The 141937-nt window shown below is 37.4% G+C and overlaps 12 protein-coding genes, 3 long non-coding RNA genes and 2 pseudogenes across 59 annotated transcripts in view; 6 read left to right on the forward strand and 11 right to left on the reverse strand.

Moving 5' to 3' along the window:
• Positions 1-10513: 10513 nt before the first annotated feature.
• Positions 10514-19824, reverse strand: LOC147540700 (K(+) efflux antiporter 4-like). 41 transcript variants are annotated; one of them, XM_086641972.1, is made up of 14 exons: positions 19262-19819; positions 18112-18189; positions 17902-17963; positions 17715-17809; positions 16031-16108; positions 15846-15932; positions 13633-13718; positions 13391-13485; positions 13160-13277; positions 12963-13055; positions 12510-12668; positions 11918-12214; positions 10854-10901; positions 10514-10765 (listed from the first exon to the last, which is right to left on the reverse strand). In XM_086641972.1, exons 7-10 carry the CDS (start codon positions 13667-13669, stop codon positions 13048-13050), a joined length of 258 nt encoding a protein of 85 aa, XP_086498098.1. In that variant the 5' UTR covers positions 13670-13718; positions 15846-15932; positions 16031-16108; positions 17715-17809; positions 17902-17963; positions 18112-18189; positions 19262-19819; the 3' UTR covers positions 10514-10765; positions 10854-10901; positions 11918-12214; positions 12510-12668; positions 12963-13047. The 41 variants fall into 41 exon arrangements, 40 of the variants coding, with proteins under 40 accessions (XP_086498098.1, XP_086498065.1, XP_086498092.1 ...); XM_086641939.1 differs by having other exon boundaries at positions 10854-10952; positions 12510-12889; positions 13391-13468; positions 18090-18189; XM_086641966.1 differs by having other exon boundaries at positions 18090-18189.
• Positions 19825-32407: 12583 nt separating this feature from the next.
• Positions 32408-42063, forward strand: LOC147540701 (uncharacterized). The gene is made up of 2 exons (XR_015225022.1): positions 32408-32712; positions 41624-42063. It is a non-coding gene; the product is annotated as an uncharacterized LOC147540701 (long non-coding RNA).
• Positions 42064-42416: 353 nt separating this feature from the next.
• On the reverse strand, positions 42417-43927 carry LOC147540702 (uncharacterized). Of its 3 annotated transcripts, none has more exons than XR_015225024.1 (5): positions 43778-43927; positions 43647-43688; positions 43409-43552; positions 42996-43107; positions 42417-42765 (listed from the first exon to the last, which is right to left on the reverse strand). It is a non-coding gene; the product is annotated as an uncharacterized LOC147540702 (long non-coding RNA). The 3 variants fall into 3 exon arrangements; XR_015225023.1 differs by having other exon boundaries at positions 43173-43552; positions 43778-43886; XR_015225025.1 differs by having other exon boundaries at positions 43173-43552; positions 43773-43841.
• A 4490-nt stretch (positions 43928-48417) lies between these two features.
• LOC147540703 (secreted RxLR effector protein 161 pseudogene) lies at positions 48418-49209 on the reverse strand (annotated as a pseudogene).
• A 7299-nt stretch (positions 49210-56508) lies between these two features.
• On the reverse strand, positions 56509-58679 carry LOC147540704 (uncharacterized). Its single transcript, XM_086643237.1, has 3 exons — positions 58661-58679; positions 56676-57261; positions 56509-56575 (listed from the first exon to the last, which is right to left on the reverse strand). The coding sequence occupies exons 1-3, from the start codon at positions 58677-58679 to the stop codon at positions 56509-56511; spliced, it is 672 nt and encodes a 223-aa protein (XP_086499363.1).
• Positions 58680-60327: 1648 nt separating this feature from the next.
• Positions 60328-67550, forward strand: LOC147540705 (uncharacterized). Its single transcript, XR_015226071.1, has 7 exons — positions 60328-60481; positions 60566-60621; positions 61470-61543; positions 62610-62813; positions 63656-65222; positions 66211-66284; positions 67351-67550. It is a non-coding gene; the product is annotated as an uncharacterized LOC147540705 (long non-coding RNA).
• Positions 67551-87346: 19796 nt separating this feature from the next.
• On the forward strand, positions 87347-88862 carry LOC147540706 (phenylalanine ammonia-lyase pseudogene; annotated as a pseudogene).
• Positions 88863-90658: 1796 nt separating this feature from the next.
• LOC147540707 (vacuolar protein sorting-associated protein 2 homolog 1-like) lies at positions 90659-92506 on the forward strand. The gene is made up of 4 exons (XM_086643671.1): positions 90659-90726; positions 91364-91468; positions 91908-92207; positions 92295-92506. The coding sequence occupies exons 1-4, from the start codon at positions 90724-90726 to the stop codon at positions 92430-92432; spliced, it is 546 nt and encodes a 181-aa protein (XP_086499797.1). The 5' UTR covers positions 90659-90723; the 3' UTR covers positions 92433-92506.
• Positions 92507-92582: 76 nt separating this feature from the next.
• On the forward strand, positions 92583-95244 carry LOC147540708 (pentatricopeptide repeat-containing protein At5g15300-like). Its single transcript, XM_086643668.1, has 2 exons — positions 92583-93823; positions 94086-95244. The coding sequence occupies exons 1-2, from the start codon at positions 93118-93120 to the stop codon at positions 94754-94756; spliced, it is 1377 nt and encodes a 458-aa protein (XP_086499794.1). The 5' UTR covers positions 92583-93117; the 3' UTR covers positions 94757-95244.
• Positions 95245-95915: 671 nt separating this feature from the next.
• Positions 95916-101631, reverse strand: LOC147540709 (developmentally-regulated G protein 1). Its single transcript, XM_086643669.1, has 12 exons — positions 101324-101631; positions 100468-100552; positions 100053-100120; positions 99464-99540; positions 98834-99014; positions 98558-98614; positions 98147-98221; positions 97827-97946; positions 97508-97678; positions 97155-97268; positions 96881-97051; positions 95916-96427 (listed from the first exon to the last, which is right to left on the reverse strand). Exons 2-12 carry the CDS (start codon positions 100535-100537, stop codon positions 96332-96334), a joined length of 1200 nt encoding a protein of 399 aa, XP_086499795.1. The 5' UTR covers positions 100538-100552; positions 101324-101631; the 3' UTR covers positions 95916-96331.
• A 946-nt stretch (positions 101632-102577) lies between these two features.
• On the reverse strand, positions 102578-107273 carry LOC147540710 (O-fucosyltransferase family protein). The gene is made up of 9 exons (XM_086643667.1): positions 106614-107273; positions 105467-105607; positions 105261-105333; positions 105091-105161; positions 104911-104999; positions 104373-104505; positions 103963-104195; positions 103306-103782; positions 102578-103212 (listed from the first exon to the last, which is right to left on the reverse strand). The coding sequence occupies exons 1-9, from the start codon at positions 107040-107042 to the stop codon at positions 103008-103010; spliced, it is 1851 nt and encodes a 616-aa protein (XP_086499793.1). The 5' UTR covers positions 107043-107273; the 3' UTR covers positions 102578-103007.
• Positions 107274-112976: 5703 nt separating this feature from the next.
• LOC147540711 (phenylalanine ammonia-lyase 2-like) lies at positions 112977-115665 on the forward strand. The gene has a single exon (XM_086638999.1). The coding sequence runs from the start codon at positions 113090-113092 to the stop codon at positions 115388-115390; it is 2301 nt and encodes a 766-aa protein (XP_086495125.1). The 5' UTR covers positions 112977-113089; the 3' UTR covers positions 115391-115665.
• Positions 115666-115900: 235 nt separating this feature from the next.
• Positions 115901-122889, reverse strand: LOC147540712 (alpha/beta hydrolase domain-containing protein WAV2-like). Its single transcript, XM_086639001.1, has 7 exons — positions 119816-122889; positions 118854-118889; positions 118672-118750; positions 118404-118575; positions 117149-117313; positions 116601-116844; positions 115901-116272 (listed from the first exon to the last, which is right to left on the reverse strand). The coding sequence occupies exons 1-7, from the start codon at positions 120057-120059 to the stop codon at positions 116256-116258; spliced, it is 957 nt and encodes a 318-aa protein (XP_086495127.1). The 5' UTR covers positions 120060-122889; the 3' UTR covers positions 115901-116255.
• On the reverse strand, positions 120737-123083 carry LOC147540713 (uncharacterized). The gene has a single exon (XM_086639000.1). The coding sequence runs from the start codon at positions 122931-122933 to the stop codon at positions 121158-121160; it is 1776 nt and encodes a 591-aa protein (XP_086495126.1). The 5' UTR covers positions 122934-123083; the 3' UTR covers positions 120737-121157.
• Positions 123084-123633: 550 nt separating this feature from the next.
• On the reverse strand, positions 123634-128246 carry LOC147540714 (EEIG1/EHBP1 protein amino-terminal domain protein). Of its 2 annotated transcripts, none has more exons than XM_086639002.1 (3): positions 127746-128246; positions 125100-127447; positions 123634-125007 (listed from the first exon to the last, which is right to left on the reverse strand). In XM_086639002.1, the coding sequence occupies exons 2-3, from the start codon at positions 127442-127444 to the stop codon at positions 123804-123806; spliced, it is 3549 nt and encodes a 1182-aa protein (XP_086495128.1). In that variant the 5' UTR covers positions 127445-127447; positions 127746-128246; the 3' UTR covers positions 123634-123803. The 2 variants fall into 2 exon arrangements, with proteins under 2 accessions (XP_086495128.1, XP_086495129.1); XM_086639003.1 differs by having other exon boundaries at positions 125100-127561; positions 127746-128102.
• Positions 128247-129631: 1385 nt separating this feature from the next.
• On the reverse strand, positions 129632-132514 carry LOC147540715 (protein phosphatase). Its single transcript, XM_086639005.1, has 5 exons — positions 132425-132514; positions 131708-132013; positions 131538-131622; positions 131284-131418; positions 129632-129987 (listed from the first exon to the last, which is right to left on the reverse strand). Exons 2-4 carry the CDS (start codon positions 131794-131796, stop codon positions 131326-131328), a joined length of 267 nt encoding a protein of 88 aa, XP_086495131.1. The 5' UTR covers positions 131797-132013; positions 132425-132514; the 3' UTR covers positions 129632-129987; positions 131284-131325.
• Positions 132515-134177: 1663 nt separating this feature from the next.
• LOC147540716 (uncharacterized) overlaps positions 134178-141937 on the reverse strand; it is a 9017-nt gene continuing 1257 nt past the window's right edge. The window contains exons 2-16 of one of the 2 annotated variants that reach the window (XM_086644660.1): positions 141652-141937; positions 141265-141535; positions 140492-140790; positions 139917-140087; positions 139426-139790; positions 139044-139341; positions 138859-138959; positions 138716-138775; positions 138545-138627; positions 137514-138113; positions 137110-137184; positions 136754-136824; positions 136605-136662; positions 135300-135573; positions 134178-135161 (exon numbers count right to left, since the gene is read on the reverse strand). The exon at positions 141652-141937 is cut by the window's right edge and continues 228 nt beyond it. In XM_086644660.1, coding sequence (XP_086500786.1) covers positions 134470-135161; positions 135300-135573; positions 136605-136662; positions 136754-136824; positions 137110-137184; positions 137514-138113; positions 138545-138627; positions 138716-138775; positions 138859-138959; positions 139044-139341; positions 139426-139790; positions 139917-140087; positions 140492-140790; positions 141265-141535; positions 141652-141937 — 3704 coding nt within the window. In that variant the 3' untranslated portion in view covers positions 134178-134469. Of the gene's footprint in view, positions 135162-135299; positions 135574-136604; positions 136663-136753; positions 136825-137109; positions 137185-137513; positions 138114-138544; positions 138628-138715; positions 138776-138858; positions 138960-139043; positions 139791-139916; positions 140088-140491; positions 140791-141264; positions 141536-141651 lie in introns of both variants that reach the window. The other variant, XM_086644659.1, reaches the window with a different exon arrangement.

Here is a 141937-nt window from a genome sequence, read left to right on the forward strand (position 1 = left end):
ACTATGCAACTCTCCAAGATCTAAAAAAAATGCAACTCTTCAAGAGGACTAGTAGAGGTTCCGTTGATCTCATCCTTCTTGTCCTTGTAATCATTATCTTCGTATATGTACATCTTGAAAGTTGAAAGTACAATCATTATCTTCGTGAAACCAAGGTGATACTTCTCCAGTACAGATATTGCGTATACGAGCACCATGTTTTTTCATAATCATTAATGAGACAGATTAAGCCGTTTATAGGTTTGGGAATGATGCTGTAAGTCGAGTGTATCTCCCTTACTGTGTCAACTACTAGTTTCAGTTTTGTGCCCCGACAAGTGGGGACACTGTGAAAAGGTTAAACCTTTGAATGATAAACACACTCGAATATAATCGAGTGGAGGTGAAGAAGATGATTATCTCGGTTGATAACCGAGGGAGATGGAGAAGAGATGATGGTCTCGGCTATAACCGAGACGATATGTGATGACTCTCGGTTGAAGCCGAGAGTGATGGAACTAGATACTCGGGTATAACCGAGAGAGAGAGAGATGGAGCTCTCGGTTATAACCGAGAATGATTGATGATGATTACTGAGTTGTTGATCGTGTGAGAAGGAGAGAGAGATAGGTAAATACCTTGTTTATTAACACTACAACTTGATTGATTACATTGGCTATGGAGATACATATTTATATGTTTACAACTTAGGAGTCTTATAAAATCTAAAAACTAAAATTCTATCCTTATCTAGTGTAATCCTAATAGGATTAGGATTAGTAATGGAGACCGACCCACTCGGTTGTGACCGAGTGGAATTGACTCTCTAACAGACACCATTGTTTTTTTTGAATTGTTGTTCTTCTTCTTCTTCTTCAAACAAGAGGTCAGCTGTAATGTGGTATTCGACTTATAAGAATTAGATACTTCTTTCTACTAGTGCACTATAAAAGATATTAGATGGTCTCAGTAGTTCTCATCAACTAACTGAATACCATGTAAAGCCCACACAGTTTATCATGAAGAATAGAAGAAAAAGAGTTTTGACTTGATTTGACCTGTATATACTAGACTTAAATTAAAAGGAGAATTCCATATTTCACATGTAAATAATAGTAAGACAATGACTAGTTTATGACAGTGAGTGATTAAAATCCCTAACGGATCTAAAATTGTTGAGTCATGGATGTTGCAGATATCTTCATCAGAAGTTCCAAAGATTCGGTCAATGACTTCGACCATTCTAGCAGTATATATAGTAAAATAAAAAAGTAAATCCAACACTAATATTTCAATAAGAGTGTAATTATGCATGCATCACTACGCTTAACTTCATATGACATATTTAACATCACTATAGTTGAATATTTGATTCAGGTTTCCAATATAAGTAGGTAAATTATGAGTATCCTGATACACGTCAACATTAAGCATCGTTGTCACTTGGTTAGTCAACAAGTTATTACACTTCAGTTGAAGGAATCTACAAGAAATTAGAAATTTTTTACATGAAGGCACAAACTTTTGAGCCTAAGTTTATAGAATCGATAATGGAATAATAACTATTTGCAGTCGTTAGGCTATGAAATGCCAAAATATAAGACTAAGAACACGAACTTTGAGCAAGCAAGCAAATAATAAATCATTGCATACTAATTATAATAAAACCTCATTGTGAAAAGAAATAAAATGCATGTTAAATTTGCATGTTTGACAATATATAGCTCAATTTATCTTCAATTATATGCACATGATATGTGAAGTGTGGAAGATCCATAAAAATCAGCTTCTTTTCTAGATTTAGCTCAATTTCATAAAAGAAAAGAGTATGTAAAGTTTCAAAGATCCATAGAAATCAGCTTCCCATGTCAAACATATTAATATAAAGCGACTAATATATCTTCAAACATGCATATGACACTAAGCAAGGTAGTTATCGGTGGAAATTTCGGTCGGCCGAAAAATGGACACTTTTCGAGGACACGTTTCGGTCTGTGTGGAAATTTTACAATTTGGTGGAAATGATAGAAATATGATGCAATTGTTGATTACAAATCTCTTTGACCATTATTAAGCATAGAAAGATGTAATCTTCACTCGAACAATAGTTAGGTTGGGAGGGTAAATCGAATGATTTCAACTTATATAGTTGGAGTAAATTGTTTTTTTAAACAATTATGTATACTTGGAAGTAACAACATGAAACGTCAGAAAGGATGGACGTGAGTACAACAAAATTTGACTCAATTGTGAAGAGACCCTGCATAATTGTTAAAGGTGCCTCTCTTGAGGTAGGAAGTTTATGAGGGAAGGGGTGCCTTTTACACTAATAGGGGTGCATATAAAACTCTTATACATTAAGGTTTTCTTCTCTTTCGCGAATAATCAGAACAGTACGTAAGATCAGGGTTTCTTCGAGCTTTCACTCTCTAAGGTTTTCTAAGTTCCCAAATCTTCTCAAGTTGATACAAATTTCTTGGACCTTTCATACTGAAGATGACTAATAAGGAATTAGAAAAGAAATCTAGAAGAAAATTCGATGAAACCAACCAGAAAATGAAGAAGAAACGATGAAGGTGTGTTCAGTTTTTTCAATCAAATGTTAGAATCCCACTAGGGTTTCGAAACCCTAAAGCTTTTTCGCAATTTCGTGTCAGATTTCAGTGGAAATCTGACACGAAAAATATTTATCCAGCTTTTTCTGTTGGTGTCGACATTTCGTTCCTTGGGTGATAATAAATTAATAAGAGGACTGGGAGTCTGAAATTAGAAATGCAAGTTGGGAGTGGGGCAACATTGTCCTGTAAATATAAAGTAATGTACGTTCGGGATTATAGAGTAAGATTATTTATTATGTATGATACATCAGATGCGCTAGTCAATTGAAGCAAGAAATAAAGAATATAGAGTATATCAGGAATATACTCACTCCTCTGTATGACCCGACAGTGAGGATTATGTGATCATCCAGACCCTACTTAGAGTTGCAGTGAAAATCCTGGCCGGAGCCCATCTAAAAACATGTTTCTAAAGAAACGTGAATCTAGGTGAGCAAGTGCGTCATTCACTATGTAACTATAGATCATGGAATAGTAGTTCATATGTATGGATTGAACGGAAAGATGAAATTAATTCAATTCACCTGTAAGAGTTCGACCAACTCTTCAGTGGCATCAAAACAAGGGATATAGCTTCATTATCTTGGCCAACGAAACTTGCTCCCTTTACTGTTTGTGAGTTACTTTCTAGCCGATCCAAGACCTGACAACCTGAACAGGGACAAAATAATTGAAACATATCTTGCAATGAATTGTGTTAAATAGAAGAATATTGTGTAGAATGTAAACGAAGAGTGAATTAATAGTTTTTGTGTTGGTTTCGGTGCACCGATTCAACGAGTTGACTCAACGAGTCTCTAACCGGATCATTGGTGAAACTGGTTACTACTTTGATTTTCTTTGTAAATTAATCAAAAACACTTTCTTTCCAAATTAATGGAGAAAAACTAAGGAATAAAACAACTCAATATCTTTCGTATTTCTAACCGATAATGTCTGTTATCCAGAACAGATGATTCGTAGTCGAATCTCACTATCGATTTAAGATCGGAAAGAGGAATTGTATCCTTCTGTGTTTACTGATTTATTACTTTAAAAAATCAACACACTTCTGATTTGGAAAATCGGAATGTCTTTGATTAAGAAATCAGATTGACTAAAAAGAAAAAGAAAAATCGGAGGATAAGAAGAAGAATAATTTTTTAATCGAGGCGAGGTACTCCTCTTTCCTTAAGACAATTGACGCCCTGTATAGCACCAAACAGTTACCGGCGTTTGTCTCCCTGGATACAACGATTACCTTTCGATTCAATGGTAATTCGAATCAGAAAGCAGTCGAATTCGAAAGTATACTAACCTCTTACTTAATGCAAATGGACCAAACTTCTTGCTTATGAAAGTCCTTGAAACCTCTGCTAAATCTTTCTCTTAGACAATCTAATATGATTTTCTAACAATGCTTGATCCTCTGGAAAAAACGGATTGAAATTTGGAGTTGATTTGGGTCCTATAAATAGGTTTCGAATAGATGCATTCATAAGGGACATTTCTGTTGGGTTTTAGGGACGCATCTGTTGGAAAGTAAAGTGACGGGTCACTTCTTTAGCAACAGACATGTCGGCTGGGATTTGGGCCGTCAGATCTCGCTCAAAAGCGCGGAGGAAACGCACTCCGTTAGATCTGATGGACTTACACCGAAAGTAGCCCGAATTCTAAGAAGATCAGCCGTTTGATGAAGCTTCGGGTTATCCCGCTCCGTGCCCGACACGGACCTAACGCCATCCATTGGATCTGGCCTTTAGCGCGGAGAGAACGCCAACCGTCAGATCTGTACGTGTTCCCTTAGCGAGAATGGCCCCCAGACAAACTTTTCCGTATTGCCTTTTGGTCCCTAACTTAACCATTTTCCGTCCAAACTTCAGACTTGAATATCTCATTCATCCGGAATCGGGTTTGAGTGATTCTTGAGTCTGCTGATGCAGGGGCACCCCGCGTGGAGATTTTTTCCATGGCCAAACCGGGCCATAGGCCATCCGGCCATGAAGAGTAGTTTTTAGGAAGTCCCAATTTTAGTATGATTATTAGAGAATTTAGGTTTAGGAATTTATGTTATTTTAGTATTTCCAATAATTGGAAAGGTCCAGATTTGAGTCTAGCTATTTAGGAAGTTGCAGTATTTTAATTATTTAGGAAAGTCTAATTCAAGTCTATATAGGAAAGTCCAAAATCCTATAAAAGGATATCTAGTTTGTCCATTATTCTCAGATTGAAGAGAAACCCTTTTGAAGTTTTAATAAAGTTGAGTATTTTAGAGTTATTTAGCCTTTATTTTATCGTTCTTATTTAGTTTATTCGTCTTCTTTAATTCCGCTGCGTTTCTACATCAAGTGGTATTCAGAGCCATAATTTTTCTTTTTCTTTCTTCACTTTTTCACCATGGTTAATACTACTAACACCGCTACACCAGCTAGGGAGAAAACACCAACCTTTTCATCCGAATGGGACAACATTAAAGAACGACTATCTGCGGGTAAAAAGTTGGAAGAAGGTTTCAATGAGTACAAAAAGGAAACCACAGAAAAATTCGATAAGACCGATCAACGTTTCGATCAACTCAACGACTCCATCAACATCATCTCCAAACAACTCGAAGGTATGTGTAAAAACCAAACTCCTCCTCCCACCACTATCACAACTCAACAACCCTCACCACTACTGACTACCACCAACACCACCCGACTTCCACCTCTCGATTTTTCTTCCGAACCATCTACATCAATCTTCGGCCATACCATTAGCAACCCCCCTCCGGTTATTACCCCCCCCCCCCCCCCCCCCCCCTCATCACATCTTACTCACCAAACACACCTTTACACACACCCCCGTACCCATCCTACACAAACCAACCAACAAACACTACCTCCACCCCAACACCACCATCTTTCTCCTTCACCGATTCAGGCCCTCAAAACGTCGGTACACACCGACAGCAACCCGATTCCTATCTCTTGCCCGAACAGCACCACCATTCGACACCACCCGATCATCATAACCAAACCAACAGTCACCCCATTCCTTCAACCCGAAACAATACACCACAACCCAAATCACTAAATATCGGTCCCTCAAGGCGTACTCCACCATACACCGATCCTCGTACCCAATACCCGTACCACCCATACCACCAAATCGAGACCTACCAGCCTCTCAACTACCAAACCCACCACACCGATAACCAACCGTTCACCCCACTCAATGTAACACCGCCATTCGTCAACCCACACCCCATACGAAACCAAGAAATCCTAAACCCAACACGTATCCGAGAAGCCGAACCCAACTATAACGACCAAACAGAATACAACCCTACCCAACGACACCAAGAACCAGACCACCCAATCTTCCGACAACCCAACTGAGACCTCGACCTACCCCTTACCCGTAACCGAGACCAATACCACCCGATCAACCGAAACCGAGAACCCAACCTAGCCCTTACCCAAACCCGAGAACCCAACACAACGTTCAACCGTCCAAACACCCAAGCCCAACGAACACTCTTTTTTTCCCAAAACCCTCAAACCGACCTCGAACACAACACTCAACCAACCGAAGCCGAGTGTCACGTACAATCCCAATTCCTCTTACCGTATTCGAATGGAATTACCATCATATGATGGTTCGATAAATATAGAAGATTTCTTAGATTACGTCTCACGACTCGAGATCTTCTTCGATGTTATGCAAGTGGAAGGTCCTGAACAGGTACGTTGTGTTACCGGTTACTTATCTAAAACTGCTCTTACTTGGTGGAAACAAGAATCCAAAAATCGACGTTTATCACACCTACCTCCTATATCTTCTTGGTTAGAGCTTAAACCGTTGATGTTCTCACGATTCCTCCCTCCGGATAATGAGAACCAATTGTGTGTTGATTATTTACGTTGCCGTCAAGGAAGACGTTCAGTTGAGGAATATGCTTCGGAATTCCAACGACTAATTACAAGGCTTAATCTCCCCGATTCAGAATCAATGAAGGAAAAAAATTCAAAGACGGGCTTCGGAATGATATTAAAGATTTGGTTAATTTAAGGTCTTTTAATTCAGTCTCTGAATGTATCAGTGTGGCTCGATCTTTTGAATCAGATTCACGTACCATCTTCCGAGGACACAGTACTAGAAGTCAATCAGTTAGAACTTTACCGGATGAATTAGATCAAACAAAACAATCGGAGGAGGGTACTAAAACAGTAGCCGAAAATCCTTATAAAAAACCTCCACTAGTAAAGTGTTATCGTTGTAATGAAACGGGACACTATTCTAATGCTTGCCCCTCTCGCGGTAAAGCAAATATTGTAGAAAAGAAATCAGATTCCGATTCAGATGAAGAACAATTGGAACGTATTAACATTATTCCAGACAACGGTGATCTAATTATGTTACTAACTCGGAGAGTTCTTTTTACACCTTTCGAGAGGACTTTATCTCCACGAAAGAACTTGTTCGTTACACGGGGAACAGTACTGAATAAAGTATGTGCGATTGTGATTGACAATGGTTGTGTAGAAAATTTAATTTCTACTAAGCTTGTCAACTACTTGGGTATTTCTACAAAGATTAAATCAAATCCGCATAAAACAGCTTGGATTCAGTCGGGTACTACTACACGGGTTGATCGAATGTGTACTATTAATCTTTCGATTGGTTCTTCTTATTTGTTTACAGTTACGTGTGATGTCACAGATATGGATTTATGCCACATCATATTGGGACGACCATGGCAATCTGATGTAGATGCTACTTACCGTGGTCGTTTGAATGTTTATGAATTTCCGTGGAAAAAGAAGATTGTGACGTTGTTACCAATTGAAGATGGATCGGAAGAACTACATTCTCTTCAACAACGGTTCGGGACGAACCTCTTGGGAGAAGGGGACGCTGATGCAGGGGCACCCGACGTGGAGACTTTTTCCATGGCCAAACAGGGCAATAGGCCATCCGGCCATGAAGAGTAGTGATGGGTCATGAAAATGTCCCATCTAAGTCGTTTAATTTAGTCGAGTTAGTTCGTTTCGGGTCTTTATTATAATAAAATGGTTGATTTTCTTGATTAGGTGTGTTTTGTGGAGTTAGGTGTAAAAAATGGTTAAAAACGAGGAAAAGATGCATAAAGGGTATTTTGGTCATTTGGAGTCAAGGGCATTCTGGAAATTTGGCCAAGGTCAGTGCGTGGTTGAAAAGTAGAGGTCGAGACGAGTCCGTAGGAGAAAACGGAAGTCAAATCGAAGTCCGGACGAAGGAATAAATCAAGGTCAAAGTTTTGTCAAAGAGGGTTGACTTGCGGGACAATAGCGGGCACACATTTGGCACGCGGGATACAAGAAGACACGTGGCGCAATATGAAGGCCGGTATATACGATTCCCGTGTTAGCGTTGAGCAGCGAAATGAAATCTATAGGCCTGATCCGGTGTAACGCGCGCCAACTTAACTTGGTGGTCCCGTTCAAACGTTTTAATCTTGACCGTTGGGTTCCGCGTTTTCAAGATCAACGGCTGCTGAGATTCCCGACCCATTTCTTATGATCCCGTGCAACCGAAGCAGCTTGCTCCAGTAGTCCCGCTCCCACGTTATAATCTTGGCCGCAACCTCCCGCGTCATCAAGATCGGACGGCTCCTGTGCATCCCGTGGTTTATACTTATTCCGTGCAGCCGAAGCATCTTAACTTCTATGCTCCCGGGACGCGTGGCACTTCTCCGTCCATCCAGATCCGTGCTCGGCTTAATCCGACGATTCCTGCCTGCTGCCGCACCTTAGTGTATTGCCCGCGTCTCATGGTAGCATCCGGAGCTTGCACCAAACCCTAGCCGCCTGGTGTTCCTTTATTTTAGGGTTTCTTTTGTGCTTTTAAACCCTAAAACTCCAAAATAACCCCTTCTTTTTATCTTTTTACCCATTTAACCCAACCAAAACCAAAACCCACCTATAAATAAATCATTTTCTCCTCCATTAAAAGCTAGACTTCAACAACCCTCTCAAATGGTTTCCTTACCTAATTTCTAAGCCACTTCTCTTCCTATCTTCTAACCCTAATCCCCCATTCTTTTCTTCTACTTCTTCTTACCTATTTCTTTCTTCAACCTAATCTATCTTCTCCATTCTTTTTCTATCTTCTCTACTAATACTACTACTTCTTCTCTACCACTATTCTTTCTACCATTAATAGTCATCTTCTTCATTCTTCCATATTCTTCTATCTTCTTTATCCCCTTTCATCTCTTCTTTCTAACTTCTTTCTAGATCTAATTTCTTCTTTCTTTTCCTTCTTTTTCTTATTTGGGTTGCAATAAAATAGCTATTACTTGGATTTCTTGGAGTACAATTCTTGAACATAAATGGAGCAAATCTTGGACAAATTGGAGATACATGGGGATATGGAATTTGAGCATTCTTGGTGATTTCTTTCCATTAATTTCTTAGTATCTTCATTTATTTTACAATGTCAATGAATGTTATTCTAGATTCCATGTATAGTTAATTTAGCAATCTAAGCTTGTGAATGAAACCCATTTTGGATCTTTATAATACTTGTTCTTGATTAATTAAATCCTTTGATGTGCTTCAATACCTATTGATTGTCATTTCATGTTGATTCTATAACCTTATTATCATTCATGTATTATAATTAGATATTTCATGCTTTTATTGATTTATTAGATGAGATATGCCTTTTAGATCTTGAATGATAGTGTAGGAAATTAGTTTTATATGGTAGTCAATCATACATTCTTAATTATAAAATTGTTTTATCTAGAATATCATCCGGAATCCAAATAGTTTATTATATTGGATCCCGAGTAAATACAAAAGGGATTTAAGTAATTAAGTGTTTGTTTTATAAAGTGAAATTATGCGGTGGATTTTATAACCTTAGATATCTTCTCCTCTCTCTTAGATAGTTTAGTTAGTTTTATTCGTTTTCTTATTTTTTACCAATCAATCATCAAACTTATAAAGTGGGGTGTGTGTGTTAGTCTAAGTTAGCTATTGACATTTTGATTATTGGGCCAAACCCGCAATTAATATCCGAAGTTACCTACCTATCTCTTGGGACGATTACTCGATCTTATTATAGTTTTTAGGAAGTCCCAATTTTAGTATGATTATTAGAGAATTTAGGTTCAGGAATTTATGTTGTTTTAGTATTTCCAATAATTGGAAAGGTCCAGATTTGAGTCTAGCTATTGAGGAAGTTGCAGTATTTTAACTATTTAGGAAAGTCTAATTCAAGTCTATCTAGGAAAGTCCAAAATCCTATAAAAGGATATCTAGTTTGTCCATTATTCTCAGATTGAAGAGAAACCCCTTTGAAGTTTTAATAAAGTTGAGTATTTTAGAGTTATTTAGCCTTTATTTTATCGTTCTTATTTAGTTTATTCGTCTTCTTTACTTCCGCTGCGTTTTTACATCATAAACTTAAGAGCTCGACGAGACGAACGCAATGGAGTGCTTCGTTTCTGAGTTTGACGACTTTAACCGATCAAAAATCGGCTCCGATTCCAATATTTTGTACCCGTGTCCGAATCAGGTAAACATTATCACATATAGCAAACAAATATTTCAATGAGTTATTACTTGTATAGGTATTTTATCAATTAACATTTTTTTCATTTAAATAAACCATTGCTAATTATATTCACATGGCATCAAACTCAAACGGTATTTGTGGACCTAACATGATCTTGTGCAAGTACACACAAGATGTACATGAAAAAAATCTCACATGAAACCCAGTGTTACTTGAACGCGATAAACATTTAGGTGACAATTAAAAGTTTTGGGATACTTTTGCCATGAAAGTTGTGCTCGCTTAATGGAAGCTGAGGCGAGGCAAGAAGTTCTTGCGCTTCACACGACACATGTTGATGTAAGTACTTCTAGCAAGCACAATAGGTCAAAAAGAGACAAACAGACACCAAAGTTGTGTTACTACCATGTTTGGATTAGTTAATATATACCTACTAAGTGAAGGACGGTAAGAGAAAAATTAATTGGACAACAAGAATATTAATATACTGGACTGGACAACATTAGTTGGAATTGTTAATCCCGGGAGCTCCTCATTTGGCAATGGATGGTCAATGGCTGCAACGTGGCGATCTGAATTACCATCACAGGAAGGACCTCGGTTGCGTTTGTTCTCACAAGCATTTGTAGGATGAGGTTTGACTGTAACAAAGTATTTGGAGCAGTAAGAGTAGGACTTCTTAAATACTGCAAAAAACAAGACGTAAAAGATGGAAATCAAGGGCCTCACTCTCAGGTAGAGTAGCATAAGTTGTCCAGACACCTTCTCCCCTCCAAGCTGCATCATTACCCATATAAGCAAATATAAGCAACTCCATTGCTCTTGGAACTGAATGTTAAGCCACAAAATAGATATCAAGTGCAATATGGACAGCGATTTCTTGTAGTTTTACATAGAAAAAATAAACACACTACCTTCGCCTCCACCTCATCTGAGGATTCTCTAACAAATGGGTGCTGAAGAAGTGAGGGCCATGTTAGCCTATGTTGTGGTACTGGTGTCCATTTTCAAAACCCAAATTAAGCATTTCGAGGAAGTATAAAAGGGAAGCAGGTCACAAATTGGACCAGTTTAATACGACGATACAATATAGATTTCCAAAAGAGCATGTATCTACCTAATTGAGCAACCCCTTCAGAAAGTTTTTGAAATACGAACAGGGAAATATGATATTTATAATGCCAAGGCACCAAATAATTATAGCTCACAAAGTGATCGACAAGAATATGAGGAAACATATGCAGTTGAGTATGGCAAACTTTCTCAATTCCACAGAGTTTAAGCGAAAATACGATAAGAAAAATTATGAAGCTGATCTAAAACAGAAAAAGTTATTAACTAAACATGGTAAAAAGGATTCATGGGCAGCCTACGTCAAACCACTAAGAAATCTCCTCCTATGTTATGTGCACTCTTTTGCTTCCATAATATCCCTGGGTCTCAAACAGTAATTTCGTCCCAAACGGTCAAAAGTAACAAAATGCTACATTAGAAGGCCTCGCAAGTCGTCACACAATGAATAGACAACATCACCGAGTCAAGGCAGAAAAGACACATTTCTTGCATACTAGATATGCACAGGTAAGCCCTTCCAAGTTATGGCCTATATGTGATACTCAAAGTCTATGTGACAAAATCGTGAAGGTGAACAATATCATTTGACTACCATAATTTTAACAGGTTATTGGACTATATATAAATTCCAAGGGCTGGAAATTATAAAGAACGATAAGGTGTCAATGATAACATTGATGGCAACGATCAAGATAGATAAAAGACAATAAGGACTATACCCGTTAGATCCTCTACAGATCAGGAGAATTCATTAATTCCTCGGTTTGTTGAAACAGCTGAAAATTTTTCTACACCTGAATGGCTTTTAAATTTCCACACTTCCAATAAAGCGGTAAGCATCATTCAGTTCCATTACGAACAGTTTTCAGCGAACAAGGCCTCTACCTACATTACTTATGAAACACAGAGTCCCCTCCAAAGACAAACCTGAACTACATTTCTCAAAAAGTTTAGCCGCACACCCCAACCCAACTCTTGATAAACCGCCATTCAAAAACCTACGCAAACTGGCTAACCTATGAAGGAAAACAAGAAGATAACAAAGAAGAAGAGTGAATTACATTACAATGAAGAAACTATTTTGCACAAAATTTGGCATACATCAAGGTGTAGCAAAAGACAATGAGTTGAACTCAAACCTCCTATTCTATTGAAAAGTATTTTTTTTCTCTTGTGTTATAAACTAACCCTATTCTTCATCTATTTTCCGTTTCTTTTTTTGAAAGTTTAAAGCTTCTTCTGCTAGTTGTTTCCAACTTTCCATTTTCACGGAGGGATATGCAACAGAGATAATATGAAAGAGTTAATTACCTCAAGTTGCAGAAAAAGTTAGGAACTCCGATCTAACTCCTCGTCACACTATTGGGCTTTCGACAGTACTTAAAGAAGTCCATTATATACCGAATCTGGTCTGTGCTTTATATTCAAGAGCCTCGAACATCATGAACCATTAGAGCAATTCTTTTACCACTGTCATTTCGAAGTACATCGGCATATTATATACAATCTGGAATACCAAAGAGAAAAGAGAATTTCAAGAATCGCATAATGTGGTCAAATTAGGGGTGGGTGTTGGCTCAGGCAGGGTACACACAGCACACAGGTACTTCTCCTTTCGGACAGGACACATGTCGGGCCATAAGAACTTTCCGGCTCGGGTATTTAACGGGCTTATGGTCTTTCTCGAAGCCCTGTATCAAATGGGATAGGTAAATGATAAGTTGATAACAAGCATTTTGATTTGAAAAACAATGGAAGATTTACCTCACTTTGAGTGATGTCGAGGGAGAACCATCGTAATAGAACTCAAAGATGTATAACAGCAGGAATCAACTTGGAGAACATTGTGTTAGTTACCTACAAAATGGTTCTACTTCTTTCAGTTGATCTATATGTTTCAAATAAAAAAGGAAATAAAAAAAAAGTTTATCACGAATATTTGTACAGTCACTAAGGATCACCAATATAAATGATGCCAGTAAAATATCGACATGATTCCGCAGGAAAGGACATGCCACTGATTAGCATTACTATGCTAGCAAGGAAAAGAGCGGCAAAAAAGTTGCAAATTGGTTCAACCTACATTATAATAAATTAATAACTTGTCATTAAGTATATTGTTTCTATGAAAGTGAACATGGGTAGGGCATAAACAAATCACTGTAGTTATAAAATAAACAAAGTAATCAAACCTGTATGTTGTGCAAGATCAGTTCAACTCCAGCAGCGAATGAACCCAGTTCAAGACTTAGTCCCAACTTATCGCTACACTGGAATCCACAGAGAACTACAGATAAGATATCTAGCAGTTGTTAGTTGTATCACTCGAATGAATGACCAGGACCTGAACTAACATCTAACCGAGACAGCTACATGTTTAATTCTATTCAGATTCCAAACAGTTTCCAGAATCCACAAGGGAAGAGAGCATAACCTTTCTTAATTGAATTCTCTGGTAACACTACAACCATATAAAAGATCTTTCATTCATCAAAATGGAACATACCTTCTGTATAATATCTGGGAAAAAAAACAACTCTTAAGTTGAATGATAATCGTTCAACTGAGTGATATTATTACTTAAGAATGTCGAAAGTCCATTGGATGTATGGTTTATAGAGCTCGTTTTTTCTTTTTTTGAAAACTTGATTGAATTGATAGAAAAGGAACTATACACAGGATAGAAGGAAAGAAAGAGGGTTGCTCAGGTTATGTTTTAATTACATAACCCATGTCTCCCAGTTCCTAACTACATCCAAAAAAGTAGAAAACTTATAATTAGTGGAACCGCTAATCCAGTAGTGAATCGTTCCTTAACATCTTCCACATCTATCAAGGAAAACGAATTCAATTCCTTGTAAATTTTATCGTTCCGGTCCTTCCAGAGGTTCCACACTATTGCGACCGGCACTAGATCCCAGATCTCCTTTTTGGTTCGCGGTTTCCTGATGCCATCCCACTGCTCGAACATGGTTACAATGGTGTTTGGCTTGCACCATTGAGTTTTAAGTGATCCCGTGAAGTAATCCCATAAATTCGAGGCCACCCTGCAATTTAGAAACAGGTGATCTGCCGATTCCTCTTCTGTCTTGCATAAAATACATCTATTAGCCATCTGAAAACCTCTGTGTTTTAGCGCTTCCACCGTAGGCACTCTATCAATTAAGATAGCCCAAACTAAGAACAGAACTCGTGGCGGGGTATGCTTTCGATGCAGGATACTTACTAGGGATTGCCTGAGGATCCGGTCAGTTGGGATTATCCTCTCATAGCATTCTTTAACGCATAGAGACTTATCGCTCCCATCCTTCCATACTCTCTTATCTTTCTCATTGTTCAGACGAACATCCTTTATATAGTCGCACAACAGCACATATTGATCAACCTCCCAATCATTGAGGTTTCTCCTAGTGCATACATTCCATTCCTTCCTTACCTTATCGAACACAGAGGAAACCGACGCTTTTTGGTCTGAGGCAATATCATAGATAAGGGGGAACCTGTCTCTCAAGCTCTCCTGACCCAGCCAAACTTCTTGCCAAAATAAGATTGAATTCCCATTCCCAGGCTCCCACTTTGTTATACGATAGAACTTTGTAGATAGACATTGGATTCCTTTCCATACTCCACAACCATAGGACGAGTTCCTCACCTTTTCCTCCCATGCTCGCGGGTTATTACCATACTTAGCACCAATTATCTCTCTCCATAAAGCCCCCTCCTCATGTTGAAACCTCCAAAGCCATTTCATGAGCAGAGCTTCATTCATATTCTTCAAATCTCTAACTCCCATTCCTCCTTTCTGTTTTGGTGAACGAACTGACTTCCATGCCGCCCAGTGCAACCTCTTTTTGTCGGACTTTCCATTCCAAAGGAAATTACACATCTTCCGATCGATCTCCTTAATAACCGCTTTTGGAATAGAGAACAATGAAAGAAAATAAGAAGGGAGAGCTTGAAGTACCGACTTAATGAGAGTTAGCTTTCCCCCTCTAGACAACATGTGGCCCTTCCATGCAGCCAACTTCTTGTTAACACGCTCCAGAACCGGGCCATAGCGCTTTAGACTTATACATGTGTCCCAGAGGGAGTCCTAAGTATGAAGTTGGAAGTGTTTCCACCGGGCATCCAAATCCCCTTAGAACTTCCCATTTTCTCAGCACAAATAGACTGATGTTAAAGACCACTCAACAATGTAACATTCAACTTCTAACGAGTGAGGCATTACCTCTAACACCAAAGAATATTGCATCTGAAAATCCTAATTTTATAATCAGCTTGAGAAACCAAGGTACACATGTGCGAAATAATATTGACAAAACGGAAAGAAATGTAAGCAAAAGAGCCAATCTGGATCAAGAAGAAAAATCATTAACCATTGAGGATTTATTTAATTAGTCTAGTGCCAAAACTAAATTTTCCCAGTGAGCTATTCCTTTTACGCCTAAAGCAGCGGCAATGCATTTGGAAGTAATATCCAACCACCCACAATAAGTAGGGGTGCTTGCGTTCCACAGGAACAAATATAACCTGGAATAAGGACTCCGTTATCCACTTTCTATGACAACAAATTTTTACACCCGTAGTTCTTTGACGTAATTAAATTAGAGAAGGGAAACGGTAGAAGAATTTTACATTTTTACTTACGATTTAGTCATGGATATTACTCCTTGAAGGATCCCAGAAGTACCACCCAGATGGAAGCAAGGCAAACGGCAAACCTACTGCCCAGTCCTGCAGAAGAAAGAAAGTTCGGCAATGGAAATGTGAAGTACCTTGGGTGAAACTGTAATGCTGACATCAGAAATTATATGTTAGAAGGATTTCACTACCGGGAGAATAAGGGTCCCTACTGTAACTTGACCATGTAGGGCACTGATATTGTTTCTTTCCGTCAGAAACTTCAAAACCTATGGATGAAGCAAGATGAGTCAAATGTGCCCACAGCAAAATCACTGAGTCGACTAACAAGGTGAACTTATGTTACTGGTAAAAAAATATGGCCAGATGGCACGAGTTGTTGAGACAAAAAAGAGGTTCAATAGGGAGGCAGAAACACTAGTTCGTCATGTTTTGCTTGTACATTCTATTTCTCAGCTCACACCAAGGATAATGCTGCCAACAACCCTTGGTTGTCGTGGCAAGAGGTTTAGTCTTCCACCTTAGTGGTCAAGGGTTCGAGACATGCTGACAATTCAAATAAAAGGGGGATAACGCTGAGATGAACATTTTACTATTGGAAACAAGTGCCACGGTATCCTAAAGCAGGTTATAAATGGGGGAGCTGACATTTCACAGGAGTCCTTTACAACAAACACAAAACTAATGTATAAAGAATCAGTGGCAAATGAAAAGAGTATCTGCGCTTTATGGTGATGATGATATAAAGTAAAATACCAGATCAAAGTAGTCTAGTAGAACCTAATAATAACACAACGCACCAGGAGAGTCAACTTGAATTGCCATGTTGACTGGCACAACTTAAATCAACAAAGAAAAGAGAGAAAAGAAGGCAGGAAAGCAGCACGGAATGACGACAAAGTAGACAGAGATCTTCTGGTTTATGGTCTAAAATGCTCAACAACTAAAAAGTAGATTTAGATCATGCAATAAACTCCTTATGTACATGCTGTCTTTTTGGAAGGTAATCAAGGAAAACAAGTCGTCTAAATCTAAAAACAAGTAATTTTCAGGTTTCAACCAATCATTCTAGAATTCTAATAACATATCAGTTTGGGGGTGACAGAAGATGATGATTACTTAAGCGGTAAATAAGTGCTGTAAGTTTTGGATAGCTACGGAGCTACCTAAACGAGCTATAATTTTTTCATTAACTTTGGGGAAGAAATATATGTCAATCAAGCACTGGTCACTTATTGGGCTTGATAATTAGCATATAAATTCACTCCTCTAAAGAAGTTACCACAACTGTTAAAGACATCGATAATAGAACACCAACAAAAATCCCTTTTGAAGGTTTACAACCACATAGCTGCAGAGACACGAAAGCTAAAGTAAAGACAGGGGAGAGATATAGAATAACATATTTGGCTGAAGTCTCAAAACATTCTTAAGCTCAAAGTATGGTGCATTAATTTTTTGAAGGGCATAGTTTCTTACAGCTATGGTCTTGATAATCAAGAAAAACCTAACAAATTTTCAAAACTGAAATTCAAATCATAGCAAGAGAATTGGATCTAGATAATGATGGCAAACAGAGTGGGGGAACAGGACAAACAGTATGCACCAAATAAGACTACAGTAAAAAGAAGATGGAGTTAGATTATGCGATAACAGTTGATTCATATTTGTACTTCCAAATTTGAAGTTAATTAACCTGCATATGAATGTAAGAGGATATAGTGTTCTAAAATTTTTTTTAAAAAAAAAGGTTTTCTTCACCTAAAGAAAAGCAGAGAAACATAGAGCACTCAAATAGTCAATCTTTTTATTAAAACTTAACATGAGGCAGAAAACTGTCATAACTGAAAATGAACACAGGATTATCGGACATACCGAAGCTGTAAAACTTAACAAGATGCACATAAGCATATAAATAGGAAAATTTGGAGTAAGCCTCCAAGCACAGCAACAGCTCGAACGACTCTAAGCTGCAAATGTTAAGATATGACATCTATTATTGCAAATATACATTAAACATTTGAAGTTGGATGAAAGCACATGGATGAGAACATAAACCAACCTTTGCTGCAGAGAATTCCAGACTCAGTGCGAAAAGAAGGAAAATAACTCCAAATTGAGCAACTGTTTCGGCCAAAAAGCCAAAATGTTAATAATAGAATAAACACTAATGCTTGTTTGTGAATAATGTTGAAATGCCTGAATTTATATATATATAAGTTCTACTTCAATTATAGACTGAAATTATACACAGAATGGATAAAAAATGCACAAAATAAAGCATATACTCCTCCTTGTCCTTAGTCTCATCTTTCTTGGGCGTAACTCTTGCTACTGTTTCCAAAACTGCCTGGTGAACAAAAATAAAAATAAAAGTAGATGCATTTATCAAGGGAAGCTAAGTCAGTGAAGTATACAAGCAGAAAGCAGAGAAATACATTTTCATAATCGCATATGGTTTAGCTACATACAATTTAAAATTCATAGCTATTACAGATCAGCATCATAAAAGTACAACTTAAGTGCCACTAAGAAATTCCAATGCAAGACTAGAACGTATGAACCCTAGGGACTTTAAGTATTAGATCAACTCAAAAGAATTCCTTTGGAAATGATGTTATCAAAACTCAGATAAGTGACTTTTCTTAAAAGTAAGTTTGAACTAGAACAGTTAGACGAAATAAATAGAGTTAACAGTGATAATGCCAGTCAGTAGATCTATTCACTTCTTAACAAATGAAAGTGGGACCTAAACCAGTGACATCAATATGAAGGTAAAATGCGTACTACATAGATTTATGAACATGGAGAATCAAAGAAAGTAATACACTTCTGCAGCGACACTAAAAATTACCTTGTTTTTGTGTTTTGATTACTTATAATTTATTACTAATGAACTATAATGAATAGGGAGCCTGGAACTTATTGGCACATCCAAATAGTTGGATCATATTCCTTATGCGAAAAATGCAAACCTCTCGCAGGATTCGTATCATTTAACATAAAGAAGTTGGAAAATGTCAAACAATAAGGTAAATAACTTCAAAAAAAAGTGTCAATATGCCCAAGTTCAGAGCCACTTGCGCTGCCTTGCTGAATCGCTTGCATAAGATGTATCATGCCTAATATTAATATACCCCTATACCAAAAATATCTCTAATAACCTCGGGATCATTGATTTATAAAAGGAAACGACAATCTCTAACAATTTATAACCAAAAGTCATATCCATGCAATATTTTCCTCTAATGGACATCTAGATTTCATTTTAGCAGTATAATTCAATCTCTGAGTTTGTTAATTCTTAATCCATGTATATAAACAGAAATCATAATCATCTACTCAGGTTATCTAACACTACGTGCTGCTAATGTAGTGATCCGCAAACATATATATAACGGATAAAATGCATATTCACTCACCTGTTGTTCAGCAACACTGTTGTTGAAGCTCCCCGCATCAGTTTCTGCAAGAATAATGAACCAGAGAACCATTAGCACCTCTACCACTTCTAGTTACATGATATTCTCGAAAGTAATATCTTGAACAAACTATACAACGATGCAGTTCAAATACTTTTCATTCCATTTTGAAAATTAACTTATCAAAACCTAACTCATTTTAAGATCAAAACCTAACTCATTTTCACCATTTTAAGCCTAACTCATTTTTACCATTTTAAGCCCAACTCATTTTTACCATTTGAAGAACAAATCCTAATATAGAAAGTTGTTACAAAAGCTATAGACGCGAAATTTGTAGTACCAAATATAAATTGATCCAGAAATCAACAATCAAACAGTACAAAATGCTCATAAATTCAAGCTTTGATTCCTATATACATATATATAAGTTCTACTTCAATTAACCTAGAGTGAAATTATACACAGAATGGATCAAAAAATGCACAAAAAGAACACAATCTAACTAAAACAGAAATTGAATCAAAATAAAAAATAATAATAACGCGTCAGATCTACAAACCTCTTTTGATCTCAAAACTGAAAAAGAATTAGAGTTAATTCCTATTTGGCCCCCTACTTTGTGACCAGCTTCAAATATAGCCCCCAAATTTCTGTAAATTCAAATATGGCCCCTATTTTTAGACAAATGTCATAACTACCCCTCCTATTAATGTATTTTCAAAATAAAATAATATAAAATAACTTAAATTCCACCTCACTTCCCTCTCCACCACTCATCTATCTCCACGTCACCTCTCTCTCTCTCTAAAATTCCGGCGAAGGGGGTTTCCCTTCGCCGGAATCTGGTATGTTCTGTTCTTTAACAGACCAGAACGGATCTGCTGAAACAAACCAGATTCCGGCGAAGGGAAACCCCCTTCGCCGGAATTTTTAGAGAGAGATAGAGATGAGAGAAAAAAAATTAAAGTTCGAAGGTCGTCGGCCGGAAAATTTTCCGGCCGGCGACCTTCATTGGAGAAGAGAGTGGTGACTTGGAGAGAGAGAGAGAGAGGTGACGTGGAGAGAGATGAGTGGTGGAGAGGAAAGTGAGGTGGAATTTAAGTTTTCTTTTTTATTTTATTTTGAAAATACATTAATAGGAGGGGTAGTTATGGCATTTGTGTGAAAATAGGGCGCCATATTTGAATTTACAAAACTTTGGGGGCCATATTTGAAGTTGGTCACAAAGTAGGGGGCCAAATAGAAATTAACTCAAAGAATTAACAAACTCTCAGTAACATTATTACTCTTGTCATTCATTCAAACACCCCCAATCTTCTTCATTACCCCTCCACTCCCCTCCCCAAACACTTTCTATCTCTATAAATCTCTCTCACAAACCCTTCCCCACTCTCATTCCCAAATCCCCACTTTCTCTCTCTCCAAACTCTGATCAACTCATTAGTAAAAGGGTCTTTTGGTATATAGACCAAAATAATGTTCAAAAAAAGATTTATAAGTCAATCTTCCCAAAATATAGATATTTAGTCATTTCACATTATGGACATAAAAACCCTCACTTTCTAAACACATTATCATCAATGTCCCACGCTCAAATTTCGCGTGGAGATTTATTAACAAAAAGTAAGATTTATTAGTAAAAAAATATAGAGATTTATTAGAAAAAAATGGATTGAAACAAATCATAATTTCTCTCTCCTCTAAACAAATTTGGAAATCAAATTTTCTCTTTCCTATTATCCGAATCAATCAGAAACCAAAACGAAACGTCATCACCACGGATATTTCCAAATCAATTTTCTCTCTCTTCTTTACAGAGTTAGAAATCCAAATCAATTTTCTCTCTCTTCTTTACATATATATCACTTTCTCTCACTTAACTTTCAAATTTGGAAATAGTATATTTTTCTGGTAACATTAAAGCAGCATCTGTTTTCGTTTTTACTCATACATAAATACACATCGAATAAAATTATGAAACAAATACGTAAATTATGTATTATTTATGACGAGGAAACCATCATTTGTCAAGTATACAACATAATTTATCAAATGTATGTGGGTCTTGTTTAATAAATTACACATAATTTCTTTTACATTACAAATAATTTCTTTTACATTACACATCGTTTACATTCTGTTACAAAAAAAACGTACAAAATCTTCCCTGGTTTAAAATTGATGCTCATCCATGTACTCTCCATTAGTTTCGTTGACTTACTTTGATTTGATGATTCTCTTTGAAATTCCATCTGGTATATCAAATCTACACACATAAATACACATACATTAAAGAAAAAAAATCATATATTGTATTATAAACTACATGTACAGTTCCGTAAATTATGTGTAATGTTTGTCAAATTTTGACAATATTTGAAGGTTTTGAGTAGTTTGGTAAACTTAACAAGGCTACTGTTTTGGGTGAAAAGTACAAGTAATGGTAAATAAATAATACATAATTTATGTGCACTTATACGTAAATTATATACATAATGGTAAACAAAGATATACGTAAATTATATATACTTTATTGCAAATTACACGAGATTTGATAGTAAAGCGAAGTATTTCTACTAATGAAATGAGTACTGTTTTGGTGTTAAAGCACAGGTAATGTTCTACAAATTACCCATAATTTATGGGCATCATTATAATAATTCTTGTATTCCTGATAAAGTATATATAATTTGTTATAAAATACATATAACATGTTCTCAATTTGAAAAACATCGTACAAAAGATGTTTGCGTAATTTACTATAAATTATGGTAATTTACGATAAAGTACATGTATTGTAAATTTTGTTATGAGTAACCGTACGAAAGAACAAATGTTTCATAAATCCGTACGGATTGAAAACCAGACCTGAAAAAAAAATTAGAATATCATTAAGCTTAAACTACAAATCTAAAGATATCTGATATGATGATTGATTGCAATAATGACGAACTCGAGTTAAAGGATTAAACATCAAGATAAAAAACATACATGAAATTTTAAGAGAGGGAAAGAAAATAGACATCAAACATTCGATTGTTTCTATGAATTAGTTAAAAAATCTTTGAAACGTATACTCAAAATCATATATGATCAACTTTAGAGAGAGAATCTGTTATAATAAACTGAAATAGAATATAAAATCGTCTAAAACAGAAAGTGTTTTACCTCATTAACGATGAAGAAGATGATTTCAACAGCTCTAATGAAGATGAAACAATGGAGGTTATTACTGCTGCTGTAATGAAGATGAAACAATTGAGGTTTGTACTGCTGCTGATGAGTTTAATGGATGTTTATTGGACCTTTCGTTTTTAGAGAGAATGAAAGTTTCCATATTTCAGTTACAGAATATATTGAATATGGAATTTACTTTGAATTTAAACGTGATTGGAGAGAGAATGTGGAGATAAAAAGGGTAAAAAGATATTTTGGATTTTAGAATGTAAATTAGATTTTATATATAAAGAAGGTTAGTATGGGTATTATAAATTAATACGTAATCTAGGGATTTGTATTTTCTCTCTAGATGAGACCAAATGGACTAGATATCCATTTATATTATTTTTTTGGTTTTGAAACCCTTTATAGGATTAGAGAAGACTATATCTGCTATTAGGACCCGTTTTTGGGCTATAAGCCCAAAAATTCTTACTAAAATCACCTCCAACTTATCAAATCCCAGATACCCATTAACCCAATAATCATGGAACCAGATCAATCAAAACCAATAACCCAAAAACTATCAGAAATGACACCTTGATTCGCGCCAAACTAACAAAATCCCATTATCTTTGATTATAGATGGGGGGCATAGAGGTGTCATCTTGCCAAAGCCCATGAAGGAGGCCCAAGCCCACTAAGAGAGGCTCAAGACCATAAAGGGAAGGCCCATGCCCATCAAAGTCACACCAGGCCAATATAACCATAATCACATGACAGACCAAGGCTCAAACACATGAACACAACCCCCAGCCCATCAAAATCACAACAGGCCCAATCTCATCATAAACATGGCAGGCCCTCATAAGAGGCGACAACCTGGTTCGGGCCAGGGTGCCCCCTAAGGATGTGCCATGCCATCCTTGCTTGGCTCGTTCATTGAGTAGCTAGGTCCGACCCTTTTTTTGTATTGGTCAGGGAGTATCAACCTGTAGCACCTCAAATTAGAGACCTCGAAGGCAGAAACCAAGTTCCTGACCACTCACTCCAGCCAAGTTGTGATGAAATGAGGTTGTATGAATGGGGTCCACCATCATACGATCCTGTGGTTGAAAATTTTGAATCATTTACTGTGACTGTGTGGCAGTAGTATTTGTTGTGTTTTTATTTAAACTAGAGTATATCACGTGTCTTAGGGCACGAACACTTGTATCAATCAAATGTTACGAAATTTATTGTTATGTTTTATTAAGAGAGAGAAAGAGAGATGTTATTTAGTTATTATTTTCTGTATTATTTTTTTGTTTTGTTTTCTCTTAAATTAGTTATTGTTTTCTTTCGTGGTGGAGAAAACTTAAATGCAGATTCTCTCGTGTGGGTAGATTGTCATTTGCAAATTCAGAAACGGAAAAGATAATAAAATATAGGAAAATAAAATGTGGGGCGAGAATGAGAAAGAGAGGTGGAGAAGGTGATGGTCTAAAGTGGTGGATTAGAGGTTTTTGACCAAGTGAGATTGGAGACTTCCAAAATCAAATGTCCTAAGCATGCCCATAAGGCACGTGGAATATGGTTGAATAAGACACATCTACAGGTAGGGGTGTTCAAAAGGCCAGACCGGACCGTCTGAAAAAAGGTCAGGTCAGGCCACGGGTGGGGCCTTGACAACCCGGGTTGAAATGTCCCGAGCCGGCCCGTCAATCCGGGTTGAGATTTCTATTAGTTATTATTTTTTTGTTTCTTTTCTCTTAAATTAGTTATTATTTTATTGAAAGAGAGAGATTTTAATTTTTCTTTTAACCCTTGAAATTTATTTTGTTTCTTTTTTTTTATTAGTTATTTTATTTCTAAGAAAGAAACGATTATTGTTTTTTAAATAGGTAATTTTATTTCTACGAAGGACTACATTTTAAATTTTGAGAGGGCTTCTAGACAATATCCTTAATTAAAACAGGATGTTTGTCCCAGTCATCGTTTTCCCTTCTGTTTTATTATATAGATATTAAGTTTTAACGGACTTTTTTAAAACCGCACCCTCTCTCTTCCCATAACCGCTCAACAGTAGATCTTTAGGAGTTATTTGCTTTTCCGGCGAAGGGTCTTCCCTTCGTCGGATTCCTTTCCTCGTTTCTTAATAAAAGGTGTTTCTTTGTTGGTCTTTTAGGGCATGTTTTGTTGATCTTTAGGATTCTTTTGTTGTTTTCGTTCGAATTTTAGATCGAGTGTTTTGGTCATGGAAAACCATTCGAATTTCTTCAACAACTTAAAACTCTCTCCACCGATGCACCGGAACCAGTCATAGCCAAAAGTTCATCCCAAGAAGTTCAATCCGTAAATTATAGATGTTGTGGTTTTTGGTACTTTTCATAACATTTTATAATAGTAGACTCAAGTTGCTGCAATTAATGGAAGAAACCACCGACAATGCTAGACAAGAGCTCATAAATGGCAAGGTACAACCACAATACAAAGAGGAGTTCGTATGTTTCCATTCAGGGAGGCGGGGGCTCGATTTACACGCCGACGGTTCATGACGACGGTTGACGGCGAGAAGAGAAGAAGGTCGAAGAAGTAGCGGTTAGAAAACCACCCATAGATGGGCGTGATGACTGCACCAGAAAGCAACCCCACTAGTTGAACCAGTCGGCTCTAGAGGCACCCCAAATGGGCATAACTTGACTTATTTGTCTGTTTTGGTTGTGTCTTTGTTTTTTCAACTTCTTGATGTAATTCTCGTTAGCTTTTTGGCCTGTATAAATGAAGTTTGATTCCAAAAATAAAAAAGAAATTAAGTTTTAACCCATAACAATTATTATATTCTCTCCTATTGGAATCTCCTTTACTCTTTATGAGACATGTTTTCAAATCTATTTATCTAAGTCTTATTTTCTTCAATGCAATAAATAGACATTCATAGTCATACATCATAATGCAATAGTTTTTTTATTTTATTTTTTGTTGAACTTCATAATGCAATAGTTAGTTGGTAAATATTATATTTGATTTTTAACTAAACACTCTTTTGTTACAACCATAATTTACAGAATTGTCTATTAGATTATAAGTGTTTGGTTCAACTTTAATTTTCGATTTTATGTCCAAATTCTCGTAGCATACTTTAATTATTCAATTGAAAGTAGTGGGTGAGCGAAACATACACATCAATTGGATTTATGCTTTTTTCATACTAGTTTATTTGTTATAGCAAAAAAAATATTTTTAATAGCTAGTGTAGAAAAAACCCCAAATATTTTTTCACTTTAGGCCTCCCAATTACTTGGGCCGGCCCTGCCATGTTGTAACACAAAGTAACAAACGAAAAGTTTGTAAACATACCTTCATATATGCCTAGTATTGATGTAGATTGTTGCGGAAGCGTAAAAGTAATGGAATCCACCATTATAACAATGATAAAATACGTAAATAAACTGATAAAGTAAAGAACAAAACGATAAACTTGATTACCAATAAACTTGATTCATAATATTCTCTGATCTGGTTAACAAAGACAGACTAGACTTCTCTTATATAGAGATTGTACTTTCCTAGATAGACTCAAATAAGGAAATAAGATAACTACTAATAATACTTTCCTTGATTGCTAAGACTCATAATTATGGAAACCCTAAATACTTAATTATAGAAACTACGCTAATGTAGCTTCTTGACCGTGAGGCCCACTATCACCATGGCGGTGAGGCCCAATAGGAAGATGGTCTTCATCAAGTATAATGCCGATCATAGAAACGAAAAGTATATATATATGCTCAAGGAAATTGTGATGATATGCGTACCATGGATTCCGATATTTTTGGTACTACTTTGATGAGTAACCAAGGGGTTCCAATGAATATCTTGCTTTAAAATGTTTGCAAGGACAGAAGCATATTTTGGAACCTCAGATGAAGATCTACTGAATATCCTGTGAAAAAATAAGAAATATATTTTGACGAACAAAATGAAAGAAGGCAGAATTTAGTCGTTTCTCACCGGTAGCTGGATGTACCATGCTGGCTGCTGCACCAAAAGCAAGGGTTTTTTTTGCTCAGTGTTTGGTAGGGACCACCAGGGGCGTGGGTAAAGGGGTGACTGCACCGGGCCCTTTACCCAAGGGGCCCCTTTTATCCATCAGTTCTTATGGAGTATTTCTTTTTGTGGTTGAAAACCCATCAGTTATTAGTTCAAATGGTAATAAACTGCTGGAAGAGAGGTGAAAGAGATTGAGTGAATTGATGCCCATAACTAGGGTAATAAGTTCATTGTACCTCCTCTTCACCTTCTCTCTAACTTTATTTATCTCTACATTTATTGTCTAGTGATGAAGTACAACCTATAACACTTCAATTACAAACACTGGTTTATAGCAGTTTTCATTTGATCTTTCTTTTCCTAGAAACAAGCCATAACACTTCCTTTCAATAAAAAAAAAACAATAACACTTCTCTTTACAAAAGAAATAGTTATAACTCATCTGATATTCATGGTGAGTCTACTCACATATCTCATTCTCCCTTTCTTTTTAAATGGTTCTTTTCTATTTTCTTAAATGTTATCAAAGCTTAACATAAATATTGAATGGACAATCAGATATCATATGATCTCCTTCACAAGGAAAAAATACATTAAGTTAATAAGTTCTATTATTTGTTTATTATATCTTATATAAAAAAAAAAAAATGAATTATTAGGTCAGTAATATTAGTCTAATGTGAAAAGAAAACTAACTATATTATCTTTCTTAAATATTATTTTTATGAAAAACTTCTTCCTTTCTTAATCAATAATGTTGTAACACTCAATTGAAAGCTTATTTTTAAGAATAGTTTTTTGGGTACATAACAAGAGATCCATACTATCTCGAAAATTTGTTACATCATTTCCCAAAGCTTATTTTGACCAAATAATGAGTCCTGAAGTTTGAGGGTCTCGTCGGTAGTTATAATGTACTATATAATAGACACAATGCCCAATGTTGTCATTGTATAATTAACTTGATATGTCTTGTTTAATAATTAAGCGATTTTATCATATGATGATGTTTTGTCAAATTAACATATTTGATGCAATCATTTTTCTCATGAAAGTAAAGGAAGTACATAGTTAATATGGTTAGTTTGATCGTCAAAAATTTTAAGAAATTATAATTGATATAGTTTTGAATTTGTTTTCTAGGGGATATGAAAAATTATTTTATCCTTCACATAATAGTATAAAAGGGCCCCAATTTTTTTTTCACACCGGGCCTCCGGATTCTCGGCCACGCCACTGGGGACCACCAACAGGTATATAAGACCATTCCGGTGACGAATGTGGCTAAGAAAATTAAAAACCAGCTAAACATTAGTAGTTACAATACTACTACAAAATCGAGAAATCACCCGAATATTTTGTTAAGTCTAGAGACTTAGTACTTAAAGAAGTCCATTATATACCAAATCTGGTCGGTGCTTTATATTCAAGAGCCTCGAACATCATGAACCATTAGAGCAATTATTTTACCACTGTCATTTCAAAGTACATCGGCATATTATATACAATCTGGAATACCAAAGAGAAAAGAGAATTTCAAGAATCGCATAATGTGGTCAAATTAGGGGTGGGTGTTGGCTCAGGCAGGGTACACACAGCACACAGGTACTTCTCCTTTCGGACAGGACACATGTCGGGCCATAAGAACTTTCCGGCTCGGGTATTTAACGGGCTTATGGTCTTTCTCGAAGCCCTGTATCAAATGGAATAAATAAATGATAAGTTGATAACAAGCATTTTGATTTGAAAAACAATGGAAGATTTACCTCATTTTGATTTGATAACAAGCATTTTGATTTCAAAATAGCTTATCCACCTCAGCTCTCTCTCTCTCCACCTCATATTCTCTGTCTCCACCTCATATTCTCTCTCCCCACCACTCTCTCTCTTCTCCGACAGGTCGCCGGCCGGAAAATTTTCCGGCCGCCGACCTGTCGGAGAAGACAGAGAGGTGAAGTGGAGAGAGAGAGGTGAGGTGGAGAGAGAGTGAGGTAAGGTGGAGTGTTTTTTTTTTATTTCTCCTTAAAATTTATTTTCCCGGAAAATTTTTAAAATTCTACATATTCCTTTTAGAATTTCACACCCCAGAAAATATTTAGCTTTCCCCAAAGCGCTGGCCTTAAAAAAATACCTCCTCATAAACTTTTGTAATGCGAATGGCCATAGTCTTCAATCTTGAGATTTAGAATACAAATACCTGAAAGGTATAACACTCCCAGACTCACAAGCTACAAGACTATGTCCTTCTGTAGCTTCAATAATCTTTTCCACTTTAGAGTTCAGATATGAAACACCCGACTCTAGACACATACAGGACATAATAGGAAGAATTCCATTCTTGGACCGATTTAGGAAAATCCAGGACGATGAAATGCATTCGTACACCAATTAAGGAAAATCCAGTATACCTTTTTAGTAACTCTTCGAATAGCAGCTCTCGGCTTACCCTTCCATAAGCACGGCCAATCATAATTGGATCATCACTGTCAAGATATATAATTGTATCCTTCCAAACATGCTCAGTACAGCCTTGGAGCCCAAGATCTGAAAGAACAAAATAGATATCAGTTTGGCCTTTCCTTTAGATTATCCAATCAGAGTAAAACTAATACCTTAGAAATAAATGATAACAATCGGAAATACCTATAAACTCATCTTTCCCTTCGCCGGAGTTCCGGTCTTTCTTCAACAGACCGAAGAACAGACCGGAACTCCGGCGAAGGGAAACCCCCTTCGCCGGAGTTTAGAGAGAGAGAGAGAGATGTGAGAGAAAAAAAAAAAATTTCATGGTCGCCGGCCGGAAAAATTTCCCGGCCGGCGACCTATCGGAGAAGAGAGAGAGAAGATGAGGTGGAGGGAGGTGAGGTGAGGTGGAGGGAGGTGAGGTGAGGTGGAGGGAGGTGAGGGGGAGAGTTTTTTATTTTGAACCATATTCCCCATAAAATATGTTTCCCCGGAAACTTTTCAAAATTTTGCATATTCCCTTTAAAATTTCACACCCCGGAAACTATTTAGCTTTCCCCAAAGCGCTGGCCTTACCACATACGTAACAAAAGAATTTGAATTTTTGGGTTTATAGCAAAAAAAACGGGCCCTAATAAGACATTTAGTCTTCTCTAGTTCTATAAAGGATTTCAAAACCAAAAAAATAATATAAATGGATATCTAGTCCATTTGGTGTCATCTAGAGAAAAAACACAAATCCCTATAATACCAAATAAATCATAATTCCTAATCTAACCTTCCTCATATATTATAACTGATTTATCTTCAAAATCTATAAAGATCTTCTTCCATTTTTATCTCCCACATTCTCTCTCCAATCACGTTTTTAAACAAAGAAATATATATTATAACTGATTTATCTTCAAAATCCATAAAGATCTTCTTCCATTTTTATCTCCCACATTCCCTCTCCAATCACGTTTCTAAACAAAGAAACGTGATTCATTATTTTCAGTAACCGAAACCTCTTTATTCTCTCTCTCTAAATCCGATTCACATAACAAAACCTCCATTAAACTCAGAAATCTTGTTTCATCTTCATTAGATTGTTTTTCAAACATTCGTCTTCTAATCCAATACACCAGATCAGAACTCCATTTCCATTTATGTCTCTTCATATCAAGTTAATCAGGTAAAACATAAATCAATTTATAAGTTTTTGTGATTCTATTTCAGTTTATAGTAGTTGATTCTCTTTCTCTACATCTTAATCTACTGAAAACCTTCCATTAAAACAAAAAAATCGTTTCATATTCATTAGAGTTTTTCAAAATCAGTTTCTTAATTGTTAATCAGGTAAACAAAATTCTTCTTTAATGATTCTGTTTCAAACCGAGTATGTTATTATTGTATTTCTCTCTCTAAAAGTTTCTTTAATGATTTCGATATTGATGAGATAATCCTTCATTACTAATTCCTATAAATCGAGTATACTTATTGTTGCAATCAATCATCATATCAGATATCTTTAGATATGTAGTTTAAACCTAATGATATTCGTACTTTTTCTTCAGATTTGGTTTTCAATCCGTACGGATTTATGAAACGTGGTTTTTTCGTACGGTTCCTCATAACAGAATTAGCAGTACATGTACTTTATCATAAATTACCATAATTTATAGTAAATTATGCAAACATCTCCCGTACGATGTTTTTCAAAATGAGAACATGATATATGTATTTTCTGACAAATTATATATTCTTTATCACGAATATCATGAATATTATATGGAACATTAATTATGCTTTAATCTCAAAAACAGTACTCGTTTCATTATTAGAACAATTTCGCTTATCTATGTAAATCCCGTGTACTTTGAAATAAATTACATATAATTTACGAAAATATTCATGTAATTTATTGTAAATAATATACTTTTTTATATAATTTATATGTATTAATCTCTCTCCATTTGTTATCACAGATGGAGTTCCAGGCAGAATCATCAAATCAAAATAAGCAAATCAAACTTGAAATACCCTTGTTCTTGTTACTTGACTTTTTGATTGGCTCCTTGAAATATTTCATAAGAAATGCACACTTGAATGGATCTTGATCATGATTCCTTGGAAAAACCTCATATTCGGCCCCCTCCATTAGCATTCCAAGCAATAGGGCAACATGGATGGGCACCATTATTGAACCAAAGAAGATTTTGTACGTTTTTTTGTAACAGAATGTAAACGATGTGTTATGTAAAAGAAATTATGTGTAATGTAAAAGAAATTATGTGTAATGTAAAAGAAATTATGTGTAATTTACTGAACAAGACCCAAATACATTTGATAAATTACGTTGTACACTTGACAAATGATGGTTTATTCGTCATAAATAATACATAATTTACGTATTTATTTCATAATTTGTATTCGATGAGTATTTATGTATGAGTAAAAACGAAAACAAATGCTGCTTTAATGTTCCCAGAAAAATATACTATGTCCAAAACTAAAAGTTAAGTGAGAGAAAGTGACATATATGTTTTGTATATTAACCCCCAAATCACGTTAAATTGATCCTAGATTATATACTATTTCCAAATCTAAAACTTAAGTGAGAGAAAATTGTTTTGAATCGAAAAAAAATTTACATAGTAAAATAGAAAAAATTGATTTGGTTTCCAAATCTGTAAAGAAGAGAGAAAAAATTGATTTGGAAATATCCGTGGTGATGACGTTTTGGTTTTGGTTAGGATTTTGGTTTCTGATTGATTCGGATAATAGGAAAAAGAAAAATTGATTTCCAAATCTGTTTAGAGGAGAGAGAAATTATGATTTGTTTCTATCCATTTGTTTCTAATAAATCTCCATATTTTTGGCTAATAAATCTTCATATTAAATCTGTAAAGAAGAGAGAGAAAATTGATTTGCAAAAGTTTAGATTTTGTTTCTAAACGGATTATAGAAGAGAGAGAAAATTTTGTGAGAATCTATCCGTTTTTTCCTACATTTATCCTAAAATCAAGGTACATTAAACCGTTTGAAATTTTTGTCCGGCCCCATATATTAAAATTCCGCGAAAAACGACTGGGACATGGAAGGAATTATGTAATATATATTAAGGGTTTTTAGTCCCAAGAGCAAAAGGACTAAAAATCTATTTTTGGGAAGATTGGACCCTAAATCCTTTTTGAACATTATTTTGGGCTATATACCCACGCACCCAAAGAATTTTGCCCACCTAAGATTTCTCATGTAAATCCGAAATTTAGTTATTTCCTTAAGAGGATGTTTTTCTTTTCAGAAATGATACTCATCCCGGCTAATTTCCCGGCGGAAACCCGGCCGGGTGAGTTGGCAAGCCAACCGGGCATGCCATCATGACGTGGTTAAGAGGGAAAGAGTAGTTTTTCGAGTTTTCGATTTAGTCCCTCAAGTTTTAATCATTTTGAGTTGAGGATGGAACCAAAACTAGGGCAAATTTTCTTTGGTCAGAACTCACTACTCATCAACCAATCGACCAAAAGCAACTAGGGCAAAATCACATCTTCACTCGAGCTCGGGCAAACTCTCCAGCCATTCAACCTCGATTTCAACTCGATTTTTGCTCTAAAATCAACAGCCAACTAAGATCCAGTAAGGTTCAAAACCTATCTAAGCAGAATGGACAAAACTTAACTAAAATAACTTTAGGGTTTTCATCCAAAGTACGAATCCAACTTAGGGTGTTCTGCATTCGACTTTAACAAGTTCTAACTAAGCAGGTCGGTGGGTTTAATCAACAAGTATTTTCTTCAACAAGTTTGTTCCAGGTTCTGTCGCTCTCTCTGTATCTCCCTCTCTTGTGCAAAAATTGTGCCATTACTTCTACTCATTGTTGTATTCACTTATGATTGTAAAATTAGTGATTTTGAAGACCTAATTGTTCTTGTTGTTGAGCTTAATCTTATCTGATGTTCTAATAGGTATTTTGAATTGAATTGATGTTCTAATTATCTGAAATAGAGTTCTAATGAGTATTTTGAATTGAATTGATGTTCTAATTATGTGAATTGAGTTCTAATGGGTATTTTGAATTGAATCGAAGTTCTAATTATCTGAACCAGAGTTCTTAAGTAGAGTTCAAATGGGTATTTTAAATTGGTGTTCCAATGTACATCATCTGCCATGGTTTTGGCATTAATATACTTGTCGCGCAAAATGTAGTTCCCATCAGATCCTGCAGTACCCAAGAGAGTTTTTTCATCCCATTTGAACAAAAATAGGAAGAGAACATTTCAAATTATGTCGAAACCTAAGCTTCAAAAGTTTCGGTAAACCACCCGACTTAGGTACCTAACATGCTTACATGACTTTATAAGTTGTTCTAACAACAAAGTTTCCGGGCATCTTGGCATGCCATTTCCACTCATGTGCTCCATTTTCCATTGTAAGTACGAATGAACCACTTAAAAAGTACAATATGCCAAGGTGTTGAAAATGTTGTAGGGTTTTATACCCTTCTACTAGTGTTTATAGCGGAAATATGACATCTAATGTCTACACTAGTATTCCCAGGATCACATGCAAAACTAGTAATTAATCTAATGGAGATAGTGGATTACCTTAATCGCTTTTCCTTCAAACTAGTTGAATTGATTGAAGAAGACCAAGAGCTTCAAGTGTAGCTCCTCTACTTGGGACACGAGCAATCAATTTGATCTCCCACCTTGTTGTATAGCTAGCACACCAATGGTGGTTGGATAATAAGAAGACCTTCTTCTTGCTTGACTAGAAGATAGCTTGGGAATTAGCTCACTTTCTCCTCTCTACTTGATGTGGTAGAGTAAGAAAGCTTAGAGAGAAATTCCACACCTTATTCTCTGCCCTAAGAGTGTTTATATAGAACCCTAATAAGAATCCACCTCCTTTTAGGTTTCCCAAAACACCCTTTAGAATAAGATTTAGGGAAATAGTCGAAAATAGCAACTATTGGTATTTTCTCAATTCCCTAAGGAGATGACGTCCAAACCCAGCCAAAATTGGCAGATTTAATGTTCATAACATAAGGAAACGTCCCTCCAAAAATCAGCCCAATCCGAGCCCTAAAAGTGCCCGAATCGGCCTAGGCCCAAAAACCCTGCTTTTGGCCTTTTTGTACTATCTTTGCCTAATTCCTTTTTAGGCCTATGAGATATGTTTATGGGACACTCCCATGATTATATCTCACTCCCACTAGTCATATCCTAGATCAATTTGTCACTCTTATGTGTAACCCGTTGTAGGATCCGATCGAAGTTAGCCGCGAATTACTTCGTAATTCGACGATCGTAGTTGGTCTCTAGCTACAACTCTACGATCCCTAAATCAATCGGACTTGATGATCTTCCACATCAATTATCCTATCCGACAAATTGTTCGCATTGTCACCTTGGTCGAAGGACATCTCCTTCAACTCCTTCAGACTCCCACTTGGACTTAGAACAAGTGCAATGCCTCGATTCCCGTGTCAATTTAGTATCCCATCTGATACGTCACGTCATTCAGACTTTCTTGATATCCGAGTACAACTGTAAAAGACAAACGATTAACTTTAATCCGTTTGAGCGCGGCCACGCATTTTCAGTTGCTACTCATCAAGTGGCCTTGAGACACTTTGTACCTAATGTGATTAGGGTGACACAATCCATTCTTGCGCTCCCACTTAACTTCATGTCTATCCTGTCCTTCCCAGTATCCGTCTTTATAACCTCCTTTTACGGCGCGGCATTTAACGGAACCAAAGTCGGGCATTCCTTACATAAGATGAGTGGAGCACTCATGTTTTGAGGAATCTCTCCAATTGTCTTTATGAGAAGTATTGACGTTCATCACGAGTGATGTACTTCTCATTTGAGGGTTATCCAGTGTATAAACCTTTTACACAACCACGTAGTCGAATAGAATATACTATTCATATAGCCCATGAAACTGCGCTATCCCATCGACTCCCGTGCTAGTCTTCGTGAGTCATTGTTGTCCATGCAATGACCTGGACCAGGGATTTTTGATAATAATTATTCCAAGTTCACTTAATAGGGTTTCATTCATCAGATCACGTATCTGACAAACCTATTCGGAACGTTTTATTATCGATGGACTGTCGTTTAAACACTAAACCAAGTTTAGACGACTGGTGAAATAATTCTTATTATTTCTGATAACGAGAGTTGTAAATCTGAGCCTCTTCCGTAAAACTCTTTTTACCCACTCAGTTTTACTCGTCGAGGTTTAAAATTATACCTCATGCCTTAGACTGTGTATGAATCTCATACTATGTCTTAGGTGACAGTTCAGTTTGACTACCGTGGTAGTCGGTTTTAAACTTTGCTAATTATCAATTAATTTGAAGACGGTTATCTTCAACCTTGATAATTTCTAATAACTTTTACTAGAGTTAAGGCTTTTAATTCTTTATGTAGTATTTGCAACAGTTCCCGGCTTAAACACTTTTAGCCTACTTTCCTTCCATGTCTGAAAGTTTGCTACGATGACATGTTCAATTTTGTACTACTTCATCCTTTAGCCTTCTAGGATGTACTAAGTAGTGTTTCGGTTTTCCAATCCGAATTCGGATGTTTAAATGCTAATCATGTCCAACATGATTGACTTTATGTTTTCGAACATAAATGTCTCTCTCATGCGTGCTAGCTCATCGGTGTCTTTTCAGACTCCGATTTTTGCAACGCCCTCTGTCATGAGTTTTTGGGTCGAAATTCTTTTAGACTTTCCGAGTCTTAGATTTTCTGTTTCGGATCTCAAGCATCTCAGCGTACTGAGTCTCTCTAATCCTATCATCCTTTTGATCTATGCTTATAGATCTTCAGATGCCCAAAATGGCATTTTATCCTTTTGTGTGTGGTCCTTTATTGAGTCAGTTCGTTACTGTTATACAACACCTTATGTCGTACTCAATCTTTTGTATGTACTCTGCATACGGACCCGGAAGGTTTGTTTACTCCCACTTACCTTCTTGAAATTTCGTGATTCAAGATTTTCTTCATTCCTCAGGAATCAAACTTCTTTGATTGCCTTTTGAATCGAAGATTCTAACTCTTGCGTGCTTTTAATCCGTCGATAGATTTCTTAAGCATGCTTGTGGACATAACTTGATTGGAAGAATCTTTATTCTTCTTGTCTCGTTTCGGGAAACATGAATGTTTCCATCCTTCTCAGTTTTCTATTTTGGAAAACCAATTTAGGTCTTCTGTTGACTTAAATTATCAAGCTTCATGTCTTGACGAGATATGGATTCCACGATGATTTTGGCTTCTAGCCAAAATCTAGAGTCAGTTTCCGTTTCTGCGCAGGTCTTTTATCTCTTCAGAAATAACCTTTATTTTCTGAGTCTTTAAGATTTTATTTTGACCTTTCAGGGCTTTTGAACAACAATTTGGAGTTATCTCAACTACTTTGAGATATTCCTTTAGAGACACTTTCACTCGCTTTGAGAGTTCTCCTGCGAATGACATTCGCTTTTGTGCGGTGGGTTTACAAGATCATATCTTTAACCTTTCCTTTTCCAAGGAGTCGCAGTTTGTTGCTCTTGGTCGAATTTAATCGTCTTGTACAAGTTTCATGATTGTTCTTCATGAAACTCCATGATTTTTCTCATGATCGAATTAAATCGACTTGTACTTTTCTCCCACTTATTCTTGTAATAATTAGTGTTTTTCTCCCAGATTACTAGGTGCGCTAATTATTAGAAGAATACTATCATGAGCAACAAACACTTTGTTCTCTTGATTGCTTGTGGAAAAAGCCCAAATTTCTTCTAAAGAAATTGCGTCAGACTTTAGCTAATTTTGTAATGCCTTTACAAGCTTAGACGGACTTTGGTAGTTTTGTGAGAAGCTATGTCTAGACTAATGGATTTTGGAGGATAGAGTTTGATTCGTGTTCTTCATCTTAATCCTTTTGGACACTCCAAATATGGATAGGTTAGAAGTACGTTTGAAGATCAATTTCTGTTTCTGACTCAAGACTTTCTTTCTTGTCAGTTTGATTCATGTTTTGGTTATAGTGGACCTGTTGTCCTCATCCCTTTCCGATGAACCTATCTTATAGGTTTTTGACCAAGTTTAGAATCTTTTGGTATAGTTTGTTAAATCTAGCACTTATTAACATCCCAATTTAGAAATAAAGTTCTTTATTGATTCTCCGTAATACTTAGTACAGAGATGATGTTAAAAAACTAGAAAAACTATTAATCTAGAATAGTGCCTAAAGTAGACTTCGATCCCTTTCAGCATCCTTAGCAGTCGAGGCTTCTGCTCCCTCTTGGATCTTGTCTTCTTTAGCCAAATACTCAGTTCCCAGCTGCGCCTGTACATTCACAATGATAGGGCAATTTTAGGTATCATATACCTAGGTTTGGGAATTTTACAGTATTTGATAAGTTAACTGTTTATACCTGAATTGGAAGCCACTGTTCCATTCCTTTTGTCCTCCAAGAACTTAGGGCAGTTTCTTTTCCAGTGGCCTTTGCCATCACAGTAGAAACATTTGGTGTCAGGAGGAGGACCTTTGTCTTTAGGTTTGGCAACTCGTTTGCCTTTTCCTTTTGACGCGGTTTTCTTCTTCTGTTTTCCACCTTTCTTGAACCCTTTGTCCTTTTGTACCATAAGAACGTCCTTCTTAGTCTCCATTATAGCGACGTCCTTTTCGGCTGTTAGAAGCATAGAATGAAGTTCCTCCAACGTTTTATCCCATCCATTCATGTTGTAGTTCATCTTAAACTGATTAAAACCACTATGGAGGGAGTGAAGGATAGTGTCGGTAGCCGTCTGTTGGCTATAAGGGAAACCTAGTTTAGCCAGCTTGCCCATGAGCCTGATCATTTGACGAACATGAGGCCCAACTGGTTTTCCCTTTTCAAGGCGCATGTCCATAATTGCTTTAGAGGTTTCAAACCTCTCCAATCTCGACTGTTTCTGGAACATTTCCCGAAGTTGTCGCATCATGGAGTAAGCATCCATGTCTATGAACTGCTCTTGCAGAGTCGGTTCCATGGTTGCTAGCATTAAGCAAGTTACAGGCTCTGCCTTTTTCCGCACACTCCTTTCTTCATCTATCTCTTCTTTAGTCGAATTATCATCCAATACAGGAATTGGAGTTTCTAGTACATGTTGCTTTCCTTCCATCCTGAGAACTATTCCCAGGTTCCTCTCCCAGTCAAGGAAGTTGTGCTCATTTAGCTTCTCCTTGTCGAGAAGTGAGCGGAAGTTGAAAATATCTTTTGTCATCTACATAAAAGAAATGGCAAAGTTTTAAACTCGTTATCATTTTGAAAAACTTAGTTTTCCCACATTATTCAATAAAAATCGTCCCCGATTGAATAAGTGATTCCAAGACCCCAGTTCTTCGGAGTAAAGCGGACGAAGGCCCTACCCTTTGACTCCGTCGTTCCGGGTGAGTGAACTACTTCACTGATCATACCTTATGACTCTTGGTTGATAGATTTCATTAATGAATGACTAATCTATCCTTTTGCCTCGAGTATCCAAGACTCTCTTGCTGATCTCGTTGAGTAGAACCATTTAGACGTGTAGGCCTCTTCTATAGACCTACCCGCATTGTCCCAAGGTAGAGGAGGTACTCTGCGAAGGCCGACCCACCTTCCTCGAACAAGGGCGCAACGAGTGTCTTAATCTGGATAGGCGATTACTCAAGATTACTTTTGGGGACTTTTACGCTAGTCTGGCGTTTGTTATAGTGAACTATTTAGCCTAACTAACATCCACGACATAAAGCGTAAATAAGTAAGTAAATGCGCGCGAGAAAGTAAATCAAGCAGACATGGATCCTAGTATGGCCCCTAACCTAGAAGATCTAATCTCCTTTGGTTTTCTTCTTGTTTCGCCTTTTGGTTCGTCTAGATCTCCATCCTTGAACCTCCATTGATTTCTCCCACTCGCCTTTGGATTCCATCCTTGAGTTTTCTTCAATGGACTCATTGACCCTAAACTCTAATTACAAGACTCTAACGATTCGCAGATCGTATAAACTTGAAATTAAAATTAATTACAAAGCATGCACCCATCCGTGCTTAAAACAAGAATAAAGATATAAATCTATGGCCATACTAGTTTCCCGCATTCACATCACATGCAATCATATAATATATCAAGGCTAAGAATTATATATGCATGATTATCTTGGGAGATACTTTTGTTGACATCACATGTCATATTACGGACCTTAAGTCTAAATTCGAAGAATTCAACTAGTGGTGCGTTCCGGTTTTATCTTTTATGATTTCTAAAATCATCTTTAAGAAAAACTCCGTTTCGGGTTTTGAAAGCCCGGGTCAATTTCGGAAAAACATTGGTTCGATTCTTAATGATTTCATAAATCAATTTAAAGAGAAATCCGTTTTGGCCTTCTGGATGGCCCGGATTGATTTTGGAATTATTTGGTTGGAATCGGAAGAAATTTTGGCAAAAACTCCCACTCGAATGATGGTTCCTTTTTATGGTCCGAAAAGCCTCGAAAAAGCCCGGGACAAGTCCTAGACAAGTCCCGGCCCAAGCCCAAAAAAGGGCTCGGACAAGGTCCGGACATAGCACGGCCCATAGGCCGGCATGTCCTGGCCGAAACCTATCAAGGCCTGGTCTCGTCCTGGCCGGAGCCAGGACGCTAGTCCATGTACCAGACGCGTCCTAGACGTGTCTGGTGCTGGACCGGACCAGCACTAGGTGTCTCGGACTAGTCCGAGACACCCAGAACCTCCCAGACGCGTCTCCAAGACGCGTCTGGTCGAGTGCTCTGGACGCGTCCTAGACGCGTCCAGGAAGCTCCCTCCGCAGCTGCTGGTCGCGTCTCCAAGACGCGTCCCAACAGCTGCTCTGGACGCGTCTTCAAGACGCGTCCAGAAGCTTCTGTCGCAGCTGCTGGTCGCGTCCTAGACGCGTCTCAGCAGCTGCTCTGGATGCGTCCAGAGGACGCATCCAGGAGCTCCCGGTCCGGCCAGGAAGCTTCCTGGCCGGACACTAGGGTTTTTCAAAACCCTAGTTTCCAAAAATTTTTTTTTTTTTTTCTTTTGCAACTCTAAGTTGCTATTTTCCAAATTTAAAACTTTTCTTAAAATTTTGAAATCTTTTAGAACACTTCTAAAATTTTTACAAAACTTGTAGAAACTTTTAAAATTTCCAAATTTTGTTTTGAGAGTTTCCCAAAACTCAAAACACTTCTTTTTAGAACACTTCTAAAATTCCAAAAATCTTTGTTTTTCAAAAGTTTCCAAAACTTGAAAACAACTCTTAATCAAACCAATTTTGGATCAAAGTCTAGGTTTTTGAAAACTTTTTCAAAGAACAATTTTGAAATCTATTTGAAAAATTCTTGAATCCCATTCAAAATCAATCAATTTCTTATGTTTAAAACTCTTTTAAACATAACTATCAACTTAATCAAGCATGGATTAGTCCGAAATTCAATCTAATTGAGTTTTAAAACACTTTTAATCATCAATTTGATTCTTAATTTGAAATTCATTGAATCCCATTCAATATTATCAAATTGTGAGTTTAAATAGTTTTAAAACACTTTTAAAATATTTTTATAAACTCAATTTATCAAACTATCAATTATATCTAATATGAACTAGTTCGATTCTTAGCAAAAACTAGTTAATAGCAAGAGGCTCTGACGCCACTGTAGGGTTTTATACCCTTCTACTAGTGTTTATAGCGGAAATATGACATCTAATGTCTACACTAGTATTCCCAGGATCACATGCAAAACTAGTAATTAATCTAATGGAGATAGTGGATTACCTTAATCGCTTTTCCTTCAAACTAGTTGAATTGATTGAAGAAGACCAAGAGCTTCAAGTGTAGCTCCTCTACTTGGGACACGAGCAATCAATTTGATCTCCCACCTTGTTGTATAGCTAGCACACCAATGGTGGTTGGATAATAAGAAGACCTTCTTCTTGCTTGACTAGAAGATAGCTTGGGAATTAGCTCACTTTCTCCTCTCTACTTGATGTGGTAGAGTAAGAAAGCTTAGAGAGAAATTCCACACCTTATTCTCTGCCCTAAGAGTGTTTATATAGAACCCTAATAAGAATCCACCTCCTTTTAGGTTTCCCAAAACACCCTTTAGAATAAGATTTAGGGAAATAGTCGAAAATAGCAACTATTGGTATTTTCTCAATTCCCTAAGGAGATGACGTCCAAACCCAGCCAAAATTGGCAGATTTAATGTTCATAACATAAGGAAACGTCCCTCCAAAAATCAGCCCAATCCGAGCCCTAAAAGTGCCCGAATCGGCCTAGGCCCAAAAACCCTGCTTTTGGCCTTTTTGTACTATCTTTGCCTAATTCCTTTTTAGGCCTATGAGATATGTTTATGGGACACTCCCATGATTATATCTCACTCCCACTAGTCATATCCTAGATCAATTTGTCACTCTTATGTGTAACCCGTTGTAGGATCCGATCGAAGTTAGCCGCGAATTACTTCGTAATTCGACGATCGTAGTTGGTCTCTAGCTACAACTCTACGATCCCTAAATCAATCGGACTTGATGATCTTCCACATCAATTATCCTATCCGACAAATTGTTCGCATTGTCACCTTGGTCGAAGGACATCTCCTTCAACTCCTTCAAATGTTAGGTTTTTTCTTCATATTCATAGTTGTGAAGATCGCTATATATATACTTTAACGGGGGTACATATTTCATCTTTTATTGTGCAGGGAGGAGTGAGGAAATCAAAATGGAAAGCGGGAAGTATTTCTCTTGGAGAAGAGAACTCTGCTACCATGATTCTGTATCGAAATTGTAATTAGCAGCAGAATTGATGTCTAAATTGACGCGTGCAGAGGAAAGTGTAGACTCAACTTCTTGATTCTTTTCTATGATTAGAAGAGTGATTTTCGGAATTTCTGAGTTCTAATTGTTGTGACAACTTCATCCAATATGAAACCTATAAGCTTGTACTCGAGATTAAGGCAGTCTTTTGGTCGAAATTCTTGAGCCAGGTCCGACTACCATTGTTGTTACCAATGACAGCGAGGAGGCAATGAAGAATAATGTAGAATTTGTGATGCTAAATGTTTGAATAATTGGGACCAAATGTACTGAAGAGGCTGATTTTATAGCTTGTTTTGTGTTTAATGAAATTCCATTTTGTGTTTTTTTTGTTTGGACAAGGATAAGGTTGTGTGATGGATTTTTTGTTCATGAAAGTATCATTGGTCGATTTCAAAAAAAAAAAGTATCATTTGTCCAAGTTTGATCTATATTTTTATCTATCTATTCTGCATTTGCTGAGCTTTTATGGTTGATATATTTATGCTTTTATGTCTGAAACAGGAAGAAAATAACTATGCAATATTAAGGGTTAACTGCTCCCAATTTGAATTCATGTTAGTTGTTCCTAAAATAAACCTGTTCATCCGGAGTTGTACAAAATCATGTTAGTTGATCACCTTCTCTTCTTTTTGAAGTTGCTTTATGTTAATTTTAGTTCAAATGACTACAATAATATTTCAAACTCTTCTATTACTGTATTATTATGAAGATCCAAAAAACATAACCCACAATGGAATGGTTGATAGTAACACCTAACAAGGAATACGAGTAACATACATACGTTCGGTAATATATTCAAAGAAGAATAACAATGGAGACTGACTAAGCAAGCTGCTATGAGACCTCTCTTCCTCTACAAAATCGGACCAGTCTGTACTTTCAAGGCTGTATTCTATCCCTTTTGCGTAGTTTTTGTCCGAAAACACTAACTCAACAACTCCACTATCCACCTCAAATGAACTACAACCCAGAGCTATTTGTCGTTTTAACTGATTTCTCACCATCACCTTCTCATCCCTTATTCCTGCAACAACAGAAGTATTGGACATCTTAACGTTGTAGTCACATAAGTCAAGTTGACAATAACAATAACAAATTTAAACAACTATTAGCCTAAAGTTTAATATATCTAAACTATATTTTCCCTAAGTTTTAGGTTAAGATCACAGAGCATTGTTTAGAAACAATTTGATACAACATAAACCTAAACATTGTTTGGAAAAATAGATAATATAATAGTGAAAGTTGAAGCACCAGCAATATTGCTCTCATTTGTGTGAAGGTAGTTCAACTCCGAGCTGCACGGACGATTATGCACTTCCTAGAGAATGACTCCCTCCTCTCCACTTTGATTTCCTCGTATGACCTGCACGATAAAAGACTATGAGATTGCGTTTTAGAAAAGAGTTGTTGAACCATATCTACCAGTACCTAATTATCAGAGAAGTCCAAAGGCTGCACTTAGTTCTTGAACCATATCTGAACTACAGACCTCCATTGATGGATTTTCCATCAAAAGTTTGCACTTAGTTCTTGAATCATACCTAAACTACAGTATATAACATTACAGTGGCATTAGTTGACAATCACAAAACATATTTAAACCAAGTTCATGAAAGTGACTTCTTAGAAATGGTTTAGGTCATGGAAGAGTTGAGAAAACTAACCCAAACACCTTCAACCAATTATCAATTTCTTCATCAAAATCGGCAAATCTTACAACTTCAGCAATAGAAGTTGAGATTTGATACTCCTCTTTTAGTTTCGACTGCCTAATCACAAAAGAGATATCACAATCCTGCCGAATTTTACTGCGCAATCACAAAAGAAACATTAATACACCTACCCTAATTTTTTGCCGTAAAATTTAAAATTGTACAAAGAGACATAAGACATGGGACTCACCTCGTTTTGTAGAGAGAAAGAAAGTCTACTGAAACCTTCGAACTTGTAGAGAGAGAGAGAGTGAGAGAGTTAGTCAGTGAATGAATGAAGAAGTATGAGAAGAGGCAAGAAGAAAATCAAACAAACCTTACCTATTGGGTGATTTCCGGTGAATCTTGCTCTGGACGACCTTGGTTTTGGATTGTGATATTTTTGAGTAAGATGAAACCCTAGGTTTTGAGAAAGGAGAGGTCTGGTCGTGATTTTTTGAGAAAGACAAGTGGGTTGAAGCTAGGTTTTATGAATGTCCTTATCAGTAATTACATTATAATATGAGGGACCACTTTTAGATTCCATCAAATATCGAGTTAAATCATCCCGAACGTCATGATGGCATGCCCAGTTGGCTTGCCAACTCACCCGACCGGGTTTCGGCCGGGAAATTAACCGGGATGAGTATCATTTCTGTTTTCTTTTAAAACAATGACGTCATCAATGATGTCAGTGATATGTGGTTTTAAATCACAGCCGTCCGTTTAAAAAGCAGAGTTTATTAGATTCGGAAAGTACAAAGGGACTTGGCCAATAAAACCCCTCCCCCCAAAGTCAGATCCAGTTCAGAAAACCTAATAAGAGAGGGGAGGCGGAATTAACTACTCCAACGAGGATCAATCAATCAATCAGCTCCTTCCATGTCCGTGTAAAAACCCCTCTCCCTCTCTCTCACTCCGGTGGGTTGCTGCTCTTATTCCGGCGATTGGTTCTATTACACCGTTGGGTTGGTTCTCATACTCATTACTCCGGTGAGTGAATGATGATGGTATTTTGTTTTATGAGTTCTCTCCTAATTAATTAAATCAAGGGCTTTATTGTGTTTAGTCAATCTATCTTTTCCTAATAGCTAGTACTAGTATATTCATAATTAAATCAGGTTTGTGGTTGTGGTTGTGGTTGTGGTTGTGGTTGTGGTTGTGGTTGTGGTTGTGGTTGTGGTTGTGGTTGTGGTTGTGGTTGTGGTTGTGGTTGTGGTTGTGGGTTGTGGTTGTGGGTTGTGGGTTGTGGGTTGTGGGTTGTGGGTTGTGGGTTGTGGGTTGTGGGGATGGTTTCTAGAAGATTAGTATTAGGTATGAATAAGATGATGAAAGGTGGTGGCGCTTTTAACCTCCCCATCTTCAAAAGAATGAAGAAGAAGAATATGGTTAGTAGAAGAAAGATTACTTCCAAAGGTAATATAGGTGGAGGAAGAGGTATAATTACTACTACTGCTAGCAATATATCATCATCATCATCAAATTCTACTTCTTTTGGTATCGGTAGATGTACTACTAGTAGCACTATTAGTAATAATTATAGTAATAATGATTGGTTTGTATTTGAGATACTCACTAGACTTCCTGTTAAGTCACTCTTTCGTTTCAAATCGGTTTCCAAAAATTGGTGTTCCTTGATTCAAAAAGATCAACAAGTGATGGATCTACACTTCACCCGTTCTAAAACCAGGCTTCCTCGTATTTTTATTGTCCTTCCTCTACCACCTACCGAGGAAGAAGAAAGAAAGCTAAGGAAATTTGGTCGCTTTTTATACTCGCGGAAAAAGAAGTTGCACATTACAGCTGACCTCATGTCTGAAGAAGAACAAGTATACAACAACAATGGTGTTCCCACTGGTAGGGGCACAAAACTGAAACTAGTGGTTGACACCATAAGAGAGATAAACAAGCCTTCTTACCATACCATTTCAAAACCTGTAAACGGTTTAATCTGCCTCATTGATAAGTATACAAAACCTGTTGCTCGTATATGCAATATCAGCACCGGAGAACTATCGCCTTGGTTTCCGTTGAACCATTGTATTGACTTTTCTTACTACGGATTTGGTTTTGATCCTTCCACTAATGAATACAAATTGTTATATGTGTGGATGGACGATGACACAAATGTATTTGGTGATGTTTTGACCATTGGGCACTCAGGTATTAAAAATAACAGCACATGGAGAAGGATCGAAGAGGTCCCACAAAATGGACTAACAAAAGATAATGTTTATGTTAATGGTGTTATTTATTGGTATCCTGGTAATTATCCTACTAAATCGTTTGAGCTAGGAGATTTTATTGTGGCATTTGATGTAGGAAGTGAGAAGTTTAGAATAATCACAATCCCTCATTTTGTTCTTCGTGACATTCAGATTCCTGATGACGATTCCAAATTCGATAGTATCGGTAAATTAGTTGAAGTAAATGGGAGTTTAGCTATGGTAGTCCGATTGAACAATCAAACGTTTAAGATGTATTTATGTAGAGATGATAACAAGTATAAAGAGGGGGAAACGATCAATGGAATGTGTATTACTAGTTTTTCTCGTACGAAGAATGGAAGATGGAGAGAGAAGAAGGGAAGATGGAGTGAAGTAAGTACAATCACATTACCTTTCCAAATGAGAAATGATCATCGTGTTAAATTTCATACTTTTGTAGGATCACATGACAAGATTTTCATAACATCATCTATTTTGGGTATGGGGAAGAAGAAATGTGTGTCTATTTATTGTTACAATTGGAAGAAGTTTAGTTTGACAGAAGTGGATGTAAGTGGAATCCCACCTTTGATTCCACAATTGTGCCCTCAAAGCTTTTTTGCTACTTTCTCTGAAAGTCTTTTGTCCATTGACTCGTAATGCTCTCCGGTACTGCATTATTTACCTTTTTTTTTTTTAATTTATGTTTGCATTATTTCTGTTTCATGTAAGCTTGGTAGTTTTAAGAAATTGGATATGATGGATCTATTTTCTTATTTTCAATTTCGTTACTCAATAAAATCTGTTATCCCATAGCTTTTGGGGCGTTAAGGAGATCAACCATAGTGATCATCGCATGATAGTATTTGGTCTAGCTAATACCCGGGAGACTGTTTGGTGCCAATACAAACTTATAACCAAAAAGGAGATCGGCCGATGATAGTTGTGATCTAAAATACTATCCTAATGTAAACAGAAAAAAAAAGAATGCCTGTGTAGTTCTTGTGTTTTAAATACTTTAGATCAAAGAGAAATGTTGTTTAGAGGGAGCGATTCGGATTGTTTAGAGCGACCTTTTTATAGCGACACAAAAGTAAGCGACTCGGAACTCAACAGGTGGCGCCAAAAACAGAGAATCACGGAAGAAAGCATTTTGGTGTTTTACGCTTCAGTCCATTTCTATGTTGTGTTTAGAGTTAAGTCCCTCCACCCAGAAAAAGGATATGGACAGTTAATCATTTCAAAAAAATGGAAAAAATCGATGAACAACAATCAGCCCCTGAAACCTAACAATCAGATAATCGTGCTATTCATTTGATCATCAATATATAGGGTATTTGATTGTTCTGCAAACAATTCAAACTTCATTTCAATTTTTCGATTTTGTCTTTTTTTTGTTGTTGGTTTATTTTGATTATAAGTTTATAACGATCCATAAATGCAATCAAACCAATCATCTTTCCAAAACCCAAATCCTAAAGGTGAGATCTCTTCATCATCGTTGTCGTCTTATACTTTCTGATTTTGATTCATCAATTCAAAATGGAAATGAAAGAACACAAGATGATAATAGCTCAAGTTCACCATCTATGCCTCTTTTAGTTCATGACAAAATTACTTCTTCTGGTCTTTCGAAACCTAGACTTGTAAAAGTGAGAAAACACTTGTGGTTTCTAGTAAAGGGCGGAAGATTGATTTTAGTGTTCATGATAAATTTTTTTCCCTCCATGGAACTTCAAGTAATGGTGAATTGAATGGTGTGAATCCCTTTGCTTCAAATTCTGCTGAAATTTTTTCGCTCTAAACAACATTACTTTATGTCAAACTTGTTGGGATTTTTCATCATTATAGACAAGAATCAAACATGTTATCAATTCTTAACAATGAAAACCATTTCAGGAGTCATATTTGATGAATAAAGAGATGAAATTTAAATGAGTTACTTACCCGAATCATTAGAAGCCATGATGATGATGATGAAGCAAAATCTTCTAAACCTAGAGAGATCTCTGTAGTAATATTGTCTTAATGGGAAGAGAACAAAATCAGAGTGATGTCTCTCTGGTTCAGGGATTTGCCTATTTATGAATCGGAACTCCCAATCAGTGATGGGCTCTTTAGTAATAATACTCAAGGGCTCTACACAATGCATATCTATAATATGCCCCCACACAATATAACTGATATTAAATAGGTCCACATAATAATTAATTAGACCACTAAGGACCCTCAATCGAAATAGCCAACATATTATATATTATGAACATCATATTAAGTCCACATAATCATTAGTATTGAAAAATACTAACAATCTCCCACTTGGATTTTATATGATTCTGAATTATATAATACGAAAAACTTTAGTGCGCGCATAAAAGACTATTTCTGAGCTTAGAAATATCACGTCCAATCTGGTTCATTAATCACATTAGCAAAGGATCAAAACGTCGTTCGTCGCATTTGTTCATGACTAGACCTTTAATGGTCACATTACTAACGTAATTAACAACATAGATCAAGTGTGGATGTGTAGCTTGGAAATTACATGTTATGTGATCTATACATGCCTGTTTCCAACTAATCCAGCGACTCCACAGAGTCCAACTTTCTCCAAATGATTCCTCAATAGAAAGTTGTAGTACTGAAGTTCAGAATATTGAGATGAAATACATACTTTTATTAAAACTTAAAACTTGTACAAGATTAATACAAAATACCGTTAAGTTCAAAGAACATAAACTGAAGGATCCAATAAAATGAACAAATAAACTCCCACTAATCAATAATATCAAGGGGTCCTAGAATCCCCATACGGACCACATGTTCACAAAACACTTTAGGCGGTAAACCTTTAATGAACGGGTCAGCTATATTGGAGTTTGTGTCAAAGTGCTCAATGCACACTAAACCATTCTGAACTCGATCTTTTACCGCAAGATACTTTATTTCGATGTACTTAGACTTCGAAGAACTTCTGTTGTTCTTTGAGTACAACTCGACTGCCTTATTGTCACAATAAATCTTCATTGGTCGTTCAATATTATCGACCAATTTCAAGTTAGAGACAAAATTTCGAAGCCATATAGCATGATTAGATGCTTCAAAGCAAGCTATGAACTCTGCTTCCATGGTTGAAGAGGCTATAAGAGTTTGCTTAACACTTTTCCAAGAAATAGCTCCTCCAGCCATCATGTAAATGTATCCGGATGTTGATTTTCTACTATCAATACATCCAACAAAATCTGAATCGGAGTATCCTACGATCTCTAGGTGATCGTTTCTCCTGAAGGTGAGCTTGTAATCCTTCGTCCTCTGTAAATATCTCATAACCTGCTTTACGGCCTTCCAATGATCTAGACCTGGGTTACTCAGATATCTGTCCAACATTCCTACAATAAAGGCCAAATCTGGACGTGTACAGACCTGTGCATACATAAGACTCCCAACTGCAGACGAGTATGGGATCGTCTCCATTTCCTTCTTCTCAAGATTCAATTTTGGACATTGGAGCAAACTAAATTTATCACCTTTTGCCACAGATGTGTCTCCTGGTGAACACTTTTCCATGCCAAAGCGTTGGAGAACTTTATCGATATAAGCCTTTTAAGAAAGACTGAGGATGCCTTTTGAGCGATCTCGGTCTATCTGAATACCCAAAATAAATGAAGCATTTCCAAGGTCTTTCATTTCAAAATTATTTGAAAGAAATACCTTAGTTTCATGCAACATGCCTATATCACTGCTTGCTAGTAGAATATCATCTACATACAACACCATGATAATGAATTTGCTCCCACTCATCTTGAGATATATGCACTGATCAATGATATTTTCCTTAAAGCCAAAGGAGGTAATAACCTCATCAAATTTCCGGTACCATTGTCGGGACGTCTGCTTTAAGCCATAAATGGACTTCTTTAACTTACATACAAGCTGTTTTGAGCTACTCGACTCAAAATTATCAGGTTGTATCATATATCTGGTTTCTTCAATGTTTCCATTAAGAAACGCTGTTTTTACGTCCATTTGGTGAAGCTCCAAATCATAATGAGCTACCAGAGCCATGATAATCCTTAGAGAATCATTCGTAGAGACTGGCGAGAATGTCTCTTTGAAGTATACTCCTTCCTTTTGTGTAAAGCCTTTAGCGACAAGACGTGCTTTATATCTTTCAACGTTACCTTTTGAGTCTCTTTTGGTTTTAAAAATCCATTTGCAACCAATTGGCCTCGCCCCTTTAGGTAACTCGACAAGATCCCAAACATCGTTGTCAGCCATAGACTTTAATTCTTCCTTCATGGCCTCAATCCACTTTTCACAATTTGAGCTCGTTTTGACTTCATTAAGAGAAGTTGGATCGTTTTCCAATCCTAAGTCATATTCGTGCTCATTAAGATAGACAATGTAATCATCAGAAATTGCCTTTCTTCTTTCTCGAGTGGATCTTCTAAGTGGCTCCTCAACTTGAGGTTGTTGATTTGGGACTTCCCCAGTTACTTCCTCTGTTTCCAAAGGTGCTTGTCCAACTTGTATAGGGAAGGGTTCCTCATCTACTACAGGATTAGTCTGTATGATTGTATTTGATGAAATACCTTGATTCACAGGCTGAACAATGAGAGGTACTATGACTTGATCATTGTCAGTAGTGACTATAGGAGAAGTATTTGCATACTCCTCCTCAAATACAATTCCTTTATTTTGACTACTCCCACTGTAATCAACATCCTCAATGAACTTAGCGTTCCCTGTTTCGAAGAATGCCTTGTTTGAGGGATCATAAAATTTATAACCCCTCGATCTTTCAGAGTAACCAACAAAATAACAACTAATTGTCCTCGAGTCCAGTTTCCTTTCGTTAGGCTTGTAAGGCCTAGCCTCAGCTGGACAACCCCAAACATGCAAGTGCCTAATATTAGGTTTTTTGCCTGTCCATAACTCGTAAGGGATTTTAGTTATCGCTTTACTTGGTACTCTATTCAATATATAAACTGCAGTTTTTAGGGCATCGCCCCATAGTGACTCTGGTAAAGAAGAATGACTAATCATGCTTCGTACCATGTCTTTGAGGGTACGGTTTCGTCTCTCAGCTACACCATTTTGACTTGGAGTTCCCGGCATGGTGTATTGAGGGACTATACCACACTCACTCAAATATTGGGCGAATGGTCCTGGACGTTGTTCTCCTGAACCGTCGTATCTGCCGTAGTATTTGTTAGCCGATAATTATATTCCACAATATTATCGGTCCATTATTGTATATTCTCTATATTTCCTTCCGTAATTATCTCGATGTATATTTAGCTATTTCCGTATTTAACCCATTCCATTGTAACTATATATACACATTGTGATCAATGAAATAAGCAAGGGGTTTAAGGGTTTACATTACCTTACATGGTATCAGGCTTTCTAGGATTTGTTTTCGATCAAACCATTGCCGTCCCATCCCTTCTTGCCAGATCTCGATCGGCTCTTTCAACCCTCCATTCTTCCCATGGCCGACAAAGCTCCTTCTTCATCCAATGAAGCAACCACTCACAAATCACTTCACCCAGTTTATACGGTATCAAACATTCAACATAAGGTACGTATCCTTGATGGTACAAAAGTTTCATATTCCTTATGGGTTAAACTATTTACTCTCCATGCAAAAGGTTACAATGTTCTTTGTCACATCGACGGTTCGCCGTCACCCGATAAGGAATCTGCCGAGTTTGCTTCATGGGAGACCATTGACTTCATTGTTTTACAATGGATCTATGGTACTCTCTCGGATGATCTACTTGTCCGCGTCATGGCCGATGAATCCACAGCCTTAGAAGCTTGGTTACGGGTAAAACACCTCTTTAGAAACAACAAAGGACCCCGATCCCAAGCCCTACAACATGAACTAGCCAACCTTACCTTAGCTTCCATGCCTTCACTTGATGCGTATTGTCAAAAGATACGTGACTTAACCGACCAACTATATGCCCTAGATTTTCCCATGAACGATCAACAAAGAGTACTCCATCTCGTTAAGGGCCTTCCCAAGGAATTCGACACTATAGCCTCCATCTTGAATAATTCTTTACCTACTTGGGAAGACGCCATTGACCAACTCAACTCCGAGGCCAGTCGTCTCAAAACACGGGATGCCGTTACCAAAAACCCCGCCATTGCGGCTGCCATACCAACTTCCAACCAAACCCTAACCACAACCGCAACCCTAACAACAGACCCAATAACCGTCCAAACTACCGACCCAATAACCAAACCAACCGTAGCCCTTCCTACCACAATACCCGCAACCCACCTAACCCACCCCAACACACCTACAACCGGCCTGTTACCCATCAACCTACATACCCAAACCACCAACATCAACAACCCTATTACCCACCGTATTGGGCTCCTCCATACTGGACTCCACCCCCATGTCCTTACCCTACCCAAAATTGGTCTCAACCTTGGCACCCGCAGGCTCCCCCTCAGTCCCCTAATAACCGTGGCATTCGTCGGTCAGCTCAAGCAAATCTGGCAGAAGTAGATCCCCTTGAACCAACTCAACTCGCTGAAGCTGTTCATGCCCTCTCCGTGGATTCAGATGAAAGTAATGACCCGTGGAATTTTGATACAGGTGCTTCTTCTCATATCTCTTTCAATAAGAATAATATTGACACTTTTTCTACGATTGCACCAATAGCGTCAATAATTGTTGGTGATGGCAATAAACTTCCAGTTATGGGTTCGGGACAATCCACCCTTCACTTTGCCTCTAAACCCCTTTATCTTAAAAATATCCTTTTTAATCCCAACATTGTCAAAAATCTTATTTCTGTTCGTCAATTCAATATTGATAATTACACTTCTATTGAATTTGACCCCTATGGTTTTTCTGTGAAAGATTTCAAGGATGGCACGATCCTGAGTCGTCACAACAGTACGAGTGACCTGTACCCGCTCACCCAAAATGCTTCCGCCACTGCTTGTTTTGCCTCTACCCAAGACCCTCCTTGCTGGCATAATCGACTCGGTCACCCGGGTCAACCAGTTATGGATTTTCTTCGTTTGAATAAATATATTTCTTGTAATAAACAGAAGAGCTCATCTCTCTGTCAGGCTTGTCAGTTGTCGAAACATAAACGACTACCTTTTTCTGATTCGAGCACTCATACTTTATGTCCTTTCTCGTTATTACATTGCGATTTATGGACTTCACCTTTGTTAAGTCATGCGGGCTATAAATATTATTTAGTAATTATTGATGACTTTACTCAATACACATGGGTTTATCCCCTCCGTTTTAAGTCGGAAACATACACCAAAATCACTCACTTTCACCAATTCGTCACCACTCAATTTCGCCTACCCATCCAAGCTATACAGTGTGACATGGGAGGAGAATTTGACAACACCAACCTTCAAAACTTCTCTTCTCAACATGGCATCCAGCTTCGCTTTTCTTGCCCGCACACATCTCAACAAAACGGCAAAGCGGAGCGCATGATTCGTCGTCTTAACGAAATCATGTTCACCCTTCTCACCCATGCCTCTCTTCCCTCCAACTTTTGGGTTGAGGCCCTCCATACAGCCAGCTACCTTCATAACATTCTTCCCACCAAACTGCACCAAAACCGCACTCCCTTGTCCCTCTTGTACCTTCGGGAACCTTCCTACGACCACCTTCGCGTCTTCGGAAGCTTATGTTACCCCAACACCTCGGCCACTCGGCCCAATAAACTCAACCACCGAGCCACCCCGTGTCTCTTCCTCGGCTATCCGGCCAACTTCCGCGGTTATCGTTGTCTTGAACTCTCCTCGGGCAAAACCATCTTCTCTCGTCATGTCACCTTCGACGAGACCAGTTTCCCGATGAACAACCCTCAAACACCTCCACCCTCCCACGATTTTCTCGACCCCAATCCCCTTCTCTTTGACCCAACATATTTTACCTCTATCCAACCCACTGCCCGATCCTCATCCGACCAACCTAACCCGGACCGAAACCCTACCCCACCCAACTCCGCTCCACAACCAGCCCAACCCACTCCCTCAACCTCCTCATCCACCCCACCCATCGACCACACTGTCCCACCTGACCCCTCCCCCAACCCATCCGCAACTCCACCGCAACCCGGACCGTCCCACCAAATGCAAACTCGCTCACGCTCGGGCATCTTCAAACCCAAACTTCCCTACTCCCTCCATACCCGTACCTCACCCACCATGTCACCTCTACCGAAATCCCATCTAACCGCCCTATCCCATCCTAACTGGAAACTTGCCATGACCGACGAATATGAAGCTCTTTTGGCCAACAATACGTGGGAACTTGTCCCTCGACCACCTGATGTCCCGGTTATACGATGCATGTGGCTTTTCAAACACAAGTTTCACGCGGATGGATCTCTAGAACGTCATAAGGCCCGTTTGGTAGTAAATGGGAAAAGCCAAACAGTGGGTGTCGACTGTGATGACACATTCAGCCCGGTTGTCAAACCCACCACCATTCGCACGGTGCTCAGTCTTGCTATTTCGCGTGGTTGGTCGACTCACCAACTTGATGTTAAAAACGCGTTCCTACATGGGCACCTGAAGGAAACCGTATACATGTTTCAACCCCCTGGGTTCACCTCCACAGCCAATCCCAAATTTGTATGCAAACTTAAGAAATCTTTATATGGTCTAAAGCAAGCTCCACGAGCTTGGTATCAGCGTTTTGCAGGTTTTCTACTTAAGTGTGGCTTCAGGAGCAGTGTCTGCGACACATCCCTTTTCATCTATCACCATGGGGACCAGATGGCTTATCTGTTACTGTATGTTGACGACATTATTTTGACTGCCTCCAGCGATCAACTGCTCCAGAACATCATTAAGTCACTTACTGCTGAATTCAAAATGACTGATCTGGGGACTCTACATCATTTTTTGGGTATTGCTGTCACCAAACAAGCTAACGGGTTATTCCTATCTCAATCAACTTATGCAGCTGATATTTTATCTTGAGCAAACATGTCTAACTGCAAACCCGCTAGCACCCCTGTCGAAGTCGGATCTAAACTTAGCGCCGACAGCGGCCCCACTTTTACAGATGGTTCTTTATACAGGAGTTTGGCCGGGGCTTTACAGTATCTCACGATCACCAGACCCGACATCGCCTACGCCGTGCAACAGGTTTGTCTATTCATGCACGCTCCTCGAGAACCACATTTTCAGTTTCTGAAACGGATCCTTCGCTACATTAAAGGCACCTTAGATCAAGGTTTACTACTTTCCCCATCGTCTTCGACAGAATTGACTGCCTTCTCTGATGCTGACTGGGGTGGGTGCCCTGACTCTCGTCGTTCCACCTCCGGTTACTGTGTTTATCTTGGATCCAACTTGATCTCCTGGTCTTCTAAGCGACAATCCACTATTTCAAGATCCAGCGCCGAAGCCGAATATCGCGCCGTGGCAAACACCGTTGCAGAACTTAGCTGGGTTCGTAATCTTCTACTGGAATTACATATCCCTGTTCGCCACGCCTCCATCATCTACTGTGACAACATCTCGGCTGTTTACCTCTCCGACAATCCAGTTCAACACCAGCGCACAAAACATATCGAATTGGATATCCATTTTGTCCGAGAAAAGGTCCGTCTTGGATCCGTCAAGGTCCTCCACGTCCCTGCTGATTATCAATATGCAGACATCTTCACCAAAGGCCTGCCGAAGCATTTGTTTCACCGTTTTCGATCCAGTTTATGCCTTCGGTCTTCTACGGCTCAAACTGCGGGGGCGTGTTAGCCGATAATTATATTCCACAATATTATCGGTCCATTATTGTATATTCTCTATATTTCCTTCCGTAATTATCTCGATGTATATTTAGCTATTTCCGTATTTAACCCATTCCATTGTAACTATATATACACATTGTGATCAATGAAATAAGCAAGGGGTTTAAGGGTTTACATTACCTTACAGTATTCACCTCCACGGTCAGATTTGACAGCTTTAATCTTCTTGCCGAGTTGGTTTTCAACTTCAGCTTTAAAGATTTGAAACTTGTCCAGTGATTCTGATTTCTCCTGGATAAGATAAAGGTATCCATAGCGCGAGTAATCATCGATGAAACTAATAAATAACGTTGTCCGTTCGATGATGCCTTAGGAAATGGACCACATATATCTGTACGTATTAGTTCCAACGGTTGAGTAGCTCTATATGCGCCTTTACCTCGTTTGTTTGTTTGTTTGCCCTTAACACATTCTATGCAAATTTTATATTCAGAATCGTTAAGGGAGTCAAGAATTCCTTCAGACACAAGTCTCTTGATTCTCTCCTGAGAGATGTGACCTAATCATTTGTGCCACAATATGCTGGAATTCTCATTAGCTAATCTCCGCTTTGTACCCAAAGTGCTAATATGTAAATTTTCATCACAATTAGACTTTATGGTGTTTAATAGATACAATTTATCAATTAAATTACCAGTACCAACAATATCAGACTTTAGAGAAATACTAAATAATCCATTTCCAAATAAACAAGTAAAACCAGATTTGTCCAGACAAGAAACAGATATTAAGTTCCGTCTAAATGACGGTACAACAAAAGTATTTTCTAAATACAGATAAAAACTTGTACATAATTGAATTCTAAAAACACCAATAGCTTCCACTTTAACCATAGTTCCATCGCCCACGAAGATGTATCTTTCACCATCAGACGGCGTTCGGTAGTGGAGACAATCCTGCATAGTGACACTAATATGAGTAGTAGCTCCTGTATCTATCCACCATGTGTCACTTGGTACAATATCTAAATTAACTTCAGAACAAACAAAGTTCAGAAATATACCCTTCTTAGCACGCCAAGCGGCGAATTTTGAACAATCCTTTTTCACATGACCAGTCTTTTTACAAAAGAAACAGGAAGGTCCTGAGACCTGTATTTCTTTTGCTTTAGTCTGTGATGTTCCACCCACTGCAGTTGCTTTACCTTTAGTTTTGTTTCGCTTAGCAAACTTCTTGACTCCTGAGGTCGAGGCTAAGTGAGCACTTTCAAACATCTCCCAATTGATCCTCTCTTCTTCCTGAACACACTGTGCTATAAGCTCATTCAACCTCCATTTATCCTTCTGCGTCTTGTAAGAGATCTTCAGTGTGTTATATTGAGCAGGAAGTGAAATGAGGATCAAATGAACAAGGATGTCATCTGATAGTTCCAATCTGAGTTCCCTGAGTTTAGAAACCAGATTAGACTTCTCCATAATGTACTCTCTTATGTTCCCCTTTCCTTTGTACCGCATGGTGACAAGCTTTGTTAATGCAGTGTTTATCTCCACCTTCTCACTCGCTGTGAAGCGATCAGAAAGTTGCTTAAGGAACTCCTTAGCACTCGTCTCAGTCAAGCCACTGCTTATTGAGTCCGGAATTGAGTTTTGCATGATCATTAAGCTCATACGGTCAGACCTTTCCCATTTTTCAAAAGCGACCCTCTGTTCAGAGTTACTTAAGTCTGTCAGAGGTGCTGGGCGGTCAGTCCTGAGAGCAACATCTAGATCCATACAATCAAGCACAATCATCACGTGCTTTTTCCATTTCTTGAAATTTGTGCCGTTAAGCACAGGAATGTTGTTCCTGTTTGCAGATACTGCAGATATTATAAAATAAAGAATAACAAAATACATATATGCTCAATTAGAGTTCAAATTACATCAGACAAAAATTAACAACAATTGAAAACAACAAAAGTTGCAATTATTGGGCCCATTTCAAGATATCAAGTGTAACATTACTACCTAGTCTTTGGACAGAGATAGTAACATACTAGTGATACTCTCGGATATTAGTACAAGATCTGCCAAATATTATGCCTTTCTTTCGACCGACATAATATTCGCATGACAACTAAGTATACCACATACCCTCGTCATAAGGCAATTTAAGGCTTCCCGGAGACCGGTAAAAGTGACCTTCCTTTGGGCCGATCACTTCACATGGACTAAGACATGTTTATCTGCATCAACTATGACATTTTACCTAACAGGGGTCACTTTGGTGACATGTCAGTTCAATGTCATAATCAGTGCAATAACCATCTAAGTTCTTGTCAAAATAAAATAATAATATTTTGATACAAGATTAAATTAATAGCCTAACCTTATGTACAATGGTTATCAATATGTATCAACATATATCAATATATTTCATGTATAACAAATGTCAATTCATGATAATCAAATAAAGAATTTCAAATATATGTATAAAACAGAGACATTTTTGAAATTCCACCCAAATTTTGTTAACATCCATAATAATCAACCAAACATATACCTAAATATTTGGAACCAAAAGTATTAAAAAATGTTACTGTACCCAAAATAATTTTGATTCATAATTCCATGAGGGAGGGATACTATATAGCGGAATCTCTATTAAAAGTTATTAACATAATATAATTTTATATTAGGGGAGACAAAAAATAATTAATCAAGTATTTATGTGTCCCTAAATCACTTAACACAATCATTAAACCAAATTAACAGTATCTAATACTTAATTTTCTCTACAGAAGTAATAATCATCAGAGAATTTATAAGAATATTATCTACCCAAATATCTCTCAATTACCCAAATATTCAAACAGAGAGATTAGGGGAGAGGAATAGGGGAAAAATAACTACGATTTCTATTATTCCTCCCTAAATCAACCGAATCACAGAACATAACATTCAAGATCTTTATTATTTAAAATAAAGGTAGTTACTGATGTTCTATAAAATATTAGATCTCCCAAATATTCACAGAAACTAACAGATTTAGGGATAATCTAAAGGTAAAACATTTTCTTACGAATTATCTTAAACATCACAAACATGGTGAAAAGAACACATAAAATCATCTCAAAATTCATACAAATAGTGGCTCTGATACCACTTGTTGGGATTTTTCATACAAGAATCAAACATGTTATCAATTCTTAACAATGAAAACCATTTCAGGAGTCATATTTGATGAATAAAGAGATGAAATTTAAATGAGTTACTTACCCGAATCATTAGAAGCCATGATGATGATGATGATGATGAAGCAAAATCTTCTAAACCTAGAGAGATCTTTGTAGTAATTTTGTCTTAATGGGAAGAGAACAAAATCAGAGTGATGTCTCTCTGGTTCAGGGATTTGCCCATTTATGAATCGGAACTCCCAATTAGTTATTGGAAGTTACCCGAATTATTACTAAAGAGCCCATCATTCTTTAGTAATAATACTCAAGGGCTCTACACAATGCATATCTATAATATGCCCCCACACAATATAACTGATATTAAATAGGTCCACATAATAATCAATTAGACCACTAAGGACCCTCAATCGAAATAGCCAACATATTATATATTATGAACCTCATGTTAAGTTCACATAATCATTAGTATTGAAAAATACTAACAAAACTTTGTTTACCAACTCATACTATTGTGGAATTATATCGTTTGATACTTTTTTAGTTTATATTTGATATTCCTATACTACAGTCGTTCCCTTTTGTCTTCCTATTTCTCGGCCCTCAATAAAGAAAGCTACATGTATGTTTCCGACATAAAGCTCCTACACATACATCTTTGATTAAATGAACTAATATTTGTAGTTTAGTTTTGTTTCATCAATAAGTTAGGATTTTATTTATGTTGATTTTCACTTTTTTCATTTTAACTTTTGGAAAAATGTGATTTTGTATTGGAAGTTTCTATAAAAAAAAATCTCCAGAGATTTTATTCAGCTTCAATTAAGAGACATCTTTAATCGGTTTGCACTAAGTTTTATTGTTGTTACAGAATTTGGGATCTCTCCAATTAGGATGAGAAAAAGAGGGGAAGATTATGAAAATGGGAATATTAGTAATGGATTCAAGTCTTCAAATAGGGTGAGTTGGTTTCTTTTTAAGAAAGAATCTTTTTAAGAAAGAAGAAGAAAAAGAAAGAAAAAGGAAAAAAAGTAGAAAAAAATATCTCATTTGAACTTAATTTTAGAGAAAAGGTGATAAAGGAAACAAAATAAGTAAGTGTTAAAGTTTTTTTTTTGTTGAAAGGATTATTAAGTGTCAAAGTTAAAGTGTCACGGTTTTATAAAAAGTGAGTCAGTTTTGAAGTTATTAAAAATAAGGGGCTAAACAAGAAGCTAGTCACAAATTAGAGTGTTAAAAAGAAAATAGCTCTTAAAAGAATTATAATTATCATGGGTTTTGACCCATAACAAGAGACAACTTGTAATTGTTGGTGGTAAATTTGTCGGAGGAATCTGAATTCCAAAGTCAGTGAAGATTTGTTTTATTTACGAACATTCCAGTAAAAGATGATTGATGGTTTGTTCACTATGATTGCAAACTGGACAAGTTGAAGATGGTATTTGTATAGATCGGTTGGGTCATGATCGAATCGGTAATCTATTATGTGTTATTTTTCAAATAAATCAACGAACTGTTTGAATTAAACCAGAGTTCCCATCAAATTTGTTTCTTGTAACATCCCAAGTTTCGGCTTAAATAAGATAATGTATAAGGTGTGATGAAGGACTATTTGATAATTGGGTCGGGTCAAACTAAGGGCTAAATCTGCAAAACGTGGAAGTTTGGGGGTGTTTTGCAATCTGGACAAATCAAGGGACTGGAGTGAAATTTCGGCTATTTTAGGGAAGAAATCAGACTCGACCTCTTTCTCTATTCAACTCGTTTTCACTTCTAGGGTTGGCTTTGGGAGAAAGAGAAAAATCGATCAAATGGATAATTTCAAGTGCAATTCGAAGGGGAAATCTGATGTTTTGTTGAATTCAACTTCAATGAGTTGATCCAAGCTAGGGTTTGTGGAATTTTGGTAAGTAAAATCCTATTTCTCTCTCTAGACAGAATTTTAGCTTTGTTTGATTTTAATGGAGTCTTGTTACTTCGAATTTGTAAGAGATTGGGTGGAATAGATGAAATTATGAAAAGCAACCCAACACCATCTAAATCAAGGTAGTATTCATGTTTGATTAGCTTATTCTTAAATTCTAGAGTTTGGGGTTTATGGAATTTAGGGATTTTGATGATTCATGTTGTTTTAGGGTTTATCTAGTTGAGAATTAGACAATTTTGATATAAAAGAAACTTTAGAGAGATTATGTGATATAGGTTATCGATCGAACGACAACTCGAGGGACTGAATTAAACCTACTGTCCGAGCCAATCTGGGATTGATATGTTGCTCGTACGTACTTTCATAAAACACAAAAGTCGTAGCTTAGGTTCTTAGCTTTCCAGAATGGTATGGTATAAGTCGTTCCGATATTGGACGAGAGAGTTACGACTGTTTTACTAAACAATGCGCTATTCAGCAAATCTGAAAACTGCCTACTGTTTTACTATTTTAGCTGGTCATCGAGATATCGAATGCTATTTTAGTCTTCATAAATATTGTAGTATGTCTTGTCACGATTCCAGAAAGGTATGGTACAAGTCGTTTCGATCTCGGACGAGAGAGTTATGGCTATTTTAACGAACAATGCGCAGTTAGGAAAATTCTGCTTTGTTGTTGTTCGTATTTTATGAATTTCAAAGGTGACTCACTTGGATTTTGAGGAATACATTTAATAACTAAATGTTAGGGACATAAGTAAGTTCAAACACTGATGGGTGGACCCTAAGTGGGCATGGTATGAAAGGTAGAAGATCGATCGAAATTCGGTTAAGTCGAAGTCTTCCAAAGTTAGCGTTTTGCTTTTATGTTATGAGTTTTCATTGTTTTGTTTTATTTATTGTTTTTGTCGTATGAAGGTTCTTACCGAAGAACCTAATGTATATTTGTTTCGTTTATGGTTTGGTAGAGGGGGAGCCGGAGCATTTCGTGAACGATTTGGCTACGGTTGCAGCGAAGGAGGACGGAGTCCTGAATCGCTAGGTAGGGGTTCTGAATCCTTTATCCAGCATGGTTTTATAGATAATGAAATGCGCTAGGTTCTACAGTTATATATGCGCCATTATAACTAGAGTTTAGGTTGCATGAAACTCGATTTATGTGATGAATTGAAATATGCTTGAACTGTTTTGATGCGATATGAGAAATGTTTTCGAACTGATTTTACGATAATTGTGAGCTACTTGGGATTTTCTTGTATGTACCCGACTGCGGATTATGTCAACCTACGGGGCATGTAGCCATTGAGGGTAGGATGACATGTGGACACGGTTGTGACCCGTGTGAGACCGGTGAGGTGGGCGACACTAGTCATGAGACCTGTGGGAGTAGAGTGCTTCACTTGCTGGCCATTGGTGCTCGTGCCTCCAGTTCGAGGCTCAGGGACGTACTCCTGACCGCTCGTCTGGGAGGTGACATTGATTGGGAATCCCTCTGCTTTGTGGCGATATGACTCTTGGTTGTTCCACTTCCGTGTTTGATAAGATAATAAATTGAATATGAATATTGGTTTTGGTAAATGGATGAAACTGATTTTGAAAGATTGCATTAGATGCATGACAGGGTACCGAAGAGAATGAGGTTCAGGTCCTTCCATGGGTATTGGGGGACGGCTCTCTTATTCGAACTCGGTGATCAAAAACTTATTTAGATACTTAAGGTATATATGTATCATGAGGTAAACTCTTCAATGATTGCGGAGTCCCTTAGTGGGAGAGGGACTTACCGGCTAGGGGTAAGTCTCTTTCTCGAGGAGACGTAGTGCATTAGCTAGTGCCATAAATGGGCTGGTACTATCTAACGCACTCTAGGTTCTCCTGAGGTACTCTCCTCTTATTGGGAGCGCACCATGGGTGGGCAGCTAATCACTGCTATTGCTTGCTAGATTAAGGAAAATGGTTTTGTATATAGTATATATGTAACTGGTTTGATAACTCGATTTGTCATGATGTTTACAACTTATTAAATGAACTTTTGAAAACGTGATGGGTTTTGGATTGGTCTTCTACCAGAATAACTCGTGTCGGTGAGTATTCTGACCCCCTACCAGTTGTTAGTGTGCAGGTGCTTTGTCGTAGCCTCGAGGCGGAGTTGTATTCCAGCTGGTGATCTTGTCTGACGAGGCTAGTGGAGTTATGTCGTTTTATATGGTTTTTCGTTATTTTCAAGTTATGTATTTATTACAGAAACCAAACTCTAATATGTATATACGTAACACTTAGAGTTGTTTATAGATTGTATCGATGTTTATGAGGCGTTTGGCTTCTGTGGCAGAGTTGTATAATAGAGACAGCCAATCCTGGGATATTATACTCAGGAGAAATCTTAATGATTGGGAGCTGCAGCAATATGTCCACCTGATGCAAATCCTTCAAGAAACAAACTTTTCAAATGAGCCGGACTCTAGAGTGTGGTGCAATGGGGAGAGTGATCCTTTGACAGTTGCCAACTGCTATAGAAGGTTGGATTTAGATGGTACCATTCTAGAGCCTTGCGTTTCCAAATCTGCTTGGATCAAGGCTATTCCACCAAGAGTGGGGTTTTTCATTTGGGCCATTCTAGTTCAGAAAGTCCCCACTGTGGAGGCGCTGAAAAGAAGAGGCTTCCAAGTTCCTAACAGATGCATCCTCTGTAAGGAAGAGGAGGAATCGGCTGATCATCTATTCCTCCACTGTAGGGTGGCAGCTGGTATCTGGAGCTATTTTGCTAGGGTGCTGGAAACCCAGTGGTGTCACCCGGTCTCCATTCATTCTATGATAACTCAGTGGGATGGTCTGGCTAAAAGGAAGAATAGAAAGGAGGTTTGGCAGCTAATCCCAGCTGCTATTGTTTGGAGTATTTGGCATGACAGGAATAGTAAAGTCTTTAAGGAAAAGAATCTGAACTCTTTGGTTGACATTGAAGATGTTAAGGGTGTTATCTATTCCTGGATTAGGAGAATTGATAAGTTTAAGAATGTTACCTATTTGGATGTAGTAGTTAATTGGGAGGCTTGGATGTCGTGAAAGATCATCTATAGCCTCCCCTCCCTATGTACATAGCTATTTTATTTCAATAATATATTCATTCTAAGTTTTCAAAAAAAATGTTTATGAGGCGTTTGTATTTTTTGTGGTTCGGGTTTCGACCCGAAACTGAGTTGAGTTTGTTTAGCTTCCGCTTTAGTTTATTCTTGTTTATGCGAATGTATGGTTTGCATGACAGGTTTTACAGGTGCGACCGGTTCGATTTACAGAGGAGACTCTGCTGGATTTTCGTCTCGTCTGTGAGTTGCCGGGGCGTGGTCGTGTCTATTTTGGGACACGGGGCGTCACAGTTGGTATCAGAGCATGAGTTCTGGTGACCTATAAGTCGTGTATAGTGTAGAGCATTGACTGCTCTTGAGTTTAGGGAAAGATAAAATTGGACAAGATTAGGTGTTTAAAAGCTTCAAGATTAAAAGCGACCAAGAGTAAAAGATGTTATATAGTATTTGATTTGTTTTGTTTTGTTTTGTTTTTCTTGTGATTTTTGTTTTGATTTGTTTTTCTCGCGAAAGGAAGACTCGAAGGATGGTCTTAGATGGTATATTTCCTTCATTGTTGTACAAGATGGTAGATGAGGATAACCAAGGGTTAAGAGGTTTTGATGATAAATTTTTGGTAGGTCGACATATTGAAGATGTTGAAGTGTCGAAGAGTGTACGAGGAGGGTAAGTGTGATTGGTATTAGCCAGTACACAAGTTTACAACGATCGACAACAACGAACTGTTAAAGAATTTTGCAACATATTGGTTTATTTGGGTAAGGATTAATATATGTGGTCAACTATTTCAAGATCGATGGACTAGTGGTGAAAATTTTGTAGCCTAAGTCACTCGATCAGGTGATTCTCATATGAAGGCATTGCCAGGAGTAGCTAACCTAGGTGAACCGGTAATATGGGAAATGCCATCAAGTGATGAAGAAACTACATATTGAACCATTTAAGAAGTATGTTGACCACATTGGTATGACCATGACTTCAGCAAAGACCACAAATTGGGTTTGTAGATTGATCCGAACATTCAGATGCATGAAGAATGTAAGAGTGGTGAACGATATGATTTTATCTGAGTAAGGTCATAAGTAACAAAAACAAGAGGAATTCTTATAGAATCAATTTATGGGTCAGAAGTTCGTCATTATAGTGGGAAACGATGAAGACGAGTTGTAGTATGATTTGGTTAAAAAGCGATGAAAGGAAAACAAGTCGATTCGAGAGATGCATTGAGAGAAAGTGCAAGTTAATCCAAATTTCGAGGACGAAATTTCTTTCAAGGGGGGAAGATTGTAACATCCCAAGTTTCGGCTTAAATAAGATAATGTATAAGGTGTGATGAAGGACTATTTGATAATTGGGTCGGGTCAAACTAAGGGCTAAATCTGCAAAACATGGAAGTTTGGGGGTGTTTTGCAATCTGGACAAATCAAGGGACTGGAGTGAAATTTCGGCTATTTTAGGGAAGAAATCAGACTCGACCTCTTTCTCTATTCAACTCGTTTTCACTTCTAGGGCTGGCTTTGGGAGAAAGAGAAAAATCGATCAAATGGATAATTCCAAGTGCAATTCGAAGGGGAAATCTGATGTTTTGTTGAATTCAACTTCAATGAGTTGATCCAAGCTAGGGTTTGTGGAATTTTGGTAAGTAAAATCCTATTTCTCTCTCTAGACAGAATTTTAGCTTTGTTTGATTTTTAATGGAGTCTTGTTACTTCGATTTGTAAGAGATTGGGTGGAATAGATGAAATTATGAAAAGCAACCCAACACCATCTAAATCAAGGTAGTATTCATGTTTGATTAGCTTATTCTTAAATTCTAGGGTTTGGGGTTTATGGAATTTAGGGATTTTGATGATTCATGTTGTTTTAGAGTTTATCTAGTTGAGAATTAGACAATTTTGATATAAAAGAAACTTTAGAGAGATTATGTGATATAGGTTATCGATCGAACGACAACTCGAGGGACTGAATTAAACCTACTGTCCGAGCCAATCTGGGATTGATATGTTGCTCGTACGTACTTTCATAAAACACAAAAGTCGTAGCTTAGGTTCTTAGCTTTCCAGAATGGTATGGTATAAGTCGTTCCGATATCGGACGAGAGAGTTACGACTGTTTTACTAAACAATGCGCTATTCAGCAAATCTGAAAACTGCCTACTGTTTTACTATTTTAGCTGGTCATCAAGATATCGAATGCTATTTTAGTCTTCATAAATATTGTAGTATGTCTTGTCACGATTCCAGAAAGGTATGGTACAAGTCGTTTCGATCTCGGACGAGAGAGTTATGGCTATTTTAACGAACAATGCGCAGTTAGGAAAATTCTGCTTTGTTGTTGTTCGTATTTTATGAATTTCAAAGGTGACTCACTTGGATTTTGAGGAATACATTTAATAACTAAATGTTAGGGACATAAGTAAGTTCAAACACTGATGGGTGGACCCTAAGTGGGCATGGTATGAAAGGTAGAAGATCGATCGAAATTCGGTTAAGTCGAAGTCTTCCAAAGTTAGCGTTTTGCTTTTATGTTATGAGTTTTCATTGTTTTGTTTTATTTATTGTTTTTGTCGTATGAAGGTTCTTACCGAAGAACCTAATGTATATTTGTTTCGTTTATGGTTTGGTAGAGGGGGAGTCGGAGCATTTCGTGAACGATTTGGCTACGGTTGCAGCGAAGGAGGACGGAGTCCTGAATCGCTAGGTAGGGGTTCTGAATTCTTTATCCAGCATGGTTTTATAGATAATGAAATGCGCTAGGTTCTACAGTTATATATGCGCCATTATAACTAGAGTTTAGGTTGCATGAAACTCGATTTATGTGATGAATTGAAATATGCTTGAACTGTTTTGATGCGATATGAGAAATGTTTTCGAACTGATTTTACGATAATTGTGAACTACTTGGGATTTTCTTGTATGTACCCGACTGCGGATTATGTCAACCTACGGGCATGTAGCCATTGAGGGTAGGATGACATGTGGACACGGTTGTGACCCGTGTGAGACCGGTGAGGTGGGCGACACTAGTCATGAGACCTGTGGGAGTAGAGTGCTTCACTTGCTGGCCATTGGTGCTCGTGCCTCCAGTTCGAGGCTCAGGGACGTACTCCTGACCGCTCGTCTGGGAGGTGACATTGATTGGGAATCTCTCTGCTTTGTGGCGATATGACTCTTGGTTGTTCCACTTCCGTGTTTGATAAGATAATGAATTGAATATGAATATTGGTTTTGGTAAATGGATGAAACTGATTTTGAAAGATTGCATTAGATGCATGACAGGGTACCGAAGAGAATGAGGTTCAGGTCCTTCCATGGGTATTGGGGGACGGCTCTCTTATTCGAACTCGGTGATCAAAAACTTATTTAGACACTTAAGGTATATATGTATCATGAGGTAAACTCTTCAATGATTGCGGAGTCCCTTAGTGGGAGAGGGACTTACCGGCTAGGGGTAAGTCTCTTTCTCGAGGAGACGTAGTGCATTAGCTAGTGCCATAAATGGGCTGGTACTATCTAACGCACTCTAGGTTCTCCTGAGGTACTCTCCTCTTATTGGGAGCGCACCATGGGTGGGCAGCTAATCACTGCTATTGCTTGCTAGATTAAGGAAAATGGTACTGTATATAGTATATATGGTAACTGGTTTGATAACTCGATTTGTCATGATGTTTACAACTTATTAAATGAACTTTTGAAAACGTGATGGGTTTTGGATTGGTCTTCTACCAGAATAACTCGTGTCGGTGAGTATTCTGACCCCCTACCAGTTGTTAGTGTGCAGGTGCTTTGTCGTAGCCTCGAGGCGGAGTTGTATTCCAGCCGGTGATCTTGTCTGACGAGGCTAGTGGAGTTATGTCGTTTTATATGGTTTTTCGTTATTTTCAAGTTATGTATTTATTACAGAAACCAAACTCTAATATGTATATACGTAACACTTAGAGTTGTTTATAGATTGTATCGATGTTTATGAGGCGTTTGTATTTTTTGTGGTTCGGGTTTCGACCCGAAACTGAGTTGAGTTTGTTTAGCTTCCGCTTTAGTTTATTCTTGTTTATGCGAATGTATGGTTTGCATGACAGGTTTTACAGGTGCGACCGGTTCGATTTACAGAGGAGACTCTGCTGGATTTTCGTCTCGTCTGTGAGTTGCCGGGGCGTGGTCGTGTCTATTTTGGGACACGGGGCGTCACATTTCTAATCAAATTTGGAGATTGTATTAAGAAGGGTGCTGGTCTGGTTTAACAATTCTTTGTAAAAAGATTTGGTTTGAAACTTATTTGAATTAGACGGTCGCCATATGAAATGGTCTGATGATTGAGTAGGAGGAAAAGTATTGATGAATAGGAAGGAAGGTAAATTCCATTGTTCGGGATCAGGTCACTCACTTTGAAAATGTGTTCTGGTCAGTTGTGAGGTTTTGGATGAGTGCATTTGGTTGATTACATAACCACAAAATCGGTGAAAACCCCCTATGTTATATCCATTTTTAACTTGCCATATTCTACTTCAATAAAAAAAATTGATGCAGATTTCTGAAAATCTTAGATATCATCATATCAAGTTATTGTAGCAGTTTCTAATTTTTTTTAGTAGAGAATTATTAGATTTGACAGTTTTATATCTTTAAGAAACCTTCTAGGTTTTAGATTCTTGTATTTTATTTATTTAGAAGTTTTCATTAGAATTTAATTAGGTTTAGGAAACTAGTATTTTATTTATTAGTATTTGAGTTTGATTAGATTAAAGAAACCCTAAGCCTAAGGGGGACCTAGGAGTTGTTTCAGTCATTCAGTTCAATCAATAAAATACTAGTTTCCTAAACCTAATTAAATCTAATCACAACTTTTAAATAAATAAAATACTATAATCTAAAACCTAGATGGTTTCTTAAGGTCGCGGTTTTGTGGAATAAAGAAAATTCTCCGGAGAATAAATTCTCGAGGGAATCCAGATTTTTTTTGAAAATTCTCTGGGGAATAAATTTTTATGGGGAATACAAAATACATTTTTTTGAAAGTTCTCTTCCATCTCATCTGTTCTCTCTGCTACTTCATCTTCTCGCCACCTCATCATCTTCTCCGGCGAAGGTCGTCGGCCGTCGACCTTCAAACATAAAAAAATAAAAATTTCTCTCTTCCTCTCTCTCTCTCTAACACTCCGGCGAAGGTCTCCCTTCGCCGGAGGTCTGGTCTGTCCATGGACAGATGTCTTTAAGAATTTCATCACATCAATCATTTAGAATAAGTAGGCAAATCTAGAAAACCCAACTGATCTTGATAAACTTTCATCAGTTCAGGAACTTCTTTCTCATACTTTATTACATACTTCTCTAAAAATGATTTCTAGTTCATTCTTAACACAGGATAAATGCTCCCTTTGATCTCAACCAGACCCTTGGATTCAAGAGTTCGAATAACTAATCATCGAGGAATTATCCTTTTCTCTGAGCTAATTAGAATAATCCATGGGTTTTTAGCTACATAAGATGGGCCAATTCCCATTTGATTCACAAGAATATCCATTATCATAGTTATCTTCTTCTCAGATGTAATCATACAACATGGTTGTTTCATGAATGTTGTTTGAATTTCAGAATCTGAACAACCCCATTTTCTATAAACATTCAATTTTGTTTCCCAAGTAGATTCACTCATTGAAGCTAATCCACCAATAGCTGTAAGAAATGTTATTTTCTGTTAGTAATAGGTTTTGAATAAAATCTAATAAGTACTAAAGAGACTATCACAACACAAATTAATTTAGTCCCACATCTCTCAAAGAGAAAAATAAGCTTGTGTTTATAAGGATAAAGTTGGGTGTAAAGGGGTGTGGCCCTTGGGGTTACAATAGTGCTCTCCGGAGGAGAGACCCATCACTTTTTAGAGGCACCCTTACCTTAGGCACACTTATATTTATACCTTTCACACCCTCGCGGGTCGGGTCACCACCCGACCCGATCCAACCCGGAACCCGGAACCCGGACTCGGTCTCAGTCTAGGTCTCGGTCTAGGTCTCGGTCTTGGTCTTGGTCTACCAGAGAAATGGCCTAATTTTTCTCTGACCTTTTTCTCCCCTACTGGCCAATGGAAAGAGTCCATTATTGGCTAGTTCTCAGACTTTTTCTTCCACTACTGGATAGTGGAAAGAGTCCACCTCCTTAATCTTCTCAGACCTATTCTTCCTCTACTGGCTACTTTTTCTCCACCGTTGGATCAAAACTACCCAAGTCTCATGATCTGGTTTCGTACTCTATAAATAGGGATAAAATCCCAGAAGGAAAAGACAGAAAAAATATTTCGTCTTCTCTCTCTCTCAGTTATCTGTTTACTTCTCTCTGTTTCGAATTATGTCAACATCAGTAGATCAAAATTGAAGTTTGCTTCTTCAATTTTGATAAGGAATAGTTGAATCCTAGGGGCCTGCGTTCACAGACTGCAAAGCAATACCTAATTCTACGGTAGCAGGGGCGTTTAAAGTCTTCAGGAAAGCGAGTCCAACTTATGCCTCTGTTCCACCTTTATTTTACTACGGTTTATTGCAGGTTCATTCTTTCTGGTTGGTTCGATTAATACTTGATTTCAGCACTGCAAAAAGATAAGTCACTTATTTAATTTACTGTTTATTGCTCATTGAAATTCTCTTTTCGATTTTTAATACTATTTTAATAACAATCTGAAGACTTTAAAACATTCCCTTTTCAAAATCGACCAAAACAACTTACTGTTTTACTGAAAATAGAATTTAAGATGGGCAATGAAAAAATCAGAGAAATTCGATGGTCAAAATTTCAAAAGATGGCAACAAAAAATGTTATTTTTTCTAACCACTTTGAATATAAACTATGTTTTAATCGAACCAGCTGCCACTGTTGTGGGGCAAAATGAACCTGGTAGATCTGGAGCAGTAGAGGCCTGGAATAAGGCTGACTATCTATGCAGAAACTATATTCTGAATGATGAGCCATGAAAATGTCTCATTTGAATCTCTTAACTCGGGTTAGTTAGTCCAGTTCGAGCGGTTACTCTGATGAATTGTGTGTTTCTCTTGCTCAGGTGTATTTTACGGAGTTCAATGCGAAAAACAGATAAAATCGAGAAAAAGACGTACGAGGGGCATTTTGGTCATCTGTGATTCTGGAAAATTTGGCCAACGTTGATAGTCGGATGAAATTAGAGTTCGAGACGAACTCATGGGCGAAAACGGAAGTGAAATCGGAGTCCGGGAAAGTAAAATAGAGCGAGTCAAAGTCGGGGTCAAAATCAGTTGACTAAAGTGAACCAAAGAGCCCCGGAGACACGTGGCGTGCAGATGGGAAGCAGATCTGATGATGCCGATATACCGCGGGATACGTTCGGGCCAAGTGCGTGTACTCTGGGTTTTTCTCGGTCGCGTATACAAATCAACGGCCTACAAGATTTAAGCTCACGTGGCTTAATCATGAATGTGCGCTGCAACTCTTCTCAACTACCCGCGAAACACCATATCAACTTCCTCCTTATTGCCAGCCGTTAGCCAGCCATTGCTGGTGATTCAGCCAAATGGGGGATCGATATTGGGTGATTTCCCAAAATCATGGGAAGACCCCACTCCTTATTTCTTTCTCATCTCTACCCACGGTTACAGTAGAGAGAGAAAGTGAAAGTTGAGATTTCTTCTATAGAAATGGAAAGAACGAGAGATTTAGAAATAGAGATAGATTTTCGAAATCAGAGAAAGAATATTTTTCTACCGAAACAGAAAGAATGAAGGAGAAAAGAGAAATAAAGATTACCATTGATTCTTCTCGGCTGGAATTGGAGAGGTGTTGATTGATATATTTTCAATCTTTGATCATGATTAGCTAAGCATCTCTAATCTAGGGTTGATGATGAAACCATATTCGATTGTTTAGAAACATATTTGAATTGATTAATTCTCGGATTGTGCTACAATGTTTAAGTTATTTTGTTAAATCGGTTATCTTTTCATTTTCTATGCTTTTAGATTTGATACATCATGCTTAGGTTAAATCCTTTGATGGTGTATACTTATCAATTGATAGATAATAGTTTAGAAGTTTGTTTTTCAAAATAAAATAATTACAAGTTTATGAATAGAGTTTAAACGAAAACATCTCCCGGAATTAGGTAGTTCATTATCCGAAATTCTGAGTTATAAAAAAGAGATTTAATTTATCTAATTATTGGTTCTTAAACTGATTGTATGTGGTGAATTCAGAAACCTTAGTCTCTCCCATTTCACCTCCCCCCATTCGAGTTCCTTGTATCATTTGTATTTTATTTCCGTCATTTTATTTAATATTTTATTCATTTCAAAACCAAAACCAAATCATTGAAAAATCTTATTACTTCCTAGTTTTAGAATAGGTTTCACTTAGTCTCTGAGGAACGAACCGGTCTTACCGGAACTATTACTTGACGCCCGTGCACTTGCGGGTGTAGACCTATTTAGGGTAACCTTTCTAGGCCCATCACTGAACTGCTTAGATAACATCTTATATGATATTTACTGTCATATTAAGACTGCCAAAGAATTATTGGACTCTCTACAAGAGAAATATATATCTGAAGATGCAGGTATTAAGAAGTTCGTAGTAAGGCGATTTCTGGATTACAAAATGGAAGATGAAAAATCTGTAGTAAGCCAATTTCAGGAACTAAGGCTCATTCTAAATGAAATCAAAACTGAGGGAATGGTTATAGATGAGGCTTTTCAGGTTGCTGCAGTTATCGAAAAGCTACCACCCAGCTGGAATGAGTACAAGAAGAAACTCAGACACAAAAGGAAGGACATTGACATGCAATACTTGATTCTTCAAATCAGGGTTGAAGAAGAACATATGAAACAGGAGAAAAATGAGGTGGCTGCTTCACTTGTATCTAAAGCTCACATCGTGGAAGAGGTAAAGAAGAAAAAGCTTACCAATTACAAACCTTCTAACCAGCGGAAGAAAGGTAATTCCAAATTCAAAAGGGCTGGTTCTAAGCCTAACCATGGTAATTCTAAACCCTGTTATGTATGTGGTAAGTCTGGTCACCTAGCCAAGGACTGCAGACACAGGAAAGCAAACCCTAACCCTAACCCCCCGACCAAACATCCCAGACCTAATCTTGCTCACGTAGTCGAAACAGAGAACTTTTTTGCAATGGTAACTGAAACCAACTTAGTGACGAACACTAAAGATTGGTGGTTTGATACAGGAGCCACCAAACACATCTGTTCAGAAAGGTCACAACTTTCTTCATATAACCCAGTAAAAACAGGAGAACAACTGTATATGGGTAACAACTCTTCGTCCACAATTGTAGGAAAAGGGAAGATTGTACTAAATATGACTTCTGGAAAAACCATGACTCTGAATGATGTGCTTCACGTTCCTGAAATTAGAAAAACTTAATCTCTGTTTCGGTACTAAACAAGAAAGGGTTTAAGAGATTGTGATTGAAAGTGACGAGGTCATTCTGTCCAAAGGGGGGGTCTATGTGGGGAAAGGGTATTGTACTGAGAGCCTATTTAAGTTAAATGTTGTTTCTGATTCTGAATTAAATAAAGTATTTTCTTCTACTTACTCGATTGTGCATAATCCTAATAGTAATTCAGATGTTTGGCATGGTAGGTTAGGACACACCTTAGTGTCTCCACTTTAGAACGACTTATGAAACAAGGATACATTCCTACAACTAAACAACAAAAAGAAGACAAATGTGAAATTTGTGTAGAGACAAAACTTAAAAAGAAACCATTTAAAATCGTAGAAAGAACAACTAATGAACCGCTAGAATTAATTCACTCTGATCTAGGAGACCTAAAAGCAACTCCTTCGAGAGGAGGCAAACGCTTCTACATAACTTTTATTGACGATCACTCTAGATTTTGTAACATCTACCTTCTAAATAGCAAAGATGAAGCCTTAGAAAGTTTTAAAACCTACAAACTAGAAGTGGAAAATCAACTAAATAAAAAGATAAAAATCCTTAGATCAGATAGAGGGAGTGAATACGTAGGAGATCTCTTCACTCAATTCTGTAGGAATCACGGCTTAATACATCAAACAACTGCTCCTTACTCACCTCAATCCAATGGGGTAGCAGAAAGGAAAAACAGAACACTAAAAGAAATGATGAACTCTATGCTAGTAAGCTCAGGGTTACCTTTTAACTTGTGGGGAGAGGATATTATGTCTGCCTGTTATGTGTTTAACAGAGTACCCTCTAAAACACAAGATAAAACTCCATATGAACTATGGAAGGGTAGAAAGCCTACCTTTAAACACTTAAAAGTGTGGGGGTGTCTGGCAAAGGTTGCAATACCTTTACCTAAAAAATTTAAGATAGGACCTAAAACTATAGATTGTGTATTCATAGGGTATGCACAAAACAGTAGTGCCTATCGCTTTCTAGTGATGAATTCTTCCGTCACACAGCATAAACTCAAACACGATTCTAGAATCAAGAGATGCTGAGTTCTTTGAAAACACTTTCCCTAGAAAGAGTGAGACTCTTAAAAGGAAAGACCCTGAGTCTAGTCGACCTTCCACTAGCTCAGATACTCCACTCTCAGATGATGAACCTAGAAGGAGTAAGAGAGCTAGGACAGAACACAGTTTCGGTCCTGACTTCCTCACTTACCTGACTGAAGATGAATTCCAGATGCACCATTCTGGAAAGAAGTGGTAGTAAGTGAGATGGACTCCATAATACAAAACAACACTTAGAAACTCATTGATTTACCTCCAGGTTCTAAAACCATAGGAAGTAAATGGATCTTTAAGAGGAAACGAAAACCAGATGGCACAGTAGAAAAATACAAAGCTAGGTTAGTAGCCAAAGGGTTCAGACAGAAAGAAGGACGTGATTTTTTTGACACTTATTCTCCTGTCACAAGGATCACTTCGATTAGAATTCTAATAGCAATCGCAGCAATCTACAACCTAGAGATACATCAAATGGATGTAAAAACTGCCTTTCTAAATGGTGAATTAGAAGAAGAGATCTACATGGACCAACCAGAGGGGTTTGAGGTCAAGGGGCTAGAGAACAAAGTCTGCAAACTCATTAAATCCCTATATGGTCTAAAACAAGCACCAAAACAATGGCATGAAAAATTTGATCAAATAGTATTAGAGAATGGGTTCAAGATTAATGAGTCAGATAAATGTGTGTACACTAAATGTGTAAATGGGTGTTATGTGATTATATGTCTATATGTAGATGGCATATTAATCCTAGGCACTTCCTTAGAGATAATAAACCAAACTAAGGAACTTCTGATTAAAAACTTTGAAATGAAGGACCTAGGACAAGCAGATGTAATTCTAGGGATAAAAGTAATAAGAAAACCTGAAGGGATTATCTTGAGTCAAACCCACTATATCGAGTCTGTATTAAGGAAGTTTAATCAATTTGACTCCTCACCTGCAAGAGTACCCTTTGACCATTCCTTAGTCTTAAAGAAGAACAAGGGTGAGGCAGTATCCCAACTAGAGTACTCTAGGGTGATAGGAAGTCTTATGTACATAATGAACTGCACTAGACCAGACATTGCTTACGCGGTAAGCAGACTGAGCAGGTACACATGTAATCCTGGACAGACCCACTGGGATTCACTAATTAAGGTACTAAGATACCTTAAATACACATTATCACACAGTTTACAGTATTCACGGTACCCTGCGGTTCTACAAGAATACACAGATGCAAACTGGATTTCAGACTCTGAAGAATCCAAATCCACGAGTGGGTTTGTTTTTACATTAGCAGGAGCTGCAGTTGCTTGGAAATCATCCAAGCAAACCTGCATAGCAAGGTCAACTATGGAATCAAAATTCATCGCACTTGATAAAGCCGCTGAAGAAGCTGAATGGATACGAAGCTTCTTGGATGAGATTCCAATTTGGCCTAAACCAATGCCTTCAATTCTGATTCACTGTGACTCCACGGCTGCAATAGCTAAAGCTAAAAACAACATCTACAACGGAAAGTCTAGACATATTCGCCGTAGGCATAACTCGATTAAGCAATTACTGGCTAATGGAGTAATTTCCATAGATTTTGTGAGATCTAAGGAAAACTTGGCAAATCCTTTGACGAAAGGATTATCAAGAGATGTTGTAAATTTAACGTCGAGGGGGATGGGGCTAAAGCCCGTATCAGAGTAAATCATCTATGACGGATACTGATGTAGATTGTTGCGGAAGCGTAAAAGTAATGGAATCCACCATTGTTAATAAACTAAACTAACGAAATAAAACTGATAAAATAATGATAAACAATAAACTTGATTAATAATAAACTTGGTTGATAATATTCTCTGATCTGGTTAACAAAGACAGACTAGACTTCTCTTATATAGAGATTGTACTTTCCTAGATAGACTCAAATAAGGAGATAAGATAACTACTAATAATACTTTCCTTGATTGCTAAGACTCATAATTATGGAAACCCTAAATACTTAATTATAGAAACTACGCTAATGTAGCTTCTTGACCGTGAGGCCCACTATCACCATGGCCGTGAGGCCCAATAGGAAGATGGTCTCCATCATACTCCCCCGCTGCGGAACAACTTGCCCCCAAGTTGGTGTTGTCATAAAGCGGATCGTCCAAGTAATGAGGATATATATCAGCGATGTTGAAGGTAACTTCGGCGACGAGTTTGAAGGCAATCCTTAGTTCCCACTTTTCACGAAAATTGTCGAAAATCCGAAGAAGAAAAATATTGACAATATCACCAATTATAATGTGAAACATATATTGCCAAGATACTCGCAAAAGCAATACCAACGTAGATACGTCTAGTAAATTGCGACATCGCCCGTCGTCTTTTAGTTTGACGAAAGAGGTCACATATACAACCTGTCTTGTTCTTGGAAAAACAATGGATGGCCATGAAGATTGGTTTGTATGATTCTTTGAAGTTGAAAGCCATGAAGAAATCAATGGAGGAGAAAGTATTTTATGATTCGACACAACTAATTCGTCTCCCGGAATCATATATGGATCAAACAACTTATTCGAGCTTGTGTTAGTCAGTTGAATTTCTTCTTCTTGATCCGTCTCATCGAAATTTTCTTCCTCCATTATTGAAAAACTAGGATTTTTTTTATCAAAAACCTCTCCTTCAATAATATTGACCACGGTAGTCGAAGGAATTTCGGATAATAATTTGTTCGATTGGATTTGAGATTCTATAAAAGATAAGTATTCATGTAAAGGGAGAAAAGTATATCGAAAAATACTTTTCACTTTATTCCAATCATCTACGAACGATTTTCCTTCATTAACGAGTCTCCATTGCATCTCGTTGTATTTTTCATACACTCTTGTAGACAAGTGTTGTTCAAGAATAAAAACCTTATCTTCATCACGAACCTCTTGGTTTATAAACCAATCTTCCAACTGTTGAATCCAAAAATCTATATGATATTGATAATCAAACATAGGAATTTTGGAATCGACATTAATTTTGTTTTGATCTTTTCGATCAACATAGAGTTGTTGTGCATCTCTTAAAGGATCCCAACCTAAACGCGGAAGATTATTCCAACATTCAAGATGAGAAGTATTTAAAAAAAATTATCTGTTCCCAGATTCTTAAAGCTCTGAATACCAGCTGATGTAGATTGTTGTGGAAGCGTAAAAGTAATGGAATCCACCATTGTTAATAAACTAAACTAACGAAATAAAACTGATAAAATAACGATAAACAATAAACTTGATTAATAATAAACTTGGTTGATAATATTCTCTGATCTGGTTAACAAAGACAGACTAGACTTCTCTTATATAGAGATTGTACTTTCCTAGATAGACTCAAATAAGGAAATAAGATAACTACTAATAATACTTTCCTTGATTGCTAAGACTCATAATTATGGAAACCCTAAATACTTAATTATAGAAACTACGCTAATGTAGCTTCTTGACCGTGAGGCCCACTATCACCATGGTCGTGAAGCCCAATAGGAAGATGGTCTCCATCAGATACCCAACCTTGGAATTGGAGATCCCATGACCTTGGTTCAATGGGACAACTAAGTTGTAGATGAAAGCTTGTAAACACTCAAGGGAGAAATCTCCTACCCATCCCTATGACAAAGCGAGTGTACCTATTCAATGTGGGGGATGAGATCTATAGCTTGGGTATACCAAGTGGGGTGGAACAGGACACCCTTGATGGACTCACCTATATGAGCGTGGAAGTGGGGCCGCTTCCTATGAGAATTGGGCTATTCTCTAGAGCGCTCATGAATACTAGGATATGCTCATGGCTGATAACGAGCACAACCGAATGATCTTGACAGAAATCAGAGGACTTGTGTGTGAGGTTTTTTGACCGAGTGTACAAAACAGAAGTTCGATTCAAGAACATTATGTTCACTGAACGATTGGTAGTCCCAACGAACCATCACAAAGCAAAGGTTCAAGTCATAACGACACCTTCGCTGATACACAAAGCCTCGCACTCTTCTCTTCCATCCAGCTCTTCGAATTTTATTCATGTAGGGGATTGTTAGTAATAGGTTTTGAAAAAAATCTAATAAGTACTAAAGAGACTTTCATAACACAAATAAATTTAGTCCCACCTCTCTTAAAGAGAAAAATAAGCTTGTGTTTATAAGGATAAAGTTGGGTGTAAAGGGGTGTGGCCCTTGGGGTTACAATAGTGCTCTCCGGAGGAGAGACCCATCACTTTTTAGAGGCACCCTTACCTTAGGCACACTTATATTTATACCTTTCAAACCCTCGCGGGTCGGGTCACCGACCCGATCCAACCCGGAACCCGGACTCGGTCTCGGTCTCAGTCTAGGTCTCGGTCTTGGTCTTGGTCTACCAGAGAAATGCCCTAATTTTTCTCTGACCTTTTTCTCCCCTACTGGCCAATGGAAAGAGTCCACTATTGGCTAGTTCTCAGACCTATTCTTCCACTACTGGATAGTGGAAAGAGTCCACCTCCTTAATCTTCTCAGACCTATTCTTCCTCTACTGGCTACTTTTTCTCCACCGTTGGATCAAAACTACCCAAGTCTCATGATCTGGTTTCGTACTCTATAAATAGGGATAAACTCCCAGAAGGAAAAGACAGAAAAAATATTTCGTCTTCTCTCTCTCTCAGTTATCTGTTTACTTCTCTCTGTTTCGAATTCTGTCAAGATCAGTAGATCAAAATTGAAGTTTGCTTCTTCAATTTTGATAAGGAATATAGTTGAATCCTAGGGGACTACGTTCACAGACTGCAAAGCAATACCTAATTCTACGGTAGCAGGGGCGTTTAAAGTCTTCAGGAAAGCGAGTCCAACTTGTGCCTCTGTTCCACCTTTATTTTACTACGGTTTATTGCAGGTTCATTCTTTCTGGTTGGTTCGATTAATACTTGATTTCAGCACTGTAAAAAGATAAGTCACTTATTTAATTTACTGTTTATTGCTCATTGAAATTCTCTTTTCGATTTTTAATACTATTTTAATAACATTTTCATAGGATCAAAATCCATTTCTTCAACTTGTTCCACAATCTTTTGAAATCGTTCAGAATTAGTTGTAAGAATTTTGGTTGGGTTAGTAATATAGAAGTGATATTGGATTCTGGGACATTTTTATCTCTCAAAAGCTTGATATTTGGCACAATACCTTGATACAGATCTTCATGAAAAATACGAGTAGAACGTTTTAGGGCAGCAACAACCTTACTGTTAGTGTGAAGAATGCTCTTGAGGAAATCAAAAGCAGGAATGATTTGGTTTTGTATGCTTCTTTGGAGGAGACTAGGATTAGTTGATATGACCTTTATTAGGTCAGGACCAGTAAGTCCAACTGAATTGAAAAAATCAAATTTGGGTTCTAGGGTTTTGTGAGGGTGTGATGAGAGTATGGCTGGGCGTTTGTTAACCATTTTGAAAATGTGGGGTTTAGTAAAACCCTTGGATTCGAAAAAGGCATCGACTGAATCAGGTTGAGTTGAAGTTTTGAAACCCATTTCTTTCGAAGCAGTGATAGCTTTATCATCTGAGAATCCCCATGAATTCATAAGGTAAGAAACTACAAAAGAAGAGGAAGATGAGATGTTGGGAGTTTTGTTGGATTCGAAAAAAAAATTATGTTTGAAGGTCGCCGGCCGGAAAATTGACCGGCCGGCGACCTTCGCCGGAGAAGATGATGAGGTGGCGAGAAGATGAGGTGGTAGAGAGAGGTGATGTAGGGGTGAACATCGGTTGGATAACCGACTTTTTCGGCCAATCCAAAGTCCAAACCGAAGGGTTCGGTTTTTTCAAATCTAAATCCGAACCAATCCGTTCATGGTTTGGTTCGGTTACCGATCCGAACTATGCTTGAACGGTTTGGATCGGTTGGATAACCGAACCACCTGTGATATTTTACCATATATAAAATTTCGCACTTTTGACTTAAAAACGTGGATAACTTAACTATTGAATTGAGCTACAATTCTCCACGCCATTTACTTCTGTTACACATGCATTAAGCTACGATATTAACAAACATGGAACTAACTTAACTATTAAATCTCAACCGTTCATCATTCCTATCATTTATATTTATATATATAATATATAAAAAATAACAATAAATGGTTTGGTTCGGTTTGTTCGGTTATCCGTCAACCAAATCCATAAACCGATCCAAACCACTCGATTTTGCCATTTTAACATCCGAACCAATCCGGAATACTATTGGATCGGTATCCAAACCGTTGAAACCTGTTTGGATCGGATTGGATCGGTCGGTTTGGATACTAAATGAACACCCCTAGGTGATGAGATGCATGATCCTTTTTTTATAGCATTCTAAAATTAGAAGCCCCTTAGCAATAAAAAAGAAACATAAAAGTCAATCTTATTTGACTAGTTTTAAGAAAAGTCTTTATTCTCCGGAGAATTTTCTTTATTCCCCAAAGCCGCGGCCTTTCTTAAAGATATAAAACTGTCAAATCTAATAATTCTCTACTAAAAAAATTGAAAACTACTAAAATAACTTGATATGATGATATCTAAGATTTTCAGAAAATCTTCTGAAAATCTCTCTGCATCACATATTTTATTTTCCTTTTAAACCGAAAGTCCAATAGAACTTGGACGACATCGGTAAACTCCACTTCCATTAGGATGATCCAACAGACATCTTGATGGATGGATTGTTGCTTTTTTAGGATAGTATCGGTAAACTGATGATTGTTCACTAGCAGTTAGGCTTATGAGTTTAGCCAATATTTGGTCAGTCTCTAGACCAAGTTAAAGAGGGGTTTCTCAACAAAAAAAAGTCAAAGAGGGGTGGGTGGTGTGTGCAATGGCACATGAACTGCTGGCCAAAACCACATGTAACTATATTTATGCTTAAGTTCAATAATCATGAACTGCACTTCTATTGGGCTACTAGTTGTTGGCGACTTGGTTTAAGTTAAACTGTTAATGTAAGCAAGAAAAGCAAGATTAACCTGAGCAAGAAAAAGGAAGTGCCACATGTCTGAGGGCCACGACCAAATAAAATGTTATTGACACAAGCAGCACATTAATAACACTTGACTGTAGGTTAACTTAGTGTGATTTAGTCGACCAGTCAAGTTTTATACATACATTACCTTGATTCAGTGGTGCTCAGCTTTTCAAGCCCGAAGTTGGCGACCCCCTTACAAACAAATTTGTTCTTCTCTAAGACACATTAAAACTAAAAAGAATCATATAAAATACTGAAAGAGTTGTATACTGGGATGACAAATTAGAGGACGGTGAGAATTAATATGAAAAAAATTGGGAATTTAGGGTTCGCTTTGCACATAATAGGGCATACTTGCAAGTGCGTGTCACGTCGTAGGTGGCCCTAGTCTTCAAATTTCAGAACTTTTTTTTCCTTTTGTTTCACTGGATTTGACTTCTCTCAAAGGGCGGGGAATAATAAGAGTGCCTGATGATCGGAAAAAACCTGGGGGTGAACTCGAAGCTGTATCAAGTTTGTCGCAGGCAAGGGGCCATCTAAACTGCTAACGTACACTTTGGTATGGAGCGCCTTACGCAGCGGCACACATTATCGGGGTCTAACATGCGCATAAGCGCATAATGGTGTTAGTGCAATAGTATGTAATGTAGGGGTTAGTTGGTTATGTAATGTAGGGGTTAGTTGGCTAGTGTTCCTATTAGTAAGGACCTATCTGTAATTCCTGTCTCCCTCTCTTATTATAAATGGAATGGCTGCCCTACTTGGGGTATGCTCGAATTCTCTCACTAACATGGTATCAGAGCCGCCTCTCTGATTCTCTTGGGTCTTGTGTCTTTCATCTTCTTCCTCTTCTTCATCTTCTTCGTCTGCTATCTTCTTCTTCTTCTTTTCTTTTCTTTTCCTTTCAATGGCTGACTCTAGCTTTCAAATCTCCTCTCCCGATGGTACCTCCTCCTTCCCTACCTCCTCCACCTCTGTTTCATCTCTTCCCACACTCACTAACATTGCCAATCTTGTTTCCATTAGATTGGATAATACCAACTACTTACTCTGGAAGAGTCAGCTCTTACCTATTTTACACTCTCAAGACCTCTATAAGTTCGTTAATGGCTCTCACCCTCCACCACCTGAGTTTCTATCAACCAGCTCATCTTCTTCCTCTGCTCCTGTTCCTAATCCTGATTTTGCTTACTGGTACAGGGTTGATCAAATGCTCCTCTCTTGGCTTAATGCCACTCTTACAGAGCCAATACTCACTCAAGTTCTTGGATTGACTTCCTCAAAAGCAGTCTGGGATTCATTAGAAAAGAGCTTCTCCTCTTTCAACTCGGCTAGACTTATGAATCTTAAACTTCAATTACAAACTTCCAAAAAGGGATCTCTCACCATCTCTGAGTTTCTCCTTCGTCTCAAAGGAATCACCGATTCATTAGCAGCTATTGGCCACCCTGTTTCAGATGATGAATTGGTTCTCATAGTCCTATCTGGACTTGGATCTGAATATGAGGGATTTGTCACCTCCATCACTACTCGGCTTATCCCTCCCACTTTCTCTGAACTTCACTCTCAACTTCTCACCCATGAACTTCGTCTTCAACTTCTTCATTCATCAAACCCACAACCTACTGCTCTCTACTCTCAGCATCCTTCACCACCTGTATCGACCACCCCCTCTTACCCAACTCGTGGTCGTGGTCGAGGCTATGCCTCTCGAGGTCGTGGTCGTGGGTCTTTCTCTGGAAGAGGTAACTTCAGACAACAATCTCCCTCTGTTCTTGGCAAACCACCATTAACATGCCAGTATTGTGGTCGTATTGGTCACTCAGCACGTCAATGTTTCCATCTCACTCGACAAAATGATCTCTCTACATCATTTGCTGCCTTGGGTATTGATTCTCTCTCACCAGACCCAAATTGGTATGTGGATTCAGGTGCAACCTCACACATAGCATCTGATAATGCTTCTTTAAGCTCTCGGTCTGATATTCATCCTCCTGATCAGGTTATAGTGGGTAATGGCTCCTCTGCTTCAGTCTCGGGTGTTGGTAACTATACCCTAACTCCCTCTTTTACTCTTCGAAATGCTCTTATTGTTCCCTCTTTTAAGAAAAATCTAATCTCCATTTCTCATCTTCTTAAAGACTTCAATTGTCAAGTTGTTTTTAATCGTGGTGGTTTCTATGTTCAGGATCTTCAATCCATGAAGATACTTCTCGAAGGCACGATTAGAGATGGGCTGTTTCGTGTCTCAACCACCATCAATCCTTCTTCATCCTTCTCTCTTTTTGCTCAATCAATGTCCACTGGTACTCGAGCAACACCAGATGTGTGGCACTGTCGTCTTGCTCATCTTCATCAAAAGAATTTAAATTCCCTAATTTCGAATGATGTTTTACCATTGTTTACATCTACAAAGAACAATTCTATATGTATTGGATGTATCTCAGGCAAACATCATCAATTTTCTTTTAAGAATGTTCAACATACATCTGTTTATCCTAATGAGATTATACATAGTGATGTTTGGGGACCATCACCTGTTCTTTCTAAGTCTGGTTTTCGTTATTTCTTGCTCTTAATTGATGATTATACAAGATTCACATGGATTTATTTCATGAAAAACAAGTCAGAGGTTCCTTTTCATTTCAAAAATTTCAAAGTGTTTGTTGAAAAACAATTTTCTAAACCTATAAAAATTCTTCAATCAGATGGAGGAGGAGAGTATATTAGCCATGATTTTTCAAATTTCCTAATCACAAATGGAATCCATCATAGAAGATCTTGCCCTCACACACCCCAACAGAATGGGGTTGCTGAAAGGAAGATTCGCCATATTGTAGAGACATCTCTGTGTCTTCTTCATCACTCTTCTGTTCCGAAAATATACTGGCCAGAGGCTTTTCAAACAGCCGTCTATACTATTAATAGACTTCCCTCTCATGTTCTAAAGAACAAATCTCCATTTGAGGTTCTATTTAATTCGAATCCAGATTACACCTTGTTTCGAATTTTTGGCTGTCGTTGCTTCCCTCTCCTCACTCCCTATCGATCTTCAAAACTTGATGTCAAAACCACACCATGTGTTTTCTTAGGCTACAGCTCTCAACATAAAGGTTATTTGTGCCTTGATGTCACCTCTTCAAGGATGTACGTCTCTCGCAATGTCATCTTTGATGAAACTCTGTTTCCATTTTCGTCTTCTTCACCTGGTTCGTCTTCTTCCCCAAACAGCCAATCTTCTCCTCTTCTATTACATCGGACGGTCCCTGCTCTTCCTTCGTCTTCTAATCTTAACCGTCCGTTATTAACCAATCCAGGCACTCGTTCTCCACCCACTCCGCAAATTCCACCTGGCTTTGAGCATATTCGTCCCACTCGTCGTCCTCTCTCCACTACCACTGTCCAACGGTCATCTGACTTGTCAGTGGTCCCACCCCAAACGGCTGTGTCTCCTTCTGGTCTCCACGTCCACCCACCGACCACTAATGACGTGGTCCCTCATCAAGACGTGTCAACCACTGCTGCTCCTAGTCAGGGTGGTGTTCCCCACGCTAACTTTCCTCTTTCTCCTTCTTCTTCCACAGAAAATCAACCTTTACTTACTCAAAACCCTAATTCTGTTTTGAATCAAATCGAGCCTCATTCTTCTCAAAACCCTAAACCAACATCAATTTCTTCCCATCCAATGATCACGAGGAGTCGAGATGGAACCAGAAGACCCAAAATCCTTCTTACTACTAATTCTTCTTCAAGTTTTCTGTTGCAGGAACCTAATACCTTTGCTCAAGCTTCGAAGGTTCAACAATGGGTGTCGGCTATGGAGGATGAAATTAATGCGTTGCAAAAGAATAATACGTGGACTTTGATTCCTCGTCGTCCCAATATGAATTTAGTTGATTCGAAATGGATTTATAAGATAAAACAGAGGCCAGATGGCTCTGTTCTTCGCTACAAGGCTCGCCTGGTAGCTCGTGGATATTCGCAACAGGCTGGGATCGATTACGACGAAACTTTCAGCCCCGTGGTTCGTCCTGAAACAATACGAACGGTTCTCTCTCTAGCAGTAACTGGTAATTGGGAAATTAGGCAATTGGACGTCAAGAATGCTTTTCTCAATGGAGATCTAGATGAAGCTGTATACATGTCTCAACCAAAGGGGTTTCTCAATCCTGAATTTCCAACTCATGTCTGCAAATTGAACAAAGCTCTTTATGGCTTAAAGCAAGCCCCTCGAGCTTGGCACAAGAAATTCAGTGATTGTCTTCTCAAATTGAATTTCACACAGTCGATCTCTGACTCTTCAATGTTCTATCTTCGACGTTCAAATTCGATAATCATTCTTCTTCTCTATGTCGATGACATTTTGGTTACAGGGTCTTCATCCACTGATCTCATCCAACTTATTAAACACCTCAAATTATCATTTGATATGACAGACATGGGTGTTTTGAGTTACTTTTTAGGGATGGAGGCTTCAAGGGATAATAGACATCTAAAATTGACACAGAAGAAATACATTAATGATCTTCTCAATCGGTTTGGTCTCAATTCTTCAAAACCAGTATCAACACCTGTAATTACAGGTACCAAACTATCGAAATCAGAAGGTGTTCCACTTGAAGATCCTCAAACTTTTCGAAGTCTGGTTGGAGCCCTACAATACTTGACATTAACTCGTCCGGATATAACTTACTCTGTCAATCAAGTCTCCAAGTTTATGCATAAGCCTTCTTCTATTCATCTTATAGCTGCAAAGAGAATCTTACGTTACCTAAAGGGGACAATTGACATTGGTCTCTGTTTTCGTAAAGCTTCAAGTCATCACCTTCTTGGCTATTCCGACGCCGATTGGGCAGGATCACCGGATGATCGACGTTCCACCACTGGTTCATGTGTTTATCTAGGACCTAACCTCATTATTTGGGCATCAAAGACTCAACCAACAGTGGCGAGATCTTCCACAGAGGCCGAGTTTCGTGCAGTGTCTCATACTTCAGCAGAGATTAAATGGCTACAAAATTTACTTCGTGAGTTGGGAATCAAGGTTACTTCAACCCCAGTAATTTACTGCGACAACATCAGCACCACTTACTTGTCGGTTAATCCAGTTCTTCACTCCAAGACGAAGCACTCTGCCATTGATTTTCATTTCGTGCGTGAGCAAGTAAAAGATGGCAGCCTCAAGGTCCATTATCTTCCTGGTGACTCTCAAGTAGCTGACATTTTCACTAAAGGCCTCTCCTCAACAAGATTTGCAGAGCTTCGATCCAAGCTTTCACTCATTAATGGCGTTCAGCTTGAGGGGGGGTGTTAGTGCAATAGTATGTAATGTAGGGGTTAGTTGGTTATGTAATGTAGGGGTTAGTTGGCTAGTGTTCCTATTAGTAAGGACCTATCTGTAATTCCTGTCTCCCTCTCTTATTATAAATGGAATGGCTGCCCTACTTGGGGTATGCTCGAATTCTCTCACTAACAAATGGCACACGTTAAATTGGGTCGGAACGCATGATAGCATACGCTAAATTGCGCGTGCGCGCATAATGGTGTTGTCTAACGTATGCCTCCTGCATGTTAGCATATGCTAAATTGCATATTTTGGTTTTGCTGATTTAGGGATTGGGTGACACCTGAAATGCACCATGGGGCAATTTCTATTGATTGGATATTCCTAAGGCCTAATCTTCTTCCACTAAAATAGACTACGGTGCCCAGCTCGGTACCCAGCTGACGTGGAATTCACTAAAAGACAAAAAAAAAATTCAAAGTTTGATTCCGGTAGGGACCACTTTTGTTTCTGAATGAGGAAATTTGAGCATTTTACTGGACATTCTAGCTGGGCACTCTATCATTTCCGAATAGATTACTCAGTCTCCCAAGTCCCAACTCACTCACTCCACCTACTTCTTTTCTTCCCTCTTTTTTTTTTTTTTTTTTTTTATTATCCATCACATGTTGTTTGTCAAAACCGTACTCAAAAGAAATAATTGGATATTGTAGTGCTCATTCTTGTCATAAAGCCTAATTATATTCAACAATTATTCTTACTAAAAAAGAAATCATTCAACCACAATAATAGTCAATCCGTCTTCTAAAAGACCACAAGTCAACTAGAGAAATTTGAGCCATCTTTTCCAATCCTTTTTCTAGGAAACTTATTTGGACCCCAACAACCAAAGACTCAAAAGACTTTCAAGGCAGCACCCACCTTTCATACTTGCTAGTTGCTACCACCTCTTCTTCTTAGTTCTTACTCTATATATATAATCCATTTCATCTTGATATCTTCATCAAAACCATTTACTTCTTTTAAGCTCAAACTTCACATTTCTCTAGCAATGGAAGCCGACGGAATCCCACGTCCGATCGACGCCTGTCGTCCCCCTACTCTACCTATTCCGAAGGACGGAATTAACCCTATATCGGTACCGGGGAACTCTTATGTTTCAAACCCACCACATTGGGCAAAGGCAGCAGAAGCTCTTCAGTGTTCTCATTTTAATGAAGTTAGGAGAATGTTATCGCAATTTAAACAAACCCGTGTAGTCAATCTTCAAGGTACTACTCTTACTGTTGCTCAAGTTGCTGCAGTTTCTCGACGACTAGACGTTAAGGTTAACCTAGATAAAGAGGTTGCCCAGGAACGAGTAACAAAAAGCGCTACTTGGGTTGTCGATAATATTGCTAGAGGAGTCGATATATATGGTATCACCACAGGTTATGGTTCTACTTCTTACCTTCGGACTAACAAACCGACCGATCTTCAAACTGAACTTATTCGTTTTCTCAATGCTGGAGTGATTGGAAAAGAATATCTTCCTTCAAATTACTCAAAGGTAGCCATGCTCGTCCGAACAAACACTCTAATGCAAGGCTACTCTGGCATAAGATGGGATATATTAGAAGCCATGGCCAAGTTGATGAATGAAAATTTGATTCCGAAATTACCACTGAGAGGAACTATAACAGCATCAGGGGATCTTGTCCCGTTATCTTATATTGCTGGATTACTTACTGGAAGACATAATTCTCAAGTACTTACACGAGAAGGCAAAATGATAAGTTCCATAGAGGCCCTGGCCCGTGTGGGGATTTCAGGCCCGTTCGAGTTGCAGGCTAAAGAAGGTCTAGCTCTAGTTAACGGAACTGCAGTCGGGTCTGCAGTTGCTGCAACAGTTTGTTTCGATGCAAATGTTTTGAGTCTTTTAGCCGAAATTCTCATATCTAGACGATCCAACAAATCCTTCTTATGCGCTTTTTCTTCAACTAAGAGAGGTTTTAGTTGAGAAAGCGCTCCAAAAAACTAAAGATGGGAAGACGCCATTGATGAGAAAGATGGGTACTTGATATTCAAGAGGATACAAATTTTTCTAGATGAATTGAAAGCAAGGTTAAGAGAAGACGTAAGTAAAGCAAGGAAGAGATTCAATAATGGAGATTTTCCGATATCCAATAGGATTAAGAAGTGTAGGACTTACCCGATATATGGATTTGTAAGGAATGAAGTTGGAACCGAATTACTTACTGGTGCAAAGAGAGCGAGTCCAGGAGAAAATATAGAGAAGGTTTATAAAGCCATTAATGAAGGAAAGTTGGGAGATGTTTTGACAAAATGTATGTCATTTTGGAGAGGTTCTTCAGGTCCGTTTACGCCAAGGTCGGCGTCAGCTGCGTCACCGGGAAATTGTAATCCAGAGTATTGGAGTTGGTTTGAAAAGGGAAGGTCTCCTTCCGCTACAAGTGGGAGAGGGTACTGGAATCTCTAAGGCTCAAGAGTTGTGCGTCTAAGACTTTGTAGTGAGAGAAACTCGATGTCTTCTTCTTAGTTTTGAATTGTAACGGGTGTTGGTTTTCCTAGCTATGGAAACTCATCTCTATTTGCTTATATAATTCCATAGATGTACTATTTCAATAATACCTAAACCACTTCGATTACTGCAAAGCATAATTTATGTGCCAAATACATAATTGATTATCGAATACTTGATTGATACCAAACTTTCAGTACACGAAGTTTGACTAATCTACATTTTATTTATCATACACATTTGATTGATATAATAAGTTTAGAACACCTGAACTGGATTTTTCTAAAGTTTATTAACCCATATTTGATTAACTAAGTATGTATTTATAGCTTACCCACTAATTACAAAACTTGTTTAACTATGGTCGTGCCTAGATCAGCAACACGAAGTTAAAGCCTTATATAATCAAGTTCGAAATCATCATGCAGAGGAGAAACGAATAAAAACAATATAACTAGAAAGAATTGGGTTTTCATGGATCAAGAATAAAAATCATGATATAAAAGAAGATCAGAGCTCAAACTAAAGTTCTGCACTCAAAATAATACAATACAAAGGACACAAACAGAATCAAAAAAGATTAGTTACCGTTCTTCTAAAGTTGTGAAGAGGTTGTACACAAATCTAATGTATTCACATTCTCATCATCCTCTGAACCGATAACATAAAAACTTTTATTTGAAATCACATAAAAATGGGTTTTAACTATGGGAGCGGCTGTAGGCGCCTCCCAAAACTACTGTAGGGGCCTCCCTTCTGTAGGCGCCTCCCAAAACATCTATAGGGGCCTCTTGAGCACCTCCATCTTCTTCTCTTCTTCGTTTTTCTTCTTTCTCTCTCCATTTTCAATCTAACAATCAACCAACTAAAATCCATTAATCTTCAAAAAGATTAAACACAAGATTAAACCCTGAACTCTAAACCCGTTTCAATCGTTTTTGGCTTCCTTCTCTCTCTACTTTCTTTATCTTAAACCAACTTAAAAGCATAATGAAAACCCTAAATTTTGCCAGCCAACTTCGAAAGCGTGATGAAGAACCCCTAGATATGTTGTCCAATTTCGAAAGTGTGATGAAGAAATCCTAGATCTACTGTCCAATTTCAAGTGTAATGAAGAACCCCACCATTAATGAAGATCCAAACCATCAATGAAGAAACCCTAGATCTACTTTCTTTATCTTCTCTCGGACTGATCAGTCCAAAGTCTAAAGGATGGCCTCGGCCAGTCCTAGACCTATTTTGGACTGGGCCAGTGCGAGGCAAAACTTTGAGCCTCGGACTGGTCAGTCCGAGTGGGGGGCGCCTGTAGGTGTCGGGTGTTGACTACGGTCAAACAGCAATTGGAGGCCCCTATAGCATTTTGGAGAGGCGCCTTTAGACGCGCCCTTTAACTATTAAATCGCTTCCTTCTCTCTTATTATTGAAGGAAGTTTGATTCATACTTCACGGTTGGAAAAACAAAAAAAAAACTCTCTCTCTCTTTCTCTCTAAAATTTGATTGAATTAGCTAGGAGGGTACATACAAATAATCAAGTGTTTATTGAGTCAAACTGTGAAATCAACTCCTAACTCATTCTGGGTTTTGAAACAAGAAGAATAGTCTATATAATTAACCCATTGGGTTATAAAGACTCAAAATTTACTTGGAATCAATCAACTTCATTACGAACTCTATCATCTTTTATTTGAAATCACACTTAGTAATAAACTGTGGCCAATTAATTAATTACTAGTTGTTGGTTATGTATGTATGTTAGAACTTTTGCGGGAAAATAAGCGACAAATTAATCTATTAGAGAAATAGAAAGGGAGAGAGAGACAAGGTTTACAAACACAAGAGAAGAAGCTTATCTATCCTAGAGATCAAAAAAACAGCTAAGCAAGGCCAGATGGTACGTATGTCTTCCTCTCTTTTCTAGTTGTGGTTTTATTTCAACTTCTCTGCTCACAATTTTCTATCTACCTACTTTAGGCACAAACAATCTATCTACTCATGAAATTAAACCATCATTTCATTGGGACTTTCATTGTCTATGGTCGTCATCCATAATTATCATTGGGATTTGTTTGAGGATCGAAAACTCTGGTTATTAGCTACTTACACTAGTTTTAAGTTACTTTTCCTCAGAAACGTAATTTGCCTGTGATCATTGTCTAACTAAAACCATTAAAATGAGGAGGTCAAATTAATAGTATTCTTTTAACAGTATATTTTTAATACATCCTGTGTTTGGTCGGATTAGTTTCTCATGTGGCAGACACCCGAAAATATATGATGCTATTAAACAAATAACAACTTAAAACAAATGCTTTTTAATAAAATGTTTCGTTTTTTCCTTCTTGAACTAAACCCATGCATCATCTTGCAAAAATGGAGATGCAGTGTTTTAATATATGTGGCTTCTTAGTTGATGAACACTGTCCGCCTTGTTAGACTCAGATACTGCTCAGTGTTCTAATGCAAAACTTGCGTAATTGTTTACGGATTTAATCCGTCGAACTGAAAAATTATCTTATTTATTGTTTTAGGGAGCTGTGAAGGTAATGGCGAAAGACCTTATTAGAACGAGGCATCAGATTGAGAAATTCTACAAACTCAAATCACAGCTGCAAGGGGTATCTCTTAGAATTCAGGTACTATTTCCATCCCATATGTTTTTTTTTTGTTTTAGCTCCAAAATACCCGATATGTCTCCTCTTATGAGTAATAATAACATTTCCGGTTCTTCTTTATTGGTTGTTAAATGTTAATGCGGCTGAGTTTCTTAAATTAATTGCTCTATGTTAAGGATTGCATATAATGCGCAGTATGTGTTTTTCTTTAGCTTGTTATCTATCCATTAGTTATGGGAAAGAAAGATGAACAAATACGCCTTCTTGGGATTAGAAACACCAACTCAAGGAAACTAATGTTCCTTTGAAGATGATTAATTTACCTCAAAACCAAATGCCTAGATCTCTTCCATGTATCCGGTTCTTACTGTTGAATCTTCACCAACATTTTAAGAGAGATTTGGAACTTGTCTTACTTTGATAATGTAATAGTATCTGACAATGTTAAAAAATATTTCAGACATTAAAATCAACACAAGCAATGGGAGAGGCCATGAAAGGTGTAACAACCAAGACAATGGGACAGATGAATAGACAAATGAATTTGCCATCACTACAGAAGATTATGCAAGAATTCGAGAGGCAAAATGAGAAGATGGAAATGGTAAGTGAGGTAATGGCAGATGCCATTGACGATGCTTTGGAGGGAGACGAGGAAGAAACAGAAACTGAAGAACTCGTGAGTCAAGTCCTTGATGAGATCTTTCATCAAAAAAAAAAAAAAGTCCTTGATGAGATCGGAATCCACATAAATTCAGAGGTACGTCTTTCATTCTTTTCTTATATATTCTCCTTATACTATTAGTTGAGAAATAAATCCAAGAGTTCATTCTTTTTTCTTGTACAGCTTCTGAATGCACCTGCAACGGCAGTGAGTGCACCAACTGCAAATAACAAAGTCGCTCAAGCTGAACCGACTGGAAACGAAGATGGTGGAATAGATAATGATCTACAGGCAAGGTTAGACAATTTAAGGAAAATGTAGAGGAGTTCATATATCATAATCTGTATAAATCGAAGAAAACATCGGTACTTTTGGGAGAAAGTGATGATTGTGGTATCATAGGCGTGGCTATGTAATTTATGAGATGATATCTAAACTTATTAATCTAGGTTTTGAGATTGGCTATGTAACTTTTTTTTTTTTTTTTTTTTTTTTTTTTGTAAAGGCAGGCTGAGAATACATAAAAAAAAAAAACTTTTCCTGGAATTGACTCAGTGTCTTAAGTTGAGTTAGATTCTAGAATGTTCTTTTCGTATTTGGACCTTTGAATCTTGTGTCTGACTAGTAGTCTAAATGGTTGAGCCGAATTGTTCTCAAACACAAGGCTTTATGACTACCACCAATTTCAAACACTTGCTCTCTCCTCCTCCTCTTTTATCTTTCAACACTGAACCCATTATAGATTTCTGCCTTAAGATCAGCAAAACTCAAAACCAGCTTAAAGAAACCCACGCTCGATTACTCAGAACCCAAACTCAACAAACCCATCAACTCCTCCTTCACCTCACCACCAACCTTCTCAAATTTCCTCTCCCCAATTTAAAAATACGTACGCAATGTGTTCGATCAAATTCCCCACTGTGAAAATCAGTTCATTTGGACATCTCTTATCCGTTCTCATACCCTCCATGACCAATTCAAGTTATCCATCTCCCTTTACGTCAAAATGCATAGATTGGGTGTTTCCCCAAATGGGTTCACCTTCTCTTCCATTATCAATGCTTGTGCTCGAATTCCCGCAATCATTGAAGGTAAACAAGCTCATACTCGAATTGTCCAATCTGGGTTTTTCGATAACAAAATTCTACAGACCGCATTACTTGATATGTATTCAAAGTGTGGGGTTGTTGAGGACGCGAGAATAGTGTTTGATTTAATGGTTGATAGAGATATTGTTGCTTGGACAGCCATGGTTTCTGGGTACGCGAAAATGGGTTTGATGAAAGATGCTAGGAAGCTGTTTGATTTAATGCGTGAAAGAAATGTCGTGTCTTGGACTTCAATGGTTGCTGGGTACGCAAATTTGGGTGAAATTGTCGAAGCGAAAGAATTGTATGATAAAATGCCTGAAAGAAATGGTGTTACATGGACGGCTATGATAGCTGGTTATGGCAAAGTGGGCGATGTTTTGGGAGCTCGGAAAGTGTTCGACGAAATACGTGTGAAGGATGAGACTTCTTGGGCTGCTATGCTTGCTTGTTATTCGCATAATGGGTATTCAAATGAAGCAATAGAAATGTTTAAACGGATGAGAGAACTTAAGGTGAAGGCCAACGAAGTGGCGATGGTTGGAGCAATTTCAGCATGTACTCAACTTGGAGATGCCGATATGGCAAATTCGATAGCCGATCATGTCGAGGAAGGAAGCTGTGGTAAGTTTATTGTTTTAGTGCCATAGAACTTAATCATACAACCTTCCACCGATAGGGCTCATAGCCCGTTAGGACACGATGTCGATACTAGGTCTGATGCCAAATGATAGAACACATTTGTACTATCCACCACTGAAAGCCGACTTACTATGTAAAAGTTGCCAAAGAGGACACTGCATCTGTTTTTCTACTTAGTTCAGAGTGATATCTCGGGTTGTTCTTGTTTATAATCTTATGAAGTTATATTTATAAATCTTTGCAGAGAGGACACTCGTCCTATCAAATGCTCTAATCCACATGTATGCAAAATGTTCGAGTATAGATCGAGCGTGGACTGAATTCAATAGAATGCCAGAGAAAGATGTTATCACATATGGTGCATTAATCACTGCTCTCGCAGATCACGGAAGGGCAAATGAAGCTTTGGAGCTTTTCTCCAGGATGCAAAAAGATGGAATAAAACCAAACCAAATCACCTTCATAGGAGTTCTTAATGCATGTAGTTATGCAGGATTAGTAGAAGAAGGTTACAAGTATTTCAAGTCAATGTCAGATTACAGGATTGACCGATCGACCGAGCACTACTCTTGTATGGTTGATCTTCTTGGTCGAGCAGGAAGACTCGACGAAGCATATGAACTTATATCAAAAAATGTAAGTGGTAAAGAAGATGGTGGAGTTTGGGGTGCTTTATTAGGTGCTTGTAGAGTTCATGGGAATGTTGAATTGGGAGAAAAGGCAGCTCGAATATTGTTTGAAATAGAACCTGAGAACACAGGGAATTATGTGCTTTTGGCTAATATCTACGCGTCGGTGGGAAGGTGGGATGATGCTGAAAGAGTGAGAAAAAGGATGAATGAAAGAAGAATGAGAAAATCAGTAGGGTATAGTTGGATTTCAAGGGAAGAAGAAGATGGAGTCAGAATGCTTTAACTTATAAGGTTCTGAATTGTTTCCTTGACAAAATTATTTGAGAAATGACATGGCGCTATTGTCTTCGAAATTCTTAGCCATGGCCAATCGGTAGAGTCCACCTGGAAGCTGGCTGGCATGGCCCTTGTCGTGCCGTGTTGACCCCAAAACGGATCTGCCAACGTGTTGTGGGCCTAGAAATGAGGTTTCAGAACCATTGTCCCCGTCGCTTTAGGACTGGAGACATGATCGCGCTCTGTTGAAAAAAAACCACCAAAAATTCAACCCAAATATGTTTTAAATCTGTGAAACCTTGGAGTGTTGTTAGCGGACAATATTGCTAGCAACCAGTATAATCTGCACAATCCTATTACAATTCTTGCAGACATTTTAAGAAAGTCTAACCCGTAACTGTTCAAACTCTGCATGTAGTTCATTTAATGAGGCACTTTGCATTTGAACGTATGTAACATTCATGTAGTTCTCAAAGGAATAAAATATCATCCTTGTAACATTGTGATTAATTCACTTGCGAATGAAATTTGGTTTTACTTGGTCAAAAAAAAAAATGTTCTAACTCTTGGCCTTTAAGGTCGGATTAAAATCTTGATCTTGGAGGGTCTTTGACACTTCCATCAAATACTTGTTGCAATAAAAAATGACATGTATTGCCTCAAACACTCAGCACACCTCAAACCCCATACGAACTCCACCAAATATCAAGTCTGACCTCTAGATTTCCAGAGTGAATGCATCCTTAACAAAAAAAAAAAAGAAAAAAGATTTCCAGAGTGAATGCACTATTGCTGGTGCAAGAACCCGAATGCCATAAGTGGAAACCACCACTGACTTGAAAAAACATTCTCTTCTAAGAACAAGACACATGTCAAACTGGAAAGTGATATAACTGGTTGACATATACAAAACGAAAATCAAAATCATAGAGAAGTTCAACTTCGAAACCCTCACTAAATAAAGCCGGTTGGAAAGCCAACCAACACTGACACAGAATGCATCATACGCTTCTAAAAAGATACACTAAAATGCTTACGTTCTGGTAGGTCAAAATAGCACAAGGTTACATAGAACCACAATTGGCACAAGGTCAAAATAGCACGAACCCCCAAAACAAGAAAATCAAAGACACTCATCTTTTTAGTCATCTTCGGATCCAGAATCGGAAGAGAGAACCAAACCCTACATATAATCCCTTCATGACAAAAAACATCATAACACAAGTTACAGAACTGCAAAATCCAAATTATCTTCTCACAAATCTGAAAATCTTCGATGGCTTAAAAATAAAAAACAAACACCGAGTATTACAGGGTGTAATGGCTATTAGAGATGTTTACCAAGTATCCTTAGAAAACCCTAATCTCTCTAATGAGAATAGATATTAATTAGATAACATTGAGTCATTCTCTTTTCACTTTTTATGTCGAATGCACCCCTAATATTCAACAATTCGCTATTCGTTTCAACGATCTTTCAGGCAACAGATTTTGTACTCTTCTTACAGTTCAAATCTTTCTCCTAGATCTCCCCATGTCATTGATGATCGAAAAATAAACTGGCAAGCATGTTCGCACATTATTATTGCTTTAGGGGAGCTTTCTTTTGTCTGTCGGATATTCGAGCTGGGGCATTCGAATGTGACTTGAACCGACCTCGCCCTCCCTCGTCAGTTTCCTAAACATTGAAAATGCAAGAAATGAAATTGTTACAGGAAATGTACTTGAAGTCTGGGTTAGTAGTAAAACAGAAAACGACAATACAGATACTTGCTTCTCATAATCTGCCCAACCAAAAGTTGGTAACGTGCTCCAACTTCAGCAGAAAGACAGATATACCTTGCTCATTATCAGATAATCACTTATTCACAAACCTCGGCGAGGCTAGTAGTTATTTTCCATCTCATGGAAAACCCTTTCCTATTCGCTTAGTCCTATCTCCTCTAGGGGTATCTTAGTCATAGGTTCTATAGGAAGTGGACGATCATATTTGGTCAAATACCTAGCAACAAATTCCTATCTTCCTTTCTACAGAATCCAAGGAGTTCGTGAAATTCGAATTCAAACTACTGTAAGATGCGCGAAAGGGAAATTTAGCATTAGAAAGATTTAGAAAAAAGGGATTACTGACCTTCTTCTTCACAATCTGAACCACATCTTCATCTTGGAGAACAGTACCAAGACCACAATTTTGCGGATAGTGTCTCGCACTTGTACCCCAAACCAGCACATATTTGACGTCCTTCACCAAACTCCTGTGTATGTGGTTACAGAAGTCTTCTACCGTGCAGCCTCCTCTGTCCTGAAAATGGATATAGTTTGAACACCCATGTATATATAATAATATATATATATATAGATAGAGAGAGAGAGAGAGAGAGAGAGAGAGAGGGTATGTAACTTACAGCTGAAAGAACAACAGGGTCGGAAAAGTCTGGTTGCTGTCCTTGTGGCTTTGTATAAACTCTTACTAGACCCATCTCGTCCCACATTTTTGCTAGTAGTCTATCAAAATTTAGCTGTTTAAGCGATCATGAAACCGAAGTAAATTTGATGGTTGTCATTCCAGGTAAATAACGATACGCAAATTCATCTAATGGAACGTTTTATCAAAAAAAGCTTAAAAATTTTACAGGTCACAGAAAGTCAAGCTAGGCTTCAAATCGATATGGGTCGATATCTTGCCCCAAGTCGTAAAACTGCTGTAAGGTGTAATGAATTGAGTCCACTGATTATTAAAAAAGAAGAGAAAACTTACCTTCAAGTTGCAACTAATGACGATAGAATTTGGTTGACGAGCTAGTCTGTCCACGTCATCAATACCGACTACATCGATCTTGTTATAGACATAGATACACTTCATATATTTACGATTACCTTCAATGACGTCAATGAGATCGTCCACTGTAGAATCCTCACGAAACAAAAGCTACAATGAAAACCCACAACACAGTAAGAGACTCATCACTCATGATGCTTACGAAGGCAGTACGCAATGGGTATATGCACAAACATATATATGTGACAAACAGAATCACAGAAATTCCAAACAACTAGCAAAAGTGAAAATTGATAACCTCCGCATTGTGTATTTTATACTCGTGCAGAATTTGATAGCAGAGCTTCTCATCTATATGAGTCAATTGGATTGTACTGTTAAAAGAAATGCCTCCCGTCTTTTTCTTTTTGAAGTATATCTATCAACGGAAACAAAAGCACAACATTATTACTACTAAGAACTTCAAATTGTAGTGAATCATTAAACAAAGCACAACACCGCGACGAATAGTTCCTGGAGCAAATAAGATATAGATAGATATAAACTTGGTTCTGTTGAGAAATGAAAAGCGACAAGAAGATATCTTTGACATCTATAAGCTGCCATGGGTGAGCAAACCTGAGGTGGTTTCTTGTTTAAACGTAAACCCACAGCTTCCAACTCCTTTGTTAATATCTGACGATGGCCCTCACTCTGTAGCAGATTCAAGAACAACAAATTTCAGAGAAGATACAAATAAGTTATGAGGTGCTTTGATTAATACATTTATTTCTCAATAAACTAAAGACTCCAAATGTTTCATACTTTCATCAATCATCATACTAATTTTAATGGCTGAATAAAATAAATCAATACTTCATGAAATTAGACCATTTTAGTGAATTTCCATCCTATCAGGGATGACAACAGGCCATTAAAAATTATCGGGATATTATTTGGTAACATATAAAATCTAAAGCAACAAAATACTAGTTGATAAATAACAGAAGGATCCTAGGAAATGTGTACTAGACAATAAAAGATACTTACTTTCGAGGCATCAAGAACCATTAACACAACGTCTGATGACTTAGAAACAGCAATGACCTGAAATTCGAACAAATATTAAAACTGTGATCTCGCATGAAAAATTAGCTTATGCACAAAACACATGAAACGTATCATTGCAACTCCCAGATTCTCTTGGAAGTTGGAAGTATATTACTTATTTCATGCAGGGCTAAAATATGATACAGGACAAGGGAAGTGCAAATAGATAATATAACTGAAAGAGGAATGTGCAATACCATGAGTCAAGGAATCTACCTGCCTACCACGCCCTTTGCCTTCAGAAGCACCTTCAATGATTCCAGGAAGATCGAGAAGTTGAATTTTTGTACCATTATAGTGTATTATCCCAGGAATACAGGTAAGAGTTGTGAATTCATATGATGCTGCTTCTGAATGTGTTCCCGTTAACATAGTTAGAAGTGTTGACTTCCCGACACTGTGAAAAGGTTCAAAATTACATTTAGTACACAGACAAGATCCATATTATATACAAATTTAGAAGGTTACAAATATTTTCTCTGGATAGAGCATTTAGAAATCCATAAAATGCAACAGTTGCGGTAGGGACTGGTAAAAGAAGACTGAGCAGATAGTAATAAAGAGGAAAACTGAAAGCAAGGTTATTTATCAAAAATCCATAAACCCGGCTACCAAGATTTCTTGAAAGTGCTCTTAGAGGTCAAACACCAAGATATCTTGAAAGTGCTCTTAGAGGTTAAGTACCAAGTGGCTTATAGAAAAAGGGCTATTAGGCCTTACAATCGATAACTGATACTGGTAACTTCACAAAGGAAAAAGTGGTTTGCTAAAACTGGTCTCTTCTACGGTTCTACCGCCATCTAGCAAATGAGAAAAATATTATGGTGAGTCCAGAAAGTGACAAACCTTGGAAATCCTATCAGTGCAACCCGTCCATGGCCAAATTTTGTTACTTCAAAACCCTCTCCAGCTCCACTAGAACCCTGATACAGAAAAAGATGGCATAATACACCACACCATAAATTGCGTTGGCGAAGTTTTACCATTGAACTCAATAAAACAACCAACAACCTTATGGCATTGCCATTGGAGATACCATTGTCAATGAAAAAGAGGTAGCAGAAATCTAGAAGCTAGATATAATTCATGAATTATAATACAATTACACTCCACAATCATCTAACCCTAATACCTACTTTATAATGCATCAACCACTCCTGGTCCAAAGGCAGGCAACGTATCCAAGCATGTCGATGGGACCAAAACATAATTACAAAATTGTACACAGGATAACTCATACCCTTGACATACAGACTCACTAATGTACTATGTCAACTTCATGCCATTACATTATTATTTATTTGCCTGTCCAGCCGGTTACTAAAAGGATCTAACGCACTCAAGTGGGCCACTTCTTTTTAGTATCTTAGTGGATAGGTTAGTTATTCATCAAATTAGATTTGAATGTCACAACAAGCACGCACACTTAACATACCTTAGGAGGTTCCAGAAGTTGTGTCCTTAACTTGGCTATCTTTGCCTTTAGCTGTCCAAGATGGTACTCTGCAGCATGTGGAACAAAATAAGATCTCAGATCCACAAAATCTCTATTTAAGGAAGTAAGAAATCCCAGTCAAATACAAGAAATGCTTGAGATACATATATTGAAAGTAAACCAGGTTTATCAATATCCAATCGACCATTCAACGTTGAACTTTCAACATAAAACTGAAAAATAAAATATTCGGATAAATTTGTACTACAAAAAGTATAAATCATAAAATCCTAATCCTAAATATCCTGAGAACGTCAAATACCTAAAAAACAAGGCTAAATTTCTATTGAAATTAATAAGACGATGAAGATTGCGAGAATAAATGTAAGCTGAAGGGGACAACGGGAATGACAACCTGTTGCTTTATTTTTCTGTGTCCGGGCCATTTCGGCCTCAATTTCTTTAATCTTCTCTATGATACCCATTTTGTCTGATTGTGCCTGTAATCAAGAAAAGAATAGATGCACAAAACTGCAGATAAGAACAATTTCAAATAAGCGACAACAACTATTTGAGATGAAAAATCAGTAAATACACAAAATAACTAGGTTAATAACCACCCAAATCTGAAATAGATAGGAATGAATAACGATGTAGTTTGTCAACAAGGGGAGTTCTAATTCACTTTAAAGTAGAGACAAAGGAATAAACCGAGGAATTTATCTAAGTTTATCTCAACAGTGCCTTGTCAACGAAATAAACTTTGAAATATTTTTGTGGGAATGACCTAAATATTTCCATTTCCATGTCTACTGAAATTTCCACCGAAACCGAATATTTTTTCGACAAGGGGAGTTCTAATTCACTTTGAACACTCATTTTACAATGGTGCCACAACTACTTAGATCTAGGTTACTATTATAATTTTAATACCATATCAACAACCACATATAATATACTTCGTAATAGTCATTAATCACACCAGTTGGTAATCTAACAAGCTCAATTACAAATACTAGTTTGAGGCTCAACTAATAAAACAAAATCCAGATTGCCAAGTTCATTATTAAAAAATCTAAGTGGGTTATCAGTCTAATAACACTACAATCGTAAACCCTAGATATAATTTCAACAATGGGTATGAAAACATTCATAAATTCAGATTGAAAGGTTATGGAAAAAACTTATGAGCTAGAAACAACCTAATTTTAATTTGGGGATAAAACAATTATGAGCTAGCAAATATTCATAAACCCTAGATATAGACGAACCTCCTACTCGTTACTGAAATTTAACCGATCAAATTTGGGGAATCTCAGAGGGACGATGGGAATGGATGAGTTCCTAGGCGATAACACCACACAAAACCCTCGCCGCTGAAACTCTCTCTATAAATACTCGGTGCGCTGGTAACGGGTTCCAGAATTAAGATCCGCTCCGACCATTAGTAGGATCTTGTTTGTTTTTGGGACGCCCCGTATCAAGATGTCTATATTGTCTTCGCTTTTACCGCCTCATACAAGTACGGGGTTTTGTTCTCGGCAAAGGTTCCGCCTGTTCCTTCCCCAAAAAAAGTCTCAATATTTACTAAAATTTAGCGTACACATATAGCCCAGACTCCGGACACTTTCGTGAGCGATGTGAGGTTGTCACGATCCCCCTGCCTTCAGCGAAGAGTCATCCTCGATTCTGATACCACTTATGGCGCTCCAATCCTTACCAGGTATTGATATTGTCCCCGTTCAAGTAGTATCAGAACCGAAGACGACTCTTCGTTGCGGCCTTGCGGGTGGGGAGACTGTGATAGTTTCACATCACTCACAATAGTGTCCGGAACTTAGACTATAGGTGAAAGCTTAATACGTGGTAAGGACAATATGTTAAGACTTTAGATTGGATGAGGGAAAATAGAGTTGAGGTGTTAAATAAATAAATAAATAAAACTGTAACCACACCAATGTTATAAGTACATATTGGAAAGTTTGACAAAAATACGGTAAAATCAGAAGTTTAGATGCGATTGGAAATAAAAAGATCACGCACAATCAAATACCAAACTACCCGTTGTCACAAATTGGGGCCAAAATGAAGTTAACTTTTTTTTTTCTGGGTGATTTAGGGAAACAAGAACATCTATTGAAGAAGCAAACAATGTTTGGAAGAAAAGAATCCGAGACCAATACTCCTTTCACGATCCTAGGGTTTCGATTGGAGAGAGAGGGGGAAAAGGCGAAAGAAAGAGGGAGAATCAAAAGGGGTAGTGTGGCATCAGCCAGCGGTGGGAAGAGAGGAAGAAGAGAAGAATTAGATTTTTTTTGGGTGGCAGACGACCTTGCCGGAGTAAGGCCTCATTTCAGAACACATGTAGCTAATTTATCAGTTTTTCTATTAGCCCATAAAAAGACCGCTTAATAACAGCCGTTTTTGTGGTAAGACATAACAAAAAGACTTTTTAATCTTTTCGGTAAAAATAAGCTAAATGTAGTTTTATCTAATAATAATCTTCAAAAGCTTTTGATAAGATGTTCAACGAAACTTAATTTTCATTCGTGTTATTTGAAATGATATGCCAATACAATTCTAATTTGTTTCCATCGTGTACCTACAAAATTATTAAAATTTCATTGACATTTACTACATCATAACTGCATAAAATCTTAACTAAATAATGTCATTTTCTTTAAACTGAAATGAGAACATTAATCATCGGCTTCCAAGTCGTCTTCAACTGCGTCAATCCAGTCCATCTCTCTCTCTCTCTCTCTCTCTCTCTCTCTTTAGTTTCTAGAGTGGTGTCTATAAACATCTCGACGAAGTGGTTCCGAGTAAACACATCCGACCTTTGCCCATGAACGACCAACTCGAGATTCGACATCTTAAGTAAACCTTCATTTAGCTGAGAGCAAGCCTTGGACTGTCAAAAGGGAATTTTATAATAACATGAGATTGTAACAATTAGTTATCGTGTTGCGTTGATTCACATATACATCCTGGTAAAGGATTGGCGTAGAAACTCTCTTCTAGCTTCGGAAATTCTCCAGGCTCCCTTAGATATGGAGCTCCAGTTCGATCTTTGTGAAGTTTTTTCACTTTTGAACTGAATTCCTTCCAAGAAATATTCCCTTCATCAAACTCATCGACAAGTTTAACAAAATTCATCCTGCGTTTTAAGCAAAAAAAAGAAGTTCAGACATATGATTGAAACATAATTAGAAAAAGTTAGCATATTCCGAAGATCAAAGTGCGGGTTTACCTGTCTGGGCTAATGGTTTTCTTGAAGCCCTCGAAGCGTCTGTGACCTTGGACAGCTTTTGCCATGTTTCCGTCGTACGTGTAAACAAAAACATCGCTTTGAAGAGCAACAACATAATCTAAACCGGCAAGCATATTCTGGTGGTTCTTAAAAGGGTTGAGTTCTTCCTCGGTAGAAAGTGTAGAATGAGAGAAGATATTAGGGAAATCATTTCGAAGATATTCCATGCTTCCATTTCCATAAGCTTCACCAGCGACCAAATAAATCCTAGTGTTAGATGGGAAGCCTAATCCTTTGAGCAAAAGAGATGTTTCTCTTGGGGTTAAGGGGCAACCCCCAAGTGTTCTTCTCTCTGCTCCATCAATCTCCTTCTCTTTCCAATGGCTAACTTCGTATCTCATCTTCCGAAGTTCCTCACCTTCCTCGGTCGTTAAGTTATAACTGCAACCAGTAAATGCTAGCATATCCTTCTCATATCTGGATAGCGAACGAGAGAAGGTTCAAGATTAGATTCCAAAGATGCACTTGTTTTTATCCGATGAGCCGGTTTTATATTATCTCAGTTTCAATACGTATATAAACCCCAAGGTCTCATGTTCATAAGTTAAAAAGATACGTCGAAAAGTAGATCACAGAAGGTTATCTGCAAGAACTAACCTCAAATGGAGAGCAATATAAGGACTTCCGTTGACCCGCATCCTTGAAACTAAAGTGTTCCCTAGTTCTTCAATTGGTATGGAATATTTCAAAGCCCTGTAGTTTACAAGGCACCTCAGCTTTTGTATAGAAGTTGGAATTTCATTGTTGGCGAGTCGAGAATCAGTATGAGTGAAGTATATGACTTTGTGGTGCTTCAGAAGCGGTAAGATCTCTGACTTGTAATAACTAACCTGAAAAAAGCAAGTGAGCTAATTAAATATGGCTGATATCGACATAACTCAGAAAACAGATAAATGAAGTGTGGGCTGGTGGCTCCTGATACCATCGATGTGAGTCATTAGTCATTGTCTCTTATACACACACCAATATGAATAACACACCCATGATGAATGCTAGTTCAAGAATACCTTCGACCAGGATATTGGGGTCTTTTCGAAAGGCTCCATATCTGAATAAGCAGGTGGCAATGTCTCAACAATATGAATGACATCCTTTAGAGTCTCAATGAAGTGCCTCCAATCAAAGAGATCCTTGAAGCCACTGAAAATGAAATCATAAACGACGGCTACATAAAAAATAGCATTTACTATTTAGATATTCCAACTCAACTATGACATAGACGTGTCCATTTTGAAGAAGTAAAGTTGTGTATGATACTAGTTAGAGATTTTCCTAAGAAGTAGGAACGTGAAGAGGGAGAAATCACGATACTGTTATTATGAAGAGATGATCAGTGCCTGAAAGGTGAAAGCTAAAACACATGCCGGTAATTGAAGGAAAGACTACCTTGTGCTGGCGGAGAACAGGTAATGGAGTAGTTTGAAGCTCAATACAGTAAAACTTTAAGAAAACTTTTAGGTCATAAACATCCTGCTCTACTAGATTAATGGTGAATAGTGTTGCAAACAAATTCCTGGATGCAAAAAAACAAAGATGATATGATACCTTTCATCAGCCCAATAAGAACTGTGATCAAGTGAAGGAAGGACAAGTGTTGCTTTCAGGACCTTAGCAACGGCAACCATATCACAGATCTGCATTTTAAGACGTTTAGATACTAAAGAGTTGAAGCTATTAAAATTCAAAGGAAGCTTACTTCAAATTCCATAAACAAAATAGTTGTACCCCAAATCTCATCTGATTTAAGCCGCCATTTGCATTTATGAGAATATAACCGTTTGTCTTTGGATCCAACTCTGTATGAGACAAAGAATCGTATATACTATGTAAGAACTCTAAAATCTTGAAGGGAAGTTTCGCAATATAATGCAATAAACAATTTATAGATTGATTACTTTTGCGAGTTCTTGGTTGATCGATGCACTCAGTGAAGTTGTCACTGTTAGGCTTTGCCCAGATACCCGAGTGCTGAAATTAAAAACATGAAGAAAAAGGTTTGTCTTTTAATATTCTGCAAGTAAAAGTTGCTTGATTTCTGTCAGGATCATGGAATACTCTGATCACCAAAAATGTGTTCACCTGATCAGGTTTTTGGACTCACCTTGATCACACTTTTCTCATGACCAACTATCCCAGACTCTACCATCATTAGAGTTCTATCAACATCAATTTCACCATCCCCATACGCGTGCCTTTGAGAGCTTGAGATCGTCTGACCAATGATGGAGTTCTCAGAACGACCCTAATTATCAAGCAAATATATCATTAAAAATTTGCATTGAAACTATGGGTAAGAAGAAAGTTGCTTAAAAATAAGGAACTAAGAAAGAAGTTAGAGGTAAGAAGTTCATAATATGAAAATTGTGAGAAAACAGATCAAAGTTAACGTATTTCAGCGGAGGCCCGAGTGATCGAATCATTTGTCATTGAACTAAGTATGCATAATTCGCCCAACAATCATTAATCACAATAAAAAATTAGAACCTCCATCTTTTCCTCCACATTTTCAAGATCACTATCACATTCATAATATTTCAATTTTATCGATCAATTCTAAACAACTCTTTGTTCAACATGACCTATGAAAATTATCCACTTCTTCACAAGGAAAATGAAGTCTTCATCATAACTTAAAGCTTAAAAACTGATACACAAGAAAGCCCAGATCAGTAATGATCATTGAAAGCTTTAAACCCTTTATGTAAATGTTTTTCACTTGCTTTTCTGGCATACTTCTTTCACACATTGTCTTCTGAGGGAAAAAAGAACCTAAAATAAAATGGGTCTTACAAAGTTACAAGTGTAAGGTGTTGTTGTTAATCTGTTAACCATGAGTGTGTGTGAGAGAGAGAGAGAGAGAGAGAGAGACCAGCAAAAACCCAGGCCGATTATGAAGAAAGGAAACTGCAATTTATGGATCTGTTATAATTGCAATATTGCACCATAATTTTCATTAAAAAAATGGTTTTTTTCGATTTCTCGTTAAACAATATATATATATATATATATATATAGTATGATATCTTTCCTCTTTTCATGAATCAACTAGAACATAATTTCAGAAGTGCAATCCCAATTTGGCAAATAAAACCACCATTGAGAGATCCATTTTGATTATTTTTTTTAGTAAGACAGATTATCTCAAATTAGAAAAGCAGATAACTAGAATTTGCCTCAAATTAACCAAGTTCATGACTTTTACTAAAAACTGAAAAGAAGAACATCAAATTAAGCAATAAAAATCTAACCTGATGAAAACTTGCCCTTTCAACAGCAGATCCAAGTAACCCATTTGTGAAAATCTTGAAAAGACCTAAAAATAAACAAACTCCACAAAATATGAAGAACATCAAATGCCCTAATTTTTTCCTCTCTCTAACATTCTTCCCAAATAAAGGAGACCCAAGATGATGAAGTCTTTGATTCTGATGTTGTTGTGTTTGCTTCTTATCTAAAAATGAATCCAACCCATCAACTGAAAGTGTATTATTATTATTATTTTGGGTATCTGATCTTGGGGAATTAATTTGAAGTTCGATCTCGTGATGGGTATTGTTTCGTTTGAAAGATGCACCTCTTCTGGTCATGGGTCCAGAAAATCTTGGACTGTTAACTCTCTTCTGTGACATCATTCCATCACTGTTATTGTTGTTATTGTGATTTTGCTGGAAACCCATCAACTGGTAGAGGAAGAAGAGAAATGGGTGGGGATTTTAATGACAAATATAGTCGGAGATTGAAATCGCCATTAAAATTCAGAGTTTGAGAGTTTTTTTTTTTTTATTACACACATACCATACAAGATCCGTATTAGTCACACTAATGAACTAGCTAGCTTAAAAGTGTGGGTGGACAGGGAGAGTCTATTATTTCGACCCTTGGTTTTTCAAATTAATAACGATTATGCCACTGTTTCAAGGATTAATTATTTGTTAGTTAAATTACTACTAATAATCGAAAATGTGACATTAATGCATGATTAGAAGTACATATATAGGAATCTCGCTACTGTAAGACAGTTATAATGACAATCATCATTCACCAAGACTTCAGTCGTCAGTATCCCTATCATCAGGTAACCAACTTCCTTTCTCTCCCGACACTAAGACAGACGATAACCTTCGTACATAGTCTTACTAATGCGAGACATGTGTGGTTTTAATAAGTAACTCAGGTAACAATTTCAAACATGATTAAACTCTCACAGTGTGAGTGAGCGGTGTGTAAAGAGATTGAAAAGGAGTTTATTGTTGTATGTATCACTAATCACCGATTACTAGAGTTTTCAACTTCATGCATACGAATTACAGTCTACAATCTAAGTTGAGGATGAACCTTTTGAGGTCTCCATCCTTTCATCATTACATTAAGAATTTTGAAGCCAAAATCCTATTATCATATGCCAGTGGAGCATAATTGATCTGAATGTAAATAGTAATTTTTCTTTAAAATCTCAAGGGTAAACAAATACTGGGTAGGTTTAAGAATGTAAATATTGATAGAGTTTGGGGCGTTTGTTATTGTGATTATGTTTGATTGGCTGAATCTATCTAGGAGCTAGTCTCATGAGAAAAACATACCCCACAAGTAGCATATATAGCAATGGACACAAAAGTCTGAGAGCTGGATACACAACTTCCCTTTTCTGCTGCGCTGTACTGCTGTCTGTGTGGCCAACCTTACTTGACCTTTTTCCCTAATATTGACCCAAATCTTTTTTCACTATTTTTCTCTCCTTCTTTGAAGTCTATTTTATAGGCCGCGGCTTTGGGGAATAAAGAAAATTCTCCGGAGAATAAATTTTTATGGGGAATACAAAATACATTTTTTTGAAAGTTTTCCTCCATCTCATCACCTCTCTCTGCCACCTAACCTTCTCGCCACCTCATCATCATCTTCTCCGGGAAGGTCGCCGGCCGGCGACCTTCAAACATAAAAATAAAAAAAAAATTATTTTTTTCCTCTCTCCTCTTTCTCTCTCTGATTTTTTTTCTAGAGAGAGAGAGAGAAGAGTGTTTGAAAAAAAAAAATTTAGAGAGAGAAAGAGGAGAGGGGAAAAAAATAATTTTTTTTTTATGTTTGAAGGTCGCAGGCCGGAAAATTGGCCGGCCGGCGACCTTCCCGGAAAAGATGATGATGAGGTGGCGAGAAGGTTAGGTGGCAGAGAGAGGTGATGAGATGGAGGAGCCTTTTTTATAGCATCTTCTAAAATTAGAAGCCCCTTAGGAATAAAAAGAAACATAAAAAGTCAATCTTATTTGACTAGTTTTAAGAAAAATCTTTATTCCCCGGAGAATTTTCTTTATTCCCCAAAGCCGCTTTTATATTAGAGTTAATTCTTATTTGGCCCCCTATTTTGTGACCAACTTCTTTTATTGCTCCCTATTTTCCGTAAATTCAAATATGACCCCATGTTTTTAATGTAAATATCATAAACACCCTTCCTATAAATATTTTTTCAAAATAAAAAAAGATGAATTTCACCTCACTTCCACCTCACATCTTTCTCCAACTCAACTCTCTCTTCTCCGACGAAGGTCGCCGACCGAAAAATTTTCTATCCGGCAACCTTCGTCGGAGAAGAGAGAGGTGAGTTGGAGAGAGAGAAAGAGGTGAGTTGGAGAGAGAGAAAGAGGTGAGGTGGAATTCATATTTTTTATTGAATTTTATTTTGAAAAATATTTTATAGGAAGGGCAGTTCTGGCATTTACATTAAAAAAGGGGGTCGAATAGGAATTAACTCTTTATTTTGTTATAATCCAGTAAAAAACAGAGCGAAAAGAAAACCAACATATTCGCGAGGAAACTGAAGCAGGCGCGAAGGAAGCCCCCTAGTTACCATGTTCAAGAAGAAAGAGATGATCTGGTGGTATTCAACGATCAAGAACCACAAGAACACATCTCATATCGTTGGTGAAAGGAAACCCTACCGACCGTGTTCGGTTGCTGTCGCTTTGGCTCGTGGGTTTCTTTGATTCGTTAACTGTTAGCAGTGCTGATACACACTGATTTGGATGGCCCTCCATACCCCACATCCATACTTGTTTTTATGTCTGTTGAGAGCCCATTCTTCCAAGTCTTTACAGTATTTTCTCAAGTTATAGTCGTCACCCATAACTTCGCTTCTTCGTCTTCTACATAAGAGCATGTCCAATGCAAATCTCAATCTTAGAAACTCGGAGTGCCACGTAGGACTTTTAGAGTTTTTATCTTAAAATTCATCTCCAATGCAAAATTCAATCCAAATCTCCAAGATGACGTGTCGAGAGTGGAATGGAGATATCTCAAGAAGACACTCCATTTCTAGAGATATCTCTAAATGCCAACTCAACATTTTCATATATTTCAATGAAAAAAGAATGTCACATAAGTAATTTTTTGAGTTTTAGAGTGTTCGTCGGAGAAGTCCTTCGAATAGAGGATCTCAATCTTGACAAATAGGAAAGAGAAACATTAGAGATTGACATTTGAATCTCGACACACAGGATTTTTAGAATTTCTTTTGAGTTTTGTATTGGAGATGCTCTAAAATTTAACAACTTGGTATGATGCCATTACACCACAGCTAGGGTCGTATTGGTGAGTGGTAGCACTGGCAACTTGGTTCTCCTAAACCTGGGGTTTGTATAAACTGTTTCTGACTCTTGGCAAGACAACAAACAAAAGCACTTATATCATGGAAAGGAAGTTTAGGGGCACAACCACCTTACAATTGGTACACACGACTAGGGCACAAGTCGATATTTTTTCTTTTTTCTTTCAAATAACACATTACTTGTACCCGTTTTCCACCTTGAGGCCATGTCTCCTCGGCGGACGAACCCCCGCCGACGACTAACACGACCTTTGTTCTTATTCATATTTTATTTTCCTTTTAAACCGAAAGTCCAATAGAACTTGGACGACATCGGTAAACTCCACTCCCATTAGGATGATCCAGCAGACATCTTGAAGGATGGATTGTTGCTTTGTTAGGATAGTATCCGGAAACTGATGATTGTTCACTAGCAGTTAGGGTTATGAGTTTAGCCAATATTTGGTCAGTCCCTAGACCAAGTTAAAGAGGGGTGGGTGGTGTGTGCAATGGCAAAATCAGTTTTACTGACCCTGGACATTTTTGAATTTGGACTGTTGACTTAGTACTAATTTTTTTTTATTTTTATATTGACTACAATAGTCATTAGTAACGCATTAATACATCAACAGGATAGGATAAGTACGATAACTGTCGAATTCAAATTTTACAGAAACTACTGGTCAAAACCACATGTAACTACATTTATGCTCAAGTTCAATAATCATGAACTGCACTTGTACTGGGCTACTAGTTTATTAAGTTAAACGGTTAATGTAAGCAAGAAAAGCAAGAAAAAACAAGTGCCACATGTCGAGGCCCACAACCAAATAAAATGTTATTGACACAAGGAACACATTAATAACACTTGACTAGGTTAACTTAGAGGGTGTTTGATTTTTGCACTTATTAAGTGATTTTAACTTATTAAGTGTGGGCCGGCAATTTTAGGTCGTTTGTTTTTCACTTAATAAGTGAAAATCACTTCTAAGTGGTGGCAAAGTAAGTGCAAAATAGTAAGCTCCAACTTGGAGCTTATTATTCTGCACTTACTTTGTAAGTGCTAAAAAGGACATTTATATCCTTCTCCTAATATTGTAATTACCAATATAATTTTAGCTAAGAAGAAAATCTCAAACAATTGATAAATACAAAATCTTTTTATGACTTTCGCTATGACTCTTCTCTATCTTCACTCATCCTTCACTTAAGTTTTCCTCCTACATTTTTCTAACATCTCTTCTTTCACTAATCATGGAACACCCAAACTCCATGATCCAACTAAGTTCTTTCACATTGATAATTCTTTATTATTTACGATTAATATTTTTGACATAACATTCGTATATAGTAATTTTCTTTTACCTAAACTAACGAACTTATTACGAATTAGTATAAAATGCTAATGTGTAAATACACTAAGGTTAAAACAAACAATTTTTAATTTTTATAACATTTAGAATTAATATATAAATTAAAATCAAGCACTTAGAACGGATGGAAAACAAACGTCATATCACTTACATTTGATATCACTTATCACTTAGTAAGTGGTAGCACTTGTAAGTGCTAAAAAATCAAACACCCTCTTAGTGTGATTTAGTCGACCAGTCAAGTTTTATACATACATTACCTTGATTCAGTGGTGGCTTGGTGCTCAGCTTTTTGAGCCCGAAGTTGGCGACTTACAAACAAATTTGTTCTTCTCTAAGACACATTAAAACTAAAAAGAATCATATAAAATACTGAAAGAGTTGTATACTGGGATGACAAATTAGAGGAGGGTGCATGAGAATTAATATGAAAAAAATTGGGAATTCAGGGTTCGCTTTGCAACTTATAGGGCATACTTGCAGTGGCCCTAGTCTTCAAATTTCAGAAATTTTTTCCTTTTGTTTCACTGGATTTGACTTCTCTCAAAGGGAGGGGAATAATAAGAGTGACTGATGATCGGAAGAAACCCGAGGGTGAGCTCGAAACTGTATCAAGTTTGTCGCAGGCAAGGGGCCATCTAAACTGCTAAAGTACACTTCGGTATGGAGTGCCTTACGCAAAGGCACACATTATCGCGGTCTAACATGCGCAGAAGCGCATAATGGCACACGTTAAATTGGGCCCGAACGCATGATAGCTTACACTAAATTGAACGTGCGTGCATAATGGTATGGTCTAACTTATGCCTCGTGCATGTTTTTTTTTGTTGAAAGCATATGCTAAATCGCCTATTTTGGTTTTGCTCATTGAGAGGGATCGGGTGACATCTGAAAATGCACCATGGGGCAATTTCTATTGATTGGATACTCCTCTAATCCTCTTCCACTAAAATAGACTACTCAGTCTCCCAAGTCCTAACTCACTCCACCTACTTCTTTTCTTCCATTTTTTTTTTTTTGAAATTTCTTCCCTCTTTTTCATAATAATAATAATAATACTTTTGCATACTTTTTTTTTATTGACATGGGCCTCTACTTTTAAACTAAATCATGATGGCTTTAGTTTGTAGCACAAAATTCTTAATAATTGGTACTACATTTTATCATTACTATATAATTTCATGGCTTTATGATGTATAATTTTCTATTACATTCTTACAATTTTGTATTTTTTTTTTGATGAGAATATAATTTTGTAATTAAAAAGGAAATGAAGATAACATGAAATTCACGAGGACAATTCTCGTTTAAGATAACATTAACTTTTCAAAAACAGTTTGGTTTGATCATTATACATTTCGAAAACAAGCAAAACTATAGTTTTTATTTTCCATCACATGTTATTTGTCAAAAACCTACTCAAAAGAAATACTCCACTTAATTGGATATTGTAGTGCTTATTCTTGTCATAAAGCCTAATTATATTCAACAATTATTCTTACTCAAAAAAGAAATCATTCAACCACAATAATAGTCAATCCGTCTTCTAAAAGACCACAAGTCAACTAGAGCCATCTTTTCCAATCTTTTTCTAGGAAACTTATTTGGACCCCAACAACCAAAGACTCAAAAGACTTCGAAGACAGCACCCACCTTTCATACTTACTACCACATCTTCTTCTTAGTTCTCACTCTCTATATATAATCCATTTCATCCTTGATATGTTCACCAAAACCATTTACTTCTTTAAAGCTCAAACTTCACATTTCCCTAGCAATGGAAGCCGACAGAATCCCACGTCCAATCGACTCCTGTCGTCCGCCTACTCTACCTATCCCAAAGGACGGAATTAACCCTATATCGGTACCGGGGAACTCTTATGTTTCAAACCCACCACATTGGGCAAAGGCAGCAGAAGCTCTTCAATGTTCTCATTTTGATGAAGTTAGGAGAATGTTATTGCAATTTAAACAAACCCGCGTAGTCAATCTTCAAGGTACTACTCTTACTGTTGCTCAAGTTGCTGCAGTTTCTCGACGACTAGATGTTAAGGTTAACCTCGATAAAGAGGTAGCCCATGAACGAGTAACAAAAAGCGCTACTTGGGTTGTCGATAATATCGCCAGAGGAGTGGATATTTACGGTGTCACCACAGGTTACGGTTCTACTTCTTACCTTCGGACTAACAAACCGACCGATCTTCAGACTGAACTTATTCGTTTTCTCAATGCTGGAGTGATCGGAAAAGAATACCTTCCTTCAAATTACTCGAAGGTAGCCATGCTTGTCCGAACAAACACTCTAATGCAAGGCTACTCTGGCATAAGATGGGATATATTAGAAGCCATGGCCAAGTTGATGAATGAAAATTTGATTCCGAAATTACCACTGAGAGGAACTATAACAGCATCAGGGGATCTTGTCCCGTTATCTTATATTGTTGGATTACTTACTGGAAGACATAATTCTCAAGTACTTACACGAGAAGGCGAACTGATAAGTTCCATAGAGGCCCTGGCCCGTGTGGGGATTTCAGACCCGTTCGAGTTGCAGGCTAAAGAAGGCCTAGCTCTAGTTAACGGAACTGCAGTCGGGTCTGCAGTTGCTGCAACAGTTTGTTTCGATGCAAATGTTTTGAGTCTTTTAGCCGAAATTCTCTCTGCTTTGTTCTGTGAAGTTATGCATGGAAACCAAGAATTTACTGACCCACTTACTCATGAACTAAAGCATCATCCAGGCCAGATTGAAGCTGCAGCAATAATGGAGTTCCTCTTAGATGGAAGTGAGTATATGAAAGAAGCTAAAATACGAGCCGAGAAAGACCCACTTACAAAGCCTAAACAAGATCGATATGCACTTCGAACTTCACCACAATGGCTTGGTCCACAAATTGAAATAATTCGAATGGCTACCCATTCAATTGAACGAGAAATCAATTCGGTTAATGATAACCCATTGATCGATGTTTCTCGTGATCTTGCTCTTCATGGAGGAAATTTTCAGGGAACACCAATTGGTGTTTCAATGGATAATCTTAGAATTGCCATTGCAGCTATTGGAAAGCTCATGTTTGCACAATTCTCTGAACTTGTCTGTGATTACTACAATAATGGGTTACCATCAAATCTAAGTGGTGGATCAAACCCAAGTTTAGATTATGGATTTAAAGGTGCAGAGATTGCCATGGCTTCATACTGTTCAGAGCTTCAATACTTAGCTAATCCAGTTACAACTCATGTTCAAAGTGCAGAACAACACAATCAAGATGTGAATTCACTTGGTTTGATTTCTGCAAGAAAAAGTGCAGAAGCTATTGAGATCTTGAAGCTAATGTCCGCAACTTTCATGGTGGGACTTTGTCAAGCTATCGATCTTCGTCATTTAGAAGAAAACATGAAAGAAATTGTTAAGCATGTTGTTCAACAAGTAGTACTAAAAACACTTTATACTGCAGAAGATGGATCAGAGCTCGAATCTCGTTTCTGTGAGCAAGAACTCCTGCAGGTAATCGAACACCAACCAGTTTTCTCATATCTAGACGATCCAACAAATCCTTCTTATGCGCTTTTTCTTCAACTAAGAGAGGTTTTAGTTGAGAAAGCGCTCCAAAAAACTAAAGATGGAGAAGACGCCATTAATGAGAAAGATGGGTACTTGATATTCAAGAGGATACCAATTTTTCTAGATGAATTGAAAGCAAGGTTAGGAGAAGATGCAAGTAAAGCAAGGAAGAGATTCAATAATGGAGATTTTCCGATATCCAATAGGATTAAGAAGTGTAGGACTTACCCGGTATATGGATTTGTAAGGAATGAAGTTGGAACCGAATTACTTACTGGTGAAAAGAGAGTGAGTCCAGGAGAAGATATAGAGAAGGTTTATGAAGCCATTAATGAAGGAAAGTTGGGAGATGTTTTGACAAAATGTATGTCATTTTGGAGAGGTTCTTCAGGTCCGTTTACGCCAAGGTCGGCGTCAGCTGTGTCACCGGGAAATTGTAATCCGGAGTATTGGAGTTGGTTTGAAAAGGGAAGGTCTCCTTCTGCTACAAGTGGGAGAGGGTACTGGAATCTCTAAGGCTCAAGAGTTGTGCGTCTAAGACTTTGTAGTGAGAGAAACTCCATGTTTTCTTCTTAGTTTTGAATTGTAACTGGTGTTGGTTTTTTAAGCTATGGAAACTCATCTCTATTTGCTTATATAATTCCATACATGTACTATTCCAATAATACCTAAACCACTTCGAGTACTGCAAAGCGTAATGTGTGTGCCAAATACATAATTGATTATCGAATACTTGATTAATACCAAACTTTCAGTACAAGAAGTTTAACTAATCTACATTTTATTTATCATACACATTTGATTGATATAATAAGTTTAGTACACCTGAACTGGATTTTTCTAAAGTTTATTACCCATATTTGATTAACTAAATATGTATTTATAACATACCCGCTAATTACAAAACTTGTTTAACTATGGGCGTGCCTAGATCAGCAACATGAAGTTAAAGCCTTATATAACCAAATTCGAAATCATCATGCAGAGGAGAAACCAATAAAAACAATATAACTAGAAAGAATCGGGTTTCCATGGATCAAGAATAAAAATCATGATATAAAAGAAGATCAGAGCTCAAAGTAAAGTTCTGCACTCAAAATAATACAATAGAAAGGACACAACAGAATAAAAAAAGATAAGTTGCCCATCTTCTAAAGTTGTGAAGAGGTCATACACAAATCTAATGTATTCACATTTTCAGCATCCTCTGAACTATCTAAATCGCAAATAATTTGTGAAAAACGAAAAAAATACCTAAATCTAGTAGCATCTCGTTAAAGAGATTCCAGTAGCAGCAGCAACCTTAAAAGTAGGCGAAAAAATCATCAGCTTCCTAACTCTCTAGTGGTGAATAGTTCTTCTTTTTCGGCACCCGTTTCCTTCATATTGTATCATAAACTGAAAATAACATCCGAATCATCAAAAAGCAGTAGCAAAATTTTAAATGCGGAGTAATGAAACTTAATGGAATCGAACATGTTTCCATTTATCATAAGAGGCATAACGTAAAACAGATCAATTGGAAAGTAATATTGCTCTCTTGACCCCTACTCCCCTTTTGGATCATTTAAGTGTTCATTCCAATAATATAGAGAGACATGTGTCTTTAGATCTCGAAACAGATATAATCAAGGGCGAGATGACCCAGAAGGTCGTTTAAGATGTCTAATTTAGCTTAATTGATTGGATAAGCTATTAAAGAACAACTGTATGACCATAAAATTACCGTCATCATTGTGGTCTGAGTCAGTTTCCTTCTTCTCCGGCACGTTATGCTCTAAAAACTGCTGAATTGTGGACCAATAGTGATCTCCACCAGCCAACCAAGTGTTCATGTGCATACCGGATGGAAATTCAACAAAAAGACAATCCTTGTTGTGGGTAGCTGCTTTGACATAGAGATTCTTCATGTGAGACGGAGGAACCATCTCATCTTGTAAACCAGATAAGAATAGAATTGGCTGTCTGATCTGCAGTATATGACTTCCATTATAAAGCAATGTAGATATATATATATATATATATATATATATACATAAGAGAGAGAGAGAGAGAGAGAGAGAGAGAGAGAGAGAGAGAGAGAGAGAGAGAGAGAGAGAGAGAGAGAGAGAGAGGTGTAAGGACAGGGATGCAGGGTGAAAGGAGCACCAACTCTGCTAGTCCACTCTTAGGTTTTCAAGAATCACCACTATTATAGTCAAAGTAGTAGCCTGGTAAGTACTTGAAGATCAGAGAAATAAGGGATTAAATGAATAACACGATATTCACCCTTACCTGCCCAACAATATCTATTGTACTCCACGGGGAACGCACAAAAGAATTGAGAATCCTAGGACCTTTAGAACCAGGTCCTCCAATGAACCACTTCAGAAAGGGTAGTAAAACTCCTGCCATGTCCAGGATCGATGTGAAAGTATTTTCTAATATCAGAGCAGCAACCTACAACAAATGAACCATAACTGTTTTTTTTTTCGAAAAGTAAATGAACCATAACTGTTATAATAAATTCAGCTCAAAAGATGATCAAATTCAGAGTATAATTGAACATATCCACCAAGAGCGATCAATTTTCTTATAAAACATTCTCTTTAATAAAAAAATATTCATTTTGACAACCATTTGATTATGTATTTACCCCGAATAACATGCAGTTGGGGTCATCATAACTTAATCCTTTTTGAAGAGGCAACAATGGATTCAAGTCCATATACATATCCTAATATCACTATTTATATGGTGTTCACTGCATTCTTTAATTTCCCCATGAAGTGTTACTACCATTGACCAGTCGTGCAGCTCACTCCTAATCAATATAATCTCTCCTTTTATGTTTTTGGCGCACCAAACTTCGAGATTGTCACCCTTTCTGGATCCTACCATATTCTATCAACCAAGCCAATACATATAAATACATCTTTCTTTAATGTCATCCAATTTTGTAGGATTAAAAACCAACAATTTTGTTTTTCATAGCAAACAAATACGTCAAATATGTTAACAATCTAACAAGCGAAGGTTTAGGACTGCAGATCACTATCACACTATATAACTAGGTTACAAGAAAGTGAGAAAGTTTACTCCTTCAGAGATTTTACCCCTGCTGTCCCAAATAACTGTTTTGACATCCACCAAGAGTGATTCAAGTTCATATTCATATCCTAATATCACTATCTACTCTATGGCTTTCAGTGTATTCTCTCAAATTTCCCAGAACCGTTTCTACCATTCACCAACCTTGCAGCTTATTCCTAGTCTATATAATTTTTTGTCTTATGTTTATTGCACCCCGCACCCAACTTGGAAATTTCGCCCTTTACAGATCCACCATATTCTCTGAATCAACCCAATACATAGAAATTCATTTTCGAATGTCATCCAATTGTGTAAACCAACAGCTTTTGTGGTTTTCTTGAAAGCAAATAAGTCAAATATCTTAACAATTTATATATTAGATTAGCAAGAGAAGGCTTAGCAATGAACAAAAAGAATAACTATCTACAACAAAAGGTGAGAGTTTACTCGAATGTACCTTATCAGGATTATTTTTTGTAAGTACTGACCCAACTGCACCCCCAAGTGACCTGCCAAAAACAACTACTCGAGATGTGTCAATGTCAGTTCTCTGAGCAAGATGATCTAATGCAGCTTGAGCATCTCTAGTAATCCCATGTTGAGAAGGATAGCCTTCACTCTCCCCATATCTGTCCATAAATTGATTATTTTCAAACTTGTTGACAAAATGAGTTAAACGATCAAACACACCCTAATGTCAACAACTCTGCAAAGAAGATGCATACCCTCTATAGGAAAGCATAAAGACATTGCACTGCAATCTCTGCAACATAATACGGACCATCTCAAGACGGTGTGCAATATCTAATGAATGATTAGTAAAAGACAATCGAAGAAACTATATCCAGTTTAAAAAATCAATTAAACCTAGCTATAACTACTTGTAAATCTATACAAGCAAGGATACTGCCAGCATTTTCTTGGAAAAACAGAATGGTAGGACCTGTCACAACAAAAACAAGGAACAATTTACAGATTAGGACAATAAAATCTCCAAAAACCAAAACCCAGAATCATATAGAGACCAATCATATAATAGCTCTGGATGAACGCAAATTTCAACACCTCATCAAGACAACAATTAAAGTATACCCACATTAAGAATTATTCCAACCTGAAAAAAACATGGGTCGAATAAATAAACTCACACAGAGTAACTTCCGTAAGCAAAAAATGAGTAGCAAGGTTACAAACAACGGATTCTTTGTACGTTAATGTTATCTCGCCAAGTTGTACTTCACTGTATTAACCTATATATGCTTCTCCTAAACCCTCTCTTGATAAGTTTGATTAATAAAAAATTTCACTAGTCTAATTTCTCGTCAACCTCAGCTACCACAGATCTCATTACTCTTGCCCAACTAAAAGTTCAAATATTTTCAACTAAAACTAAAACCACTATAATCTTGTGGACGAATTGCTCATGTGAGTGTGAGAAGAGCGATCTAGCAACCAAGAATATAACGTCTAGGTCCTCTCCACTCATAGCCAATTGGTTTTTGTATAATCAACTAACAATTCATTCACATCGCTCAACCCTCATAAGACAAGCAACCCACAAAATTCTAGTAATTAAGAAAACAGTAGCAAGTAGTATAACATTTCTTTAACAAAAAAAAAAAAAGTAGTATAACATTTTCCAAAACCTAACTCTTACCCTCACTTAGAATCATATAAATTTCCTTGAAAAAAGGATCAAAAACCTAACTTGCCTCAGAATTGAGCTAATTAAAAACAAAGGATAAAACACCTCTACAAAAGAAGAATCATGGAATAAGTGATGTAACAATCAGATCAGATAATAACATATATATATATATATAGAGAGAGAGAGAGAGAGAGAGAGAGAGAGAGAGAGAGTAGCAGCACCTCTGCAATTAGGGAAAAGTTTGATGAACCAAGCATGAAGACGAACTCCATCATCAGATGTTAACCAAACATCTTCGTAATTGAGACGAAGACGAGCTGGTGTTATCGAGTAAGATTTAGTGAGTCCAGGTAAAACTGGAACATATACTAATTTCTCTTGAAACGCAACCAATAGAGCCACACCAGCTACCACTATACCTCCAACTCCATACAACAACCAACTCACATACCCACCAACCACCATATTTTTTCTCTCTCTCTCTCTCTCTTTTTACAATAAAGAAGACAGACAGACAGACTACTTTCTCTCACTAGAAAGTAATGGAGAAGTTCAATAAGAAGAACACACCATTGATTGATTAAGGCAAGCAATGGAAGAAGATTTTCGGGGGACTATTTGTTGCTTTTTTTATGATTTGGGGAAGAACCATTGCTTTTTGATCTGGAAAAATACTAGTAATTATCAATGGCCCACCACCACCACCACCACCACCACCACCACCACCACCACCACAAGATAGTATATTTGATTAAGTTTGACCGTTGGATTGGGGAATTTCGTTTATTATTCTCCAAATCTCAAGGATACACACATGTTTTTAACTATTTCTATTTGGCACTAATAAATAGTAGAGTATTTAGGTCGTTCAGTATTATTTCAACATAAGAGGAGTGTGGTGTGGTGTGGTGTTCTCTCTGCACATCTTCGTCGGGGAAGAGTAAAAAGTATCTTAAGTCAGTTCGTTATTTCAACATAAGAGGAGTGTGGTGTTTGGGATTCTCAAAGGGTAAAAGTAACTTAGGTCGTTCACTATTTCAACATAGAGTAGCGATGAAATTTGATGTATCATCAACCACAAAGTTTACCCGTCGAATAAGCCGATACCCGACCATATATGAAGCAGTGGAGGTACCGACGTATTTGAATCACCTGGCCAAGAAACTGACATTTCCTCGACTGAAAATTACATCATTCTAAAACTTGTGGGCTCGGTATTTCACCTACTACATCTCCTCCTAGGTGATTTTTGGGTATATCAAAAGAAACCTGGATACTGTACATGAAAGCAGTAGTGTGAAAGGGGCTGGGTGGCCCGACCCTCGCCCACACTGGAACTTAGCTGGGCGGGGCCACGCCAGCCCGTTCGACACCACTATGTGAAACTACAAGACCTTTTTACTTTCATGGCCTTTCAAACTGATACATTCATAACCCAATAACAGAAGCTATTCAATAATTCAACTTTAACGAGCTTGTAATCTGCATCTTCGCATTTAACTCCAAACTAATCTTTATCGATTGTTTCAATCAGTGGCATTGGACCAACTGGAATTCGACTGCTCAAGAACATAGATGCTCATTCAGGACTCTTTTATAACTATCCCCGACATCATGAACAGGACACCTTCTATTCATTTCATCGAAGCTTTTCTTCGCCTCGGCAACTTTTCCTTTCCGACATAATTCTTTAACAAATACAGTAAAACTCTCGAGATTGATAACAAACCGATTTTCTATCATTTCATGAAATGTCCCTATTGCCATATCTAAATCACCATCTTCGCAATACCCTTTAACCATTAAACTATACATAGAAGAATCAGGATAATGACCTCGTCGAATCATACCAATAACAAGTTCTTCGGCTTCTCTCATTCTTCCTCTAATCCGACAAAGGCTACAAATCACTGTACTATACGCCAAGAAATTCGGAGAAATACCCATTTTAAGCATCTTTTTTAGAACAACAATGGCTTCATTAATCTCATTCGATTCGCTTAGTACCCTAATAACTGCATTAAAGCTTGATATACTAGGTTTAATTCCTCTTAAATTCATTTCTTCAAGAAGAGATACAGCTTTCATTGTCTCCCCATTGTTACAATATTCGTTTACGATTACTCCATAAGATTTCACATCAAGATCGAATCCGAGAGTTACCATTTCTTTTAAATGATTAAAAGCCTCACTCGATCTTCCAACAATACAATAACCTTTCAATAAACTTGTATGAGTAGCTAAATTATCTTTCAAACCATTTAATCTCATTTTAGTCATTAATCTTTTCGCTTCGTCGATCTTTCCTTTCAAACAAAACCCATTAATCAATGCATTATAAGTAACTAAATTTGGTTCACAATTATGTCTCATCATTTCTTCCATATAATTCTCTGCTTTTTCCAATTCACCATTTTTACAATACCCATCAATTAAAGTTGTAAATGTTACTTGATCAGGTAAACAATCTAGGGTTTCGAACATTCCATCCAAAACTTCTCTTGCTTTATCCATAAACCCTTTCTTACATAATCCAGCAATAATAGTATTATAAGTAATTCTATTAGGTCTAACAGACATTTCGTCAAACACCTTTAGTGCATCATTAATCATACCCAATTTGCAGAAACCTCTTATCATAATAGTATAAGTAGAAACATCAGGTTTGGTAATCCCCTCTTTCCTAATTTGATCAAAAAAAGCCCTAGCAAAATCAATTCTATTTGCTCTAACAGTAACACCTAAAATTGAATTATAAGAATATAAACACCGACCTGATTCAATAATTTTTGCACGATTAAACCAATGAATTGCTCCTCTAATATCACCACGATCACCATAAGCTTTAATTAACTTACCAATATTGAAATCACGAAAAAAATTCGATTTTTCTATAAGAGATATAGCTGTTGAAAACATACTGTGAGAGATTAGAAGATCAACCATGGCAGAGTAGCAACCTCTAGTATGGGTATAATTATTAGGGTTAGGGTTTAGATTTGATGCCCAGTGGAAGAAAAAGATTGCATTTTGAGGGTTGGTTTGAGATTTGATAACTTGGATTACTAAATTAGGGTTTAGATGTGGAGAAAATTGGTCCAAAGGAGAAGAGGAATTAGAAATGGGGTTTAATGAATTAGGGTTTTGGTGGTTGAGAGAATGGAGGATAGTATTAATTGAAGTAACTAGAGAAGAGGAATTAGTAATGGAGTTAGGGTTTATGCCATTGGTGAGAGATCGAGCTGCCATTGCCATTTCTACTCCCCCTTTCAAAAGCTTAAAACTAGCCGTAGATAAAAAGATATTCCATGCTAATTTGAAGTTTATCCCACTTTTCATTTACTTATTCTCACACTTTTGTTACACCATAATACGTAGGAAAAATTAAGGTGTAGGTTCTTTTTCTCATTCATTGTGTTTATCTCAAACTGGAAACATTCCTGCAGACGAGTTAGACATCACAAGTTTGACACAGACAACTTGATTCAGATTTTCGATCTGGTTAGAGAAAAACAAAACTACTTAAATTTTGTCTCGCTCTTGGTTAAAAGAACATGTCGCTCTATGTTTATAGATTTGCCTATTGTAGATAGATTTGTCTATTGTTGTCTACTTTAATTGGTATTGGCTTCCTTTGCAAAATATGTGCAAATCTTACTCGCACAAAGCTGTACCGGCCTCTATGGAACTCGTGTTTTGATCTTTTTAACAAAAAAGCTTGGGAGGGAGATCTTAACTGTTATAGAATAGTGCAGACCAACCTTCTGGACTGCTGGTGACATTATCTGCTTTGACACTTCATACCTTACAGTTTCAAAATGTCTCACTAGGGAATGATGCTTAACTCAAAAAAGTCTCGCTAAAGAATGGTGCTTAACCTCTTGAGAGAAACACCACACACTCCGTCTCACCACCCATGTGGAATTGTTTACAACATTGACCCATGTAACGGTAGATCTATATATGTAGAGAGAGAGAGAGATCATAGAAACTAATTAAAGCTATCATTCACAAGAAACCGATCAAAACAAGCTTAAACTTGCACCAAATCTATCACTGCTTACACATATACTCCAAAAATCAAGTTCAATTTACAGAAAACTAAAAACATCCAATTTACTTTTCAACATTATTGAACCAACAGTTGAACAATATCAATCTTGACTGTGTTTGCTGCTTCGAGATATATATATATATATACTATCAGATTTAGCGCAATTTCGTAAGTCCCTTCGAGAAGATAACATTAGGATTCCTCTTATGAGAATTCATCTTCCCAAAATCCTTCCATTTCTCTCCACTCTTACTACCAACTTTAGATGAAACACTCCATAATGTATCATCAGGTTGGGCTGCTGCCATTGTTGTAGTCACCTGTGAAGAAGAAGAAGAAGAAGAATACGTTGATGATGATGATTTTACGGCCTTCGACTTCATTAATGGGTGTTTATTGTTCTTCCCCATACCACTAGCGAGCAACCAACGTGACCCAGATTGTTGTTGTGATGAGGAACCCCATAGCTTCTTCTTCCCAGGCTCAGTTTTTAAACCTGCAACATGAACTTCAGTTACTTTAAACTGTGGAATACCTTCATTTTCTTCTGTCTTGTTCTCTTCGTTACTTCCATTTATTGTAACCTCTGTCAAGGTATCGAGATCGTCATCATCATCTTCATTTTTTCGAGTTTCTGAAACTGTTGCATATATTTTGGGTTTCGGTGGGACGAAAACCCTCTCGACCTGAATCAGAGAAAGCATTGGAGTTCCGACTGGCTCATAGTTACGTAAGGGATCTCGAAGCTGCACCATTAAAGCTACTGTGAAGTTATTCCCTAACAACCCACACCTTCTACCAGAACCTTTTCCTCTTCTCTTATCGGTTTTCCCACCTCTGTTAAACAAATTCATGGAAGATGCATGATGGGCTGCAAGAATTTTAGAAGTTCTATCACTGATTTGATCTTCTTCATCATCGATTATCCCCGAGTCTAGTCTCATCCATTCATCGAGTGTTATCGAAAGACCCATCAGTCCATCAACGTCATTTTCACCGTCCTTGATGTCCAAGAGCTGCAATCCTCCAGCTCCTTCCAAACCGAGAGAACTGTTAAGATTTGTCATACTCCCTTGGAGTGCAGAGATTTCTCTTAATTCGTGAGGGCTGATGTTTGAAGGTGCTTCCTCATCTGACATGTTGGATTGTATTCTCAGTCCTTCTATTGAGAGAGCCTCGATCTTATCCATTGCTAATGGAGCAAGATCTTCCAGATTCACATACTCAGAACTTGATTCTCTACTCGATGAACTTAAATTCGTGTTAGTAGATCTGCTACCAGAAGAAACTCCTTTGCCCTTTTTTCTTCGACTGCCTGTTTCAAGCCCAGAATCTGGTTTTTGGTGCATCAGAACCTGCCTGTAACAAGAAAAAAAGGGAAAGTACTGAAACAGTGAGACAAATTTAAAATAAGCCACGAAAAAAAACTGCACAAAAGTGAACTCACACACCTCTCAGCTGCTTCTAGGGATGGAGTTGCTTCCCATGCTACTTGTTGCATGGTCTTCCCTGTAATATCTTCCAAGGGCATCAACTTATTAGCTTGCATAGAGAGCTTTTCAATTCCGATAGAGGCCAAACCCTGTAATATCTCCATTATACTAGAACCCATATCTGCAGGAACCACGACAGGACTAGAAACCTGCATGACCAAATTTCCGACGTTCTTAGAATTCTTAAAAAGTGATGGATTCATAGATCGCAAGAAACCTCCATCTTTAGTCTGAACAAATGGACCTAAACCTTCACCTAGTGGAGGCAATTCAAGTTCTTCTGGAGGAAGATCAATTGGACTTCCAAACCCACCAGCACTATTAGGTGGAGAACTCTTAAAAGCTTTTTCATTCAAACCCCATTCACGCATCAAATTTTCAGTTTCCAAGTCTTCTAACATTTTAGCCCTTGTTTTACTCGTACCTGTATCATCTACTCTAAGATGCTCTGCTTCAGCTGCCTCAACAGCCGATGCCAAATCGAAATCGTCAAATGAGTCTTCCCAACCAGGAACAGTTGGAGAATCATAACCAAAATCTACCTCATCCCCTTCGCCAGTATCAAAATCAAAGATGCAGCTTCCACCAGCTAGAGCTTCCTTTTCAAACTGTCTTAATAACCGCTCTCTTGGGGATTCAGGCTCACTTTCTGAACTCAATCCAAACGGACTATGTTCTATACCGAGCATGTTTAAGAACTCACTTGCAACTGAATCAGTAGAACCATCCAAACTAAGGGACTTTCCCGCTTTATCCGCTTTATAATTTGATTTGAACTCCATGTAATTTGCTTCCCCGAGAAAATCACTTTTACATTGAGGAGACTCCAACCCTGCGGACTCAAAAATTGATAGCCTTTCAAAAGCAGAGTCCAGTTCCTCCATTAAATGTTCTTTAGATAACACAACATTCTCCTTGGGAATCATATCGTCTAGCTTCTCTTCCGTGTAATTACCATACTCCTTGTCTTTCAGATTAGGCTTCATATCAGTTTCTAATGGTACACCATCCTCTTTGGAACTCATATTATCCAACTTTTCTTCTGTGTAATCACCATAATCCATGTCTTTCAGATTAGGCTTCATACAAGTTTTTACTGATACACCATCCCCTTTGCTCGTCTCAGAATGCTCACTAGTCTCTACTCTCTCTCCATCGATGGTTTCTGTACTGCCTTCCTCTATCCCTTGCTCAATCACAGTAAAATATGGATCTTCACATTCATCTTCAGAATTATTTTTCATAGTCTCAGATAAAGAACAAGACTTTGGTTTAAGAGGGTTGATTTGCTCAGTGAAAACCTCAAACTCGGGCTTAGGATCAATAGAAGTATTTTCATTACCCTCATCAAGTTTCGGACAGGGTAACGAAAATGAGCTCGAAAGATTTAACCCTGAACTAGGCAAAACCTCATGAAGGATTTTAATATCTTCTACAGATTGAGATGTGAGACGGGAGCTCCGGTTAGGTACTTCAGAGAGGCTTCCACTTCGTTGAAGTACACCTTTTCCATCTCTCAGATCTACACTTCTTCTAGTCTGCTTTATGTTCAAGGGTACAGGAGGTTTCCTGTTGCCACGGTTTTCAACCATATCATCCCCAACTACCGCAAAACCAAAACTAACATTCAAATTAGCACCTTTAGCTTTACCTGAAAGCTTATAGCTAGTCGTCCACTTTCCAGAGCTCTTCTCCTCCTCCAACTCCTCCAAGGTAAGGGGAAGCAACCTTGTGAGATCAATCCGATGCTTACCCAGATCAAGATCAGGAAAACCAACCATAGATACATAAAGTAAGAAATGTTTCGCCTCATACTTTGCCGAATGATTTGGCCCATTTCCACTGCCATAGACAGAACATTTATGCAATAAAATTTCTTCGAACTTAGCTACTCCTTCAGAAATTTTGGCCTGGCGAGTCTGTAACTCGACATCCCTTCTCCTCCAATGGACACAAAGACTACTGTCGTTAAAATTCAATGACAGCCCATCGACCGAATGGACTTCTAGAGAGAAACAACAATTGAATCGACGATTTCTAATATGTGATAATGCTTTCAAAGGCTTCCAATTCCATATAGATGATTTCTTATCCTTCTGAGATAAATCCTCTTTTATAACCCTAGGTTTCAACTTTGGGTCAGGAAAATCGGTTTTACTAGTAGATTTAGATCCAATTTCAGATGCAGAAACTAAACCCCTCGAAGGGTTTTTGTTCAAATAAAGAGCTTGACTAATTGCCTCAATATCATGTAACAATCTTTTATCACCATTTTTCTTCCCAGAATCAACTTTCCCCAACATTATCTATTACAAATTCATTAAACAAAATTACTTTCTTCATCAAATTAACGAAATTGAACATAATCCTCATCAATGAAAAACAAATTAAACATCTTGAATCCTCCCTCTAGTTTTTCCCTAATCCATGAAATTCAGAAGAACAAACAAAAAAAAAAAACCCTACTTATCAAGTTTCATCATGCAACAACGTTTATACCCTAATCTCAAACCTAAACTAAATTACAAGTAAGAAACTACCCTAATCAAATAAACTAACCTAACAACGAAAAATGAAAGAAAAATCAAATTTTTTTTCTCTTACCAGTTAGTTGAGATTTGTGTTGCTAACGCGCGTGCATGGATAAAATCAGAAACCCTAGATTACAGGTTCAATTTGATTCATTCAAAGTTGATACTCAAACTGATGAGAATAAAATCAGAAACCCTAGATTACAGGTTGGATTTCTTCTCGGGCGATTATTATCTTATCACCTGGCTGCTGCTCCCTTCTCTCTCTCTCTCTCTCTAGACTTTCTTCTCTCTCTAGAAAGGCGATAGAGGTGAGAGAGAGAGGGAGAAAATGAGAAATAAATGATTTGTCTTGTGTGTACGAAAGATTAGTTGTCTTTGATTCGAAAACCTTCTGACATTCAAATTTCAAAATGACTTTCTCTTTGCTGTTTATCCTAAATACCTCTTTCCCCTCTTATTGAATATCCACCACTCTTCATCATGATTATTAACCGTTAGATTTATGACTATGGATTCAATTGAACCGATTTCTATGTGGGAAAAGGGTTCGTTTTCACTCGAAAATCAAATTATTCGTTTATGAGATATGGGAGGAGCCACTTTGCTGGAAAAGTCTCGTGACAATATCTGGCTTGAAACCAGACTTTACCAGGGATGGGCTCTTCCCCTTCGCGAGAGAGAGAAGAAGATATTTTTTCTTTTTTGGTTAAGGTCTTGGCCTGCAATCTCCGTCGACAATTTTTTTATCGGAGAAGAAAGAAGATGAGCATTGTCCTCAAGAGTCAAGATTGCATTGTCATTAACCATTTGCAGGATTGTCTTTAGCGAAATTGTTTTGAACAACTTATTGGCCATGTTTGAGTGGTAAAAAGTTTAATCTTTCACCTTATAAATCAAGGGTTCGAGGCACGATAACATCTAAATAAAACTTATTGCCTATATAATCCCCTCTCAAATTTACAGGTGGGTAATTGGTTGATTCAAAGACATTTGATCGCTCGAAAATCAAGTCGTTTTGTTTTCTAGAGATCTAGGGTTGGTAATTGGTAAATCGTGACACATTTGAGTTTTGACCATTCCCAAAACAAGTTCGTATTGTAGAAATGTTGTTGATTGGTTGGTGCTGAGACATCTGATAACTCGAATATCAAATTGCTTCAACATTTGATCATTTACTAGTTTGTCGTTGTCGTAGTTATTTCATTAACAATACATGGACTTGTTAGTTACGTCTTCGCCCTATTGTTGATGAATATGTTTGAAAATTACAATTCAACTACTACACTACCAAAGGAACAAAGTAAACAAATATTGATTACACTACATAAAACAAGATTAATTAGGTGAAATGAGGTCACACATCATCTGTATTTCGAAATTACGTAGAATGAGTACAAATATTCAATTAGTGCATATTCTATCAACCTCCACAATAATATCATATACTAAATGTATATAAAGTTTCTTGCATCTAAACTGTATCCTAAATAAAAAAAAGTAATAACATATAAGGATACACTCATGCCTTTTACTCACATAAGAGAGAGGGAGAGAGAGACTTGGTCCAACCCTAGCTAGGATGAGTGATCCTAGGGCATATAGAGTGAAAGTGGGTGGGTGACCAGCGGCCTCGGCGAGGTGTACAAAGCCATGCACTTCACATGTTTCTCACAATTCACAGGTGAGCCAGCCCTTCTTGACGATCTTGTACTCCGCCAGCATCTAGGGTGCCTCGAACAATGTGGTATCTCACACCAGATAAATCCTTAACCCTTCCTCCTCTTACTAAGACTACAAAATGTTCTTATGAGCCGGATTGGGCTGGCCCATGAACCTAGTTTAGACCGGCCGGGCTAGCCGGTTTAACACCAATGTAAGAGCATAGCACATCTTGACTTGGTTACTCGAATATGTCTGTAGCTTTAATAGGGTTTAGAAGACAACTGCTAGAAGAACTTGAACATGATAACTAATCACTATAATAAGTCATACAGTAATTTAGAATACAAATTTCTGTAAACATTTTCATAAGCATAAACATTAGAAGCAAAATTACAATATCAACATATAAAGTTTCACAAAAGGGATTCCATTTTCACCACCACCTACGTTTCCGATACATTGAACAGGAAGGAAGAAATAGTTGGTTTTCGCTGTTTAAATAGAAAACTATGAACGAAACGGGAAGGACGAAAGACGAAGATGAAGTTTCATAACCTCCAAATGAAAGTGCTTCGTTTTTCCTGCAGATGCCAAACTGGTTGGTTCCATTTGACTCATTGCTTCAGCCTTTGCTCGCACCTAATCATTCCCTATTGACATGTAAAATAGTTACGAACACAGTACAGATTTGTCGATGTCTAGCCTCAGTACGACTTATTACGCTTGGAAGCTGAAAAACTTTGTAAAGGTATAATGTGATAAAGCAGATACAATGTGCGGATAAAGTGGCACGAATATACGAGTAATACAGTACAGTTGCCATCTGCAACCATCTAACTCTTGGTTGGTAACTACAACCTCCATTTTCAGTTTTTATTTATCAGTAAGAAGGCTTTCTTAGTCTATGTACACTCGTATGAAATGAAATAACCCGAGGACTAGACATAGAGATCTACAGGCAATAAGTCATCCCTAAAAATTCCCAAACTCAAAAGTCATGTCCTCGAAAATGATTATTGGGTATATATCTAACAGTAACACGTACAAAATGATGGCCGCAGTTACATTTTCTCCATATACCAAGCAACATCGATAAGTTTTTCAAGCTCAATTAAACAAGCCACAGCTGTTCGATATTACGTGCGCGTAGAGCTATATATCTAATTCACAGTAACGAGGCATGACCTGTTTACCTAAACAACTTGACGGGTTTGTGCACAAAGATATATAACAAGATCACACCAAAAAGACGGTACACGGATACAACAAATTTCCTCGCTGATAATTGATCGAGCTTTTGTCATGAAATATAATTTTGCACACGAAATGTATAGCAAATTTCACATAAGAAGGTTGTGTAAAGCTTAAAAAATAAGGTAATTCATAATATTACCTACATATGCAAGAATACAGCCTATGAGCACATAAATCTTATGATAATTAGCATTATCAGTAACAACTAGGCCATGTTTGAGGAGGGGGAAAGGAATGGCATTACTAGGAATAGCTATTTTGTACTGTAATTCCCAGTAACTAGTAATCGCAACACTCCGTTGTAATGTACTAATGTTAGGTTGCATCAGGAATAAGATTGGCAGAGAGTGATTTTTATCTATAAAGTATTTAATCGATGATTCCAAGGGGGGAAGAAATCATAAATCCACCCTCCCCTTGGGCCTTGGGTTCGGGATTCCTCCTTCGAATGTGATTTCTGATTCATTCTCGCGTTATTTTGGAATGTGATTCCTGGTAATCTCATTTCATTCATGAATAAATAAGAACATAAAGAGAAAGTAAATGTTCACATACCAATGAGAACTCTAAGAAACTTTCACTCAATTTCCTACCAAATCTATTGATAACAATCAAAGACTATAAAATTTTAAAACCCTTCAACTAAAAGCAACAAATCTTATAGAACTCATAAACAATTTTGATAAAACTACCTTGAATAGAGAGAGAGAAATCAAAGTTTGAGTATAATAGTTCTAATGGTGGGGAGTAGCAGAATCATGTTGATCAGTAGAATAAATAGCTTCTGCTTCAAGGAAACGACTTAGATGCTTATCTTCCAAATGTTGCTGGAAATTCAAACAGATTAGGTAAAAAAAGCAACCAACTTTAAGACGAAAAAAATCAAACAAACAAAGTATAAAGAAGAAAATAGAATTAGGGTTTAGGATGAAAAACTAGTACTTACAGAGAGACAAGCTCTATATTTATGCCATTCTGATACACATTCTTCTTTATCCCATTGACCCTTTAAGTATTTCTCTGAGTACCATCTGTTTTGTGCTCAATAGTTGTGATTATCTTCTTAATATAACACAAACTATAGATAAAGAGAGAGAGAGAGAGAGAGAGGGTTACTTGTTGAAGCATTGATGATAGGCAGATCTGAGTTGGGCACAAGGGGAAGTTGAATTTCTCTTCTCCTTATTCAGCTTAATCTCACCCATACACTTAAAATTAGATCAAACCCTAATTGAGCAAATCCACAAGTATAATCACATGCAAAACCCTCTCTCTCTCTCTCTCTCTCTCTCTCTCTCTCTCCTCAAAACCTCTTCTACTCTCTGATTAATACTAGTAACAATTTAAAAAAAAAATGTTTTCTCGCAGCATCCCACGAATTTTAAGTACCCCTAAGTAAGAGTATCCCGGCTATAAGAGCATCTCCAATGCAACACTCAACAAAAACTCAATTAATCCAATGTGTCAAATGTGAATTGAGTTTCTCTTTCCTAGGTTCCCCTATTGAGATATTCAATTCAAAATTCATCTCCAATGCAACACTTAAAAAAACTCAACTTTTACTTTAAATTTACTTTTGGTTCTTATTTTAATATATAAATGTTGATGTGGACCAATTGAAATACAACAATTAATGTTGAGATACTCAAAAGAAAACTCAACAATTGAGTTTTCTTTTGAGTATCTCAATATTTATTGTTGCCACATCATATTGAGACTCTAGTTGAGTGTTGCATTGGAGAGTGTTTTTTGTCAAAAACTCAAGTAATCCTATGTGTCAAGTTGAGTTTTGTAAATTGAGTGTTGCATTGGAGATGCTCTAAAGGAAGTTACTGATGATCGACCCGCCTTAAAGTCCAAACAAGGGTTCCGACTCCGACTTGTTGTCACAAGGTATTAGAATTTCAATTTGTTTTCTTGCCCTAACTTTAGTTCAAAATAAATTTTAACGGTTCAATATTGTACATCTTATTTGATTTTTAATATTACTACATCTTATTTGATTTGTCAATGTTAAATCTAAATTTTAAAGGTTCAATATTACTACATCTTATTTGTGAGAGAGAGAGAGAGAGAGAGAGGGAGAGGTGTCCAAGTAGATGAGAATAGTATTAAAAACAAGTATAAAGGTAGATCAACTCCTTTCTTGGCTTTCTACTTCATAAATTTTCAGACTTTGAAAGAAACTTTAGAGATTGAAACACCTATCAAATGATAAATGAACTGTACCATTTTATGGATCAATAAGAAACCATAATTTACTTTCCTTTTGTTTTGTTGAAATAACTATAATTTAATTAAAACCATGAAGTTTTTTCAACAGACCAATATTACTTGTGATATTTTACAAAATTTATCAAAGTAATAGGACATCTAAAATTTTGGGGAGGCCAATTCTCAAACGCTTCAAAAGCCGACCAAACGATGGTAAGTCCTTTGTGCAGGTGAAGAATTCATTGGTCGGAAACATGATCTCGTGAAGCTCTAGCTCTGATACAAACTGAAATAAACAAACTCCGCTCCGGGATCTGCTCAGAAAGTTCATTCTGCAGCTGGATCATGTCCTGTCCCCCTGAAAGAAGAGGAGCTCATACAATTTACTCCATGATATTAAACATAGAATAGCATAGTAAAAGAACCTGAAAGCATCTCAAAATGCTGAATATTTCCACTACAAGCAAATAGCCTAATCCAATTTTCCTCTTAAATTTTTTTCCAAGTGCTACCGATGGTCATACTTTTGTTTTTTTGTAGTTCAGGGTTTATAAGACCCTCTGGCAGCGCCACATGCAATATATTCGTTCACTTTATAGGAATTGTATGACCAAACCTACGTTCCCCACTCCAAAAACCACAAAAAACTCAAGTCTCACTTTCCCAAAGTGAAATTATTCAAAAATGTTAGTCAGAGAGTACACGACTATTAGGCTAACAAAATTATCAACTTAACTACCACAGACAATAAATTCCACGACTCTACATCATAATGTGAATACTTGAAGTGAAAATTTTGTTATTACGTTGATATTAGCTACTTATCTGGTTTAGATATAAGTTAAAAAGGAACACGAAATGTTAAGCAATTACCTGAACCGCAGAAACTGAGTACTAACTTTCCCATTAAAAATATCTTAATGGTTCATGGCAAGAAAAATGGGTACACGAAAAAAATAGACTGCCAAAGATGATTCTGTAGCGCTTCCTGCATATACATATAATAACAATTTGAAAAGCATCAGAATATAACGTAAGAAGTTATAACAGGTTTGTAAGGTATAATAAGCTTAAAACATGTACCTGCATCGTTTTCATGGGAATTAGGTCCTGGTTGATTGCAATAGAATTTTTGCTTCGGCTGAACTTTAGAATCTAAATCAATAAAGCTAATACCGAAGTAGTAAATACCTTCTATCATCATTCTTTTTTCCTTCCAAACAAACGATGGACCAACAATAAAATAGGATACTTGGTTTTACTGATCATGTTAACAAACTGAGATTATCATACTTGAAGTATCATGAGAAAAAATGAATGAAGAAGATAATAAATATCAGCAATCGGCATGAACGATACCTGTAAGAAAGTGTTGGTAAGAAACCACCAGATCTTTATTGAAATATTATATATGTACAATTGACACGGTTCTTGGATTTTTTACACGCTATATAAACAAGATCCGTGTTTGCTAAGTAACTGTTGAGGATCCACTTGCTTGACATTCATCCCCCCAAAAAGTAACAAAATCTATGAAGTCCCTAAAAGAATCTATAACCTACTTACCGATCTGGCTGTAAAACGATCATCCACGACACAATTTTTTTTTCCCGTTCATGTGTTGTTTAACAGACACAATCACTGAATTTACAAAGTGGGGAAACTCAACCTATCATTTTCAAGTCGGAAAGGTCATCCATTGGAATCTCGAGACCCATAAAATCAATGTCTTGCAGTCCTTCATCATCAATATTGAACCATGAATCCAAATCCTGCCCTTGCCCGTCAAGATCATTCGGAATACCTAATTCATCCATTCCAGGAAGAGGCAGATCGGATAAATCAAGAGGCTCAGACAGGTTTGATGTGTCCAAGATCATCTCATTTTTCTTCTTAATATTGATATCTGGAGTCATTGCACAAGGTTTGGGAGGAGGAATTGATACTGATTTGGGTGGCTCAGGATTTTTACTCAGAAGAACATTGACAGAAGCAGATAACGGAGTAGTCCTCTGCTTAGGCTTTGATTTTGGCTTCCTTTCACCCCTCAAACTGCCTAAAGCTGGCCGACCAATTTTAGCAGTGCCATTTCTTTGTAACATCTCATTACCCTTGCCCTCTCTATCTCTGCCACTCCGTTTTCCTTTAGCCCCACTTGAAAGAGAACTACCAATACCTGAATTTGCTCCTAAAGAAGTACCAAAAGTTCCACCAACTACATCATCCAGCAATAACTCCCTCTTTCTTACCTTACTTACCCCTTTATTTGTAGTATCTTCTGAGAAGTGGTTAATTGATGCAAGACCATCTGAATGATACTGGCCATGGCTTGCGATGTGATGTTTACTTACAAGACCTACAAAAAATAAAAAAATTGCTTACTCAACAAAATATTAATCAAATATCAAAAGAAAGAATCACCTGTGGAAGCAGTTTCAAATAATGAACTAATCATGCAATACATTTCCAAATACAATGATAAATTTATGTGCACCTGAAACCCGAACTTCTGAAGAGCAGCTCGGAGTATTCGCGTTCAGATTGGCAGATTCTCCTTCTACGATACTATCCAAAGATTCTGAAACCTTCGAGTGGGAGGAAGCGGAGCGGAATAAATCGAGGAATACAGGCTCACTAAAGCAACTCTCACCAAAATCTTCAAACTTTCGACATCGTTCTAGTGTTTGTTTAACTAAAGATAAAGCAGTCTGCTTTGCTATTTTGCTGCCTGCACCTTTCCCATAAGAGGCACTAAGACCACACCGTGCCTGTCAGACATAGAGTTAGATTTTGTATCTACATCTACTTGTACACAATTATGTAAGAGAGTAGGACCGTAATATGCACTATAGGTTAACGTGTTTTGTTTGTGTATATGTAAAAAAGCTTGATCCAGAAGTAATAAGAAACATAAAACACCTAATAACTTAACAAGAACATATAGTTTTCGGTCATGTCCCTCTGCTGCTTACCTCATACAGATCTCCACTACCAAAACCTGTACGAGTCCATGTTACATATAGATAAAGATACACAGAAAATAACAAACGAATAGACAATATTAAGAGAAGGAAGTCGTGAGTGGTTATGGACAGAGCATAAACTTGAGCCTTCAGTGGTTGTTGAGTAGAAAGGCGTGAGCTTGCGGCTTACAGTGAAGGAAGGGAGAGGTCCCACCAGTTTCGTGTAGAAGAGTTTTTGGGTTGAGAGATTTGAGTTTTTCTGGTACTTTTCTAAAGTAGATTTATGTAAATTTAAAGCCATTGAGTTCCTCATCAAAATAATCTAGGCAAGGAAAATGTTAAGTGCTCCTGATGACAATAACACTGGATGATAAACAAGACATAGAGTAGCAATCATAGTAATGAAATATCAAAAATCACGAGAAAGGAAATGCCTGACAGCAAGCTTCTAATGAAGTAATGATTACAGAGACATGGCCAAAAAATTCTAGTTTTCTTCTACTTACTCAGTGGCAAACGTGATCACCATAAAGTCTCATAAATAGTGTAAGCCTGGGAAACTGAGAGTTTAAGTAATAAACTCAGCCCATTGAATCATCAATCAACACATAGTGTGAAAAATGAGTAACATGTCTGAAGGTGTTGACCTACAGTGAAGTACGACGATTTAAATGTTTCTATGAAGGTAAATATGGGATTCTGGGAAGTACTAACAGGGGTTCATAGACTACTAATACACTTTAAGTGGTTCTCAAAATGCTATGCTTTTCAGATCAGAAATGGAAAGATAAAAGTGATAGACAGATAACATTTGTTCGTGAACAGCAAAATATTACCAAATATTTGTTATACGTCAATCCTACAAGTTTATCGAAAGCTCTGCGCTCAATGTCCCTGTACATCAAACATGGAACACCATTAGGTCCATAGAATGAGCGGTGCAAGTGAAGCAATCTCAGAGAAGCATTTACAGCCTACAGTTTACCTTTCTTGAAGTTCTCTCGCCTCCATTGCGGATTTCTCCACTTCACAGAGCAATTTTTGCTTCTTCGTAACCTACATTAATAGTAATAGTGAATTACGTTGATTTTTCCCCAGTCTAGATCTAATGGATTTTATAGCAGCTTAATGATCATTCCATTGGGTCTCCAGAAGAACAAAATAATGTGAAGACATCACAATGGATTAAATAACATGCATCACGGATTCACGGCTGATTAGTATTGTACCGGAAAAATCTGAGTAGTCATAAGTTTAAGACGGAAAGAAGAGAAACTTTGATTAAGAAGATAGAAGCTGGACAATAGAATGAGATTTGTTTGATGAGTTGAAAGTAAGAACCTGGTACTGAAGCTTTTTCTCTAATCTGCTGATATCTTCTTGAATCTCTTCATCTTCTCTATGAGCTAGGTCAGGCTGAAAAGAGATGAATGAAACTTAAAAAGGAAAAGTGAAGAATAGTACTTACCAGGGATTTACTGGAAAAGTTTACAAGACAATAAACACTTGCAACATATTCACTCAAGGGTAGCACTTAATAAGGCGCACGGTAGAGAATCCTAATTCTCATTTCCGCTCGCGTCTAATCAGATAGCAAAAATTTTAACAAAAAGAGGCTACATATGCCACATCCTAAACTTACTAAACAATAGCATGCATTAAATTGGGTACGGCATAAAATGGTGGAGGCACTTGATTGAACATTATAAGCCCATTATACATGAAAATATGATAAAAGAACCTACCACTGGGACAGGTTCAAGAAATATTCCAACACTCTGAAGCTCTAAAAGAAGTCTTTCATCCATCGACATCTGGTTGTATTGATGTTCAGAAAAACACATTTCAGACACCACTTTTTGGTCCACATGGAACCCATTTAGGGAGTTCCCGAAGCTCGAGATTATTTCATCATTTGTGATTGCTGGAAAATCTAACTCATCAAACTCCAGCCCGTTGTTATATATTTGAGTGGGATGTGCCCTAAAACCATTTGAAAAGGTTTTCTGAAAGGCCTGAAGATTTGCTAATGATTGTTGATCCAAGAATTCAGAGTCCAACTCCATATCCAACTCGAATCCGTTACCATTAGCATCACAGTTGAAGTCATCTTCTACTATGTGGTGAAATCCTTCAACTTCCGTCTCTGAAATGAAAGCCGCCATAAGCCTCTGGCAAAGAGGAATGACTTTCTGATCTCTTCTTGGTACTAAAAAGTTCGACAAATTCTCTAATTCACTGGAAATACCAATTCCACTTTTACAGTCGATCAACTCAGACTTGTTTGTGATAGCTCTACACAGAGAACCTGTAGGCTGTGTCGGGAGATCGGATCCAAGACTTCTCTGAAATGGGGGAAAAAAGATAGTAAATATACAAATACTGAAGCACACTCGACCTAAAATCTAATTTCAACAATGAGTTTACACGGAGGCTACAATGTATAGCAAACAGGTCATCATGATGGAACAACTAACAAACAGGTTGTACCGCAACCACGAACGGAGGTAGTCTGCTTGTTCACTGATGAAGTTCAAATCATTTCCTCATAATTTTGCATTTTAAATTACTTCAGACTTCGGTGGTGGTCGCTTGTAGGTAGTGATGGGTCTTAGAATTAGTGGTTCCCTGAAGCTAAAAGCAGTTCTGTTTAATATTTATTTGGACCTTAGAGTTGAAATTATGAGAATCGCGAACTAAGCTGAAAAGATGGAGACTTTTGAGGTGATAGATTTAGAATCCAAGGGAAGGACAGAATTGGTGTTATATAAAATACCTGTTTCTTCAGAAAATCTATATCTTCAGCCGAGATGACACGGAAGAGCGGCTCCATCTGTCTCCAGAACAAGCTATCATGACCTGTATAAAAAGAAACAATAACTCAAACAAAATGTTCTATTTGTGAAAACGTGAAGTGGACAGAGAAAATTGTAAGGGAGAAGTTAACCAGGTTTTATAGCAGCATTTACAGCAGCCAATAGCACTTCCTTCACATCATCTGTTTCTCCTGAGAAATGATGGGAATATACAGGTAAATAACAGAATTGAACAAATAAATTTATCATTGAACTAGGGTTATATGCCAAATACCGAGAAAATCTTGAGTTCCACTGTTTGATACGTTCCTAGAACGTGTATAAGCCTTTCGACCAGAAAGCTTCCTCGTTGGTGGGCGACCCACTTTACCATATCTAGAGGACATGATAACATATGAGCAAAAAGACCGTTCACAAAATAAAAGTAGATACAATATAGCTCAATAAAAAACGTATTACCTTTCAATCTTACCGCAGCCAAGTCTTGTAGTTCTGAGTTGTTTTGATGTAACTGCACTATCTAGATTATCAACTGACATCGGTATACTGGATCTAGCAGAGGTATTACCCCTAGCTGTCCTTCCATGTCTCCGAACAGTATCTCCAAGATCTTCATCTTCTATTCTATTTTTTCTTGAAGATGGCACAAGAGTTGCAGCCTTGTGAACATTCTGTCCAGCTTTGTCATCCATATCATCACTAGCCTTCTTCCCTTTATCCTTGGATATGATTTCAGCAGCTGCTGGCTCCTCATTTTCTGAAAATGCAACCGACGAGAACTGGTCACCTTTGAATTTAACCTTCTGCAGAGAAATACCAGGTGAGCGCCTTAAGCAAGTACCATTTTGAGTAGCAACAACATCGGATATATCATTTGTAGCTTCATCAGGTCCTGCCAGAAGAGGGATAAAGTTTGACCTCCTTGGTATCTTTTGTGGCCTTTGTCTAGCGACTCTACCCCATTGTGCCGAAGGTGGTGACTGAGAGCGTTTTGACGGTGTTCGTTTGCAGTTGTTAGCTCCAACAAAAGCCTGAATCTTGTTTGTGCCTTGGGACATCTCCCAATCATCAAGAACTCCAGGTCGTTGAACATTGGGCGATAATTTGGGGATTGGACCAGAACCTGACTTTGGCATTCTAGGTAGTGGATTTATTTTTGTTGTTGAAACAGGAGAGGCCAAACTACTACTTTCACGAACATTCAGCCTGGATTTGGTAAAAAATTATTGATGGACAAATTAAGGACGGGAGAGGTCAAAATTAAGAATTAACTCCAGAAGAAAACCAAATAAGAATGACGATATCAAAAGGTTGCATAAAGTTGTTGCTTACTTGTTATTAGCTTTCGGGATGAACTTTTCAATCCCGGCACCCACAACACGGTCTCGTATAAACAAAGGAGAGTCATTGTCTTGGTCAGTACGTTGTGGGGAATGCGTAACAATGCCAGTTTGATGACTGGTGACATCTAATTTATCAGCAGCTCCAAAAGAAGGACCAGATCTACAATAAGATACTAAGATACTCAATAAAAGGGAAGTAAAAATATCCATGAGCCACACCTCATTCTAGTGAGGAAGTATATAGTGTTGGACAAAATAGAAAGATTAAGGAGGGCCTTCGCAACTGCATACAGATTGTGATTTTCAATCAGATACCATGTCATGGAGACGATCTGAATGATAATGGTTCAATCATGACGATAAAAGCTAAAAGGCAGAAGATCTATAATGAACTTAAAATCAGAAAGCAAATCTGCTTCCAACATAGTATTATCTCTGTGTCTCCTTTGATGAACACAAAGACAAATTTAACCATGTGGCTGATAACTATTAGATCATATAAATTCGATTAACATTCATAGATATATATTAGCTGTAAGTTTATACCACTACATCCAACAATACCTTGTACCATGAATGTTGCTTAATCTTGACCGGGCATCAACGCCAGCCCTTGGTTTTGTCTCCCTTTTAAATTCCCGATCACCATCGGTTCTGTTTGACACTCCATTTGTAGAGACATCTGATTTTATTCCCGAACGCTTTTTCCTCGTTCTTACACTGTCCCAGCCATCTACACAGACAGGTAAAGTTTGATCTTTCTCTGCGAATTGAAGAGGACCACCATCTGCAAGTCCAGACATTTCTTTTCCCTTATTTGTGGCACCAGTTGGCCTGCCAAGAGCATTCCCACGTGTATCCATCTAGATCAACCATAAAGAAGTACAGGACCCCGTTAAATAAGATCACCAACAGACAAATAATTCGAGTAATGTGCAAATAACGTTAATAAGGTTTACTTGCAAATAAATAAGTATAACTTCGTTAGACATTTTAGAACAATTTCCTTCATGTCTAAGGAGTTTCTGACACATATCCAGCACAAGTGTCAGAGCGTATTATCCACAATGAAACCACACTAAGGACGAAGACTGAAACACATTTCTATCTATTTAATTATTTGTTCTGAAGTCCCGAGAGGACTTGTTGGTAAATTCTTGCACTAAATAAGAAAGGCCCGACGTATGAAATGATAACATAGAGTGACAGCAGTTAAAATACTCTGCCGCAATCAAACATTTCAAATACCATACAAGTAACTTATATGGGGTACTTATAGAGTCATTGACAACCTGTAACAAATTATTTGAAGAGGTTAGACTGAGAAGAGAGTTTACATCTGTAGAGGTTCGGAAGCGGTTATTAGGAACAACATATTTGGTATGCTCTTCTAACTTCTGTTGCTCTTGGTCAAATCCAGTAGAAGTTCCACCACTCTGGGTTGATAACTTTGCTGCAGTTCCTCCAGGGAGAAGACGGTCCCCTGCTAATATGGTGTTCGACCTATTAGTTAGTTGAACATCAGAGCGAGCCTTCCTCCTTGCCCAAATGCTGGGGAAATGCTTGTCAAATCTCGAAATTGTCTCCTCCCAGAGTTTTATTTGACCACTGTTAAGTCAAACAATTTTATAAGCTAACAATATAATCTATTATCGTACTGCAGTATAAACAAATATAATATGGAGGAAAGAAAAAAAAAAGGAAAAAGAAATATGATTAACTACCTAGCCGTAATAGCACTGTCACGTATAGTGTCCTTCACACGCTTAATCGCCTCCACAGGAGCAGGTACCAGCCTGGTTGCTGAAGAACCAGACAGGGAATCATCGGATGAAATACCAAGAGAAGTAGTTACCAATCGACTAACATCCACTTGCTGAGGGAACTTTTGCCTCGAAGCCACCATTTTAGTATCAAGAGGCAAGCTATGAATAAAATTTGTCACATCTCCTTGCGACAATGAAGACCCGCTTCTCGACATGTCAGGACGTGATAGCATGCGATTTTTGT

Source organism: Eschscholzia californica, unplaced genomic scaffold (assembly GCF_041429995.1).
Source record: "Eschscholzia californica isolate CP2 unplaced genomic scaffold, dmEscCali1.0.p SCAF_5, whole genome shotgun sequence".
NCBI classification, from domain to species: domain Eukaryota; kingdom Viridiplantae; phylum Streptophyta; class Magnoliopsida; order Ranunculales; family Papaveraceae; genus Eschscholzia; species Eschscholzia californica.

Bases quoted from the DNA above. Each gene is read 5' to 3' on its own strand.
- LOC147540713 (XM_086639000.1), bottom strand. From the start codon at position 122,933: ATGAAAAGTGGGATAAACTTCAAATTAGCATGGAATATCTTTTTATCT.
- LOC147540700 (XM_086641955.1), bottom strand. From the start codon at position 19,333: ATGGTTCTCTGGTTCATTATTCTTGCAGAAACTGATGCGGGGAGCTTC. The intron at 18,190-19,261 runs GTGAGTGAATAT...TTTGTTCACCAG, and splicing joins ACAGTGTTGCTGAACAACAG to GCAGTTTTGGAAACAGTAGC. The intron at 17,964-18,089 runs GTATAATTTCAG...TGGCCGAAACAG, and splicing joins GCATTTTTTATCCATTCTGT to TTGCTCAATTTGGAGTTATT.
- LOC147540712 (XM_086639001.1), bottom strand. From the start codon at position 120,059: ATGGTGGTTGGTGGGTATGTGAGTTGGTTGTTGTATGGAGTTGGAGGT. The intron at 117,314-118,403 runs GTACATTCGAGT...CATTTGTTGTAG, and splicing joins CAAAAAATAATCCTGATAAG to GTTGCTGCTCTGATATTAGA. The intron at 116,845-117,148 runs GTAAGGGTGAAT...CATATACTGCAG, and splicing joins CAATAGATATTGTTGGGCAG to ATCAGACAGCCAATTCTATT.
- LOC147540709 (XM_086643669.1), bottom strand. From the start codon at position 100,537: ATGGGTATCATAGAGAAGATTAAAGAAATTGAGGCCGAAATGGCCCGG. The intron at 99,015-99,463 runs GTTTGTCACTTT...ACCTTTTCACAG, and splicing joins GCACTGATAGGATTTCCAAG to TGTCGGGAAGTCAACACTTC. The intron at 97,679-97,826 runs GTTATCAATTTT...TTTTCATTGTAG, and splicing joins ATAAAATACACAATGCGGAG to CTTTTGTTTCGTGAGGATTC.
- LOC147540708 (XM_086643668.1), top strand. From the start codon at position 93,118: ATGCATAGATTGGGTGTTTCCCCAAATGGGTTCACCTTCTCTTCCATT. The intron at 93,824-94,085 runs GTAAGTTTATTG...AAATCTTTGCAG, and splicing joins TGTCGAGGAAGGAAGCTGTG to AGAGGACACTCGTCCTATCA.
- LOC147540704 (XM_086643237.1), bottom strand. The intron at 56,576-56,675 runs GTTTGAAAGTGC...GGAACATCACAG, and splicing joins GAGAGGATCAATTGGGAGAT to ACTAAAGCAAAAGAAATACA.
- LOC147540707 (XM_086643671.1), top strand. The intron at 91,469-91,907 runs GTACTATTTCCA...AAAATATTTCAG, and splicing joins GGGTATCTCTTAGAATTCAG to ACATTAAAATCAACACAAGC. The intron at 92,208-92,294 runs GTACGTCTTTCA...TTTCTTGTACAG, and splicing joins GAATCCACATAAATTCAGAG to CTTCTGAATGCACCTGCAAC.
- LOC147540710 (XM_086643667.1), bottom strand. From the start codon at position 107,042: ATGGGTTTCCAGCAAAATCACAATAACAACAATAACAGTGATGGAATG. The intron at 104,196-104,372 runs GTATTCTTGAAC...TGCTTTTTTCAG, and splicing joins CCCCAATATCCTGGTCGAAG to GTTAGTTATTACAAGTCAGA. The intron at 103,783-103,962 runs GTTAGTTCTTGC...TTCGCTATCCAG, and splicing joins TATATTGCTCTCCATTTGAG to ATATGAGAAGGATATGCTAG.
- LOC147540714 (XM_086639002.1), bottom strand. From the start codon at position 127,444: ATGTTGGGGAAAGTTGATTCTGGGAAGAAAAATGGTGATAAAAGATTG. The intron at 125,008-125,099 runs GTGTGTGAGTTC...TTCTTGTTACAG, and splicing joins TCCCTAGAAGCAGCTGAGAG to GCAGGTTCTGATGCACCAAA.
- LOC147540711 (XM_086638999.1), top strand. From the start codon at position 113,090: ATGGAAGCCGACAGAATCCCACGTCCAATCGACTCCTGTCGTCCGCCT.
- LOC147540715 (XM_086639005.1), bottom strand. From the start codon at position 131,796: ATGGGTGAGATTAAGCTGAATAAGGAGAAGAGAAATTCAACTTCCCCT. The intron at 131,623-131,707 runs GTAACCCTCTCT...AGCACAAAACAG, and splicing joins TATCATCAATGCTTCAACAA to ATGGTACTCAGAGAAATACT. The intron at 131,419-131,537 runs GTAAGTACTAGT...TTGAATTTCCAG, and splicing joins AATATAGAGCTTGTCTCTCT to CAACATTTGGAAGATAAGCA.